Source organism: Salminus brasiliensis, chromosome 24 (genome assembly GCF_030463535.1).
Source record: "Salminus brasiliensis chromosome 24, fSalBra1.hap2, whole genome shotgun sequence".
Taxonomy (NCBI): Eukaryota; Metazoa; Chordata; class Actinopteri; order Characiformes; family Bryconidae; genus Salminus; species Salminus brasiliensis.
Genome location: NC_132901.1, coordinates 10,136,211 through 10,280,389, shown reverse-complemented (window position 1 = coordinate 10,280,389; position 144,179 = coordinate 10,136,211).

Genomic DNA, 144,179 nt, shown 5'->3' with positions numbered 1-144,179 from the left:
GAGAGAGCTCTGCCAAGTATTTAATACCCATATTGCAGCTGCTGGACATTTATTTGACACTGCTAATATGGAAGTCTTCCAATGTTTTGCATACACTACCTGCTGTAAACCATGGTCTCTTAACAATTCACCTTTTTTCACCCCATATAGAAGCTAAAGCGCTATTAACACTATAAAAACAGAGGAGAGGACAGATTGGACTCATTTTATTCCTGAAGCTTGGGTACCCGATTATTGTAGATAACATTACATACATTTATAATCTCTCTATTTTGTCAAGCAGAATTCCCAGTATCCAGGAAACATCACATGTAATTCCACTCCACAAAGAAGATGATGCTTCAGATCTTAATCATTTTAGACCAATATCACAACTATCACGCTTGGCCAAGATTTTAGAATGCTTCGTGAATGATCAGCTCGAGGCATTTCACCTTGTAAATTCAGTCCTTTCAGACTGCTGATCTGGTTTTAGAGAAAAGCATAGCACAGTTTCTAAAAGCCTTTAATACAGTTGATCATTTCCTACTTTAAAAGAGACTACAAAACATCGACCAGAATGCTATAGACTGGATCTTGGGTAGGTAGACAGTAGTGTGTGGCACGGATAGGTTAAACACGAAGGTGAAATTCCACTGTACTGCCGTGGTGATAAAGTGTGGTTTCCTTTCCTTTCTCAGAACCCTTCTAGCTAGCCCTGTAGCTGTGTGTAAGGATCTGTACTATGATAGTTTAACCTTGTCTTTTATCTGTTCAGCTGAGGAAGATGTACGACACTGCACTGGTGTATCTGCATGCTGAAGGCTATTGGGAATGCAGATCTTTATGCCATGGTGACCAAAGCCCTCTGCAGCCTTTACCTTCCAGTGCCTGTGACTGCATTGTGGGAATTAGGGAGACCCTTTAGAGTAAGTATTCTTGTACCACTCATACAGGGGGGCCCCAAAGCGTATGAGCAGACAGGCAGAAACTAAGGTTTTGCTTTGTACTTCTCTCAATAAATTTGTTACTCACTTTGATACTGACTCAGAGACTCAGTGTTTCTTCTGTCACAGGTTTTTCCACCACAATTTGGCGTCACAAACAGGATGAGCAACGGAGTGCAGCGGAGGGGAGAGGACGCTCTCTGGCAGAGGCTGGACCCAAAAGCAGGGGAAAATCCCACAAAGCAAGGTAGAAGTGCCGCGGGGGTGAGTGTGACTGATCGTCCCTCCGCTTGCAATCCAAGCCTCATCTACGAACATTGGTGGTGGTGAGTGACAGAATAATTATTTCAGAAAATTTAATTCCCCTCCACCTTCCTTTGAGCACTCCGTCCTGGATGAAGTTTAGTTACATGACAGTGTAACAAGTGAAGACTAGCCTGGTCATAGTGAGGCCTCTAGTGGTAAATGTAACACTAGAGTAAAAGACTAGCCTGCTCATAGCGAGGCATCTAGTGGTAAATGTATCACTAGAGTAAAAGACTAGCCTGCTCATAGTGAGGCCTCTAGTGGTAAATGTATCACTAGAGTAAAAGACTAGCCTGGTCATAGTGAGGCCTCTAGTGGTAAATGTATCACTAGAGTAAAAGACTAGCCTGCTCATAGTGAGGCCTCTAGTGGTAAATGTATCACTAGAGTAAAAGACTAGCCTGCTCATAGCGAGGCCTCTAGTGGTAAATGTAACACCAGAGTAAAAGACTAGCCTGGTCATAGTGAGGCCTCTAGTGGTAAATGTATCACTAGAGTAAAAGACTAGCCTGGTCATAGTGAGGCCTCTATTGATAGACGTGTCATTGGAGTAATAGGTCCGCACCGTGGGAAGGAGTGCTAATAGTTTTAGGTACAGGGTACCAAATATAGAATGAGCAGGCAAAGGCAGGTGAGACGTGGTTGTTGGGGCTAAATTACTCTGAGTCGCTAAATCAAGTGAGAGAACAAGATGGGATCCCAGTTAGCTTAGGAATTACATTTAACCCAAATGTTCACTCTTTAGTCAGGTGAGCCAGGATTATGGCACTGATAGTGTAATGTATGTCCCATTGTGGATAAAATATTTCAGATTTCCGACTACTGGGAGCCTCAGTGTGAAATATCTGTATAAGTTTAAGGATAGAGTGAGACAAGCAGTGATTAAACATTGTGCAAAACATAAAGCAAATATGTAATGGGCGATTGGAGTTTGGATAGAAGAAGCAGAGTGCAGGCAGACAGAGAGAGAAAAGATGGAGGGGGGTAAAACTAAACTAATGTCTGACCTCAACGCCGCCCAGCCAAGAAGACCAGCGGAAAACCAGAACCAGCCTGAAGCAGCACCTGAACCAGCGCCTCCTCTTCCTCCTCCATACACCCTTCAAGGGTCCACCTGACCAAGGGGAAGTTTTCACTGCAGTTCAAGCCCTAAGTGGCTCTTTCCCTATGGTAGAGGTGTCTGGACCAGAGGGTCCCCTCTTAGTACATCGCTATTGGACTGAAAAGGACTTGATAGAAGCTGCCTTTAGTCTATCCGACCCCTGGCAAGTAGGAGGACGATGGTACAGCAAGTTGCAGCCCTCCCCACTAACGCTTCACGCGGGGGAGGCCGAGGAATAGGACAAGGGAGGGGTCGAGGACGAGGCAGAGGCAGAGGAAGAGGATTTGCAGGCAATAGGCCAGCTTTCCAGCCAAACCAACCAAATGTGGGTCAGGGTGAATCATGGGTGAATTGATGCTACAATTGTGGCAAGTTTGGACATTTTGCCAGGGATTGTTCCGAGCAGTATGTCCAGGAGGAGGGAAAACCAGCAGCAGCGCATCAGGAGCAGTGACGGGCGGCGGAGGGGCAGGATGGTGGAATGGGACCCACTGACACAGCAAAAAGGGAAGTACCTTCTTCTTCTTCCTATCTTTCATTAGTGCAACAGCTTACAACATGATCATTAAGTATGCCGAAATTGACTTTGATTGTAGAAGGGAAGAGTTTGGAATTTTTGGTAGATAGCGGGGCGAGCCACTCAGTGATTAGGACTAACAACATACAAAAGGGAAAATCCCAAGCATTAATAGTGGTAGGGGGAGAAGTGGTTAGAGAAAAGGTGTCTGTGCCTCTCCAATATTCCCTAGATGGGAAAACTTTTTCGCGTTGTTTTTTGATGTCTTCTGTTTGTCCTGTGAATTTACTGGCCAGAGATTTGATAAGTAAACTAGGGTGTACCCTAATCAGCTCCCCTGAGGGATTAGCTGTAGATTTTTCAGAACAACCATGCTTGGTACAGGTAGCGTCAGGGGTTCCGGGATATGCTTACATGTGGTGTAGTGTTGATGAGCAGGAGGAGATTGTCAGACACTTTCTATCAGAGCCAGAGAGGTTGGTGACTAATCCCTTCACATATAAGCCAAGGCCCTGATCATGATTATGAAAAACACTTCTTCAAACCAGAGGTAGAGCCTTTGTAAACCACATCACTGATATGGAATGATAAGATGGCAGCTGCCCTAGTCTCACTAACAAAACAGCAGGATGCGTTGTTCACAGTGGGAAATTCCTACCCCCACATCTCCCTGGCCAGATTTAAACACACCCTCCCGTGGCGAGATATCGGGCCATGGGCCTTGAGGGTGGCCAGGGCTAATGATTGGGCCAATACTAAGCGCCCCAATGTGCAGTATAGCGCTTCCACAAAAACGTGAATGTGTCCCTTTCAGGACAGGCTGAGATCAGAGCGAACAGTGGAGTTGTTTGGCTCACCTCCACTGATTCAGGCTGCCACACTCACAGAAGAGGAGGAATTGGAGCTAGCTTCGCTTCCTCCTCGGCTGTGGGCTTCTAGTAAGCATGATGTGGGATTGATTAAAGACTGTGAACCAGTATCCATTCCAACCAAAATCCACCCAGCCGGGATGAGTGTAGGTTTGTTCAGGACCTTCAGGCAGCAAATGCTGCAGTTCATGCTCGAGCACCTGAAGTACCAAACCCCCATACTATAATGCGCAGCGCACACCTCAGCAGATGATCCTGTCAGCAAGGGAAACGCCTTTGCAGACCATGTGGCCAAATGCACAGCACGCGCAGTGCCTGTCGCCACCGCACAACTTTCTGTAACAGACCAAGAGAAACCCACTCTGCAAGAAATTGTATCTACTGCCACTGCAGCAGAAAAAGCTCAGTGGACTAAATCAGGGTGTGTCAAACAAAACAATGTGTGGATACACACTGCAACAAGTAGACCATGTCTCCTGAAAGCATACATGAAAGGGTTCATTTCTATTGCTCATGGGAGGAGTCACATGAACAAAGGGGGGATAATGAATATGATAACAAGACACTGGTATGCACCCGGACTCTCTACACTCACTCAATTTTGTTCTAATTGTCTCACGTACACACAAAACACACACAGACACACAACCTCTGTCACAACAGTCTGTGGGTCACTCCCCAGCGACAGAGCCATTTCAGCACTGGCAGATTGACTTTGTGGAATTATCACCATCAGAAGGGAAATGCTTTCTCCTGGTCTGTGTATGTATGTTCAGTAAATGGGTTGAAGCTTTCCCCACAGGTACTCAGGATGGCGAAGCAGTGGCAAAAACGTTCCTCAGAGGAATAATCCCCAGGTGGGGTCTGCCACATCGCATCTCAAGTGACAATGGCACACCATGTACTTAAGGATAGACATGAGAAAACACTGTAACTTTCATCCTGCAAGAGCAGGAGCAGTTTAAAGAGCAAATGGAACCATTAAAAATGGTCTTGCAAAAATGACACAACAGACAGGCCTTAATTGGGTTAAGTGCCTCCCCCTGGTTCTCTGGCAAAGTAGAACCAGGCCACAAAAAAAGAACTGGTTTCAGTGCCTTTGAGATAGTGTTTGGCAGGCCTCCCAATACGGGATTAGGTCCACCCCCACTGGACAATAAGTTATTTGACCATTCTCTCACGGCATATTGCGTTTTGTATGAGACGCTTCTGTCTGTGTCTAAACAGGTGAAAGCAGTGCTGCCGCAACCAGCTGACCAGCCCTTCCATGACCACAAACCAGGTGATTGGGTGCTGATACGGGACCTCCGCAGACGAAGGTGGAACCAACCAAAGTGGACCAGACCCCACCAGGTGCTCCTAGTGACTCACATGGCCGTAAAAGTGGAAGGACGAGGGACTTATGTACATCACACTCACTGCAAGAAGGCCCCAACTACACCGGAAGAGACAGCAGCATGAGGATGATCAACCCCAAAGGGCTAGCAATGACGGCAGCAGTATTGGGCTGTCTGGCAATCATAGGGACACTATATATCCTAACTGCTAAATATGATTCTGATGGCTCTGACGAAGTTTACTTAGACACCCAGGGAAGAATGTCTTTTGGCAGTATGTAAATTTCACAGCCCATACATCAGGTGTGAACAATACTGGTTATGCTTGTGCTTTAATGCCACACGCCTCAGTTGATCCATTTGTTTTTTTAAATACATCCAGACTCATATGAGACAGTGAATAGTACTTGGCTTAACCATACCTATGTGAGTGCAAAGGAGATTTACCAGTTCCTTAAAGGGAAAGAGGCCACCCGGATGCAGATATTCAGCTCAGAATAAGTGGAGATAGAGTGTTTCCAATCTGCTTCAAGCGCTCAGATGCCTCAGGTGACAACCCAGATTCAGATGTCATCTAACGAGTGCAAGGAATTACCGGAAGGAGGTGAGGAGTGTATCAGACTCCCGGGTAACCACACTAGCAGTTGGCAGAGGGGTTTAAACCCTAGCCAATGCTATAGTACCGTGAACCTAGCCTCTAACTCTCGGGGCCTGGTCACCCATAGTACAGACATAAATATTTGGATACCTGATTGGTACTGGCACTGTGGCCATAGGCTAATGCTGTATTTGCCCAAACTGCAGCGGGGCCGCTGTGCTTTGGTGCGTTTGAGTACACATATAACTCTGTATTCCATGCATCCTTATCCTCGTACTCTTCGTAATGCACTGAAGAACTTATCTGTACCCAACGAGCATAAATGAACCACTGAAGGAGAACAATTTGCTGAAATTATGGTTCCAATGTATGGGGTAGGGGCCTTACGTAGAGACCTCAATAAAGTTCACTATAGATTAGCTACATTTGTAAACCAGACCATTGAGGGGATGGAAGGAGTAAGGTCCGAACTAACAGCATTGAGATAAATGACTGCACAGAATCGCATGGCACTTGATTTACTCCTAGCAAAGGAAAGGGGTCTGTAGCATGATTGGTGAACACTGCTGCACGTATATTCCTCCTAACGATGCTTAGGAGGGTAACATCAGCATGGTTTTGCGCCATATGCGCACTGTATCAGGAATGAAGAACAAGGAGCTGATCCAGCTTGGAATTGGGGATCTATTCTAGCTAGCTTACGCAGTGTATTCCTCATGATATTGCCCATCCTCGTGTTATTAGGGCTTCTGCTTTGCTGTGGACCCTTTGAGTGTTGATTAAGAATCAAAGGGGGGAAATGTAATGGAAGTTATTGATGATTCATAATCAATACCTAAATCGTTAATGCATATTCAGTGATATGTAAAGTGACCTTGGTCACCTCTTGCAACGTATTATTTATCTATGTTGTACCAGGGTCTGTCCACACTGTTATTGTCTGTCTCTGCCTATCTTTGTCCGGGTGCGATTGCACTCTGACACAGATGATAAGCAGAAGCGGACGCGAGACGAGTGGAGAGCTGAAAGTTCTCCGGTCAGCACATACCTTAGAATGACCCCCATAAACAGGAACCAGACAGGGTCAGTGGGGTCAAATTCTTGGGAAGGTTCTCATGCAAGTAACAGATAAATGTATAGCCTGTTTATACCATATAAGGCTATGTGGTCAAACATTGCTGAGCGGGTGAGGGTAAAGCCCAGTGATGATAAAGGCTCCTGCAGACCCTGGCGAGCTCAGAGCAGACAGGCAGAAATAAGGTTTTCCACCACAATTGTAATTATGATGTCACAGTAGTGTCACAATAGTGTATCAATGGTGAGTAGTGAAAAGTGCCCTGTGGTCAAGCAGCAGTGGCTATCATAGTAAACAACCAGCTCTGTAACTGTTAGAATTTGTTACACCCCTGCTGACAAAGTTTGGTGTTTCAAAAATTCAGCTGTGTTCCATATCTTATTCAATAAAAATACTCTTAGAGGTTTGAACAAACCAGACAGTCCAGTTCAGAGTCCAGCTGCATTCACTCCTGCACAGATAAGTAGTGCCTGATGAATTTGGTGAATCAGCTGGGCCTTAAGCTTCCAAACCGGAAGTGAACTAGAGGCCCTGAAACCACCTTCAGCTGTAGAGCACTGTAGAGTGGGAGGGGCATAGCCAGAGGGGGGCGGACCATTCTTTCTCCTAATTGGATTTACTGTGTTCTTGTTTTGGATTCGGTGTCGACCAGAGGAAGATGGGTTCCCCTTTTGAGTCTTGGTTCCTCTCAAGGTTTCTTCCTCTTGCTCTGAGGGAGTTTTTTCTTGCCACTGTTGCCCTCAGCTTTCTCAAAAGAGGCTCGGACACGGATTTCTGTAGAAGCTGCTTTTGAAAAAAGCCTCAAACTTAATATATAATCAAACTTGACTTGATGAGCGGTCAAGAAGCCGGTACTGGCTAAAGGAAATATCTTAATGGTCGTATTGACTGGAGAGTAAATCAGTAAAAGGTGATCTCTGACTTACACAGTACTGCACCGGCTCATTACTGTTCACTAACAGCTAATAAACAGCTCATGTTTATTCATGTGCTTCCAGTGTTGATGATTTCAGATGCTTCAATAATTGTTAATATTGTTAATCTGAAGTCTTGCTTCGCTGTTTTTCCTTCATTGTTTTGGTTTGTTGTTTTTTGCTGCTTCCAGGTTTCTGTTCATTGTTCTTTCTCCTGGCTCAAGCTCCGTCTAGTGTTCTGCTTTTGTTTGAGGTGTTTCTCGATTTCCTGAATACTGCTAAGCTTCCTCCCAGTCCTGGCTGCGTTACTGTGTCCAGTTTGAGTTTCTCAGGTTTTGATTTTGTTTCTGGTTCTGTCCATTAGATTGCTGTTCCCCCAGCTGTGCTTTGCTTTGTTGTGTCTGTTTACTTTTGCCCAGGTTACATTAAAGTCTTGCATCGTCCATCCCTGCAAGTGTTTCCTTGTGTTCAATGCCACGTCTGACCAGACATGACAGTAACTAATAATTTATTTATTATTATTATAAACATCACATCTGTAATACATAAAGGAAAGTATTATTGTGGTTGTCATTATTATATTAACAATAACAACAATGGTAATATTCACATATTTAATGTGATGAGACAATTAGCCTCGTTAATAAGTGAGGAAATGATGGTTGGCTTCTTCTTCTCAGTCTATGACTGGAGCTGCTGCTGCAGATATGATATCTGACCTGTAGGTGGCGCTGCTGTGTCGCTTTTCATCCTGAATCAGTGAATCTCTGTGAAACTGAACTGAATTGTCTACTTGTGTCTCTTTAGGTCAGTCTGAAACCACGTTAAGGTCATTTTTTTTTTTTTTTTCAGACCTCCTCATACTGTGGTTATTAGCACAACAAAACGGAGACAGTTCAGGGTAAAGAGACCTTCACCTTTACAAGTTCCATAATGAGTGTAAACAGTCCTCATTTCCCAACGAGAATCCAGATCCAGATCAAAGGATAAGGAGTTAAAACACACTGACTTCCTAAAACATTCTTAAAACTTCATTAACATGAAGGAAAACACCAGAAAAAGACAGATGTGGACAACATGTGGAAAAAGACAAATATATAGAATTTAATCTGAAATAAAAAGTTGTTTTCCTGAATTTCATTTTAAAATCTAGATTTTAGAAACTATGAACTGAAACTCCATGGCCGCATTTGAAGATCATTAATACGCAACATTATGGGCTGTTTAATTTAGACGTCTTATAGACTGTTGTGTGTAAATGATCAACTCCGGCATATATTAAATATAACGGCAGTTTTAAAATGCAGTTTATTAGTTCTTATCTCCTGGCCTTGGAGAGGCAATCTCCCTGCACCCTCCCACGAGCCTTTGCAAGGTCTAGGCCACAGAAACCAGCTAGAGAGTTCGTTTCTTTAGTTCCAGTGCATTTAAACATCCACTTCAAGTGAGGATTCTACAGATTTTGTAATGGGGGTGGGTTTTATAAATGAGGAGACGTCGCGTCTAACGCGAAATAAAGGCGGGAAAACAAAGGACGCCAGGGGAGAACTGGCTACCTCTTTAACTCTAGAGGGAAATACAACTGAAGGGCAAAAGGATCTCCCAAAAGAAACAAGAAAACTGAGAAGTTACAGGGAAGACAGACACTCCTGCCTTCCTCTGGTACACAAGTGTATGAGTGCTACACGCACACACACACAGACACACTGCACAGACACCGGGAGACAGACTCGGGAGAGACACACGAAGGGGAGTGACACACACTCAGCCTTCCACTCGAGACCCATAGACTGACACACAGACCACCAGAGTCAAAAGATCCAGCAGCGGGGCAACTGGATCTGTGTGCCTATATAACCTACTGCCCAGGTGTAGGGAATTGGGCTCAATTACTGGCTGGGGTGACTCGAGAGTTGACTCTAGACTTGCCCTAGAGCCACCCCTTACAGATTTATCAAGTCTTCTGTTTACAGACCATCATTCTTCCTTTTCATGATGGTCATGAACTGAACTTCATCCAGCTTTTCACATATTTTTTGTTTTGAGATCTGGTTCTTCTCATCCCACCTTCGACCTTTGAGTCGATTTCCAAGTATTTTAAAGCTTACTTTAGAGGTTTTCCAAAATCATCAGTTGACAGATGCTCTAAATTCAGTTCAGGATGAGATTAGAGAGAGGATATAACAAACACAAGATAAGGACTAAAGATCAATTTACCATAGCAATGTAAATAAATGTGTTCCCCTTTTACTCCCATACTGAATTTATTATATATTTATATATATATATATATAGTCCACTGGAGTAATTCATAATTAATATACTGATATACTGGCCTTTAGCCGGAGTAAGATCTTCCTGCTGTGAGTATTCAATCAGAAACCTCTAATCAGCATTAGTGAACAGTTCAGGTTAAATTTTCTTCTACATAGTCTGGCATACATAGAGACTTACTCTATAACCAGTAGACTACTATAATAAACACACAAAGAATGATTTAAAGTAAAGCAACAGCAAATGTTATAATATTCATAATAATACATTTAAGTGGAAAATAAGGGATTAAAGACTGCACACACTGCTTTCAGAATATAGAAGAGTATATATGATATACAAGCTTTGACAGCCCCAGTTTCTCTAAAGCAGAAAAGTACACGCAGTTGGCGTCATCACTCAGCTGTACGTTCAAAGTGTCAACAAGTAATAAATAATAGGAAAAGGGAGTGACTTTGAAACATTGGCAAAAACTAAACTGATAAAAGGAAAAAAGCATAAATTTTATTTATAAAACAGTTTTCACAACGAATGTCATCACAAAGCAGCTTTACAGAGATCTGGGTATAAATACCTAGAATAAAACCCAGGAATAAAAACAAGAAATCAATACTGAATTAAGAGAATATGGAAATGCGCCGTCAAGCCATTAAAGATGAAAACGTGAGTGAAATGTTAAAGTCCAGACAGGTGAGGATGAATCAACACGAGGCTCCAGATCAGGACAGTGGGCAGTAGGGTAGTAGAGAGCCAGGTCTGGTGGTACAAGGATGGAACAGCTGGAACTGGGCATCTCAATACATGGTACAGCGCGAGAGAGAGAAAAAACAGAAAGGAGGGAAAAACAAGGGGTTAGGAGATCCAATAGGTAGAGTGGCCGTCAGATCACGGCAAGCTGAAGAAAAATAAATAAATAAATAAATAAATAAAAAACCCACACATCTTAGATAAAACGAGGTCCTTCCCTAAACACAGGCCTCTTTTGGCACAGGACTTACTGTACAAATGACACGGGTAGAAATCATCAAGGTCATTACAGTAGAGACAGAATTGTGGACAAAACACATTTTCATAGAAAGACATATCTACCACTCAGAGAATAAGGCCTCAAATGCACAGGATAATACAGCAGACACTGAGCACAAGCACTGCAATCCATATAATCAGCGCCGAGACCATAAACATTTTCCATTTACCAAACATGGATTTCTATCACCCCGTAAGACTGGTGTCCTCACCCCTTATTTCAGTCCTGAAGCACTGTGGCTGTAAAAGCTACATAGAACAACCACATGCTGTCATTTCCTAAAGTAGTGCTGGTAAGAGTCTTGAACGTGAGAACAGCTCAGCCAGTTTGGATGCAACACTGTTTTGAACACAGAAACTCACAAGAGACATCGGTATGATTGACTAAAAAAAACATTAGGTGATGCATTGTCCTTGTGTGTGAAAAGGATAGGAACCAGATTCCTGGGGGCCTGAAAGGAGGTCAAGGGTGCACAATGTTCTGGGTCATTTTACTCAGAAAGTGTTCTAAATAGTCCAGAGTTCAATCCTGTTCTGGGTGCATTCCCAACCTACAAATCCACTTCTGTTCCACCACTACTGAAACAAAGCGTCCTGGGTCAGATCTTGTAGGTGGTGGGAAGCGAGCAATACAATCAGTGCAATGCGGTTGTTCAAAGGATGCTGAGTCAGGAATTCTCCTGTCACAGTCTTTGACACGCCACACTTAAACTTTTAGCTCTGAAGGACAGGGTCATCGCAGGCAGCCAAGGCGGCACTAGGCTCACACCTAAGGCTGTGTTGTTAACGTAGGAAGAAGTCAGGATGACTGTTTGCCAGCCGTTGCCATTGACTCTTCAGATGCTCATATCATCTGATCACATGCACCTTAAAATCCTAACAATGAAAATGTCACTCAGGTCATTTGAAGTAAGAGAACTGTACAGAATACACTGATTATTGATCAAGTACATACAGTCTGAGTTACATACAGTCAAGCTGGAAAGTCTGCACCCCTTCTCCATGCTTTATGTTATAGACTTATTCTACAGTAGACTGAATTCTACAAAATTGTACACAATGACAACGTGAAAGCAGGGTTTTAGACATTTGTGGTAATTAAAAAAATAATAATAATAATGTAAAATCTCATATGTACACAAGTTAAAGAGAAAAACCCTGAAAGGAACCAAGACGCAAAAAGGTAACCCATCCTCCTCAAAATAGGGGGATTTACAGTGGGACAAGGCTGACCCAGAGGGTAGGCACCAGCACCCAACAACGAATGGACTCACGTCAGCAGCGAGCAGCTCAGCACAAGGAGAAAGAAGAAAAATAAGAAAGGGATTTAGGAGTATGTGTAGACTGGTGTTCTGAAGTGGGAAACTGATAGTGGTCCAGAATCCTGCAAAAGAAATGTACGTTACTGGTTGTAGGGTTTAAGAAGTTCTCCAAGATGCTGTGGGGACAAGCAAACAATCGAGAGACTTAAGTCAGAAGGAGTATTTTATAATCAACGTGGAATTTAACTGGAATCCAGTGCAGGGATGAGAGAATAAGACAGATGTGGTCACAATTTTAAGCTCTAGTGAGCAGTCAAGCCGCTGCATTCCGAACTTATTTAATGACCCCGAACTTATTTAATGATTTGTATAAACTTCCTACCAGAGTGGCATTACATTAATTCAATCTTGAGTTTATAAATCCTTATAAATGCAATACATATCCTTTTAATTTAAAATATACTTTATGACTTTAACAATACTGTAATTGTGTGCGTCAGTGACACAGCAGCAGATGGACAGCTTTGTATATACATTTTCCTTTGACTTGCTGCATAAATTCAATATCACTAGAACTTACCTGGAAGTATTCGGCTGTGTCCTTGTGGTGAAGTGTCCTTCGCATCTGCTTGAAGCCACACTACCACATCACAGCCAGAGCTACAGACTTGTGGACGGGTAAACTAGAACAAGTGGCAGAACAACAGACAGTCAGACAGCATTGCAGCCAGAGTGAGTCTAAACAGAATGAATTGCAGATTCATAGCCAGAAAGGTATAGATTGACAGACAGCAGAACAGCCAGAGCAGCACACAGCCAGAGATGCAGACGCATAGTCAGAAAGACATCCATCATGGCAGACAGCAGAACACAGGGAACTAAGGGAATGAGGATGCTGGTGAGTGGGTCTTCTAGGAGCCGGCAGTATCCACAGTTAACCTATAAAGGGGAAAAACACATCAATGACATTAGGATAGGTCAAACATCTAGCTTAACTCACCAGTATACATCAGCATGGCCAAACAAGACATGTAAATAATGTCGTATTGTCGTTTTAGGATGAGATGACCACCCCTATAGTGGGCACTTTGTTCACTCCAGGCTAAGCAAATGATGAGCGCCTGGCTTAGAAGGACTGTGTAGAAAGAAATATGGGGTCAGTTGGTGCAGATTATGCTGAAATCATGGTAGATGTGAGGCTTTGCAGAATGTGCGACTTGGCTCCTTTATGTTCCATTTTCACTTTGGACAGACAGCGAGCTACAGTCTTGTAGACAGATAAAACAGAACCAGTTGCAGATTATTCTGCTGCAGACTGAAGAATAAATACAGAGCAACAGATTTATAGACAGACAGTTGCAGAATTAGTTTCACATAGACAGCCAAACAGCATTGCATATGGACTGACAGCCAGTCAGAGCTGCAGCAAGTCTAAACTGAATTGCAGATGAACAGGCAGCCAGAGAAAGGTGCACAAAGTTGCAGAGGAACAAACACAGCCAAACATAGTTGCAGATGCATAGTCGGATAAATAGCCAGCCAGCCAGAACTGCACATGGAAAGACAGCCAGCCAGAGTTGCACATTGAAAGAAAGTTAGCCACTGAATTGCACATGCATATGGACATGCAGACACACACACACACACACACACACACACACACACAGTTGCAGCAAGATTGCCAGACACTATTGCAGATAAATACATCCAGTCAAAGTTGCAAATGGATAGTCAGACAGTTTCAAATGGATAGACAGCGTTGCACATGGATAGGAAGCCAGAGTTGGTGCCAGAGCCTTAGCAGAAGAAATTGCAGAGTTTTAGATGGAGAGAGATAATGATTCAGAACGGTAAGAAGCCAGTGAGCCAGCCAGAGAATTACACATGGAAAGAAAGCCAGCCAGCCACAAAGCTGCACATGGACATGCAGACAGCGCCACACACAGTTTAAAATGGACAGCCACCCAGTCAACCAGTTGCAGATGGTAAGACAGTCAGAGTTGAAGCCAGAGTCTAAACAGAACGATTCGCAGATTTACAAACAGCCAGTGTTGTAGATGGACAGACAGCCAGAGTTGCAGATCAACATACACACTGCCAAACAGTCAGAAACAGTCACACAGTCAGAAAGACAGCCAGCCATTGCACATGGTTAGACCACCAACACTGCACTGAACTGCACATGCATGGATCGTCAGCCAGAGTTGCAGACAGATAGTCAGTTTCACATTCATAAACAGCCAGCCATCACAGGTTAAACAGAACGAACAGATTTATAGACAGCCAAAGAGTGTTGGACATCAACACAGCCAAATAAAGTTGCAGACGCACAGTCAGAAAGACAGCCAGCCACAGAGTTGCAGATGGATTGACAGAAAGAGTCTAGGCAAAACCAGTTTTAAAAACTATAAAAAGAATTAGCTTACCATAGATTGTGTCTATGCCGCTGCCACAACCAGACCTGCGAAGGAAACCGTAATAGTTAAAACATGTGGGAGTGGATTCATTCAGGGCTATGGATTCATTAGACATGGTGAAGGTGGCTATCACTAATGACTTCATTGATGATTATTGTTGGACCAACAGAGGTTAGATACTGCAAGATTTGTCAGAAATATTATGAACTAGTGACAATGTTTTAATACAAGCAGAGAAATGGCAGAATGAATGATTGGAATAAAGTAAATCATGTAAATCACTTACCTGACTGGTGTGACTGGGTAGGGCCAGTCCTGGCATAGCACCTTCTCAATGTTCCTGGAGAACGAAGCCTTTTTTGCCGGACGTCAAACCTGCAGCCAGCAGTGGAGCACCATGAGTCAGCTGAACGGCATGCTCCCTCGTCAGTAGGTGGGCATGGGACTAGAGACAACCATCCTGGCAATGGTCTTCTTCCATATGGTGTCTGGAAGCGTGCAGTAGTGGTCCCTCCAGGACACCGGCACCTTTGAGTTATCCTTTGTGACAGATATTAATTACTGTTTTAGAAGAAAATCTCCAACAATGAGAACACTGCCAGTTGAACCTTGTTGGCCAGATACACCTTCAGGAAGAGAGGGGGTCATAGAAACAGAATGATCATCTACAGTACAGGCCAAAAGTTTGGACACACCTTCTCATTCAATGCGTTTTCTGTATTTTCATGACTATTTACATTGTAGATTCTCACTGAAGGTATCAAAACTATGAATGAACACATGTGGAGTTATGTACTTAACAAAAAAAGGGGAAATAACTGAAATCATGTTTTATATTCTAGTTTCTTCAAAATAGCCACCCTTTGCTCTGATTACTGCTTTGCACACTCTTGGCATTCTCTCAAAGAGCTTCAAGAGGTAGTCACCTGAAATGTTTTTCCAACGGTCTTGAAGGAGTTCCCAGAGGTGTTTAGCACTTGTTGGCCCCTTTGCCTTCACTCTGCGGTCCAGCTCACCCCAAACCATCTCGATTGGGTTCAGGTCCGGTGACTGTGGAGGCCAAGTCATCTGCCGCAGCACTCAATCACTCTCCTTCTTGGTCAAATAGTCCTTACACAGCCTGGAGGCGTGTTTGGGGTCACTGTCCTGTTGAAAAATAAATGATAGTCCAACTAAACGCAAACCAGATGAGATGGCATGTCGCTGCAGGATGCTGTGGTAGCCATGCTGGTTCAGTGTGCCTTCAATTTTGAATAAATCCCCAACAGTGTCCCCAGCCAAACACCCCCACACCATCACAGCTCCTCCTCCATGCTTCACAGTGGGAACCAGGCATGTGGAATCCATCCGTTCACCTTTTCTGTGTCTTACAAAGACACGGCGGGTGGAACCAAAGATCTTGTGTTTTTTTTAGCCCAAACTAATCTCTTCTGCTTGTTGCCTCTCCTTAGCGGTGGTTTCCTAGCAGCTATTTGACCATGAAGGTCTTCTTAACAGTTGTTCTAGAGATGGGTCTGCTGCTAGAACTCTGTGTGGCATTCAACTGGTCTGTGATCTGAGCTGCTGTTAACTTGCTATTTCTGAGGCTGGTGACTCGGATAACCTTGTCCTGAGAAGCAGAGGTGACTCTTGGTCTTCCTTTCCTGGGTCGGTCCTCGTGTGTGCCAGTGTCGCTGTAGCGCTTGATGGTTTTTGTGACTCCACTTGGGGACACCTTTAGTTTTTGCAATTTTCCGGACTGATTGACCTCAATTTCTTAAAGTAATGATGGCCACTCGTTTTCTTTAGTTAGCTGATTGGTTCTTGCCATAATATGAATTTTAACAGTTGTCCAATAGGGCTGTCGACTGTGTAGTAACCTGACTTCTGCACAACACAACTGATGGTCCCAACCCCATCGATAAAGCAAGAAATTCCACTAATTAACCCAGATAAGGCACTACAAGGTGACTACCTCTTGAAGCTCATTGAGAGAATGCCAAGAGTGTGCAAAGCAGTAATCAGAGCAAAGGGTGGCTATTTTGAAGAAAGTAGAATATAAAACTTGTTTTCAGTTATTTCCCCTTTTTTGTTAAGTACATAACTCCACATGTGTTCATTCATAGTTTTGATGCCTTCAGTGAGAATCTACAACGTAAATAGTCATGAAAATACAGAAAACGCATTGAATAAGAAAGGTGGGTCCAAACTTTTGGCCTGTACTGTATCTGTTACACAGTTGCATACGAAAAGTTAGCCTCACACATTACAGATGCAAAAATGGGGTTCAAGGGAACCAAATAACCTGCAAATAAGAAAATTAATACATGTATAGAAACTAAATGATCAACTACCTGTTACACAGATGCAAACAAATGGTCAGCCTCACATAGTTGATGGACACACAGACAAAGAAGCAGATGGACAGTTAGCCAGTCAGCAAGAGTCAGGGAGTCATGAGGACCTGTGTGGCAATAAAAGAAAGTTAATACATGTAAAGAAACTGAATGATCACCTACCTGCTACACAGTTGCAAACAAATGGTCAGCGTCACACAGATGCAGATGGACACACAGACAAAGAAGCAGATGGATAGTTAGCCAGTGAGCCAAAGTTCCAGATGGAGATGCAGATGAAGATACCCTTTTTGGCTGGATCCATCTTCAGGGACAGGAGTCATGGAGTCATGAGGACCTGAAAGATCACCTACATGTTTCACAGTTGCGTATGCATAGTCAACATCACAGAAGCAGATGGATAGTTAGCCAGACAGCCAAAGTTCCAGATGGAGATGCAGATGGATAGACCATGGTTAGCCCGATCCATCTTCAGGGATAGGAGTCAGGTAGTCATGAGGACCTGTGTGGCAAAAAAGAAAGTTAATACAGGTATTGAAACTGAACAATCACCTACCTGCTACACAGTTGCGTATGCATTGTCAACATCACAGATGCAGATGGACACACATAGAGAGAAGTAAATTGATAGTTAGCCAGTCAGTCAGAGTCAGGGAGTCATGAGGACCTGTGTGGCAAAAAAGAAAGTTAATACAGGTATTGAAACTGAACGATCACCTACCTGCTACACAGTTGCAAACACACTGTCAACATCACAAAGTTGAAGATGGACACACAGACAAAGAAGCAGATGGATAGTTAACCAGTCAGCCAGAGTCAGGGAGTCATGAGGACCTGTGTGGCAATAAAAGAAAGTTAATACATGTATAGAAACTGAACGATCACCTACCTGCTACACAGTTGCAAACAAATTGTCAGCCTCAAACAGATGCAGATGGACACAGACAGAAGCAGATGGATAGTTAGCCAGTGAGCCAAAGTTCCAGATGGAGATGCAGATGAAGATACCCTTTTTGGCTGGATCCATCTTCAGGGATAGGAGTCAGGGAGTCATGAGGACCTGTGTGGCAATAAAAGAAAGTTAATACATGTATAGAAACTGAATGACCACCTACCTGTTACACAGTTGCAAACAAATTGTCAGCCTCACAAAGTTGAAGATTGACACACAGACAGAGAAGCAGATGGATAGTTAGCCAGACAGCCAGAGAGTCATGAGGACCTATGTGGCAAAAAAAAGAAAGGTAATACATGTATAGAAACGGATTGATCACCTACCTGCTACACAGTTGCGTATGCATAGTCAACATCACAGATGAAGATGGACACACAGACAGAGAAGCAGATGGATAGTTAGCCAGTCAGCCAGAGACAGGGAGTCATGAGGACCTGTGTGGCAATAAAAGAAAGTTAATACATGTTTAGAAACTGAATGACCACCTACCTGTTACACAGTTGCAAACAAATTGTCAGCCTCAAACAGATGCAGATGGACGCAGACAAAAAAAGCAGATGGACAGTTAGCCAGAGAGCTAGAGATTCATGAGGACCTGTGTGGCAAAAAAGAAAGTTAATACATGTATAGAAACGGAATGATCACCTACCTGCTACACAGTTGCGTATGCATAGTCAACATCACAGATGAAGATGGACACACAGACAGAGAAGCAGATGGATAGTTAGCCAGTCAGCCAGAGACAGGGAGTCATGAGGACCTGTGTGGCAATAAAAGAAAGTTAATACATGTTTAGAAACTGAATGACCACCTACCTGTTACACAGTTGCAAACAAATTGTCAGCCTCACACAGATGCAAATAGACACAGACAAAGAAGCAGATGGACAGTTAGCCAAACAGCCAGAGAGTCATGAGGACCTGTTTGGCAAAGAAGAAAGTTAATACATGTATAGAAACTGAACGATCACCTACCTGCTACACAGTTGCGTATGCATAGTCAACATCACAGAGGCAGATGGACACACAGATAAAGAAGCAGATGGATAGTTAGCCAGTCAGCCAGAGTCAGGGAGTCATAAGGACCTGTGTGGCAATAAAAGAAAGTTAATACAGGTATGGAAAATGAACAATCACCTACCTGTTACACAGTTGCAAACAAATTGTCAGCCTCACACAGATGCAGATGGACACAGACAGAGAAGCAGATGGACAGTTAGCCAGACAGCTAGAGATTCTTGAGGACCTGTGTGGCAAAAAAGAAAGTTAATACATGTAAAGAAACTGAATGATCACCTACCTGCTACACAGTTGCGTATGCATAGTCAACATCACAGTTGCAGTCAGGGAGTCATGAAGACCTGTGTGGTAAAAAAAAGTTAATACAGGTATTGAAACTGAACGATCACCTACCTGCTACACAGTTGCAAACACATTGTCAGCCTCACACAGATGCAGATGGACACACAGATAGAGAAGCAGATGGATAGTTAGCATGTCAGCAAGAGTCAGGGAGTCATGAGGACCTGTGTGGTAAAAAAAAGTTAATACAGGTATTGAAACTGAACGATCACCTACCTGCTACACAGTTGCAAACACATTGTCAGCCTCACACAGATGCAAATGGTCACACAGACAGAAGCAGATGGATATTTAGCCAGAGAGCCAAAGTTCCAGATAGAGATGCAGATGAAGATACCCTTTTTGGCTGGATCCATCTTCAGGGATAGGAGTCAGGGAGTCATGAGGACCTGTGTGGTAAAAAAGAAAGTTAATACAGGTACTGAAACTGAATGATCACCTACCTGCTACACAGTTGCGTATGCATAGTCAACATCACAGTTGCAGTCAGGGAGTCATGAGGACCTGTGTGGTAAAAAAGAAAGTTAATACATGTAAAGAAACTGTATGATCACCTACCTGATACACAGTTGCAAACACATTGTCAACATCACAAAGTTGAAGATGGACACAGACAAAGAAGCAGATGGATAGTTAGCCAGACAGCTAGAGATTCTTGAGGACCTGTGTGGCAAAGAAGAAAGTTAATACAGGTATGGAAAATGAACAATCACCTACCTGTTACACAGTTGCAAACAAATTGTCAGCCTCACACAGATGCAGATGGACACAGACAGAGAAGCAGATGGACAGTTAGCCAGACAGCTAGAGATTCTTGAGGACCTGTGTGGCAAAAAAGAAAGTTAATACATGTAAAGAAACTGAATGATCACCTACCTGCTACACAGTTGCATATGCATAGTCAACATCACAGAGGCAGTCAGGGAGTCATGAGGACCTGTGTGGCAAAAAAGAAAGTTAATACATGTAAAGAAACTGAACGATCACCTACCTGCTACACAGTTGCGTATGCATAGTCAACATCACAGTTGCAGTCAGGGAGTCATGAGGACCTGTGTGGTAAAAAAGAAAGTTAATACAGGTACTGAAACTGAATGATCACCTACCTGCTACATAGCTGCAAACAAATTGTCAGCCTCACACAGATACAGATGGACACAGACAAAGAAGCAGATGGACAGTTAGCCAGACAGCTAGAGATTCATGAGGAACTGTGTGGCAAAGAAGAAAGTTAATACATGTATAGAAACGGAATGATCACCTACCTGCTACACAGTTGCGTATGCATAGTCAACATCACAGAGGCAGTCAGGGAGTCATGAGGACCTGTGTGGCAAAAAAGAAAGTTAATACATGTAAAGAAACTGAACGATCACCTACCTGCTACACAGTTGCGTATGCATAGTCAACATCACAGATGCAGATGGACACACAGATAGAGAAGCAGATGGATAGTTAGCCAGTCAGCCAGAGTCAGGGAGTCATAAGGACCTGTGTGGCAATAAAAGAAAGTTAATACAGGTATGGAAAATGAACAATCACCTACCTGTTACACAGTTGCAAACACATTGTCAGCCTCACACAGATGCAGATGGACACAGACAGAGAAGCAGATGGACAGTTAGCCAGACAGCTAGAGATTCTTGAGGACCTGTGTGGCAAAAAAGAAAGTTAATACATGTAAAGAAACTGAATGATCACCTACCTGCTACACAGTTGCGTATGCATAGTCAACATCACAGATGCAGATGGACACACAGATAGAGAAGCAGATGGATAGTTAGCCAGTCAGCAAGAGTCAGGGAGTCATGAGGACCTGTGTGGCAATAAAAGAAAGTTAATACATGTAAAGAAACTGTATGATCACCTACCTGTTACACAGTTGCAAACACATTGTCAACATCACAAAATTAAAGATGGACACAGACAAAGAAGCAGATGGATAGTTAGCGAGTCAGCAAGAGTCAGGGAGTCATGAAGACCTGTGTGGCAATAAAAAAGTTAATACAGGTATTGAAACTGAAGGATCACCTACCTGCTACACAGTCGCAAACAAATTGTCAGCCTCACACAGATGCAGATGGACACAAACAAAGAAACAGATGGAAAGATGGCAAGACAGCTAGAGATTCATGAGGACCTGTGTGGCAATAAAAGAAAGTTAATACATGTATAGAAACTGAATGATCACCTACCTGCTACACAGTTGCGTATGCATAGTCAACATCACAGATGCAGATGGACACACAGACAGAAGCAGATGGATAGTTAGCCAGTCAGCAAGAGTCAGGGAGTCATAAGGACCTGTGTGGCAATAAAAGAAAGATAATACAGGTATTGAAAATGAACGATCACCTACCTGTTACACAGTTGCAAACACATTGTCAGCCTCACACAGATGCAAATGGACACACAGACAGAAGCAGATGGATATTTACCCAGAGAGCCAAAGTTCCAGATAGAGATGCAGATGAAGATACCCTTTTTGGCTGGATCCATCTTCAGGGATAGGAGTCAGGGAGTCATGAGGACCTGTGTGGTAAAAAAGAAAGTTAATACAGGTACTGAAACTGAATGATCACCTACCTGCTACACAGTTGCGTATGCATAGTCAACATCACAGTTGCAGTCAGGGAGTCATGAGGACCTGTGTGGTAAAAAAGAAAGTTAATACAGGTACTGAAACTGAATGATCACCTACCTGCTACACAGTTGCGTATGCATAGTCAACATCACAGTTGCAGTCAGGGAGTCATGAGGACCTGTGTGGCAATAAAAGAAAGTTAATACAGGTATGGAAAATGAACAATCACCTACCTGTTACACAGTTGCAAACAAATTGTCAGCCTCACACAGATGCAGATGGACACAGACAGAGAAGCAGATGGACAGTTAGCCAGACAGCTAGAGATTCTTGAGGACCTGTGTGGCAAAAAAGAAAGTTAATACATGTAAAGAAACTGAATGATCACCTACCTGCTACACAGTTGCGTATGCATAGTCAACATCACAGTTGCAGTCAGGGAGTCATGAAGACCTGTGTGGTAAAAAAAAGTTAATACAGGTATTGAAACTGAACGATCACCTACCTGCTACACAGTTGCAAACACATTGTCAGCCTCACACAGATGCAGATGGACACACAGATAGAGAAGCAGATGGATAGTTAGCATGTCAGCAAGAGTCAGGGAGTCATGAGGACCTGTGTGGTAAAAAAAAGTTAATACAGGTATTGAAACTGAACGATCACCTACCTGCTACACAGTTGCAAACACATTGTCAGCCTCACACAGATGCAAATGGTCACACAGACAGAAGCAGATGGATATTTAGCCAGAGAGCCAAAGTTCCAGATAGAGATGCAGATGAAGATACCCTTTTTGGCTGGATCCATCTTCAGGGATAGGAGTCAGGGAGTCATGAGGACCTGTGTGGTAAAAAAGAAAGTTAATACAGGTACTGAAACTGAATGATCACCTACCTGCTACACAGTTGCGTATGCATAGTCAACATCACAGTTGCAGTCAGGGAGTCATGAGGACCTGTGTGGTAAAAAAGAAAGTTAATACATGTAAAGAAACTGTATGATCACCTACCTGATACACAGTTGCAAACACATTGTCAACATCACAAAGTTGAAGATGGACACAGACAAAGAAGCAGATGGATAGTTAGCCAGACAGCTAGAGATTCTTGAGGACCTGTGTGGCAAAGAAGAAAGTTAATACAGGTATGGAAAATGAACAATCACCTACCTGTTACACAGTTGCAAACAAATTGTCAGCCTCACACAGATGCAGATGGACACAGACAGAGAAGCAGATGGACAGTTAGCCAGACAGCTAGAGATTCTTGAGGACCTGTGTGGCAAAAAAGAAAGTTAATACATGTAAAGAAACTGAATGATCACCTACCTGCTACACAGTTGCGTATGCATAGTCAACATCACAGAGGCAGTCAGGGAGTCATGAGGACCTGTGTGGCAAAAAAGAAAGTTAATACATGTAAAGAAACTGAACGATCACCTACCTGCTACACAGTTGCGTATGCATAGTCAACATCACAGATGCAGATGGACACACAGATAGAGAAGCAGATGGATAGTTAGCCAGTCAGCCAGAGTCAGGGAGTCATAAGGACCTGTGTGGCAATAAAAGAAAGTTAATACAGGTATGGAAAATGAACAATCACCTACCTGTTACACAGTTGCAAACACATTGTCAGCCTCACACAGATGCAGATGGACACAGACAGAGAAGCAGATGGACAGTTAGCCAGACAGCTAGAGATTCTTGAGGACCTGTGTGGCAAAAAAGAAAGTTAATACATGTAAAGAAACTGAATGATCACCTACTTGCTACACAGTTGCGTATGCATAGTCAACATCACAGATGCAGATGGACACACAGATAGAGAAGCAGATGGATAGTTAGCCAGTCAGCAAGAGTCAGGGAGTCATGAGGACCTGTGTGGCAATAAAAGAAAGTTAATACATGTAAAGAAACTGTATGATCACCTACCTGTTACACAGTTGCAAACACATTGTCAGCCTCACACAGATGCAAATGGACACACAGACAGAAGCAGATGGATATTTACCCAGAGAGCCAAAGTTCCAGATAGAGATGCAGATGAAGATACCCTTTTTGGCTGGATCCATCTTCAGGGATAGGAGTCAGGGAGTCATGAGGACCTGTGTGGTAAAAAAGAAAGTTAATACAGGTACTGAAACTGAATGATCACCTACCTGCTACACAGTTGCGTATGCATAGTCAACATCACAGTTGCAGTCAGGGAGTCATGAGGACCTGTGTGGTAAAAAAGAAAGTTAATACAGGTACTGAAACTGAATGATCACCTACCTGCTACACAGTTGCGTATGCATAGTCAACATCACAGTTGCAGTCAGGGAGTCATGAGGACCTGTGTGGTAAAAAAAAAAGTTAATACAGGTACTGAAACTGAAGGATCACCTACCTGCTACACAGCTGCAAACAAATTGTCAGCCTCAATCAGATGCAGATGGACACAGACAGAGAAGCAGATGGATAGTTAGCCAGTGAGCCAAAGTTCCAGATAGAGATGCAGATGAAGATACCCTTTTTGGATGGATCCATCTTCAGGGATACAAGTCAAGGAGTCATGAGGACCTGTGTGGCAATAAAAGAAAGTTAATACATGTATAGAAACTGTATGATCACCTACCTGTTACACAGTTGCAAACACATTGTCAACATCACAAAGTTGAAGATGGACACAGACAAAGAAGCAGATGGATAGTTAGCGAGTCAGCAAGAGTCAGGGAGTCATGAAGACCTGCGTGGTAAAAAAGAAAGTTAATACATGTATAGAAACGGAATTAACACCTACCTGCTACACAGTTGCGTATGCATAGTCAACATCACAGACGCAGATGGACACACAGACTGAGAAGCAGATGAATAGTTAGCCAGTCAGCCAGAGTCAGGGAGTAATGAAGACCTGTGTGGCAATAAAAAAGTTAACACAGGTATTGAAAATGAACGATCACCTACCTGCTACACAGTTGCGTATGCATAGACAACATCACAGATGCAGATGGACACACAGACAGAGAAGCAGATGGAAAGTTAGCCAGACAGCCAGAGTGTCATGAGGACCTGTGTGGCAAAAACAGAAAGTTAATAAAGGTATTGAAACTGAATGATCACCTACCTGCTACGCAGTTGCAAACAAATTGTCAGCCTCACACAGATGCAAATAGACACAGACAAAGAAGCAGATGGACAGTTAGCCAAACAGCTAGAGAGTCATGAGGACCTGTGTGGCAATAAAAGAAACTTAATACATGTAAAGAAACTGAATGATCACCTACCTGTTACACAGTTGCAAACAAATTGTCAGCCTCACACAGATGCAGATGGACACACAGACAGAAGCAGATGGATAGTTAGCCAGTCAGCCAGAGTCAGGGAGTCATGAAGACCTGTGTGGGGGAAAAAAGAAAGTTAATACATGTAAAGAAACTGAACAATCACCTACCTGCTACACAGTTGCGTATGCATAGTCAACATCACAGATGCAGATGGACACACAGAGAGAGAAGTAAATTGATAGATAGCCAGTCAGTCAGAGTCAGGGAGTCCTGTGGGGACCTGTGTGGGGAAAAAAGAAAGTTAATAAAGGTATTGAAACTGAATGATCACCTACCTGCTACACAGTTGCGTAAGCATACACAACATCACAAATGCAGATGGACACACAGACAGAGAAGCAGATGGATAGTTAGCCAGACAGCCAGAGAGTCATGAGGACCTGTGTGGCAAAGAAGAAATTTAATACATATATAGAAACGGAATGATAACCTACCTGCTACACAGTTGCGTATGCATAGACAATATCACAGATGCAGATGGACACAAAGACAGAGAAGCAGATGGATAGTTAGCCAGTCAGCTAGAGAGTCATGAGGACCTGTGTGGCAAAGAAGAAAGTTAATACATGTATAGAAATGGAATGATGAGCTACCTGCTACACAGTTGCGTATGCATAGTCAACATCACAGTTGCAGTCAGGGAGTCATGAAGACCTGTGTGGTAAAAAAGAAAGTTAATACAGGTATTGAAAATGAACGATCACCTACCTGCTACACAGTTGCGTATGCATAGACAACATCACAGATGCAGATGGACACACAGACAGAGAAGCAGATGGATAGTTAGTCAGACAGCCAGAGAGTCATGAGGACCTGTGTGGCAAAGAAGAAAGTTAATACATGTATAGAAATGGAATGATGACCTATCTGCTACACAGTTGCGTATGCATAGTCAACATAACAGAGGAAGTCAGGGAGTCATGAGGATCTGTGTGGCAAAGAAGAAAGTTAATACATGTAAAGAAACTGAATGATCACCTACCTGTTACACAGTTGCAAACGGACACAGACAGAGAAGCAGATGGATAGTTAGCCAGTCAGCCAGAGTCAGGGAGTAATGAGGACCTGTGTGGCAATAAAAAAGTTAATACAGGTATTGGAAATGAACGATCACCTACCTGTTACACAGTTGCAAACAAATTGTCAGCCTCAAACAGTTGCAGATGGACACAGACAGAGAAGCAGATGGACAGTTAGCCAGACAGCTAGAGATTCATGAGGACCTGTGTGGCAAAAAAGAAAGTTAATACATGTATAGAAACTGCATGATCACCTACCTGTTACACAGTTGCGTATGCATAGTCAACATCACAGTTGCAGTCAGGGAGTCATGAAGACCTCTGTGGTAAAAAAGAAAGTTAATACAGGTATTGAAACAGAAAGATCACCTACCTGCTACACAGTTGCGTATGCATAGACATCACAGATGGAGATGGACACACAGACAGAGAAGCAGATGGATAGTTAGGCAGACAGCCAGAGAGTCATGAGGACCTGTGTGGCAAAGAAGAAAGTTAATACATGTATAGAAACGGAATGATCACCTACCTGCTACACAGTTGCGTATGCATAGTCAACATAACAGAGGAAGTCAGGGAGTCATGAGGATCTGTGTGGCAAAGAAGAAAGTTAATACATGTAAAGAAACTGAATGATCACCTACCTGCTACACAGTTGCAAACACATTGTCAGCCTCACACAGATGCAGATGGACACACAGACAGAAGCAGATGGTAATTTAGCCAGTGAACCAAAGTTCCAGATAGAGATGCAGATGAAGATACCCTTTTTGGCTGGATCCATCTTCAGGGATAGGAGTCAGGGAGTCATGAGGACCTGTGTGGCAATAAAAGAAAGTTAATACATGTATAGAAACTGTATGATCACCTACCTGCTACACAGTTGCGTATGCATAGACAACATCACAGATGCAGATGGACACACAGATAAAGAAGCAGATGGATAGTTAGCCAGTCAGCAAGAGTCAGGGAGTCATGAAGACCTGTGAGGCAATAAAAGAAAGTTAATACAGGTATTGAAAACGAACGATCACCTACCTGCTACACAGTTGCAAACAAATTGTCAGCCTCACACAGTTGCAGATGGACACCCAGACAGAGAAGCAGATGGATAGTTAGCCAATCAGCCAGAGTCAGGGAGTCATAAGGACCTGTGAGGCAATAAAAGAAAGTTAATACATGTAAAGAAACGGAATGATCACCTACCTGCTACACAGTTGCGTATGCATGGTCAACATCACAGATGCAGATGGACAAACAGACAGAGAAGTAGATGGATAGTTAGCCAGTCAGCCAGAGTCAGGGAGTAATGAGGACCTGTGTGGCAATAAAAAAGTTAATACAGGTATTGAAAATGAACGATCACCTACCTGTTACACAGTTGCAAACACATTGTCAACATCACAAAGTTGAAGATGGACACACAGATAGAGAAGCAGATGGATAGTTAGCCAGTCAGCAAGAGTCAGGGAGTCATGAAGACCTGTGTGGTAAAAAAGAAAGTTAATACAGGTATTGAAACAAAGATCACCTACCTGCTACACAGTTGCGTATGCATAGTCTACATCACAGATGCAGATGGACACAAAGACAGAGAAGCAGATGGATAGTTAGCCAGACAGCCAGAGAGTCATGAGGACCTGTGTGGCAAAGAAGAAAGTTAATACATGTATAGAAACGGAATGATCACCTACCTGCTACACAGTTGCGTATGCATAGTCAACATCACAGTTGCAGTCAGGGAGTGATGAGGACCTGTGTGGTAAAAAAAGAAAGTTAATACAGGTACTGAAACTGAAGGATCACCTACCTGTTACACAGTTGCAAACACACTGTCAGCCTCACACAGATGCAGATGGACACACAGACAGAGAAGCAGATGGATAGTTAGCCAGACAGCCAGAGAGTCATGAGGACCTGTGTGGCAAAAAAGAAAGTTAATACATGTAAAGAAACTGTATGATCACCTACCTGTTACACAGTTTCAAACACATTGTCAACATCACAAAGTTGAAGATGGACACACAGACAAAGAAGCAGATGGACAGTTAGCCAGACAGCTAGAGATTCAGCGCATCATCAGGACAGCAGAGAGGATCATTGGATGTAACCTGCCATCACTTCAGCAGATCTACACCAGCAGGATGAGGAAGCGGGCTGGCAAGATTACATCTGACCCCTCACATCCTGGACACCACCTCTTCCAGACACTCCCCTCTGGTAGAACACTGCGGTCCATCAAAACCAGCACAACACGTCATGCTAGCAGCTTCTTCCCCAGAGCTGTAGCGCTCCTCAACCACAGTGGACACCTCCCACTGTAAACCTCAAAACATACAACTGAACTGTACCAAACCGGACTGAACAGCTATTTTGCACTCTGCCTATTTGCACACTGTACAGATGTTCTTGTAAATATCAGCTATTTATTACCTTTAGTACTTTTTACTTTTTTAATTTAACCCCTACCCTATTTATTGTTTAGTGTCAATTTTCTTTAGTTTAAGACTGTGTTCTGTGTTTTTTGTTACTTGTCATAAGTGTTGCTCTCACCAAGACAAATTCCTTGTATGTGTAACATACATGGTGAAATAAAGATATTCTGATTCTGAAACTGAATGATCACCTACCTGCTACACAGTTGCAAACAAATTATCAGCCTCAAACAGATGCAGATGGACACACAGAGAGAAGCAGATGGATAGTTAGCCAGTGAGCCAAAGTTCCAGAGAGAGATGCAGATGAAGATACCCTTTTTGGCTGGACCCATCTTCAGGGATAGGAGTCAGGGAGACATGAGGACTCGTGTGGCAATAAAAGAAAGTTAATACATGTATAGAAACACAGTTGCAAACAAATCGTCAGCCTCACACAGATGCAGACGAACACAGACAAAGAAGCAGATGGACAGTTAGCCAGACAGCCAGAGAGTCATGAGGACCTGTGTGGCAAAGAAGAAAGTTAATACATGTAAAGAAACTGAACGATCACCTACCTGCTACACAGTCGCGTATGAATAGACAACCTCACAGATGCAGATGGGCACACAGACATAGAAGCAGATGGATAGTTAGCCAGACAGCCAGAGAGTCATGAGGACCTGTGTGGCACAAAAAGAAAGTTAATACAGGTAATGAAACTGAATGATCACCTACCTGCTACACAGTTGCGTATGCATAAACAACCTCACAAATGCAGATGGACACACAGACAGAGAAGCAGATGGATAGTTAGCCAGACAGACAGAGAGTAATGAGGACCTGTGTGGCAAAGAAGAAAGTTAATACATGTATAGAAACGGAATGATCACCTACCTGCTACACAGTTGCGTATGCATGGTCAACATCACAGATGCAGATGGACTCACAGACAGAGAAGCAGATGGATAGTTAGCCAGACAGCCAGAGAGTCATGAGGACCTGTGTGGTAAAGAATAAAGTTAATACATGTATAGAATTGGAATGATCACCTACCTGCTACACAGTTGCGTATGCATAGTCAACATCACAGATGCAGATGGACACACAGACAGAGAAGCAGATGGATAGTTAGCCAGTCAGCCAGAGTCAGGGAGTCATGAGGACCTGTGTGGCAAAAAAGAAAGTTAATACATGTAAAGAAACTTAACGATCACCTACCTGCTACACAGTTGCGTATGCATAGTCAACATCACAGAGGCAGTCAGGGAGTCATGAGGACCTGTGTGGCAAAAAAGAAAGTTAATACATGTAAAGAAACTGAATGATCACCTACCTGCTACACAGTTGCAAACACATTGTCAGCCTCACACAGATGCAGATGGACACAGACAGAAGCAGATGGATAGTTAGCCAGTGAGCCAACGTTCCAGATAGAGATGCAGATGAAGATACCCTTTTTGGCTGGATCCATCTTCAGGGATAGGAGTCAGGGAGTCATGAGGACCTGTGTGGCAATAAAAGAAAGTCAATACATGCAAAGAAACTGAATGATCACCTACCTGCTACACAGTTGCAAACAAATTGTCAGCTTCACACAGATGCAGATGGACACAGACAAAGAAGCAGATGGACAGTTAGCCAGACAGCTAGAGATTCATGAGGACCTGTGTGGAAAAAAAGAAAGTTTATACATGTATAGAAACTGTATGATGACCTACCTGTTACACAGTTGCGTATGCATAGTCAACATCACAGTTGCAGTCAGGGAGTCATGAGGACCTGAGTGGTAAAAAAGAAAGTTAATACAGGTACTGAAACTGAATGATCACCTACCTGTTACACAGTTGCAAACAAATTGTCAGCCTCACACAGATGCAGATGGACACACAGACAGAAGCAGATGAATAGTTAGCCAGTCAGCCAGAGTCAGGGAGTCATGAAGACCTGTGTGGCAATAAAAGAAAGTTAATACATGTAAAGAAACTGAACGATCACCTACCTGCTACACAGTTGCGTATGCATAGACAACATCACAGATGCAGACACTCTCCTACAGACACTCTCCTCTCTTCTATTTCCACCTCTGTCGACCTTCTCTGCCCTTTCTCCCCTAGGTCAGCAAATTCTTCTCCACCTTCCCCGTGGCTGTCAGATGTTCTCCGCAACAACCGTAGAGAGCTAAGACTGGCTGAAAGGAAGTGGCGGAAGTCACAACATGACTCCGACCTCCACTCTTATCAGTCTCTTCTCTCCAGGTTTAGAACGGAAGTTGCTGCCGCTAAAGCATCCTACTACAGGGGGAAATTGGAATCCTCTGCATCTGACCCACGCAAACTATTCACCATCTTCTCCTCTCTCCTCAACCCTCCTACTCCCCCACCTCCCACTACCCTGTCTGCAGATGATTTTGTCTCCTTCTTTGAAGAAAAGGTTGACAAGATCCGCCGATCTTTCCCCCCCCCGCCTCTACCCAGCTCTCTAGGCACTGCCCTCCTCCTCCCTCTTCTCTGACCTGCTTCTCTCCTCTTTCCACAGATGACCTCCTACATCTTCTCACCTCCAATAATCCTACCACCTGTCCACTAGACCCTGTTCCTTCCCCTCTGTTCCAAACAATCGCTCCAAACCTCCTTCCCTTTATCTCCTCTATCATAAACAGCTCTTTGTTGTCAGGTCAGGTACCATCGGCCTTCAAGTCTGCCAGAGTCGTGCCCATCCTAAAGAAACCAACTCTAGACAGCTTGGACATCGGCAACTACAGACCTCTCTCTCTTCTCTCTTTTCTCTCAAAGATTCTCGAACGTTCCGTCTACAACCAACTGTCTCTCTTTCTCACTCTGAACAATCTACAGGACCCTAACCAGTCTGGCTTCAAAGCTGCACACTCTACTGAAACTGCTCTCATTGCAGTTACAGAGAAGCTCCATGCAGCTAAAGCTTCCAGACTGTCCTCGGTTCTGATCCTTCTCGACCTCTCCGCAGCTTTTGACACAGTGGACCACAAGATCCTCCTGTCTATCCTTGTCGGTCTTGGAATTACCGGCTCTGCATGGCAATGGTTTGCATCATACCTGCAGGGACGCTCATACCAGGTAACGTGGCAGGGCGACACGTCCGCTCCTTGTAGTCTCTCCACTGGCGTTCCACAAGGCTCAGTTCTTGGTCCCCTTCTTTTCTCACTGTACACTCACTCTCTTGGTAAAGTGATATCCTCTCATGGATTCTCTTACCACTGCTACGCCGATGACACTCAACTCATGCTCTCTTTCCCACCGTCTGACACACAGGTTTCTGCCCGTATCTCAGCATGCCTCGCCGACGTCTCGTCTTAGATGGCGGCTCACCATCTCAAACTCAACCCCTACAAGACGGAGCTGCTGTACATCCCGGGAACTGCTGGACCAAGAAACGATCTTGCCATCACCTTTGAGAACTCACTGGTCACTCCTTCTACTGAAGCCCGAAGCCTTGGTGTAGTGATGGATGATCAGTTATCGTTCTCAAGTCATGTTACAAACGTAACTCGGTCCTGCAGATTCCTCCTGTACAACATCTGGAGAATTCGACCCTTCCTCTCTAGAGAGGCCACCCAGGTCCTTGTTCAGTCTCTCGTCACTTCCAGACTTGACTACTGCAACTCTCTTCTGGCTGGTCTCCCTCTGTGCACCATCAGGCCCCTGCAACTCATCCAGAATGCAGCGGCACGGGTCGTCTTCAATGTCCCAAAATTTAGCCATGTCACTCCACTGCTGCGTTCTCTCCACTGGCTTCCTGTAGCTGCCCGCATCAGATTTAAAACACTGACGCTGGCCTACAAAGCCAAGAACGGACCAGCCCCTCCGTATCTGATGGCGATGGTCAAAAGCCGATCCGCACCAAGAGCCCTTCGAGCTTCAAGTACGGCTCGGCTTGACCCGCCATCCCTCAAAATCCGCGGAAGACAAGCGTCCAGGCTTTTTTCTGTCCTGGCACCAAAGTGGTGGAACGAGCTGCCCCTGGGTGTCCGAACGGCCGAGTCACTCGCTGTCTTCAAACGCAGACTGAAGACCCACCTCTTCAGAGAGTACTTGGACGAATAGTTCTATGGTCGCCTTATTGTATTGTGTTTAGCAATGTCCAAGCTTAGAGGTATCTTTTGAATTATTAGCCTATTCTAACTAGCGAAGGTTTTCTTGGGTAAATAGCAAAGCACTTTGTAAGTCGCTCTGGATAAGAGCGTCTGCTAAATGCCGTAAATGTAAATGTAATGTAGATGGACACACAGAGAGAGAAGTAAATTGATCGTTAGCCAGTCAGCAAGAGTCAGGGAGTCATGAAGACCTGTGTGGTAAAAAAGAAAGTTAATACAGGTATTGAAACTGAATGATCACCTACCTGTTACACAGTTGCAAATAAATTGTCAGCCTCACACAGATGCAGATGGACACAGACAAAGAAGCAGATGGACAGTTAGCCAGACAGCTAGAGATTCATGAGGACCTGTGTGGAAAAAGAAAGTTAATACATGTAAAGAAATTGAACGATCACCTACCTGCTACACAGTTGCGTATGCATAGACAACATCACAGATGCAGATGGACACACAGAGAGAGAAGTAAATTGATTGTTAGCCAGTCAGTCAGAGTCAGGGAGTCCTGTGGGGACCTGTGTGGGGAAAAAAGAAAGTTAATACATGTAAAGAAACTGAACGATCACCTACCTGCTACACAGTTGCGTATGCATAGACAACATCACAGATGCAGATGGACACACAGAGAGAGAAGTAAATTGATCGTTAGCCAGTCAGCAAGAGTCAGGGAGTCATAAGGACCTGTGTGGCAATAAAAGAAAGTTAATACAGGTATTAAAAATGAATGATCACCTACCTGCTACACAGTTGCGTATGCATAGACAACATCACAGTTGCAGTCAGGGAGTCATAAGGACCTGTGTGGCAATAAAAGAAAGTTAATACATGTATAGAAACTGTATGATCACCTACCTGCTACACAGTTGCAAACACATTTCCAGCCTCGCACAGATGCAGATGGAAGCACAGACAGAGAAGCAGATGGACAGTTAGCCAGACAGCTAGAGATTCATGAGGACCTGTGTGGCAATAAAAGAAAGTTAATACATGTAAAGAAACTGAATGATCACCTACCTGCTACACAGTCGCAAACAAATTGTCAGCCTCACACAGATGCAGACGAACACAGACAAAGAAGCAGATGGACAGTTAGCCAGACAGCTAGAGAGTCATGAGGACCTGTGTGGCAAAGAAGAAAGTTAATACATGTAAAGAAACTGAACGATCACCTACCTGCTACACAGTCGCGTATGAATAGACAACCTCACAGATGCAGATGGGCACACAGACATAGAAGCAGATGGATAGTTAGCCAGACAGCCAGAGAGTCATGAGGACCTGTGTGGCACAAAAAGAAAGTTAATACAGATAATGAAACTGAATGATCACCTACCTGCTACACAATTGCGTATGCATAGACAACCTCACAAATGCAGATGGACACACAGAAAGAGAAGCAGATGGATAGTTAGCCAGACAGACAGAGAGTAATGAGGACCTGTGTGGCAAAAAAAGAAAGTTAATACATGTAAAGAAACTGAATGATCACCTACCTGCTACACAGTCGCAAACAAATTGTCAGCCTCACACAGATGCAGATGGACACACAGACAGAGAAGCAGATGGATAGTTAGCCAGTCAGCCAGAGTCAGGGAGTCATGAAGACCTGTGTGACAATAAAAGAAAGTTAATACATGTAAAGAAACTGAACGATCACCTACCTGCTACACAGTTGCGTATGCATAGTCAACATCACAGACGCAGATGGACACACAGACCGAGAAGCAGATGGATAGTTAGCCAGTCAGCAAGAGTCAGGGAGTCATGAAGACCTGTGTGGCAATAAAAGAAAGTTAAGACATGTAAAGAAACTGAATGATCACCTACCTTTTACACAGTTGCGTATGCATAGACAACATCACAGATGCAGATGGACAAACAGACAGAGAAGCAGATGGATAGTTAGCCAGTCAGCAAGTGTCAGGGAGTCATGAAGACCTGTGTGGTAAAAAAAAAAAGTTAATACAGGTATTGAAACTGAACGATCACCTACCTGTTACACAGTTGCAAACACATTGTCAGCCTCACACAGATGCAAATGGACACACAGACAGAAGCAGATGGATATTTAGCCAGAGAGCCAAAGTTCCAGATAGAGATGCAGATGAAGATACCCTTTTTGGCTGGATCCATCTTCAGGGATAGGAGTCAGGGAGTCATGAGGACCTGTGTGGTAAAAAAGAAAGTTAATACAGGTATTGAAACTGAACGATCACCTACCTGTTACACAGTTGCAAACAAATTGTCAGCCTCACACAGATGCAGATGGACACAGACAAAGAAACAGATGGAAAGATGGCAAGACAGCTAGAGATTCATGAGGACCTGTGTGGCAATAAAAGAAAGTTAATACATGTAAAGAAACTGTATGATCACCTACCTGCTACACAGTTGCGTATGCATAGTCAACATCACAGTTGCAGTCAGGGAGTGATGAGGACCTGTGTGGTAAAAAAAGAAAGTTAATACAGGTACTGAAACTGAAGGATCACCTACCTGTTACACAGTTGCAAACACATTGTCAGCCTCACACAGATGCAGATGGACACACAGACAGAGAAGCAGATGGATAGTTAGCCAGACAGCCAGAGAGTCATGAGGACCTGTGTGGCAAAAAAGAAAGTTAATACATGTAAAGAAACTGAATGATCACCTACCTGTTACACAGTTTCAAACACATTGTCAACATCACAAAGTTGAAGATGGACACACAGACAAAGAAGCAGATGGACAGTTAGCCAGACAGCTAGAGATTCAGCGCATCATCAGGACAGCAGAGAGGATCATTGGATGTAACCTGCCATCACTTCAGCAGATCTACACCAGCAGGATGAGGAAGCGGGCTGGCAAGATTACATCTGACCCCTCACATCCTGGACACCACCTCTTCCAGACACTCCCCTCTGGTAGAACACTGCGGTCCATCAAAACCAGCACAACACGTCATGCTAGCAGCTTCTTCCCCAGAGCTGTAGCGCTCCTCAACCACAGTGGACACCTCCCACTGTAAACCTCAAAACATACAACTGAACTGTACCAAACCGGACTGAACAGCTATTTTGCACTCTGCCTATTTGCACACTGTACAGATGTTCTTGTAAATATCAGCTATTTATTACCTTTAGTACTTTTTACTTTTTTAATTTAACCCCTACCCTATTTATTGTTTAGTGTCAATTTTCTTTAGTTTAAGACTGTGTTCTGTGTTTTTTGTTACTTGTCATAAGTGTTGCTCTCACCAAGACAAATTCCTTGTATGTGTAACATACATGGTGAAAAAGATATTCTGATTCTGAAACTGAATGATCACCTACCTGCTACACAGTTGCAAACAAATTATCAGCCTCACACAGATGCAGATGGACAAAGACAGAGAAGCAGATGGACAGTTAGCCAGAAAGCTAGAGATTCATGAGGACCTGTGTGGCAATAAAAGAAAGTTAATACAGGTACTGAAAATAAACGATCACCTACCTGTTACACAGTTGCAAACAAATCGTCAGCCTCACACAGATGCAGATGGACAAAGACAGAGAAGCAGATGGATAGTTAGCCAGACAGCTAGAGATTCATGAGGACCTGTGTGGCAATAAAAGAAAGTTAATACATGTATAGAAACACAGTTGCAAACAAATCGTCAGCCTCACACAAATGCAGATGGACACACAGACAGAAGCAGATGGATAGTTAGCCAGACAGACAGAGAGAAATGAGGACCTGTGTGGCAAAAAAAGAAAGTTAATACATGTATTGAAAATAAACGATCACCTACCTGTTACACAGTTGCAAACAAATAGTCAGCCTCACAGAGATGCAGATGGACACACAGACAGAGAAGCAGATGGACAGTTAGCCAGACAGCTAGAGATTCATGAGGACCTGTGTGGCAAAGAAGAAAGTTAATACATGTATAGAAACGGAATGATCACCTACCTGCTACACAGTTGCGTAGGCATGGTCAACATCACAGATGCAGATGGACACTTAGCCAGACAGCCAGAGAGTCATGAGGACCTGTGTGGTAAAGAATAAAGTTAATACATGTATAGAAACGGAATGATCACCTACCTGCTACACAGTTGCGTATGCATAGTCAACATCACAGATGCAGATGGACACACAGACAGGGAAGCAGATGGATAGTTAGCCAGTCAGCCAGAGTCAGGGAGTCATAAGGACCTGTGTGGCAATAAAAGAAAGTTAATACATGTATAGAAACTGTATGATCACCTACCTGCTACACAGTTGCGTTTGCATAGACAACATCACAGATGCAGATGGACACAAAGACAAAGAAGCAGATGGACAGTTAGCCAGACAGCTAGAGATTCATGAGGATCTGTGTGGCAAAAAAGAAAGTTAATACATGTATAGAAACTGTATGATCACCTACCTGCTACACAGTTGCGTATGCATAGTCAACATCACAGAGGCAGTCAGGGAGTCATGAGGAGCTGTGTGGCAAAAAAGAAAGTTAATACATGTAAAGAAACTGAATGATCACCTACCTGCTACACAGTTGCGTATGCATAGACAACATCACAGATGCAGATGGACACACAGAGAGAGAAGTAAATTGATCGTTAGCCAGTCAGCAAGAGTCAGGGAGTCATGAAGACCTGCGTGGCAAAAAAGAAAGTTAAGACATGTAAAGAAACTGAATGATCACCTACCTTTTACACAGTTGCGTATGCATAGTCAACATCACAGTTGCAGTCAGGGAGTCATGAGGACCTGTGTGGTAAAAAAGAAAGTTAATACAGGTATTGAAACTGTATGATCACCTACCTGCGACACAGTTGCGTATGCATAGTCAACATCACAGTTGCAGTCAGGGAGTCATGAGGACCTGTGTGGCAATAAAAGAAAGTTAATACATGTATAGAAACTGTATGATCACCTGCCTGCTACACAGTTGCGTATGCATAGACAACATCACAGATGCAGATGGACACACAGACAGAGAAGCAGATGGATAGTTAGCCAGTCAGCAAGAGTCACGGAGTCATGAGGACCTGTGTGGCAATAAAAGAAAGTTAATACATGTATAGAAACGGAATGATCACCTACCTGCTACACAGTTGCGTATGCATAGACAACCTCACAGATGCAGATGGACACACAGACAGAGAAGCAGATGGATAGTTAGCCAGACAGCCAAAGAGTCATGAGGACCTGTGTGGCAAAAACAGAAAGTTAATACATGTATAGAAACGGAATGACCACCTACCTGCTACACAGTTGCGTATGCATAGTCAACATCACAGATGCAGATGGACACACAGAGAGAGAAGTAAATTGATAGTTAGCCAGTAAGTCAGAGTCAGGGAGTCCTGTGGGGACCTGTATGGTAAAAAAGATAGTTAATAAAGGTATTGAAACTGAATGATCACCTACCTGCTACACAGTTGCAAACAAATTGTCAGCCTCACACAGATGCAAATGGACACAGACAAAGAAGCAGATGGACAGTTAGCCAAACAGCTAGAGATTCATGAGGACCTGTGTGGCAAAGAAGAAAGTTAATATATGTATAGAAACGGAATAATCACTTACCTCCTACACAGTTGCGTAAGCATACACAACATCACAGATGCAGATGGACACACAGACAGAGAAGCAGATGGATAGTTAGCCAGACAGCAAGAGTCAGGGAGTCATAAGGACCTGTGTGGCAATAAAAGAAAGTTAATACAGGTATTGAAAACGAACGATCACCTACCTGCTACACAGTTGCAAACAAATTGTCAGCCTCAAACAATTGCGGATGGACACACAGAAAGAGAAGCAGATGGACAGTTAGCCAGACAGCTAGAGATTCATGAGGACCTGTGTGGCAAAAAAGAAAGTTAATACATGTATAGAAACTGTATGATCACCTACCTGCTACACAGTTGCGTATGCATAGACATCACAGATGCAGATGAACACACAGACAGAAGCAGATGGAAATTTAGCCAGTGAACCAAAGTTCCAGATAGAGATGCAGATGAAGATACCCTTTTTGGCTGGATCCATCTTCAGGGATAGGAGTCAGGGAGTCATGAGGACCTGTGTGGCAATAAAAGAAAGTTAATACATGTATAGAAACTGTATGATCACCTACCTGCTACACAGTTGCGTATGCATAGTCAACATAACAGAGGAAGTCAGGGAGTCATGAGGACCTGTGTGGCAAAAAAGAAAGTTAATACATGTAAAGAAACTGAATGATCACCTACCTGTTACACAGTTGCAAACACATTGTCAGCCTCACACAGATGCAGATGGACACACAGACAGAAGCAGATGGAAATTTAGCCAGTGAACCAAAGTTCCAGATAGAGATGCAGATGAAGATACCCTTTTTGGCTGGATCCATTTTCAGGTATAGGAGTCAGGGAGTCATGAGGACCTGTGAGGCAATAAAAGAAAGTTAATACAGGTATTGAAAACGAACGATCACCTACCTGCTACACAGTTGTAAACAAATTGTCAGCCTCACACAGATGCAGATGGACACAGACAAAGAAGCAGATGGACAGTTAGCCAGACAGCTAGAGATTCATTAGGACCTGTGTGGCAAAAAAGAAAGTTAATACATGTATAGAAACTGTATGATCACCTACCTGCTACACAGTTGCGTATGCATAGTCAACATCACAGTTGCAGTCAGGGAGTCAAGAGGACCTGTGTGGCAATAAAAGAAAGTTAATACATGTATAGAAACTGTATGATCACCTACCTGTTACACAGTTGCAAACACATGGTCAACATCACAAAGTTGAAGATGGACACACAGATAGAGAAGCAGATGGATAGTTAGCCAGTCAGCAAGAGTCAGGGAGTCATGAGGACCTGTGTGGCAATAAAAAAGTTAATACAGGTATTGAAAATGAACGATCACCAACCTGTTACCCAGTTGCAAACAAATTGTCAGCCTCACACAGATGCAGATGGACACACAGCCAGTCAGCAAGATTAAGGGAGTCATGAAGACCTGTGTGGTAAAAAAGAAAGTTAATACAGGTATTGAAACTGAACGATCACCTACCTGCTACACAGTTGCAAACAGATTGTCAGCCTCACACAGATGTAGATGGACACAGACAAAGAAGCAGATGGATAGTTAGCCAGACAGCCAGAGTCAGGGAGTCATGAGGACCTGTGTGGCAATAAAAGAAAATTAATACATGTATAGAAACTGTATGATCACCTACCTGCTACACAGTTGTGTATGCATAGACAACCTCACAGATGCAGAGGGACACACAGACAGAGAAGCAGATGGATAGTTAGCCAGTCAGCAAGAGTCAGGGAGTCATGAAGACCTGTGTGGCAATAAAAGAAAGTTTATACATGTAAAGAAACTGAACGATCACCTACCTGCTACACAGTTGTGTATGCATAGACAACATCACAGATGCAGATGGACACAAAGACAGAGAAGCAGATGGAAAGTTAGCCAGACAGCCAGAGCGTCATGAGGACCTGTGTGGCAAAGAAGAAAGTTAATACATGTATAGAAACGGAATGATCACCTACCTGCTACACAGTTGCGTATGCATAGACAACATCAAAGATGCAGATGGACACAAAGACAAAGAAGCAGATGGACAGTTAGCCAGTCAGCAAGAGTCAGGGAGTCATAAGGACCTGTGTGGCAATAAAAGAAAGTTAATACATGTATAGAAACTGTATGATCACCTACCTGCTACACAGTTGCGTTTGCATAGACAACATCACAGATGCAGATGGACACAAAGACAAAGAAGCAGATGGACAGTTAGCCAGACAGCTAGAGATTCATGAGGATCTGTGTGGCAAAAAAGAAAGTTAATACATGTATAGAAACGGAATGATCACCTACCTGCTACACAGTTGCGTATGCATGGTCAACATCACAGATGCAGATGGACACACAGACAGAGAAGCAGATGGATGGTTAGCCAGTCAGCCAGATTCAGGGAGTCATAAGGACCTGTGTGGCAATAAAAAAAGTTAATACAGGTGTTGAAAATGAACGATCACCTACCTGTTACACAGTTGCAAACGGACACAAAGACAGAGAAGCAGATGGACAGTTAGCCAGACAGCTAGAAATTCATGAGGACCTGTGTGGCAAAAAAGAAAGTTAATACATGTATAGAAACTGTATGATCACCTACCTGTTACACAGTTGCTTATGCATAGTCAACATCACAGTTGCAGTCAGGGAGTCATGAGGATCTGTGTGGCAAAAAAGAAAGTTAATACAGGTATTGAAAATAAATGATCACCTATCTGTTACATAAGTGCAAACGGACACACAGACAGAGAAGCAGATGGACAGTTAACCAGTCAGCAAGAGTCAGGGAGTCATAAGGACCTGTGTGGCAATAAAAAAAAGTTAATACAGGTGTTGAAAATGAACGATCACCTACCTGTTACACAGTTGCAAACAGACACACAGACAGAGAAGCAGATGGACAGTTAGCCAGTCAGCAAGAGTCAGGGAGTCATGAAGACCTGTGTGGCAATAAAAGAAAGTTAATACATGTAAAGAAACTGAACGATCACCTACCTGCTACACAGTTGCAAACACATTTCCAGCCTCACACAGATGCAGATGGACACACAGACAGAAGCAGATGGATAGTTAGCCAGTGAGCCAAAGTTCCAGATAGAGATGCAGATGAAGATACCCTTTTTGGCTGGATCCATCTTCAGGGATAGGAGTCAGGGAGTCATGAGGACCTGTGTGGCAATAAAAGAAAGTTAATACATGTAAAGAAACTGAATGATCACCTACATGCTACACAGTCGCAAACAAATTGTCAGCCTCACACAGATGCAGATGGACACAGACAAAGAAGCAGATGGACAGTTAGCCAGACAGCTAGAGATTCATGAGGACCTGTGTGGTAAAAAAGAAAGTTAATACAGGTATTGAAACTGTATGATCACCTACCTGCTACACAGTTGCGTATGCATAGTCAACATCACAGTTGCAGTCAGGGAGTCATGAGGACCTGTGTGGTAAAAAAGAAAGTTAATACATGTATAGAAACTGTATGATCACCTACCTGCTACACAGTTGCGTATGCATAGACAACATCACAGATGCAGATGGAAACACAGATAAAAAAGCAGATGGATAGTTAGCCACTCAGCAAGAGTCAGGGAGTCATGAAGACCTGCGTGGCAATAAAAGAAAGTTAATACATGTAAAGAAACTGAACAATCACCTACCTGCTACACAGTTGCGTATGCATAGACAACATCACAGATGCAGATGGACACACAGATAGAGAAGCAGATGGATAGTTAGCCAGTCAGCAAGAGTCAGGGAGTCATGAAGACCTGCGTGGCAAAAAAGAAAGTTAAGACATGTAAAGAAACTGAATGATCACCTACCTATTACACAGTTGCAAACAAATTGTCAGCCTCACACAGATGCAGATGGACACACAGCCAGTCAGCAAGAGTAAGGGAGTCATGAGGACCTGTGTGGTAAAAAAGAAAGTTAATACATGTATAGAAATTGTATGATCACCTACCTGCGACACAGTTGCGTATGCATAGTCAACATCACAGTTGCAGTCAGGGAGTCATGAAGACCTGTGTGGCAATAAAAGAAAGTTAATACATGTAAAGAAACTGAACGATCACCTACCTGCTACACAGTTGCGTATGCATAGACAACATCACAGATGCAGATGGACACACAGAGAGAGAAGTAAATTGATCGTTAGCCAGTCAGCAAGAGTCAGGGAGTCATGAAGACCTGTGTGGCAATAAAAAAGTTAATACAGGTATTGAAACTGAATGATCACCTACCTGCTACACAGTTGCAAACAAATTGTCAGCCTCACACAGATGCAGATGGACACAGAGAAAGAAGCAGATGGATAGTTAGCCAGACAGCTAGAGATTCATGAGGACCTGTGTGGAAAAAGAAAGTTAATACATGTAAAGAAACTGAACGATCACCTACCTGCGACACAGTTGCGCATGCATAGACAACATCACAGATGCAGATGGACACAAAGACAGAGAAGCAGATGGATAGTTAGCCAGTCAGCAAGAGTCAGGGAGTCATGAGGACCTGTGTGGCAATAAAGGAAAGTTAATACATGTAAAGAAACTGAACGATCACCTACCTGCTACACAGTTGCGTATGCATAGTCAACATCACAGTTGCAGTCAGGGAGTCATGAGGACCTGTGTGGTAAAAAAGAAAGTTAATACAGGTAAAGAAACTGAACGATCACCTACCTGCTACACAGTTGCGTATGTATAGACAACATCACAGATGCAGATGGACACACAGACAGAGAAGCAGATGGATAGTTAGTCAGACAGCCAGAGAGTCATGAGGACCTGTGTGGCAAAGAAGAAAGTTAATACATGTATAGAAACTGTATGATCACCTACCTGCTACACAGTTGCGTATGCATAGTCTACATCACAGATGCAGATGGAAACACAGACAGAGAAGCAGATGGATAGTTAGCCAGTCAGCCAGAGTCAGGGAGTAATGAGGACCTGTGTGGCAAGAAAAAAGTTAATACAGGTATTGGAAATGAACGATCACCTACCTGTTACACAGTTGCAAACAAATTGTCAGCCTCAAACAATTGCGGATGGACACACAGACAGAGAAGCAGATGGACAGTTAGCCAGACAGCTAGAGATTCATGAGGACCTGTGTGGCAAAAAAGAAAGTTAATACATGTATAGAAACTGTATGATCACCTACCTGTTACACAGTTGCGTATGCATAGTCAACATCACAGTTGCAGTCAGGGAGTCATGAAGACCTGTGTGGTAAAAAAGAAAGTTAATACAGGTATTGAAACAGAAAGATCACCTACCTGCTACACAGTTGCGTATGCATAGACATCACAGATGCAGATGGACACACAGACAGAGAAGCAGATGGATAGTTAGCCAGAAAGCCAGAGAGTCATGAGGACCTGTGTGGCAAACAAGAAAGTTAATACATGTATAGAAACGGAATGATCACCTACCTGCTACACAGTTGCGTATGCATAGTCAACATCACAGAGGAAGTCAGGGAGTCATGAGGACCTGTGTGGTAAAAAAGAAAGTTAATACAGGTATTGAAACTGAACGATCACCTATCTGTTACAAAGTTGCAAACAAATTGTCAGCCTCACACAGATGCAGATGGACACACAAACAGAAGCAGATGGATAGTTAGCCAGTCAGCAAGAGTCAGGGAGTCATGAAGACCTGTGTGGCAATAAAAGCAAGTTAATACATGTAAAGAAACTGAACGATCACCTACCTGCTACACAGTTGCGTATGCATAGACAACATCACAGATGCAGATGGACACACAGAGAGAGAAGTAAATTGATCGTTAGCCAGTCAGTCAGAGTCAGGGAGTCCTGTGGGGACCTGTGTGGGGAAAAAAGAAAGTTAATACAGGTATTGAAACTGAACGATCACCTATCTGTTACACAGTTGAAAACAAATTGTCAGCCTCACACAGATGCAGATGGACACAAAGAAAGAAGCAGATGGATAGTTAGCCAGTCAGCAAGAGTCAGGGAGTCATAAGGACCTGTGTGGCAACAAAAGAAAGTTAATACAGGTATTGAAACTGAATGATCACCTACCTGCTACACAGTTGCAAACACATTTCCAGCCTCGCACAGATGCAGATGGACACACAGACAGAAGCAGATGGATAGTTAGCCAGTGAGCCAAAGTTCCAGATAGAGATGCAGATGAAGATACCCTTTTTGGCTGGATCCATCTTCAGGGATAGGAGTCAGGGAGTCATGAGGACCTGTGTGGCAATAAAAGAAAGTTAATACATGTATAGAAACAGAAAGATCACCTACCTGCTACACAGTTGCGTATGCATAGTCAACATCACAGTTGCAGTCAGGGAGTCATGAAGACCTGTGTGGTAAAAAAGAAAGTTAATACAGGTATTGAAACAGAAAGATCACCTACCTGCTACACAGTTGCGTATGCATAGACATCACAGATGCAGATGGACACACAGACAGAGAAGCAGATGGATAGTTAGCCAAACAGCCAAAGAGTCATGAGGACCTGTGTGGCAAAGAAGAAAGTTAATACATGTATAGAAATGGAATTATGAGCTACCTGCTACACAGTTGCGTATGCATAGTCTACATCACAGATGCAGATGGACACACAGACAGAGAAGGAGATGGATAGTTAGCCAGTGAGCCAAAGTTCCAGATAGAGATGCAGATGAAGATACCCTTTTTGGCTGGATCCATCTTCAGGGATAGGAGTCAGGGAGTCATGAGGACCTGTGTGGCAAAAGAAAGTTAATACAGGTAAAGAAACTGAATGATCACCTATCTGCTACACAGTCGCAAACAAATTGTCAGCCTCACACAGATGCAGATGGACACAGACAAAGAAGCAGATGGACAGTTAGCCAGTCAGCTAGAGATTCATGAGGACCTGTGTGGCAATAAAGAAAGTTAATACATGTATAGAAACTGTATGATCACCTACCTGCTACACAGTCGCGTATGCATAGACAACATCACAGTTGCAGTCAGGGAGTCATGAGGACCTGTGTGGCAAAAAAGAAAGTTAATACAGGTATTGAAAAAATTAACGATCACCTACCTGTTACACAGTTGCAAACGGACACAGACAGAGAAGCAGATGGATAGTTAGCCAGTCAGCAAGAGTCAGGGAGTCATGAGGACCTGTGTGGAAAAAAAGAAAGTTAATACAGGTATTGAAACTGAAATATCACCTACCTGTTACACAGTTGCGTATGCATAGACAACATCACAGTTGCAGTCAGGGAGTAATGAGGACCTGTGTGGCAAAAAAGAAAGTTAATATAGGTATTGAAAATGAACGATCACCTACCTGTTACACAGTTGCAAACGGACACACAGACAGAGAAGCAGATGGATAGTTAGCCAGACAGCTAGAAATTCATGAGGACCTGTGTGGCAAAAAAGAAAGTTAATACATGTATAGAAACTGTATGATCACCTACCTGTTACACAGTTGCGTATGCATAGTCAACATCACAGTTGCAGTCAGGGAGTCATGAGGATCTGTGTGGCAAAAAAGAAAGTTAATACAGGTATTGAAAATGAACGATCACCTACCTGTTACACAGTTGCAAACGGACACACAGACAGAGAAGCAGATGGACAGTTAGCCAGTCAGCAAGAGTCAGGGAGTCATGAAGACCTGTGTGGCAATAAAATAAACTTAATACATGTAAAGAAACTGAACGATCACCTACCTGCTACACAGTTGCGTATGCATAGACAACATCACAGATGCAGATGGACACACAGACAGAGAAGCAGATGGATAGTTAGCCAGACAGCCAGAGAGTCATGAGGACCTGTGTGGCAAAGAAGAAAGTTAATACATGTATAGAAACTGTATGATCACCTACCTGCTACACAGTTGCAAACACATTTCCAGCCTCACACAGATGCAGATGGACACACAGACAGAAGCAGATGGATAGTTAGCCAGTGAGCCAAAGTTCCAGATAGAGATGCAGATGAAGATACCCTTTTTGGCTGGATCCATCTTCAGGGATAGGAGTCAGGGAGTCATGAGGACCTGTGTGGCAATAAAAGAAAGTTAATACACGTAAAAAAACTGAATGATCACCTACCTGCTACATAGTCGCAAACAAATTGTCAGCCTCACACAGATGCAGATGGACACAGACAAAGAAGCAGATGGACAGTTAGCCAGAAAGCTAGAGATTCATGAGGACCTGTGTGGCAAAAACAGAAAGTTAATACATGTAAAGAAACTGAACGATCACCTACCTGCTACACAGTTGCGTATGCATAGTCAACATCACAGTTGCAGTCAGGGAGTCATGAGGACCTGTGTGGCAATAAAAGAAAGTTAATACAGGTATAGAAACTGTATGATCACCTACCGGTTACACAGTTGCAAATGGACACAGACAGAGAAGCAGATGGATAGTTAGCCAGTCAGCAAGAATCAGGGAGTCATGAAGACCTGTGTGGGGAAAAAAGAAAGTTAATACAGGTATTGAAAATCAACGATCACCTACCTGCTAGACAGTTGCAAACAAATTGTCATTCTCACACAGATGCAGATGGACACACAGACAGAGAAGCAGATGGATAGTTAGCCAGTGAGCCAAAGTTCCAGATAGAGATACAGATCAAGATTCCCTGACTCCTATGCCTGAAGATGGATCCAGCCAAAAGGGTATCATGAGGACCTGTGTGGTAAAAAAGAAAGTTAATACATGTATAAAAATTGAATGACCATCTACCTGCTACACAGTCGTGTATGCATAGACAACCTCACAGATGCAGATGGACACACAGACAGAGAAGAAGATGGACAGTTAGCCAGACAGCTAGAGATTCATGAGGACCTGTGTGGCAATAAAAGAAAGTTAATACATGTATAGAAACTGAATGATCACCTACCTGTTACACAGTTGCAAACAAATTGTCAGCCTCACACAGAAGCAGATGGATAGTTAGCCAGTCAGCCAGAGTCAGGGAGTCATGAAGACCTGTGTGGGGAAAAAAGAAAGTTAATACAGGTATTGAAAATGAACGATCACCTACCTGCTACACAGTTGCAAACATTACAGATGCAGATGGACACACAGATAGAGAAGCAGATGGATAGTTAGCCAGTCAGTTAGCCAGTCGGCCAGAGTCAGGGAGTCATGAAGACCTGTGTGGCAAAGAATAAAGTTAATACATGTATAGAAACAATGATCACCTACCTGCTACACAGTTGCGTATGCATAGTCAACATCACACAGTTGCAGATGTATAGGCAGAATAATGTGGCATGGTAGCACTTCACCAGTGAAAATTATTATCTAGAGTAGAAAATAATACATTATTAGTTAAATGCATTATTTTGCTGCAGTGATTGTCAGAGGGCAATAGGAAGGCACTGAAAATTGGGGCACCTTACCCATATTGGCCAGATCCACCTTCAGAATGGAGAGGCTCCTCACAATCTGTATTACAAAAACATACATACAAGTCAATACATATAAAGACAGAAGAAGTTGAAGATAGCCAGAAGTTGAAGGTGGATAGAAAGACAGATATACAGTGTTGATTGTATGGATAGAATTGAGCTTTTCATCATAAATTGCGTCTACACCGCCACCAACACAAGAACGGTGTGGGTAACTAATAGCTAATACATAATACTGAATGAATCCACTCTGCCAGGTTTTAGACACAGTGAACTAAGGTGGTTATCAATAATACCTTTATTGAAAATGACTGCTTTAGCTGCCAGAGACTGTTTATGTAACAGCCCAAATTTAAATTTAATGTGAGAGTTACTGGTTCTCATAAGAATTGATATATATGCTTCCTTTTTATCCAAGATTGTCCCCCCACATAGTTTGTGATTATAGATGTCAGAAAATTAGTTATGACAGACAGACAGTCTTGATACTGCAGGGTTTAAAATATGAGCAAGTGATCCTGATATTACTTTAATACAAGCAAAGAAATGGCAGAATAAATTATTTAAATAGAGTAAATCAATACTTATCTGACTGCTGTGACTGGGTAGGGCCAGTAAGTCCAGACATAGCACCTTCTCAAATGTTCCCAGAGAGCACGACAGATCCCAGGCAGCACAGGTGAAACCTTTCTAGGTGGTAGAGGACCGGACATCCAACTTGCAGTCAGCAGTGGGGCACAAAAAGTCATCTGAATGGCTGAAGCCAACAAGCCAAAGCTAATATTAAAGGAATATAAAGAAATGAATAGGAGTAACAAGCAACATGAGAGCTAGCAAACAGCAAAAATGCAAGAGAAGACCTATCAGCAGAGATCCAGACAGGAAAGCAACCTACATAGACTTACTAAACTCAGTTAACATGGCTGCGCCTAATCTCACCCCCATACCCAAGCTCATCAATTTCACCGGCGGTACCATTTCCATATATTTCTAAGACTAGGAGAAGCTGCATTTGAAAGAACAAAGATCATACAAAAGATCACACAACAGTATTACACATGTGAATTATGACAACCAGCTTTCAGGGTCTCTTCAGAAAACACTAGCAAATTAAACTTCACTGGAGTGAATCGGGTTGTCTTACTAATGAGCCAAAAAACCCTACAGTCGTTCCTTTGTACATCCAAGCACATTTTCACTTGAGTTTGGGGAGCTCAATCCGGTTAGTTTGATATTGGATCAGCAGATGTTCATTTCATCCTTCCTCTCACTCACAATGTCTTAAAATCTCAGATCTTTTTTTAAACAACAATCATTATATTTCCTCAACATTTCCAGTCTTTCCATTTTGACAAGGATATTTATTCGAAATAGCCAGAATTCCTGCAGCAGGTGCCATAGATGGTAAAAGCCCGTCTATAAAGTGCGAAAACCTAAAAACACTCAGAGAGAAGGAGCCGCTGGTGTTCGTTCTAAAGACAACCAAATCTACTGAAGAACAGAGATGATATGAAAAACAATACAAATGGTTAAAATGGGCATATTTTATGTATATATATTATTTGTATTATTATTAATGTAATATTGTTCCAGTAAAACATCCAGATAGCACATAAATCCAAAATCAGTAGTGTACAGAGACACATCTGAAATATAATACTACTCTTGGAATAACCCGATTACAATTTGCAAATAAGTACTTAAGAGAGCCTGCAGAATTCTGTTCACAAGACCTTTCTCCAGATGAGACTAAAGATTAACCTATATTAGAATGATGAAAACATTTGGGAAAACCTTTGGGATAAATTTTACACACAGACGACAATGTCCATATGAAGATCAAGTTAGTTGTAAGGAGTGCAAATAGAGAAATAAACAAAGAACAAGAAAAAGAGAAGCTTCCTGCAAAAGCACAACAGCACAAAACCTCATGAATAAAAGTCATACACAAAGCTTGACTGAATATATAAAGAACTAAATGATGGCAAACTTACAATGAGTATTAGAACCTATAGTTCCTTCATTCAGTCTTCATTACAGTGAGGCCTAAAGTGAGCCACAACTAAACCTCTACTACTGCATGGTCCTTTTGGCTCATAATTTGGCCTACGTCCAATATACTGCCACAAAGTGGATGGAGTAGAAATTACCATAAATAAACATGCCATCGTCTCAACACTGGAGTCATATGGGTGTCAGCTATGGCTTCAAGTAGGCCTAAGCTGTAGGATTTTTTTTATGCCACAACCACAACAGGCCCAATGAGACCCAAAGAACCAACACAATAGGCCCAATGAGACTAGAGATGCATCCATCTGATATTAGGGTTGGATATTGGTCCCGATATAAACACTTCTCACTTCTCTTTGGTCTCACAGACTTCACATTTCAGAATACAAGTCCTGAGCAAACACTGCTAAATACAAAATCACACACCTAATCATCAAAATGATTGATTATTCTGTTACTCGTCATCTCATAAGAAGATGTATTAGAATAGGCTAATAGTATCTTTAGAAAATAACAAAATCTGGCATGTGTGACTGCCCCCTATTAATACTTTGTCATTGTAAGGCGAATGCTGTGCCAAGGTCCTGCACAACTGTTTCTTATTTTAGTAACAAATAAATAGCAATTTATAACATTGCTAACATTATAACATATAGCACCTCAGTATTTAGCTGACTAGGTCAGATATTAAAGATCAGGATAATTACTGATATTGACTTCTGTTAGAGGGTCTGTAATGTACCACAGAGCTTCAAAGAGGCAAGGAGTTCAACAAAATCACAGTTTTGGGTTGATGCAGATGAACAGCACTGTATGACCTTCAGCTCCACCAGATGGAGGTTACAACAGCCTACTTGAATCAACTAGAGGGATTTAAAGGAAAATCAGGTGAAATGGTTTTCTGTAAACTGAATAGGTCATTGTATGCTCTCTTGACAGTGACTTCGTTATGGTCTAGAGATCATATATATTTAACAGCCCAAATTCAATGCGGGAGCTGCTTGTACTCTGAAAGCCTAACTTTTTAAAGATGTAAGTATTTGTATCAGCATACAATGGTTACAAAACATGATATGATGAAAAACATGACAGATAGAAGCAACTCAAAATGTGAAAGGAAAGAACAAGTCAATGACAATGACAGTCCATCATACCTAGTCTACTATCCAGACACAGAAAAAAAAAAAATCCATAAACACAGACTGGTGAAATTTCTTACAGAGTGCGTTACAGAACACCAAACCCAGATTGACTAGTCAACATGGAGAGAGGCGTGTACCCCCATGCTAACAGCTAACCGCGTTGATCAGACTTCAGTTTGAGACTCTTGATCCTCTTCTGATGTTCAAGAAAGCTTTTAAACAGAAGGCGACTGACATAGGTGCCTTCCTGTCTCTTTGGATGGTGTGTGCTCAGTATTTAGCTGACTGGGTGTCAGATATTAACCTTGAGCTCCACCAGGTGGACGTTACAACAGCCTATTTGCATGCACTGATTGATGGAGAGATGTACAGTGAGGGATAAAAAGTATTTAGTCACCAATTATGCAAGTTCTCCCACTTATAAAGATGAGAGGCCTGTAATTGACATCAGAGGTAGACCTCAACTATGAGAGACAAAATGAGAAAGAAAATCCTGAAAATCACATTGTCTGATTTTTAAAGATTTTATTTGCAAATAATGGTGGAAAATAAGTATTTGGTCACCTACAAACAAGCAAGATTTCTGGCTGTACCTTCTTTAAGAGGCTTCTCGGTCCTCCACTCATTACCTGTATTAATGGCACCTGTTTGTTAACAGTATACAAGACCCCTGCCCACAACCTCAAACAGTCACACTCCAAACTCCACTATGGTGAAGACCAAAGAGCTGTCGAAGGACACCAGAAACAAAATTGTAGACCTGCACCAGGCTGGGAAGACTGAATATGCAATAGGCAAGCAGCTTGGTGTGAAGAAATCTACTGTGGGAGCAATAATCAGAAAATGGAAGACCTACAAGACCACTGCTAATCTCCCTCGATCAGGGGCTCCACGCAAGATCTCAGCCCGTGGGGTCAAAATGATCACAAGAACAGTGAGCAAAAATCCCAGAACCACACGTGGGGACCTAGTGAATGACCTGCAGAAAGCTGGGACCAACATTACAAAGGCTACCGTCAGTAACACTACGCCGCCAGTGCCAGACGTGTTCCCCTGCTTAAGCCAGTACATATCCGGGCGCGTCTGAAGTTTGCTAGAGAGCATTTGAATGTTCCGGAAGAGTATTGGGAGAACGTCTTATGGTCAGATGAAACCAAAGTAGAGCTGTTTGGTACAAACACAACTCGTTGTTTGGAGGAGAGTGAATGCTGAGTTGCATCCAAAGAACACCATACCAACTGTGAAGCATGGGGGTGGCAACATCATGCTTTAGGGCTGTTTCTCTGCAAAGGGACTAGGACGACTGGTCCGTGTACATGAAAGAATGGATGGGGCCATGTATTGAGAGATTTTGAGTGCAAACCTCCTTCCATCAGCAAGGACATTGTCATGCTGAAAAACCCAGCCATGTTTCATCTTCAATGATCCCAAGCACACTGCCAGGGCAACAAAGGAGTGGCTTCGTAAGAAGCATTTCAAGGTCCTGGAGTGGCCTAGCCAGTCTCCAGATCTCAACCCCATAGAAAACATTTGGAGGGAGCTGAAAGTCTGTGTTGCCCGCCGACAGCCCCAAAACATCACTGCTCTAGAGGAGATCTGCATGGAGGAATGGGCCAACATACCAGCAACGGTGTGTGCCAACCTTGTGAAGACTTACAGAAAACGTTTGTCCTCTGTCATTGCCAACAAAGGATATATAACAAAGTATTGAGATGAACTTTTGTTATTGACCAAATACTTATTTTCCACCATTATTTGCAAATAAATTCTTTAAAAATCAGACAATGTGATTTTCTGAATTTTGTTTCTCATTTTGTCTCTCATAATTGAGCTCTACCTATGATGTCAATTACAGGCCTCTCATCTTTTTAAGTGGGAGAACTTGCACAATTGGTGATTGACTAAACACTATTTTTCCCCACTGTATATGGAGCAACCAGAGGGATTTAAAGGAAAATCAAATACATGTGAAAAGGTTGTCTGTAGGATAATACTGATCATCTGGATTGATGATCTCATCATTGCTGCCAGTGACAATGACTTGCTCATGGAGGTGAAAAAGAGGTCAACAACATTCAAGATGAAAACTTTTCTAGGAAAGAATCATTTTCTAGATACTGATTTTCAATGTCACGGTCAACCTCATGTGAACAAAAGTCACAGTGTAACGAGTAGTGATTCTGTTGATCGTCCAAGATCTCACAAAGCAGCAGGTAGATTGACTTATGAGAAGAGTCAAAAAGGGGGCGGTTAGGTCATTGACATCTGAAGTATAAACACCTCAGTGAGAGTGATCCTACTGCTGTTTTTGGATCATTCCAATAGACAAAGTATGAAAGAACCATTAAAAGAACTGGTGGATGTTTGTATGTTTTATGTTTTCAGTGGGTTTGTGGTGCAAGTAAACAAAATAACACTTAGTGGATGGTTCTCTCTGCACTCCTTTCTTTTTCATTTCAGGACTACTTACAAAGCCGTAACCGTTACGAGTACAAGACATGATCCAAGTTGTACAGTCAGTAAACTGTTGCAGTTCATTTGGCTCAGACAAGTACAACACTGGACTGCAGTCAAGCATGTAATGAGGTACTTAAAGGCTTCTACTGATCATTGACTGCGTTACCAGAAGAACTCTGGTTTAGGTCTAACTAAAGACGGTCCCGTTTCTCCTGCTCGGTCTACATGTAAAGGAGAATATATGGCTCTGACTGCAATCATTCAGGAAAGCTTGTACCTCACACAGCTACTAAATACCATGAACATTGATCACCAACATGCACCTGTGAAAATACCTGAAGACAGCGCAATCACTCTTTCCATGAACGCTGTATGTTAAAGATAGAACACATCCACATTAGACAGCACTTCATTCGATCAGAGCTCCATGAGTGTAAAATAACTGAACTCTGTCCCACAGCAGATATGGTTGCAGATGCTATGACAAAACTTTCTCCAGCTTGAGCTTAGTTGCAGGTAAAGAGCTTTGTGTTTGGGATGTAAACGGGTAAGTGTTGTGCTGTGGAATGCCATGTACAGTGAGAGCAAGTGAGACTCGAATCAACAACAAGAGCTTAAATAGCTGTTTGTAAACCACCTCCATACGACATGCTGACAGAGAGAAAGCCTAACCTAGACTCAAAGTGTTAAAGGGAATCTTTGTAAGGTACGACAAGAACAGTCCAACATACCTAGTCTACTATCCAGACACAGAGAAAGCCCATAAACACAGACTGGTGAAATTTCTTACAGAGTGTGTTACAGAACACCCAACCCAGACTGACCAGTCAATAGCAGATGGAGAGGCATGTACCCCCATGCTAACAGCTAACCGTGTTGATCAGACTCCAAAAGAGGTTCAAGAGTCTCAAACTGATGTTCAAGAAGGAGACAGACATAGCACACGCCACCCAAAGAGAGACAGGAAAGTCAGCTAAATACTGAGGTCCTGGGTGAGATATTAGTGACCAGACACTGACCACTGACCACCAGATACTGACTACTGTTACAGGGTCTGTAATGTACCACAGAGCTTCAAAGAGGAGTTCAACAGCACAGTATGACCTTCAGCTCAACCAGATGGACGCTACAACAGCCTACTTGAATGCTTTAATTAATTGTGAGATGTATATGGAGCAACCAGAGGGATTTGAAGGGAAATCAAATACAGGGGAAAAGGTTTTCTGTAAACTGAATAAATCACTGTATGCTCTCAAACAGTCTGGAAGAACCTGGAACAACATGTTACCTGATTATCCAGATGAAAATGGCTTTACACAGAACCTAGATGACCATTGGGTCTACAACAAACCCCCTGAACACAGGGTTAGATGTTCCTTCATGGAGTACAGTAAGCTAGCTGTGATGCTGTTGGTTATCATGATCACAGGTGTGTATTTATTGTCTCAGGAACAGACTGGCTCCTTTACGAGTGTGTTGGCTACAGTATCTGTACATAAAGGCTCTATATAACATGACATTGAGGTCAGAAGTCAAAATGCCAAAAGCCTCAACTTCCAGAGGGAGCGATTCTATGTCCCCCACCAATGTGAAAATCACTCCTAGGCCCTTGATTCAGAGCGATGCTCATCAGTCAGAACTTCACTGACCGTGACTTCTTTAGGGGCTAGAGATCCTATATTTAACAGCTCAAATTCAGTACAGAAGCTGCTTGTACTCGGAAAGCTGAATGAATCTGAATCAATTCTAATAAAGTTGATAAAGAGGATTTTCTGATGTTACGATTATAAATCATGCAGGGACACAGACACAGTCTCCATACTGAAACACTATGAGTGACTCTGATATATTACTGTTTAACACAAGCAGAGAAATCACAGAATTAATGCTGATAAAATGGAGGAAATCCTCTTAAACTAACCTGACTGGTGGGACTGGGAAGGGCCAGTCAGTCCTGGCGTAGCAGCTTCTCGATGTTCCCGGAGAGAACGACGGACCCCAGGCCGCTCGGGTGAACCTCTCTGCGGAAGAGGACCTGCCGCTCCCCAAAGATCTCCTGTCCGGCAGCCAGCAGTGGAGCACGAAGAGCCGGTAAACGCTCCCTTACTCGTCGGTAGGTGAGCAGGGGGCCGAAGACGATGATCCAGGTGTCTGTCTTTTTCCAAACAGGGCCGAAGCCGCTGAGAGGAGCCGCCACGCTGCCGCTGAGGGGAAGCCGCCTACCGACGTCCAGGACACCTAGAAAACAGGAGACCGTGGCGTTGCTCTTTGGTCCGATACTCTGAAGTGATTTACAGTCTCCAACAACGAGAGCACCGCCCTGAGGAGCTGTACTCGGTGCCGGAGCAGGTGAAGGCGAAGTGGAAGAGCTGTGGTGGTGGAGGAGCTGCCGACTTTTCCTGACCACGCCGACGCCCCCAGACCCTCTCCGGTGCGGGAGTGGATGTGACGAACCTCGGGGTCTTCCGCTCCGGTAGCGCTGGAACTGAGACCGCCGCGTTGGAGACGTCGCGGGCTGCCTCTGGCCTCGTCTTCCGTCAGACTGCCGGTCCAGCTGGACGAGCTCCAAGCTGAGCATCTGGAGAGCTCGTTCCTCCGCGGTCTCCATGTTCCTCTCTGAGTCGACTCACGTCTCGAACAGCGGTTCAGAGTCTCGCTCAAAATACCGGAAATCACGTGATCCGAACCGAAGCTTCGTTACGTCACTTCACCGTCCCGCTGTAGACCCGAGCGCAACGAGCTGAATATAAACTGAAATATGTACTTAAATAAAATATAAATGTAGAAAATGAGTGAATTTGGTTGACTTTCATTTTAAGAGAAAACAAAACATGAACATATTTTTTTTGAACATCAGGTTTTGTTTCCAAACCGACAAAAGAGATAAAAGTCCTTGACAAACCTCCGTATTCGAGGGTTTTTAACTGGAGACGACGTGAAATTACCTCTAATAAAACATTAAAAGGAACAATAAGGACTAAATGACAGCAATCGTTTAAAATGTCTACCGCAGTCCAATTTCCAGACCCTGGAGAGAGGGGTCTGCCCCGCCCCCTCAACCCCAGACCCGCAGCTCGAGCGGGTTGCCAGGTTGAGGACACTGAACCTGCAGGAACGAGCGCGAGACGAGTTCAATAACTTTTACAATGACAAGCGACGACGAGTCATATTCTGTAAGATGATCAGTAAATATACTCGCTTGATCTGTTTTTATTGTCTGTTCATTATAAAGCAGCTCATGAGGATTTTATACAACTCTGTCAGCTGTTAGCGAGCTGGATGCAGCGCTGCCGGCTTTATCCAGAGCCAAGCTCGTTCTCCTGAACACAAAAGCCCACTGCTCCTAAAATCCACTCTGGAGCTGGAATTACTCATTTACACATCCTGACAACATACTGCTCAGTTTAACAGATCATATACACACTTTTCTCAGAGTAGTAGCTGCTGTAGACCTCAGTTATGAAGGACCCTCACTGGAGCTTCACCACACAAACCTTCTGGACGCAGGAACATCATCAGGGCTTCCAGCTCTTCAGCTTTCATTGATCACCAGCTCCCTCCATTTCATGTAGTTACTGTTACACATCAGTTTATTTCACATTGTCTTTACCCTGATTTACGTCAAATTAAAGTCAAATTGTTAATGAACAATGCTGTTGTAACAACAAAGTATGACTTATGAGTTGATGAAAAAGACCAGATGAAAATGAACCATTTTATTAAACAGTTGTATGCATTTCCTATTTACAGAGTAATAAGGGTTTATAAGAGTAAGTAACAAAATATTAATCAGATTGTTTAAAATGGTTATGATCAACATGATTTACAGTATTGAAAAGTGAACATTTCATATTATATCATTAATAAAACCAGAAATGCTGAGATCAGTATACAAACTCCAATCAGTGCAACAACCTTATTATAAAAATAATTCAAAACAAGGTTTAGCAACAGATATGAATAAATATAGTAAAATATATCAAATGGACTTTAAAGGGACTTGAGAGATGTGCAGCTCTTCCTCCAGTGGGAACTGCTGCTCATTAGACTGTCTGGACGCTGCACTGTGGAGAAGAACTGAAGTTATTACACAAAAAATGTAGTTATTGTTTTGTGGGCTAGTTCTTCAGCACAGTGTGATGTAGAAAAGAAAGGATGGTTTATAGCTGTGGAGCATACGGTCAAGCCTGGGTTTGCTTGAGTTCCTCTATGGTTGGTGCCGGGACAGGTAGAAGCAGGCCAAACCTTCTGGGGTCATCAGGGCGAAGCAGCTACTATTTTCTCTGTCATGTTTAGTAATAAACTATAGTTACCTCTTCTCCAAAGCTTCAGAGACATCCATGGTGCTCTCCAGAGCTTCAATCCCTTCTTCTATAAGTGGTAGATCTTCTCTGTAGATCCTAATATTAATACTTCTGTATTAATATTAGGATCTATAATTCACAATGTGGTCTGAAATCATATTAGTTCAGATCCTGAATACTGACCGGTCTGAAAGTGCTCCACTTGATGGACACCCAATACTGGACAGGGGCATCAAATGATGCTTCCTCTACTGCCTCTTACTAGGGGTGGAGGTGCTTGAACATTCAAAGCTAAAAAGAAAATCCCATAATCAACTTATTTACACAGAAAAGTGAAGATCATTTCACCACAATATCAAACCTGAGTGATCTCTACTAAAAAGGGCTTTATGGACTCTATTAGATACGACGGATAAACAGCTAACGTCTGCTAGACACTGTGCACACGTTTAAAACATTATTTTAGACGATTCTGAACAAACGAGCACAATTTAAACGATGGAATAAACAATAAGATGTAGATGTGATTATATAATACACTTCAATCAAGAACTAACATTAAAAACACAATAAAACATTATAAACACCAAGTTATCTGACTGCACTGATGAAATGCAGAAAGTCCAGGTAGGATGAAATTATGGGCGAACCGTCAATCACAGAAATGTTCCACAACCTAAAAAGCCTCGGCCTTCGTCTAAAAAGCTCCATGAGCAGAGACGGAGTAAAAGCAGAGGAAATACTGGCGATGCGTTTGCATTAATATTGAGCTGGCAGCTCTAGTCTGGAGCACTTTAGCTACCTAGCTCTCTCAAACACGCGCTGCCTTCATAACCCAGCTGCACTCGGACCACTGGGTAGAAATGAAGCCCTCCAATGTTTAAAGCACTGAAAAAGCCCATCTCTACTAGTGGCTGTAAGAAATGATCTAGATGAGGTTAGCTAAACTTAGCTGAAGCTCAGTGCTCACCTGTTCAGGAGGAAATCAGCCAGTTCGGTCCGGTTTGAGTCCTTCTGGGCTCTAAGCTGTCTCCATCTATCAAACGCATCGCCAGTATTTCCTCTGCTTTTACTCCGTCTCTGGTCAGGGAGCTTTTTAGATGAATGCCGAGGCTTTTTAGGTTGTGTAACACCTAATGATCCAGGTCCAGGTCGCTTCCTCGCCTCCATGGCTGCAGCTCGCTGTGTTTCCTTGCTGTTGTTTTTCCATATCTGGCAACCCGGGGTGTGGCAGTAGGACTGGGGGGTGGGGGAGTGGGGGAGTGGGGCAATGGGCGGGATAGGAAGCTACAGCACGACCAGAGATCCGCTCCGTACCTGACCCCTCAAAGACCACCATACAGGTAGAAGCACTGCGGTCAAGAAATGCTGGAGCTGAAACCTGTGTGTTTCTTTAATATCTGGAGACACATCCTGATCATTTTATCAGTTAGTGCAGAAAATGTAACACTTAATGAGCTTTAACTGATCAAATGGAGGTTTGTGATTTCTACTAGAGTTTAGAAGTCGTCAGCTCTTAAACTCAGGTCTCTAAATGAGTTTAATGAAGTGGACATTTGGAGTCAGATGAACTTCACACTGTGAGCTATGGCTGTGTCTAACAGTCCGGCTGTGTCTCACTGTATTAATGCGCCACAGGAGGAGCGCTTTTTTAGAGACAACAAATGAGTAATATATTGATCCTTTCTGGTAAAATACATCATCTTACAGATATTCCACAAACAATACTAATTAATAATATAGAGAGCTCTAAGTGAAACACTGAGATCTGCAGAAGAACAAGTAACCTGAAGGAACTAGACCAGGCGGCGGATGACTACATTTTGAGGACCCGCTGATGAAGTTCAGCTCGATCAGGCTGGAGGGAGAAGGTCCGCTATCAGAGAGAGGAGAGTGAGGCTTTATCACCGGGGGAGGAAACTAGTCTGAATCCCAGCACTTCAGTGTATGTAGACTACAATAATCACTTCCATGATATTAAAGTATTAAATAATCAGATAAAGCTCCCATTAGTTTATTGTTGTTGTAGATTGTTAGTTAATTAAGAAGGACGTTGGCAGATCTAGCTAGATAGTTGGGTAGCTCGGCTAATTAGCTGTTAGCTTTCACTGAACTCCAGCTTTCCTTCCTCCACAGTTGATTCAGGTCAGAGAGCTTTTAGACAACAAATCCACGCCCTTCCATCAGAGTTTTATACGAGTCTCTAAATGTAGATTTAGTCTCCTTCACCAGCACTAACTCTTCTGATGAGTCTGTTTTTGTTCAGCAGTAAGAAGATAGTAAATGAATGAAATTAAAACATTTAGTTTAGAATAAACTGCTTTAAAACCGGTGCAAAGGAGCAAAACCTGTGATATTGAACTTTTTTGTGAATAGAGGATAGAGGTAAGCTTTAGTGTTTCAGGATTCTTCGATATGTCCAAAGACATTTAGTTATTTCCAGCATTTTTCTGTATGATGTTGAAACAGTTGTTTCATTGGAGAAATGGAGCTGAGCTGCTACTGCAGGTGAGGGCTCTTCATCTCTGTGATAGCAGCTGAGCTTGAGGACTAGCTAGCTAACTACCATGTGTTCATTGAAAGGTCAGCATTTTTATTAATGGAAACACAAATAACTTAAGAAAGAAATCAACAGTGAATAGAAAGTCATTTGCATGAAATCATACAGAATTTTCTCTGTGGAGGATATTTCATTATTTTTACTTAGAAAACAAAGCAGGATTTCTCAGTCAGGGAGCTTAAGCTCATAGAGGAGGATTTTCTATGATTGATAGAAATGATTTTTTATGAGTTTACATAGGATACATCTGATTTAGTTAGTTGAACAGAATTACTGGACACATTTGATTGATTTTGTTGCTCTTGGTGTGCAGGTATCCCACCAATGCAGAGTATGTCCAAGTTGCAAAGCTTTAATGGTGAAGAGCTCTTTCCTGAGGGATGTTGAGGAGAGCGGTCATGTAAGTTTGTTTAAGAATGATTTTATTATGGTTGATCACAGAAGAGTAGTTGGTGTAATATTGGTGGAGAGATTTGAGTAATTCTCTTTTTTTGGTTGGGACTGATAACTTATGGTATCTTTGAAGGAATCCTGCGTTGTTGGAGAGGATGCTACGCCTGAGGCCCACATTGAGGTATTGCATGAAAAGTACAGGGAGACACAACCTGATTTGTTGATTGTGAAGGACCACATGAAGAAGACCATTGAAGACTCTTGGAATATTCTCAGGGGTAAGTAGAATAAAGTAATGGGAGGTAAAACAGTATAGCCATCAAATGTGATGTGATGAACCAACTTCATATGAATAATTTTGTCTTTTATAGTCTATTATAAATATTTATGACTGTTCTAGGGTTTTTACTCTTCACTACTGCCTTCATCTCTACTCTTTATTGCAACATCATAATGAAGCTTTTGTGTATTTTCTGCTTTTGTCTTACAGTGTATGATGAGGTTGATGCCATCCACCCTGTGATAGTGAACACTTGTCACTGCTTCAGCTGAAACAGTGCTGGGAGTTTCCTCTAAAGGACTCCTAGGTGATCTTCAAGAGATGCTCAGCAAAAGTGTAAGCACCCCACTTTCATCTCCACCAGCAGACCTGCAGAAGACTCTTAAATTCAGTCATGCTCTCAGAGGTGTACAGGTTCAAGGGGAGGTGCTTCAGTGTGTATCAACGATAACACCAGCACCTCAGACCTAAAGCTTGGTCTACTTAACATTAGATCACTAACCTCAAAAGCAGTGATCGTGAATGAAATTATATGTGATCAGAAACTAGATGTTTTCTGCCTCACCAAAACCTGGATTAGACCTGATCAATATATAGCACTAAATGAAGCCACCCCCGCAGGCTATAAATATGTACATAGCCCTAGATTATCAGGCAGAGGAGGTGGAGTATGTATAATCTATCAGAATACACTAGAGATTATTCAAAAACACTGTAACACCTTCACTTCTTTTGAGCTTATCTACATTAATATATCAAATCCAGCCACAAATAAAAATGTTTTCTCACTGATTAATATTTATAGGCCTCCAGGGCCCTACTCTGAATTTTTAAAAGAATTTAGTGATTTTGCTGCAGACTTGGCAGTGTGCAGCAACAAAGTTATAATAGTAGGAGATTTTAATATTCACTTTGAAAAAGCAGACGATCCATTAACAAAGGCGTTTGTATCAATTTTAGATTCTGTCGGCATTATACAAAACATAACTGGACCCACACATTACTGTAATCATACCCTAGATTTAGTCCTGACCCTGGGTGTTAGCATTGATCAGCTAAATATTCTACCTCAAAGCTCAGTGATATCAGATCATTATCTAATCTCCTTTGAGCTACATCTAAGGCAAAATGTAAATTCTTCTCCCCAACACTGCCTAAAACGCACAATAACACCAATGACAACTGTACAGTTTACTAAAAATCTCCCACCCCTATCGACCTTAGCTTACACTCCGTCAGACCAAACGGAGCTCGTCAAATTAACAAACGATCTAGAGAATACCCTCCGATCAACCTTAGACAAAGTAGCACCGTTCAAAAATAAAATGATGAGGCAAAAAAGGCTTGCACCGTGGTACAGTGATCAAACTCGTACCTTAAAACAAACAGTGCGGAAACTAGAGCGTAAATGGCGGACGACCAAACTAGAGGTGTTCCACTCTGCGTGGAAGGACAGCCTTAGTCAGTATAGAAAGGCACTCATTAAAGCTCGTTCAGCGTATCTGGCCTCGCTGATCGAGAAAAACAAAAACAATCCCAGAGTTCTTTTTAATGAGATCTCTAAACTTACTAAAAGCCAGGCAGATACTCAACCCCAGATCCCAACATCTTTAACTAGTCATGTTTTTATGGACTATTTTAATAATAAAATAGAAAATATTAGACAACAAATCCAACCCTGCTTATTAAATCAAACATGGCCGTCACCCGATGTAGTTGCTTTAGAACAAAACTTAGTTGTAGAACAAAGGCTGGAAGCCTTCTACCCACTTCCACAGCCAGAACTAGAAAAAATTATATCCTCAGCTAATTGTACAACATGTACACTCGACCCGATTCCCTCTAAATTGCTAAAAGAAATTCTCCCAATTATAATCGGACCTCTTTTAACAATTGTAAATTCATCCCTTAGCCTTGGGCATGTACCCCAAACCCTTAAAATAGCAGTTATAAAACCTTTAATCAAAAAACCAAATCTTGATCCTAGCGTATTATCTAATTATAGACCCATCTCAAACTTAACATTCGTATCTAAGATATTAGAAAAAGCTGTGGCCCAACAACTCTGCTTATACCTGAGTAAAAATGACATGTATGAGAAATTCCAGTCTGGATTTAGACTCAATCACAGCACAGAGACAGCCCTAGTGAAGATTACGAATGATCTCCTTCTTGCCTCTGATCAAGGCTACGTATCTTTATTAGTCCTACTAGACCTTAGTGCAGCCTTTGATACAATAGATCATTCTATATTACTAGAAAGATTAGAGAAAATGGTTGGAATCACAGGGACAGCCCTATCATGGTTCCAATCATATCTAACGGGACGCTTCCAATTTGTAAAGATAAATGATTTATCTTCAAACTACAAGAAGTAAGATATGGAGTTCCGCAAGGCTCAATTTTAGGACCACTATTATTTACATTATACATGTTACCACTGGGCTCAGTTATAAGCAGACATGGCGTTAATTTCCACTTCTATGCAGATGACACACAGCTCTATATATCAGCCAAACCTGACGATAAATTTAGACTACAGAAAATGGAGGACTGTGTAAAGGATATAAAACTCTGGATGTCACATAACTTCCTTCTCCTTAACAGTGACAAAACCGAAGTTCTCCTTTTAGGTCCAAAAGACTCTAGAAATAAACTATCAGACTTAATGTTAGACTTGGCAGATTCTCCCATCATTCCTGGTTTAGCAGCTAAAAATCTTGGCGTCACATTCGACTCAGATTTATCATTTGAGCAACATATAGCTAATATTAGTAGAACAGCCTTTATGCAGCTTAGGAACATCTCCAAACTAAGAAACTCCTTATCACTACAAGACGCAGAAAAGCTAGTACATGCTTTTATTACCTCAAGGCTAGATTACTGTAATGCGTTACTGTCAGGTTGTTCCAGCAGGAACCTCAATAAACTTCAGCTGGTGCAAAATGCTGCAGCCAGGGTCCTTACTAAAACTAGAAAATTTGACCATATCAGTCCAGTTCTATCAGCACTTCATTGGCTCCCAGTTAAATTCCGTATTGAATACAAAATTCTTTTATTAACATATAAAGCCCTACATGGCCTCGCTCCTGAGTACCTGCAGGATCTTATAGTATATTACGAACCATCAAGACTACTTAGATCTCAGGGTGCTGGCCTCTTACGCGTTCCCAAAATTCTGAAAACCTCAGCAGGGGGAAGAGCCTTTTCCTATAAAGCCCCCCAGCTCTGGAATAACCTTCCAGATAATGTTCGGGACTCAGACACAGTCTCAATCTTTAAATCTAAACTGAAAACTTATATGTTTAGTTTAGCTTTTGGTAATTAATGTTTCTTAGATAAGGGCTGCAGGTCCAGGGGTTCGCGGACCCAGGGAATTGTAGTACTCTGAGATGCTGGAGCTGTCGTCTCGCTGCTTACACGCGATCACTCAGGTTTGTTGACGGTGGAGCAGATAGATGCTGGTGTTCTCAGGGTACGCCCGTGTCCGTGTTACCTTCTGGCTCTCTCCTTTTAATTATGCTGTGATAATCAGACCTGCCGGAGTCATCAGACATACCCAGATGCTGATGATCAACATTCTCTGCACTCCATAAAATTCCTCTTAGAACTAACTTCTCTCTCTTTACCTTCCCCGAGTAAATGGCCACCCAGCCCGATCTGCAGGAAGATTGCCCGCTGAGGTCCCCTCTACCTGCATCTAACCAGCTGCCACCTACCAGTCCAGCCAGCGGGTCCCCCCCAACCCGCCACCACCCATGGCTCACCCGCCAGCCGCTGCTGCCTGTTTGGTGGCCGTGCTGAAACCTAGATGGACTCGTGCCTGTCTGACACTATTAATATCACAACTATTAACTTTCTGTTGTACCTGGTTTGGTAATTTTTATCATTAATGTTTAAAACAGTCTGGCCAGAGGAGGATGGGTCCCCCTTGTGAGTCTTGGTTCCTCCCAAGGTTTCTTCCTCCAGCTCTGAGGGAGTTTTTCCTTGCCACTGTCGCCGTTGGCTTGCTCACGGGGGTCTTTGACGCTTCATGTTATTTCTTCTTTCTTCTCTGTCTCTGTTCTTTATTAAGTAATAATTATGTAAAGCTGCTTTGTGACGACAACAGTTGTAAAAAGCGCTATACAAATAAATTTGACTTGACTTGACTTGACTTGACTATCTAATATTACACTAAATTATGTAAGTACTCCCTTGATGATGTTGGTGTAACGGGCCGTCTGCATACTGAAGTGATTCCATTGGTTTGGAACATCACGTACTTACTATACATAGAAGCTGTGTGGGTTCTGTGTGGTAAAATGTTGCTTCTGGTTTCTGGTGGGTGTTTTTCTTTTTAATAAGGCTGATATTCGCTTATAAGTGGAACCTACATTATGTACATTTTGCAGTGTCAGGATGAAATCTTTTTTTTTTTTTACTTAGTTTCATTGTTTTATTTGATGTTAATGTCATATTGTAATGGTATGGAGTGCAGTTTCTTTTAATTTCATCTTCATAAACATTGTTCATGTTTTCCTATTTCTGTTGCTCTTTCAATTAATGCTAAAGTTCAGTATGTTTACTATTTACTTTCTATAAATAAACAGTATAGAAAGACACTTTGATCATGAATGGATATTTCTGGTACTCTTTAGTCACTATAGGGTCCAAAATGGCTTGTCACTGGGGTGGTACCTCTAAAAGCAAATGCCCTCAACTGACTACACATTCGAAACACCTATATCTGTATGCTGTTCTTTGATTTTTCCTCCACCTTCAAAATGGTCATCCCCACCAGACCTGGAAATCAATACCTGCATTTGTAATTGGGTCTTGGGACATCCTAATAAGAAGACCCCAGTATGTGCGGTTGTGTAGTTCTGTGTCCTGCAGATTCTCTGTGTGACAGTGGAATACGGCAGCTCCACTGTGGCAGACTAAGGCTCCAATAGGTGGTGAAAAAATCCCCAGGACATCTTATCTGGCACAAGGTCCCCTTCCATGAGAGACGTTCCTCACCAGCACTGTGTGTGGAAGGAGATTGCAGCTTCATTAGGGACACCTTTCACTCCAGCCACACACTGTATAACCACCTACCATCCAGGAGGAGATGAAGAGATGAGACCAGTGAGATGAGACTGTCAGTGTTTGTGTTGTAATATTTCACATTAAAATCTAGGACAGTCAGTTCTCTCATTTCTTGGAAAAGTCCTCTTTATGAAAGTTGGCAGTAGTTTAGTGTTTTTGATGGACTTTCATGAAGTAATGTGAAGGAAAGGACGCTCTCCCTCTCTATGGAGTTCACTTTTATAAAGCAAAAACACACAACATCAGCTTCTGTACTCGGGAGTCTAATACAATGTCTTTAATATTCAGCCTCCAATCACTCACTATTAGGGCACAGAAGCCGTTCACTTGAATAGAAGAGTGCACTTCTACACTGTGTGCAGAATTATTAGGCAAATGAGTATTTTGATCACATCATCCTTTTTATACATGTTGTCCTACTCCAAGCTCTATAGGCTTGAAAGCCAACTACCATGAATTGAGGAAAATCAAGCGTGAAGCTGCCAAGATGCCATTTGCCACCAGTTTTGCCCTATTTCAGAGCTGCAACATTACTGGAGTATCAAAAAGCACAAGGTGTGTGATACTCAGGGACATGGCCAAGGTAAGGAAGGCTGAAAAACGACCACCTTTGAACAAGAAACATAAGATAAAACGTCAAGACTGGGTCAAGAAATATCTTAAGACTGATTTTTCAGGTTTTATGAACTGCTGAAATGCGAGTGACTCTTGATGGGCCAGATGGATGGGCCCGAGGCTGGATCAGTAAAGGGCAGAGAGCTCCACTCCGACTCAGACGCCAGCAAGGTGGAGGTGGGGTACTGGTATGGGCTGGTATCATCAAAGATGAACTTGTGGGACCTTTTCGGGTTGAGGATGGAGTAAAGCTCAATTCCCAGACCTACTGCCAGTTTCTGGAAGACACCTTCTTCAAGCAGTGGTACAGAAAGAAGTATCCTTCAAGAAAAACATGATTTTCATGCAGGACAATGCTCCATCACATGCATCCAAATACTCCACAGCATGGCTGGCCAGTAAGGGTAAAAATGATGACATGGCCCCCTTGTTCACCTGATCTGAACCCCATAGAGAACCTGTGGTCCCTCGTGAAATGTGAGATCTACAGGGAGTACACCTCTCTGAACAGTGTCTGGGAGGCTGTGGTGTCTGCTGCACGCAATGTTGATCATAAACAGATCAAGCAACTGACAGAATCTATGGATGGAAGGCTTTTGAGTGTCATGGTAAAGAAAGGTGGCTATATTGGTCACTGATTTGTTTTTGGTTTTGTTTTTAAATGTCAGAAATGTTTATTTCTAAATTTTGTGTTATATTGGTTTGCCTGGTGAAAATAAACAAGTGAGATGGGTATATATTTGTTTTTTATTAAGTTGCCTAATAATTCTGCACAGTAATAGTTACCTGCACAAACAGATATCCTCCTAAGATAGCCTAATCTAAAAAAACCCACTCCAACTTCCAAAAATATTAAGCTTTGATATTTATGAGTCTTTTGGGTTGATTGAGAACATAGCCGTTGTTCAATAATAAAAAGAATCCTCTCAAATACAACTTGCCTAATAATTCTGCACACGCTGTATATAGTGAGAAGGAATCCCTTTGGAATTGACCTCATGGATGGAGCTTGGATGTCACCATGTGGTCAAACTGATAAACTGCAAGAGTTATAAATAGATGCACTTCGGACAAAATCTGAATGAATGGAGTACGTTTAAAATCTGTTTAAAAAAAATTAATCAACACAAAAATATATTAAATAATTAATCTACTTGGAACAGTGACATGCTCTATAGCCATGATGAAGGATCTGCCTGAGATGTTCCTATCACATGTGGTTTCAGATTTCTCCTTGAATGTAGTTCGATTGCAGATTGTTTGATAAACTTCAGAATCTTTAGAAACCAAATTCAGATTCAAGCTTAGATTTTAAATGAAGGTTTCAGACAGCATTATTGCAGACTCATTGATTTTCTTTATTACAACTCACAGAAAACCCAAACACCTACCTTCAGAGAAGACCAGTCTTCATTCCAGTTCTGATCATTTGTAATAGCAACTGCAAGCTGGCCTTTGGGTCTACACCTGTAACAACCTTTCCAAAAGCAAACATTGACACAGGTGAGCTCTATCTTTTAGCACACTACTACACATTTCATCTGACCTGTCCAAAGTGCCTCACAACACTCCTGTCAATACTTCAGACAGAAGTTCTGCAGGATGCCATTCATGATCGGGATGCAGCTTCATCCTACAAAAAAGCTTTTGTCAGCGTGGAGAAAGATCATTGGTGAGTAGTGAAAAGTGCCCTGTGGTCAAGCAGCAGTGGCTATCATTGTCAGCAGGGGTGTAACAAATTCTAACAGTTACAGAGCTGGTTGTTTACTAAGTTTGGTGTTTCATAAATTCAGCTGTGTTACATATCTTATTCAATAAAAATACTCTTAGAGGTTTGATTGTTAAAAAAAACAGTGTAACACATTCGGGAACATGGAGTTATTTAGTTCAACTAAGCTAAAAGTGAAATGTTACTTTTTGTTGAAGTTTCAAAAACAGGTTGACTCACCAGCACCATGTATACATGTCTTTCATTAAGTGCTATGTAGCAGCATTTCTACCTATTTTAATGTCTCTGGAGTTTGTACCATACTGGATGTGGTTGTTTTTACTGTTCCTCATGTTGAGTACAACATTATGAAATATGAAATCATTATTATAAAATTACTGTCTTAAATTAGAATGATTTGGTCATTTTTGTTTATTTAAACTCCATATTGAGTGTAAAGTGCATTAAATGATTCTAATTTTATTTTTTTAACAAATGAGGTTTTATGAAAAAGCTTAAAACAAGATTAGTGTGCTAGTGTTGTCACTTTATGGATGACTTTTATGATTTGTGATTAAGTGAGTCTCTAAACCTAGTCATAATGCCTTACAATGATTCATTTTTACTGTTTTTCATTTACAGTGCAGTTTTCTCACTATATTGGCAGATAATTTTGCTTGATTCAAGCATTTATTTTCTTATTTCGCTTTTATTCATCTTAGTTTTTGACACTGATGTTTCGCAGTGCATTGGTGCTGTGGAGACAGTGGACATGTAGTGTAGACTATAGACATATGAAACAGTAGTAAGATAAATATACTGTAAGATAAATATATTGTGAGGGGAACAGGCAGTTTTACCAGTGTTCTTTAAAGCTTGTCCACCATAGCAACAGTTACTAATGACAGAACAAAGGGCATGGACAGGTCAATTATGACATCACAGGGTTGGAAGTGTGTAAATGGCAGGAGCATCTTCACTCGGCTCATTCACAGCTTTCTGCTGTTGGAGATCAGCTACTCCTTTAAACATGAGCTTTGAGTACATCCTCCCATCCTGGCAGACAGCCAGCCAGAAAAAGCCAGGATACAGCTTCGATGTGAAAGATCCAGGCAACTTCGAAGCTCGATTGAGGGCAATGATAGCGGCTCAGGCCAACGACAGTAAGATGAGTGAGAGAGAGACAGATAGTGAGAAGAGCAAGAAGAGAAGGAGAGAGACAGACAGTGAGAAGAGCAAGAAGAGAAGGAGAGAGACAGACGGGGAAAGGAATACTAAGAGAAAGAGAGAGACAGACAGTGAGAAGAGCAAGAAGAGAAGGAGAGAGACAGACAGTGAGAAGAGCAAGAAGAGAAAGAGAGAGACAGACAGTGAGAAGAGCAAGAAAAGAAGGAGAGAGACAGACAGTGAGAGGAATACTAAGAGAAAGAGAGAGACAGACAGTGAGAGGAAGGTGAAAAAGAGGAGAGAAGGAGGAGAACAGAGCTCAGGGCGATCTGTCTGCAGAGACGCTACTCCTGCTGAGGAGAGCAAGTCCAGTCTAAAGACCACACCCAAACAGAGACTGGTTCACAGACTGAATCAGGAAGTCCAGGTCCTCCACAAACTCGGCCCCAGAACTGCTGAAGGTTGTTCAGCAAATAAAAAAACTAAAGATCTGCTGAAGTTAGAACTACAGCCAAGTCAGGAGCACAAACTAACCAGACAGTCCAGTTCAGAGTCCAGCTGCATTCACTCCTGCACAGATAAGTGGTGCCTGATGAATTTCGTGAATCAGCTGGGCCTTAAGCTTCCAAACCGGAAGTGAACTAGAGGCCCTCAAACCACCTGCAGCTGTAGAGGAGACTAGAGGAAAGTCAACAGAAACAGAAACAGAAACAGAAACAGTCTAATGAAGCTCAGAGAAAATCAGAGGACAGTCAAAGGGAGTCAGAGGAGTGAGGGTATCAGAGGAAGGCCAAAGGAAACTGTAGAATGTATTAGAGAGTCAGAGGACAGACCGAGGAAACTCATTGAAAGTTAGAGGAAGTCGGAGGCCAGTCAAAGGAACGTCTGAGGAAGTGAGAGGAAATACAGAAGAAGGTCAGAGGAAGTTAGACACAGTCTCCAGATCAGTGTGCAGGCATTGTTGGTCCACCTGTGACTCAAAGCTCCTCTGCCTCTGATCCAGACTCTGAGAGTTGTCCCCCATACCTCCTCTGCATAGCAAACCACACCTCAACAGAGCATCTTCTCTTTTGTTCAGGTGGAAGAGTGCGCAGCAGATCGTGCATTGTGCGATTAAAACGCTCACACTGTCACACTGTCCCTGTGGATGGTAAGGGATGGTGCGACTCTTTTGAACACCATAGATTTTACACAAACTTTAAGAGATCTCCTTCAAAACTCCGGCCCTGGTCAGAGTGTATGCGCTGGGGAACACCATACACGTAGAACCATGTCTCCAACAACACCTGGGCCACTGTACTGGCTCTTTGATCCGGTGTAGGAAAAGCCTGTGTAAACTTGGAAAAGACATCGGTGATCACAAGCACATTATCTCTTCCATCACTGGCTCTGTCCATCAAAGTAAAGTCAATGGCTACAATTTCCAATAGCTTTGCAGCAGATAGATTTCCCATATAAGTTCATATTTTTGGCTGCCCCACTTTTGCCACCACACAACGAGAACACTCTTTGTACCACTATTTAATCATCCTCCACATTTGAGGCCAGAAACATCTCTGCCTTACCAGACTTGCTGTTCTTTCTGCCCCTTAATGGCCATGATTATCATGAAGAGGACGAAGAGGAACCGCATCCATCATACATACCGTAACTTTGGCAGCACCCACCTGTGCAGGAATAGTTCTCAAGTCATGTTGCAAACATAATTCAGTCCTGCAGATTTCTCCTGTACAACATCCGGAGAATTCGACTCTTCCTCTCTAGAGAGGCCACCCAGGTGCTTGTTCATTCTCTCGTCACTTCCAGACTTGACTACTGCAATTCTCTTCTGGCTGGTTTCCCTCTGCGCACCATCCGGCCCCTGCAACTCATCCAGAATGCAGCGGCACGGGTCGTCTTCAATGTCCCCATGTCACTCCACTGCTGCGTTCTCTTCACTGGCTTCCTGTAGCTGTTTCCCGCATCAGATTCAAAACCCTGACGCTGGCCTACAAAGCCAAGAATGGACCAGCCACTCCGTACTTGATGGCAATGGTCAAAAGCCGATCCGCACCAAGAGCCCTTCAAGCTTCAAGTGTGGCTCGGCTCGACCCGCCATCCCTCAAAATCCAAAGAAGACAAGCGTCCAGACTTTTTTCTGTTCTGGCACCAAAGTGGTGGAACGAACTTCCCCTGGGTGTCCGAACGGCCGAGTCGCTCGCTGTCTTCAAACGCAGACTGAAGATCCACCTCTTCTTAGAATACTTGGGCGAATAGAGTACTATGGTCACCTTATTGTATTGTGTTTAGTAATGTCTAAGCTTAAAGGTATCTTTGAACTATTAGTCTACTTTAACTAGCTAAGGTTTTCTTGGGTAAATAGCAAAGCACTTTGTAAGTCGCTCTGGATAAGAGCGTCTGCTAAATGTCGTAAATGTAATGAAATGTAAATGCCAGGAGCAGTTTCTTGAAGGGACGGTGGTGTGGGACAAATAGGCAACCGAGACAGAGCATATGCATTCCGATTGGACAACCTGGGCCAATACTTAACATCAAAGTTGAACAGTGCTAGTTGGGATACCCAGCGCTGTTCCACCGCTTCAAGTTTGGCTGTTTGTAAATATCTTAAGGGGTTGTTATCTGTGAAAACTGTGAATTTTGCACCCAATAGGTATTCACAAAACTTTTCGGCGACAGCCCACTTCAGGCCAAGCAGTTCGAACTTCATGGAACTATAATTTGACATGTTCCTCTCACTTCCCCGCAGTCCGCGGCTGGCATATGCTATTGGCTCGCGACCGCCTTCTTGATCTTGAGATAAGACAGCCCCAAGTCCCACATGACTAGCGTCGATCTCCAATACAACACGGGTGCACTCACTAGCTTAGATTTCAATGTCTTAAAAGCTTCCTCACAGATATCACTCCATTGTCCTTCCACAAAGCATATTTGTCAAAGCATTCCACAAACCTACGATAGTAGGACGCAAACCCAAGGAAAGATCGGAGTTCTGTTACCCTCTGGGGGCGCTCCCACTCAGCCACAACTTTACTCAGCCGATGATATCACGTGCCCCAAATATTTGACCTGGGATTGAAAAAAATGGCACTTTAATGTCAATTTAAGCTTCAGATTGTTTTGCTGTAACCGCTTAAGCACAACCTCCAGACGCTCAAAAGTGGAAGAAAAAATGACTGAAACCGCTCATCACCAAAAATGCGTTCCATCAATGGCTGGAACGTGCTTGGAGCATTGCATAATCCAAAAGGCATACGATTAAATTAAAAAAGTCCAAACTGTGTGCAGAACGCAGTTTTAGCTTTATCACCTTCTGCCATAGGGACTTGATTGTAGCCACTGGCCAGGTCCAATGTTGAGAAAAACTGGGCACCCCCTAATGCATCCAATGACTCTTCAATGCGTGGCAGAGGATCAGCATCCTTACGAGTCTTTAAATTTAGTTGTCTGTAATCCACACACAACCTGATGGTAGCATCCTTGTTTTGAACTACCACAACAGGTGAAGAGTAAGGACTACAGCTTGCTCAAATTACCTTATGATCTAAAAGCTCTTGAATGTGATCTTTAACCAGCTCATACTGGGAAGGGGAGAGGCGCCTATAACGCTGTTTAACTGGGACATCATCAACAAGAGAAATCTCATGTTCGATGTTCGAAGGCTAGTGCACCCCAACTCACCCTCAGGCTGGCTAAGAACAGAACTATAACGTTGCAAAAGGCCTTTCCCTAACTGCACTTGTCCAGAAGTAAGAGTAGGCCATGAAACAAGTTAAATCTAGAGAATTGTCCGCCACATTCGAAGACTGAACTACAGCCACCTGTTCAAAACCATGAAAGAGTTCGTCTACCTTGCTAGTGGAAGACCCCGGCTGTACTTCCACAGCAAACAGTTGTCCCAAAACAGTTTTAGGAGGGAGCCAAATATCTGCGTTCAACATTGACTACTGGCACTGCCACAGAACCTAAGTCAATAGAGAGAAGGGCACGAGACATGAGTAAACCACCTGGTAAAGCATTTGCATGTGGTTCAAAAAGTGCAGATGACAAAACTGCTCCAAAGCTGGGATTGCACACAGCTGACACCAACTTAACTGAACCAGCTGGAACCCGTACGGCTGCTCGACCACGAACAGTCACCTGGCCCAGACACCCTGTAGAAGGTAAACACTCCAGACGATGACACTCCGTTAGTGCCTGTTTCCAAGGTTCATCAGCAGACTGAATAAACGAGCTCTGGGAATCACAGGAATAAACCCTGGTCTTTGAAGCCACCACTCGTTCCCCATCTTCCACCCAACGAATAACCTCACCACGAACGTTCTTCCTCTTCTTGATGATCCTCTCCTAATTAACCACTGTTCTTTCCTTCACCATAAAAGAAGAGTGCCAACTCAAAATACTTGGACTTCACCAAGAGAACTCAAAGCCATCAAGATCCTAATTCACCTTTGAGACTCTGCCAACTACGCCAATAATGTAGGCCCTGCTACTAGCCGGGCCACACAACACACTCCTTTTATTACTTGGGATAAACTAAAAAATTTAATTAAATTAAGCTACCACACCATCTAATGGTTATAAAAGGTTAACCAATCCCACCAGTTCCCACTCAGGTTTGGTATGTAATTACCAGAGGTGTATTAAGATGATGATAACTTTGCACACAATATTCTTTTATTAGAACACTCAGTATGTAAAATTATTGCGCGTAAAAATGAGTAAAAATTAGACAGTGTCGTATTACAACCTCAAGTACCAATTATCCATTTAACTGGAAATATAGGAAGTCAGTAGCACAACCATGAAACAAACACAATGAGATACAAGAACTTAAAGGGCACAACAAAGATAAAATAAAATAAATTAATTAAATAAATAAGTGAACACTACACATTTCACTACAAAACCACCCAATTATAAATACATGTGAATCATACATTCCACAATGACCCAAACCGTTCGAATGAAGTATACCAAGCTGTGCTAAACTTTAACAAGAGCACTTCTCCTGCACATGTCTCTGGCAATAAACCAAACGATAATTGTAGCAGATGTCGCGAGACTTTTAAAGTGTCTTAACGGCGCAAAAATAGCTCCTCATGCTACCTGCACGCGTCCCAAACAATGAACCAAATGATAATTGGGCAAATATCACGAGACTTCGAAGACGGAACTCCTACAAGCCCACAACGTGCCGAGCGTCTTAGAGAGGTGTACCAGCTCTTCTTCTACCGTAATACCCGCAGTATGGGTCACATATTAAAAGATTAGGAGCTACTTTACATCAAGTCAATGAGTAGAATCAACAATAATGGTAATACTAACACTCTACAAAGCCATGACTGTTTTTGCTCACTGTTCATAAAGCAACATCACAGTGTTATTTGCTCAGACAAACAACCCGACCGAGTGGCAGCTCAAACAGAGGCGAGGTAGGCAGTAACGACTTGGTGTTCGGTTGGAGAAACACGATCCAGGTTAGAATGGAGCACAGTCTGCAGATCATCTGTCAGATGATCAAGATCTTTAGGGTGAGATGGGAAGGAGATGGTTAAATATGGAAGGTTATTAATGAAAGTGCTAGCTGTCGAGCCACATTACAGGATATACTAGAAGGCATGACAACAGAGAAGTACAGAGTCACACTGTAAAAGCTACTGAGCAGTTCTTGGCTGATTTATCTCCATATGGAACAGTAAAATGTATTTGTTCAGATAAGGGTACAGAGTTCACAGCAAGGGATTTGCAGTCATCACTCAGTGAGAAGGGCATAAGGTGCGTGACCTCTGCACTTTACTGACCACACCAAAATACAGCTGAGTGGAATTGGAGAACCCTCAGACTGACCAGTCAATGGCGGATGATTTCCATGGGGAGAGGTGTGTACCCCCATGCCAACAGCTAACCATGTTCATCAGACTCCAGAAAAGGTTCAAGAGTCTCAAACTGATGCTCAAGATGGCGCTCAAACAGAGGAAGACAGAGACACGCCTTAGCTGACTGAGTCAGATTTTGAAGACCAGCCACTGACCAACTACTGACTACTGTTCCAGGGTCTGTAATGTACCACAGAGCCAAAGACAACCATGTGTACCATTTGTGTCTAACACAGATGAAATCTGGCCTCCTCCTTTAACCCATCCATGCAGTGAACACACACATACACACCAGTGATCAAACACACACAGTGACAGTGCCTGGAGCGGTGGGCAGCCATTGCTGTGGCACGCAGGGAGCAAAGAGGGTGAAGGGCCTTGCTCAAGGGCCCAACAGTGGCAGATTGTCGAGCCCGGGTATAGAACCCCTGACCCAGTCATCAATAGCTTGGCGCTCCAACCGCTGAGTCACCATTGCCCCCAAAAGGTGTCTTTTGGCAGTGGCAGTTCAAACCCACGCTACCAAAGAGACTGGAGCTAACCGTGTAAATTTAGGAGGAGAGTAAAGGAATTACACACTCAGATGAAATTCATTCAGTTAAAGGAAGAAACGCAGTCCGACATCGCTGTATGGAGCAGTTTGGACAAAGCTTATGAACACAAGTGAATCAGGCAATGGTGGTGTAGTATTGTATTTGTACAACAGGTGGCGCAGTAGAGCTTCAAATGAACCACTTCTGCTTCAACTGGTTAAAAAGCCTCGTTCTGCTCATCCCTAATACAAAGATATGACTGGGAGAAACAAGCAGCAGGAGAGCAGCGCTAGACCTGTCAGCCGGAAGTGACGTGTCTGTCCAGTAGAGACAGATTTCTTCTACAGTGTTAAAGTTTTTATTTCACTTCATTTATTTTTAATATTTATTACTTGTAGATGAAACTGAAGAGCACATTGAACACCTACTTTTTGCCTGAAAGGAGAATAAAAATATTCTGTAAAAACGTCCTGATTTCTCCTCATTTCTGCATGAAAGGGTTCCTTGATTACAGACTCATATTTATAAATAAAGGATCTGCCCTGTTTTTAGATCTTTATAAAGCCTCAGTTTGGTAAAGCTTCATTTTATTAGAGAATTATTATAATAATTAAATTATCTGACAGGAACAAACACTACATGTCCAAATGTTTGTGGACACTCTTTCTAATGAAACACATTCAGCTGTATTTAGGTTTCACCCATTGCTGACACAGATATGCAAATGCACACACACAGCCAGTCTAGTCCATAGACTAGTTCAGCCAATAGAATAGGACTCTCTGGAGCAGATAACCATGAACCTATTGGCTCCATGTCTAATGACAAGCCTGGGTTAGAGGGGTATAAAGCCCCCCAGCATTGCAGTGGAGCAGTGGATCTGTGCTCTCTTGGATGAAGGTGCTCATGGTGTTCATAACGTCTAGGTTGATCTGGGGAAAGTTTTGAACTTGGGGTTGGGGATGAGAAGTACAATACTGAGGAGCTGCGGTTTTCTCTCTGATGATATTAGTAGTAATAAGTTCCACTTTATGCCAAAAAGATTTATGACCGTGGGAATGTGATGTATCTTGGGGGTGTGACGTCATGCAGGAATTGTCCCACGTGACATCATCAAGTAGGTAGGTGTCTGCAAAACGGTGAAAGTGTGGGAAATGTTTCTAATTCTTTGTCCACGGTACAAATTTTCTTCCCAATTTGTTCCTACCACAGAATTATGTAGGAGTATGTGAAATTTAAGATAATTCTTTATTAATCCCACATCAACAAATCTAATATGTTTTAAGGAATATACAGACAACATAAAAATATATATACCATCGTCTGAGACTAGACTCTGTCTGAAGGAGTTCCCCAAGCAACATACGGCGGATTCCTGTCCTACTTTAGCTTTTTGTTTTCTCATGTTAGGTATTTCCTACACAACAGCTGTACTGAAGACCCACAGTGTAGTCAGAAACAAGACCCTAACTTTTTATGCTTTGACGTTTGCAAGAAACATAATACAGTTAAGCATTCCCGGTGTGTGTGTGTGTGTGTGTGTGTGTGTGTGTGTGTGTGCGCATGCAGGCACCGAAGACCCTTAGTCAGAGAGATAAGTCGTAAATTTGTTTGGTTGGACGTTTGGGTTTGCGTATGTGTATCTGAAAATAACGAAGGCAGGTGCAATCGCTGTGTCCAAAACCCTGTATGTCACCAAAGATGCAAACACGTCCACATTAGACACCACTTGAATGTAAAGAGCTGAGTGCTGAGCATGGTGGTTATGAGAAGACCTGCAACTGAGCTCAAGCTAGAGAAAGTTAAGAGCTTTGTGTTTGGGAGGGAAACGGGTCAGTGTTATTCTGTGGAATGCCGTGTACAATGTGAGAGCAAGTGGGGTGTTGACAATTTATTCAGGTGGGCTCTCAGTGTGATCTTACTGTGGGGGTCTTATTTTGGAAAACAGGAGAGTGTGGTGTTACTCTTTGGGGCCGATACTTTAAAGTGTTTTAGAGTAGAATATCCAACAATGAGAACACCGCCCTGAGCAGTCGTCCTCGGTGCCGGAGCAGGTGACGGTGAAGTTGAAGAGCTGAGGATCGGTTAGCAGTGTTGGAGGCGTCACAGGCTGCTTCCAGCCACGTCTTCCGTCAGGAGAGTTTGGACTGCCTCTACAACGGTAACTGGATCTGCCGGTCAAGCTGGACGTCCCCTTCCTCTGTGGTTTTCCACGGAAACGCAAACGACGGACAGTGTACAGTGTTCAAGTTTTCACTTCTCTTCATTTATTGTAGCTGAACGCTGAAGTGCATGCTGACCTCCTGAGTGGAGACACAAATCCCTCATAAAAGTTTAGAAATAAAATAAATAAAAATAAGAACTCTATGCAGCAGATCAACAGGAACCTATTGGCATCAAGCCTAATGCCAAGCGTGGGCTAGAGGGGTTTAAGAGAAGTACAATACTAAGTAGCTGCGGTTTTCTCTCTGATTACACTGAAACTTGCTTTATTGAGGGACTGAGACAGCGGGGTTACACCAGTACACCAGTGAGAGCTACCACTCAGTGGACGAATCTGCATATTTCCTCCCACACAGAGATCAGATTTTAGTCTGACTAACCGGAGACGCTTTTGATTTACAAGTGTAAAGACATGAGGCTAAAATCTTATCAGGATACAGCCCAGAGCCCAGTCCCATGAAGTGACCAGGAGTAAAAGGGGTCTAAGTGACTACAGCTGTGGTCAGAATTAGATCCTGGTTGAAGGGGAAATGCTGGGAACATCCCTACATTCAATAAATGAATACATAAAAGGGTATAAATTCAGTGTATTCATGATTTATGTACATATGAAGATGTACACATCCCTTAAACGTTTCTAATAAAATAAAAAAGCTGTATTAGAATCTAAAATAAACACAAATACAGTAAAAAAAGAACACTATGAAAGCAGTAAAACTAATCTTTTAGAATAACTGTAAACACAAATACAGTAAAAACATGTATTTTATTAAATGCAGAGTAAACACAAATACAGTAAAAAGAAAAAAACACTGAATGTTGTGTGTGTGTGTGTGTGTGTGTGTGTGTTATAAATCAAACTGCAAATTAAAGTGTTCTGCACATACAGCAGAGGTTCTAGGAGGTCTCCTGGGCAGTCTCTGCATTTGCTCATCTTTGAATACAGAACAAAGGATAAATACATTACAAATGCATATATACATAAAGGACATACCCATAAAAGATACGTCCCAAATTCGTCCTTCTTGGTTAGCAATGGCTGAAGTTACTGTCCTTTCCTAAATACACCCATCATTCAACCCAACACAATTAGGAAAGTCTCCACTCCATGTTTAAAAATGTTCCAACTCCAGCTAAACATGACGCTCATTTTTAAGGAGGCAACCAATAAAATGAGAGTAAGGGTGAGACAGATTTACTCATGTTTATGTCTAAATCATTTGAAGCAAACATGACCCGACCTACCTCTGCACCGTCTTCCCCTCCAATTACCTGCCGACTGTGTTCCATCTCTCCCGCTCAAATTAAACGAGGTCCTGATCCTATTCTTCAGTCACTGTTCAGAATCACATCGTGGCTTTGTGTTGGAAAAATTACACATCTTTAAGGAACAAATGACTTCATTTGTTTATTCTAATAATAAATGAATATGATATTTGGTCTGTATATTTTAAAAAGTAATAAATCTTTTTATTATCAGTGTGATATTTAATATATATATTGTCTAAATGTGTAAATAAGTGCCAAGGATAGTCAAGGATAGTCATCCATGTAGGAGCCAGTAATATTCGTCTGTGGACATCTGAAGTGACTAAGGATAATATTAAAGAGGAGAGTACACTGGCCCAGGCGATGTCGTAATATGCTCTGCTGCCATCCCAATGAGGCGCGACCCTCAGGCTTACAGCAGACTCACAGCGCTAAACCGCCGGATGTCCAAGTGGTGTTCAGAATATCATGTGGGCTTCATAGACAACTGGATAAAGTATGAGGACAAGCCTGGTTTTATAGGCAGGGATGGTGGAGTCCACTCCACGTGGGAGGGTGCTGCCTTACTTTCATGCAGCATAGCCCACAGTCTTTTAGTTAGTCTGCAGAGTAGAGTATTCCTCACTCAGGTTCAACCATATTGAGACTGAAATCTATTAAAAAAATAAATAAATAAAAACTTATAAGCAAGTCAGTGGCAGCTGTGGCAATGAAAAACTTCATCAGAGCAAGAGGAAGAAATCTTGGGGGAACCAAGGCTCAAAAGTTAAAGATTACCCTATCCTCTTCTGGTGGACAACAGATAGCAAAAAAGCGTGGATAGTCAGGCCAGGGTAGCACCAAGGCAAACAGCATTTCAGAGACTAAGTTAAGAGGGTTATGGTAAATAAGGTGAATTTAACAGTAAGAGAACAAAGGAGAAACTGGTCCAGAAGGCAGGAACACACCGCCACTACAACCAGTTCTGCACAGGTTACTGTAACAGCTAAAACCTGAAGCAGTAGTTTTATTATTTATTACATTTGTTTACCCCATGTTTCAAAGATGGAGAGAAATTACTTTCAGTAATCAGTGACTATTTTATTCAAACAAAATAGGCCAATTGCAAAAGGATTGCTTTTCACTGTAAAAGAAGTGCAGCTATTCCCTTAATGATGAGCGAATATGAGGCTGACTATCAACAACACTGTGTTATGCTCTCAAGTACAGAAGCAACTGTTTCTGCCAGTGTTCACAAAGGCGACTTCTCCAAGTAAAGTGTTAATGTTGGTAATGTCTAGTGATGGTTTTAAATGAGAAATGAGTCGAGGCAGATTAAGTAGACTGTACTATTAGAGTGTGTACTGTACAATTTAGACAGGTTTGAAAATCATATAATTTGTCATTATGGGCATCTATTTATAAACATTGCAGTTTCTCTGATTAGCCACACGATGGCATCCAAGCACCATCCACCAAATGTGTCGTTTGCAACAGGTCAATATTAAATATCTATTTAGTGCTTCTCTCTACATTGAAGTTCACTTTTCTATACAACTGAATGGCTTGTGTGTCCTTAATAATGAGTGAAATTGAGGCTGACTATTAAAGAAATTTGTATTATACTCGAGTACAGAAGCCGTTGTTGTGTGTATTTATTTTATAAGTGAAATAGAAGGGGAGGGGGAGTGTTTATTATTTTTGTCTTTTACATTACTTTATTAAGGTAACCATAGTTCATGCTGCTTTTTTGCCAGTGTTCACAAAGGCGACTTTTCCAAGAAAACACACAAGCAAAAACAACGCGACAGTGAGGCGGACACTGGTAGGAGGCTCTAAAAAACTGTTGGGTATTTTGGTAAAACTAACTGGCCCTTTCTCCAAGACCCAATTACGAAAGAACCCCAGTGAGCAGCCAAAGGCGACAGTGGCAAGAAAACAACTCCGTCAGAGCTGGAGGAGGAAACCTTGGCAGGAACCAAGACTCACAAGGGTGATCCATCCTCCTCTGGTCAGAACTGTTTATAAATTATTAATAAAAGTTACCAAACCATCTATACTGTTGAACTGCTCTGGTGTGCAACATTTTGATCATCATAATATAATAATCATGGTGTAGAATAACTTAATATAGTCATGGCAGTGATGGTCAGAGTAATGAGAGTAATGATAGTTAATAGTGGTGATATTAAAAGTGACAGATAGTTAAGAGTCCATTTAGGTTTTAACATGGTCACTAGGCAGGTAGCAGTGGTAGGAGGGTGTGCTGCTGGTCTGGCATGGGTGGTGGGTGAGCCTGGTGGTCAGACTGGTGGGTGGCAACGTCATTGTTGAGCAGTATCAGTTTATAGAGAGTGTGTCAGACGACTCCAGCAGGTCTGACTATAAAAACCTAATTAAAACATTTATTTACATTTACGGCATTTAGCAGACACCCTTATCCAGAGCAACTTACAAAAGGGCTTTGCTATTTACCCGAGAAAAAGCTAGTTTGAATAGGCTAAAAATTCTAAGATACCTCTAAGTTTAGACACTACTAAACACAAGTCAATAAGGTGACCATAGTACTCTAAAGCACTAGCCAGAAGGTAACACAGACACGGGATCACCCTGAAACGCTAGCGTACATCTGCTCCACCGTCCAAACCTGAGTGATCAAATCGGCTGAAAACTCATCTGTTTGGTTTAGCTTTTGAAGATTGAACCTGTGTCTGAGCCCCAAACATTATCTGGAATGTTATTTCAGAATTGAGGTTTTTATAAGAAAAGGCTCTTCCCCCTGCTGAGGTTGCTAATAGAACTGGACTGATATGGTCAAATGTTCTAGGTTTAGTAAGGACCCTGGCTGCAGCATTTTGAACTATTCAAAGTTTGAGGTTCCTGCTGGAACAACCTGACAGTAGTGCATTACAGTAATCTAGCCTTGAGGTAATAAAAGCATGTACTAGCTTTTCTGCATCCTGTAGAGATTAGGAGTTTCTTAGTTTGGCAATGTTCCGAAGATGCACAAAGGCTGTCCTACTAATATTAGCTGCATGTTGCTCAAATGATAAATCTGAATTAAATATGATACCAAGATTTTTAGCTGCTAGACCAGGAATAATGGAAACATCAGCCAAGTTTAACATTAAGTCTGATCCTTTATTTCTAGTGTCTTTTGGGCATAAATGGAGAACCTGTTTTGTTACTGTTAAGAAGAAGGAAGTTATGTGACAGCCAGAGTTTTATATCTTTACACATTCCTCTGTTTTCTTTAAACTAAATTTATCATCAGGTTTGGCTGATATATAGAGCTGTGTGTCATCTGCATAACAATGGAAATTAACATCATGTCTGTTTATAACTGAGCCCAGTGGTAACATGTATAATGTAAATAATAACAGTCCTAAAATAGAGCCTTGTGGAACTCCATATCTTAAAAACAGGCCACGCTAATCCTCTTAAAGAATCCATAGGGGGCGCTACAAGCTCTATGTTGAATGTGAAGCGCAACACTGTTGTGTCCCGTATTCAGAGCTTGAAACTGTTCATTCACAACAGAGTAGCATAACGCTTTCATTCAGAAGACATTAGAATCATTATTTTGATATAGAATACAGTACCAGTACTCTTTCAACCAGAATACGGTAGCATAACACTACACAACCAGCATAGAGGAGCATAACTCATACAGAATACAGTATTCAGTTCAAATGAATTTTATTTATACAGCGCTTTCACAACAAATGTGGTCACACAGCAGCTTTACAGAGATCCGGGTCCAAGCCTCTTTTGAGCAAGCCAGTGGCAACAGTGGCAAGGAAAAACTCCCTCAGATCGAGAGGAAGAAACCCTGAGAGGAACCAAGACTCAAAAAGGGAACCCATCCTCCTCTGGTCGACACCGGATAGCACAATGAAAAGCAAAACAGGAATAAAACACGGAATTAAGGGAATATGGCCAATGTGGCGTCAAGCCATACAAAGATGAACACATGAGTGAAATAAAGTCCATGCAGGTACACGGTCACAAGCACAGCCATGCAGTGAGGGGAGGATGACTCCATTAGAGGCCCCAGAACTGGACAGCAGGCAGGAGGGTGGTGGAGAGAGCCAGGTCTGGAACAGTTGAAACTGGGCATCTCAGCACATGGGAAAGAGAGAAAACACACAAAGGGTTAGAGGGATCACAGCAAAAACTTTTTAGAAGGGTTACAGCAGGACAGGGTAGGCAAGAGCAGCCAAACACAAATGCACTCGCACGAGCAGACAGCAGGGGGCAGCTCAGCACATGGAGGAGAGGGAGAGAGAAGACATGAAGAAAAGGAAAAAAAAAAAAAAAGTTTAGGTTTATATATGAATATGAACAGCATTATAACGTCGCTCAAGCACAACAAAGCAGCAAAACAAATTGTATAGAATACAGCAGCGTAACCATTATAAAGCAAAACACAAGCAGGACACAGCAGCCCAACACCGTTCAAGTAGAACACAGCAGTGTAACAATTTTGATGCAGGACACAAAAGTGGCACAGCAGCAAAATATTGTTCAAGCAGGACACGGCAGCATAATTATCATAAAGAACAAGGTTAAGTGACACTGTTCAAGCAGGACACAGCAGCCCAACAGGTTCAAGCAGGACACAGCAGCCCAACACCCATCAAGCAGGACACAGCAGCAAAATATCAATCAGGCAGAACACAAGCAAGTGGCACAGCAGCGAAATATTCAAGCAGAACACAGCAGCAAAATTAATATGCAGAACAAGGTTAAGTGACACCGTTCAAGCAGAACGGTCATGCAAAACACAAGCAGGACACAGCAGCCCAACACTGTTCAAACAGGACACAGCAGCGAAATATTGTTCAAGCAGAACACAGCAGCATAACTAAACAATTTTTAGGCAAAACACAAGCAGAACACAGCAGCCCAACACCCATCAAGCAGGACACAGCAGCGAAATACAAATCAAACAGGACACAGCAGCGTAACAATTTTCAGGCAGAACACAAGCAGGACACAGCAGCCCAACACGGTTCAAGCAGAACACAAGCAAGTGGCACAGCTGCAGCCACCTTTAGCACTGTGCTTGCAAGGCAATCTTGTAAAAAATTGGAGACTGTGGGTTCAAAAGTTTTACCTGTTTCTTACAGAGACTGGGATTGTTGAGGAGTCTGAAAAAGTCCAATGCGCCACCTTTCTGCACGTCACTGAGGAAGATGCAGTGAAGATCTACAACAATTCAGTGAGGAAGAAACTGAAACAAGAAATGTGCTGAAAAACAAGTTCAGGGATTACTGAAACTGCAGAATTCAGCAACGTTCTCACATATTCTGGGCACCGCATGTCACCGCTGGGAAAGCTACCACTCACCTGTGAACACAAAAGCCAATAATGCAAAATTACATTTCAAATATTGTTGATGGTGATGCACCAGCAATACTAGGACGTGAGACATGGGAGATGTTACAGCAGGACAGGGTAGGAAAGAGCAGCCAAACACAAATGCACTCGCACCAGCAGACAGCAGGGGGCAGCTCAGCGCAAGGGGGAAAGAAGAAATGGTTTAGGTTTATATATGAATATGAACAGCACCGTAACACCGCTCAAGCACTACAAAGCAGCAAAACAAATTGTACAGAATACAGCAACATAACCATTTTCAAGCAAAATACAAGCAGGACACAGCAGCCCAGCACTGTTCAAGCAGGACACAGCAGCATAACCTTGATGAAAAACAACCAGGACAGCAGCGAATTTATTATATAGAACAAGTGACACTGTTCAAGCAGAACACAGCAGAGTAACAAGTTTGATGCAAAACACAAGCAGGAAACAGCAGCCCAACACTGTTCAAGCAGAACACAAGCAAGTGGCACAGCAGCGAAATATCGTTCAAGCAGAAAACAGCGTGACAATTTTGATGCAGGACACAAGCAGGACACAGCAGCAAAATTATTATACAGAACAAGGTTAAGTGACACTTTTCAAGCAGGACACAGCGGCCCAACACGGTTCAAGCAGGACACAGCAGCATAATTATATCATACAGAACACAGTTAATTGACATCGGTGAATCAGAACACAGCAGCGTAACAATTTTGAGGAAAAACGCAGGCAAGACACAGCAGCGAAATATCAATCAGGCAGAACACAAGCAAGTGGCACAGCAGCGAAATATTCAAGCAGAACACAGCAGCAAAATGAACATACAGAACAAGGTTAAGTGACACTGTTCAAGCAGAACGGTCATGCAAAACACAAGCAGGACACAGCAGCCCAACACTGTTCAAGCAGGACACAAAAAAGTGGCACAGCAGCAAAACATTGTTCAAGCAGAACACAGCAGCATAACTAAACAATTTTTAGGCAAAACACAAGCAGAACACAGCAGCCCAACACCCATCAAGCAGGACACAGCAGCGAAATACAAATCAAACAGGACACAGCAGCGTAACAATTTTCAGGCAGAACACAAGCAGGACACAGCAGCCCAATATGGTTCAAGCACAACACAAGCAAATGGCACAGCTGCAGCCACCTTTAGCACTGTGCTTGCAAGGCAATCTTGTAAAAAATTGGAGACTGTGGGTGCAAAAGTTTTACCTGTTTCTTACAGAGACTGGGATTGTTGAGGAGTCTGAAAAAGTCCAATGCACCACCTTTCTGCACGTCGCTGGGGAAGATGCAGTGAAGGTCTACAACATGTTACAATTCAGTGAGGAAGAAACTGAAACAAGAACTGTGCTGAAAAACAAGTTCAGGGATTACTGAGAGGCAAGAAAGAACCTACCCGATGTTCACCATTTGTTCTTCACGAGAGCTCAGGGTCCAGCTGAAAGCACTGAGGCGTACGGGAGGAATTTGGGGACCAGAAACTGCAGAATTCAGCCAGTACTCACATATTCTGGCCACCACATGTCACCGATGGGAAAGCTACCACTCACCTGTGAACACAAAAGCCAATAATGCAAAATAAAATTTCAAATATTGTTGACGGTGATGTACCAGCAATACTAGGACGTGAGACATGGGAGATGTTAGGTGTGGTTAAAAGAGTGCATGGAATCACAAAGTAAAATGACATTCTGAAAGACATTGATCTGACCGCTGTTCTTGGATTCCTACCAGGGCATCACCACATTCAAGTAGATCTCATGGTCTCACGAGTGATTCATTCAAAAGTCCTGATTGCCCTGAAAGACAACAATCATTGTTGAGCTACACAAAATGGAGAAAAGGGGTGTAATCACCAAACAGCATAAACCGAACAACTGGGTAAGCAGCATGGTCACAGTGGTGAGGATTTTGGCAGATCAAACTTCATGATGAAAGTTCCAAGCTCTGCACATTGAACATACCCATTGGAAGATACACATTCCTTTGACCTTCTTTTGGGGTGTCCTCAGCTTCACAGGTATTCCAAAGGTCAATTGCAGACTATTGAAGGCCTGGAAGGTGTTGTCAACGTTACGAACAATATCTTAGTCTAGGGTGAAACGGTCAAGGAAACATGACGGCAGACTCATCCAAGTGCTGAAAAGGGAAAGACAGTGGAACCTGAAACTCAACAAAAACAAGTGCAAGATCAGATCATCACAAATCCAGTACATTGGCCATATGCTCTCTGCAGAAGGTCTCAATCTAGATCGAGATAAAGTGAGAGCTGTAACACACATGCCTACACCAGAAAACAAGCAGGCACTCATGAGATTAATGGGGATGATTCAGTACCTTTCCAAGTTTATTCCCAGACTGTCAGCGCACCTCTCAGAAAACTGCTCGAGCAGGACACTCTGTGGCAAGTCGAGCACAAAGCTATAAAAAACTGAAATCTCTGCTGATAAATGCTCCCACACTAAAGCTCTATGATGTAAAAATACCTGGTACACCATCTGTAGATGCGAGCTCAGAAGGCTTCGGAGCAGCAGTTCTGCAGGAGGGAAAGCCAGTGGCTAAATTACATTCCGAAAGGCAACAGCAAATAATCCAGAGATGCAGCCACTACACACAAGGACCATGGAAGGATGGCCCAATAAGAAAAATCCAAACATACTGGACATTCAAAGCAGAAAAGCAAAATACAGATACAAGATAAGCTGGAGAGAACAAAACTCAAGCAGAACAACTATTATGACAGACAGACAAAGAGTCAGCCAAGCATATACATGTGAGACAAGGTGAGAATTCAGAGAGGGCAACCTGCTATCATGATCAGCCACGATTCTTCACAGTCCAGACGCCAGATGGAAGAACCTATAGAAGAAACAGAAAACAGAACACACATTCACAGGACACAGTTCAAGTTCCTGTCCTTCTCCAGATGTGATTATGAACATATGGACAAGTGTGCAAATTCTGTAACAGCAAAATCACTTTACCAAAAATGTGTAAAACAAAATCAGAGCAGAATGAGGAAAAAAAAAATCATGCAGTTGAACAAAGACAGAGCAGGAAGGATTTCTTCATTGGAACAGTTGAAATCAGAAAAAAAAACAGAATATTAGACAAACGTGAAAAGAATAACTGGACTGAAAATCTTGAAAAAAACAACAAGAACATTGCATTCAGCACCAGTGTCCAACTTGAAAACAAAGTCATCTCAAGAAATGTCTACAAGTCACTCAGATTTGAAACAAAACCCCAGAATTCAGCTTGAAAACCGCTCACATATTCTAGACACTGCAGGTCACTGTTGGGAAAGCTAACGCTCACCTGCGAACACAAAAGCCAAAAATGCAAGATTAAATTTCACATTGTTGACAGTGATGTACCAGCAATACTAGGACGTGAGACATGGGAGATGTTAGGTGTGGTTTAAAGATGGAAGAACCTGTAGGTGAAACAGAAGACACCTTCTCAGAATGACTGAAAAACAGTTCCCATCAGCATCACCCAATGTTGTTGCAGATTCCTGTGTCGAGCAGCAGGTCAGTGAATCTGGTCCACCTGCAGAAACTGGTACTGCAAAACAACCTGACTTACCTGAGACACATCAGAGAGAGGCATTCTTCACAAGGTCAGGAAGACAAGTGAAAACACCAGCAAGATACAAGGACTGAATCTGGAACACACATACAGTACACATTTACAATATTCACACACACATTCAGAGGACACGGTTCAAGTTCCTGTCCATCTGCTGACTGAATTTAAACTTACTGTCATTTACTGCATCTTACATTTGTTTAGGTTATTCTGCAATGTCAAGCTATTCTCATAAATATGCTGTTAAATGTACAGTTCATGTAGTTCAGTTCAGAGACTTCATCTCATTTCTCTTGAGTTTTAAAGCATTTTGGTCCGACAGTGTTTGTATGAACGTTGTTGAGAGTCCTGCACAGCCCAAATCCTCCTCATTTATAGTTTTATTCATATTAAGAAAGAGAAACTAAACATATAGAAACTCAAGTGTGGGGATTTCACATGTTCTGTAGCTAAGAGGCAGCCCTAGCTAAGAATCACGCAGCTCACCCAAAAGTACTAAAGTGTGAGTAGCACAGAGTCGTCCTTCCTCCATACTTTCCACTGAGGAACTGAACCGGTTAGCAGAGGGAAAAACGGCCGTGGTGGTCGAGGAGCTCCTCGGCTTTTCCGGGGTCACGCAGACGCCGCCAGTCCCTCTCCGGTGCGGGAGTGGAGACGACGACTCTCGGTGTCCGTCGCGCCGGTAGTGCTGGAGCTCAGACGCCGCGTTGGAGGAGTCACGGGTCAAGCTGGACGACTTCCTCGCAGAGCGGCTGGAAAGCTGGTTTTTCCGCGGTCGCCATGTTTCTCGAGGCTACAGACAAAAACGCAAAGGCCGGTTAGTGAGACAGAGGACTGTACAGTAACACAGACAGCACAAGGATCCCAACAAGTGCCTAAGATGAAGGAGACAAAGCTCACATTACGGACTATAAAGTAGGATGGCCGGTCGAAGCTCTGCGTGGAATCACGGCTCGAGCTTTGAAAGCAGGGCCGCATCGAAACAGCAGCTCAGAGTGTCCTGAAAACACCTACGATCACGTGACCGCCGGAAACGAAGCTTCGTTACGTCACTGGAACGCAATCACGGGTCAGTGCGCGTGAGTTTCCGGTCCCGCTGTAGACGAGCTGCATATCATCTGAAATATGTACTTAAATAAAACGTAAATACAGAACATGTGTGAATTTGCTTCACTTTCATGATCAAATTATTGACTTTCCTCAGCATTCAAGGTTTTTTACTGGAGACGATGTGAAATGACCTGAATAAAAACATTTTACAGCTCTATTTCTGTGTTCAACAGATGTACAGTCTACATGCACATTCAACAGTGCTGTTTTTCCCTTAATCTAATAGTGTCAAACATGCTGTTTTGTTTAGGAGGAGAGTAAAGGAATTACACACTCAGATGAAATTCATTCAGTTAAAGGAAGAAACGCAGTCCGACATCGCTGTATGGAGCAGTTTGGACAAAGCTTATGAACACAAGTGAATCAGGCAGTGGTGGTGTAGTATTGTATTTGTACAACAGGTGGCGCAGTAGAGCTTCAAATGAACCACTTCTGCTTCAACTGGTTAAAAAGCCTCGTTCTGCTCATCCCTGATACAAAGATATGACTGGGAGAAACAAGCAGCAGGAGAGCAGCGCTAGACCTGTCAGCCGGAAGTGACGTGTCTGTCCAGTAGAGCCAGATTTCTTCTACAGTGTTAAAGTTTTCATTTCACTTCATTTATTTTTAATAAATTCAATTACATCATGATTTCCAGTACTGAAGTTTACACTTTCTGTCTCTCAGTGTTTTCATCTGCAAGCTTTAAAAGCGCTGAGAATTAACCTATTTAATAAAATAATAAAATATATAAAATGTTTAAATCTGTATGATTTACAGTTTTGTACTATAAATATGTATGATGTACTAAATGTGGATTTTTCATCAAATAAACAACATAGAAATACTATGGCAGCATATTCTGGACTTTCTAAATGAAATCAAATCTGCTGATTAAACAGTGTGTGTACAATTGCATATGAGAGTACAGTGTTTAAAGCGTTATCTAAATGAGGGGCTTTAGCAGTTTTGAGTTTCTGGAAGATTTTCCATCTGCAGTCCTCATCGTCGCTCCAGCTTTGCCCAAATGAAGCTGTAGTCCAGTTCTGTTGGGACGAGGCGCGTCACCGGTATCGCCCCTTCCAGTCTGTCAGTCTACTTCAAGGAGGCTCCCAGGACAGACGTTCCCGATAGAGCCAGGTGAGTTCATGTGAACTAGCTGCTTTTAAGCTGATCTTTTACCTTATATGTGACCATAAACGTACAGTGAATGTTTGAAAGCTTGGTTTTCTGGTTTCGTGTGTGTTTGTACTTCAGCTGTACGACTGGAGGAGCTAACTTGCTAGCGCTGCTGATGTGCGGCGTTAACTTAGAAACTTCGGGAGCTCTAACCTTTCTAAAAGAGGCTCTTATTTTCCACGTTGTTGGAAAAGGTCCTGATAAAAACGGACTAACTTTTCTATATTGTTTCATCCGACAACACAGGCTTTCTGCCGTTATCTGTTTTAGCTGGTCTTGTTGTTTCCTCCAGTAGGAATATTAGTTAGAGTTAATAGCTGATGCTGAGCTGCATTAGCTCTGTTTAACTCAACTTTACCTCACATATTTCATTAGTTCTTATTTAAGTGAGAATTGAAAACTTCCAGGGTCACATTTTAGCTGTGAACCGTAATGAAAAAGTACTGATTTCTTTACAGTGTCTGAAAGTAGTCCTCCTTCTAAGTAGCAGAATTAAACAGCTCCAGAAGCTGCTGCTTGTCTAGATGTTGGGAGGCAGGGGCTAAATCTGGGAGTCCTGCTCATACTTTGGCAACACAAGGTAAAATGAATTTGTGGGTTTTGTTAGATCCTGAAATGTTTTTGCAGAGACACTGAATTAATGTAGTTAATGATATAATTGTATTTAGAAATATTAGTTTCAGAAGCTCACGGGACTTGGGACAGGATTTGCTGTGCCACAACACACTGGCAGTGCTTAAACAGTAGAAACATTAAATTAGTAAGTATTATTGCAGCCTCAGTTTCATTTAATGTTCAAATGTACGTACAGTTTTCCACGTTGTAATTTTTCCTTAATCATTCTGACTGCAAACCTGTTCAGGGAGGAAGGAAAAAGGTCAGCTGTCACTTTACTCCATATGTAGCGCATCAGCCAAGACGCTTCTCCACATTTTGCGTCTTTAATTTAATGATGAAACTGTGAGGCTAATGATTCTAATAAATGGTAGAGGACAATACTTACCCTGTTTATTTCAGTAAATACTTCCTTATAACTTCTCTCAACCCTCTCAAATCACATCTAGGTCTTCATTAAGGTTGTACAGACTCGTCAGTGGGGTTTAAGACACAGCATTGAAAAATGGACAGAACATCAGTGTGGAGCCAAATGCTGTGGGCGGCCTTTTTAGACATCCGGCTCTGTGTTCTGTGTCTCAGGAGTAGGATTGCGGATCTTGAAGTGCGTCATGAGAAGCAGAACTTCGACATGTCTTACGACTGGGGTAAGTGAATTTGTGTAAAAATGCACCTTGTCCTGTACTTCTTTCAGAGTTGCAGTGGATGCGCTGAGGCAGGGAAACCACTGAAATATGCAGAGCTGGGTGCCTCCTGGACCAGGGTGGAGAAGCTGAATGGCTGAAGTGAACGCTTTAGCAACTGAACCGACAGCCCATATGCTAAATGAAGTGAATGAGGCTGTAACTGTGAAAACGAGAGCCAGTAGTAATCTAGATTTTCCAGACATAACCTTGAATTCTGACTCTAGTAGCTTCAAGAGTCTTTAGACTATGGATATTGTAAAAATGTGGAGTAGTCAGAGAAAATGTGAAGTAGACCCAGAAGCAGAACTTTTAAGCACAGTTGGTGATGGACCTGACCCCGCCTCAGCCATTGTTGATGAGCTTCCAATTTGCAAGTCTAGCAGCACAGTTTTGGCCTATTTTAGAAAAACGTGGAGCCATATGTAGTTGCACTGTTCTGTGGAAAGTCAAAGCCCCATCGACTAGTGGACTACCTTGATGACTTCCTAGAAGAGCTGGGAAAACTACAGAATGAAGGTTTTATCTTTCAGGGAGACGCCGACAAAGTGCACATCAAGGCATTTTCATGTGAATAACCTGCTTGAGCTTTTTAAAAATGTAACAGAAGCTTTGAAGCTTTGTTTGAAGCTAAGAACATATAAAGAGGTCAGTCAGTTTGCAGACCACGAGAACCACCAGTTTGAGAAAAGCCCACTTATTACAGCTGGAAGACCTTGTCAGTAGTTTTGCATTAGACTACATGCATTTATTGTGTTTAGGTGTTGTGAAATGTGTGCTTGTGTTTTTGTGCATAGGACCCAATACTTGTCGTTTGTCATTTAGACAGAAAAATGAAATTTCTGACTAGCTTGTGAGGTTGAATGAAGCTATGTCTACTGAATTTCACTGACAGCCTCATTCAGGAAGTTAATTGGTGGAAAGCCACTGAATTCAGGCAGTTCATTCTGTACACTGGACCCCTTGTATTAATTGTATTGTATTGTATCCTGCTAGAGTCTGATGCTGACATATGCAGTGCTTACCTTGGATATGCAAAAGAACTCTTGAGGTACTTTGTTGAGAACAGCATCAGGATTAATGGTAAAACCTTTGCAATGTACAATGTACATTCATCTAATTCATTTACCAGTAGATATTTCTTATTTGAATGAAACCTCATGCTTTTCATTTTCCATCTCTACACCATCCAAAAGGTTGCGAAGAACGGCAATAATCCTGTTGCTCCAGTGACCAAGAGAATGCGTTAAATGGAAAAATTCAACAGAGTTGAATTGTGTAAAGTTATATCACAGGACAAACCATGTGCATCAAAACTATTAAACATTATTTAGTTTTATTTTGTAACAGTTTGTCTCCAGTGTGCTTCACCTTTCAGGTAAATATTGACTACATGTTGATGATAGTATATATGTTATGAGATTGTAATGTCAGTGTGTTTAGACTTTGGTTTTTAGATGTAGAGCAGGAATGCTATGATTATGGTTATACCACCGGCCAGTCAGACAGTGAAACCGAGGAGCCTCTAGGCAAGAGAAAAAAGATTTCTGTTGGTTTTATTCAAGTTACAGCTCACTTACACTAGCTCACTTTATAGTTTTTTAAAGCTTTACAAAAGTTGAATAAGAATGTGTTGCTGTATTTTAGAGCCCATTTTCTCAGATGACCGTGGTGATCCTCATCCAGTTGTGACCTAAGACACGTATGTAGGTCTGTGGTAATCTGAAATGTTGCGTCAGCGGTGTAGTGGATCATTTTTCCAATCATTCTCACCAAAAAAGTAAAAGGGTGAGAAATTGTAATGGTATTATTATTGTTAATGTAGTTAATTAGCATGTTTCCTTCTCTGACTAAAATCATTTGGTTTAACCTTAACCTTACTTCTACCTGTGCTGTAGGAGGTGTCCCACGTGAGACTTCGAAACCTGAGCCATTTCCAGTGTCTACAGCAAGTCTGTTTATTTACTATTTTTATCAGACCTCCGTTTATACCAACCGGCCACTTAATGACTTAGTTTGTTCCCTCCCAAATAAGTGTACTCAAGCTCCTCTTTCTCAGGTAAAGTATGGAAAGTGATTCTTTCCATGTCTCCCCTCCTTGTAGCAGACATGGATTGATCCAGTTTATGATTGTGTATCAAGTTCATATACCTAAAACCAAAAGTAAAGAAGTAGTACTGAATTCCACTTGTGACAGATGTAAACAGTCACTCACAACAACTGGAATGATTCATAGGATCCTTGATGTGGGTCTCTCCTGATTTGTGCAGTTGTCCTGTTCATTTCAACATTTGAAGGACTGGTAAACATTATGGTTCAGTTGAAGACACTTCAGTTTTGTCAATTCTTTTATGATCATAATTAAATAAACCGAGCATAATGAATTGCTGAACCCCCTTAATGTTGTAACATTTAGCTTTATCTTCCACCTACAGGGACAAAATGGAAATAGATTAAGTCCTGAGAGGTTTGGGCTTCAAGGTCGTGGCCACATCAGTTACCCCAACTGAGTGGCTATTAAAATAATAGACAACAGCCCTGATTTCCTGCGCCGGGAAGTGGACGTTCTCCGAATAGTGAACCACCCTCACATTGTTCACATCCATGAAATCTTGAACAAGACGGGCAGGTGTTCATCGTGATTGAGTCTGCAGCAACGGATCTCATGGGAATGTGATCTCCACAACATCCCATGGATGTCAAAACGTGGTTCTCCCAGCTCCTCAGTGCCCAGCAGTACATGTGTGGTGCCTGGGTGTAATATCACGGTCACCGGGCTCCTGCCTTTCAAAGCCTCCAGCGACAGGCCTTAGTATATTCAGATAAGATCACAGTGGAGGAACCCTGCCAGGACTTCATTTGTTAACTGCTGCAGATCAGTCCTGGCAACCGGCCTTAAGTGACGGAGGTGACACAGCACCCTTGGCTGCAGAGGTAAGGGCCATATATACAGGACATTTTGAACTGATTCAAATCATTAAAAGATCTTCAAATATTGAAATAAGAATCAGTTCTGTATTATAACAGTATTCTGTCTTTCCCATACGTCTAAATTACAGCAAATATATAAAGAATAGGGGTCTCTAACATGTCTTAGCAGTGCTTTTAGGATTAAGGTCAAAACATAAAATAAACTGTTAATTCCAGCAAACTACACAGGAGAAAGGGGTCCTCACAATGTTCTTAACCTTCTAAGTTTAATCCATTCACAGGGCTTCAAGGTGCTGGATGACATTGCTAAAGGAAGATTAAGCAAGGTTAAACTGGCCACATCCAAACAGTACCCCAACCAAGTGACTATTGCACATGGTGATGGAGTCGGATGAGGATTTTGATTTCCTGCCCCGGGAACTTGACATTCTCTGAGTAGTGAACCTCTCTCACATTGTTCACATCCATGACATTTCAATATCCTCATCAACCGGCCAAAACAGGGTTCTTCCAGCTCCTCTATGCCACGATCTATCTGCACCAGCAGGACTTTGTTACTCGTGACCTCAAATGTGAAAATGTGCTGCTGACTGCTGATGACCTGGTCAAACTTTAGTTTTGGTAAAAATACCAGAATCAGTTCTTCCTATAAAACATTGTTATAACTTTAAGGCAGACACATAGTGAGCTTAAAGTCCATTACTATAGTAACAGCATATTAAATATCAAGATTTAAGTTAATAAAAAGATTTCAGAAAATGAGATTTTTCAAAAGAACTAAAAATTGTTCTACATTTCATGTAATGTGTTGGTTTATTGTTCCTGAATTGATTGTTTATTTATGTTTTACTGATTTGTATATTCATAATTATTGTCTATTGATTACTCATTGATTGATTTGTTGTTTTTTTGTTTGTGTTATTTATTTATTTTTTTTGCTAAATATCTCATGTATTTTCTTCAGCAGTGAAACTGAAGGCTCATCTTTGACGAAGGCTAAAAGTTCTCTAGGGCACAATGTGGTTCAAATAAAGACTGTAAGGGCTGCACTGAAACCTAACAGGACAGCGTGAAGTGTTTGGAGAAAAACAGCCGGTATGTTTTATTTTTTTTGATGTTAACACGCTGTTTCTGAATTTATTTACTAAGCTTTATTCGTCCTGTGTGTATCTTGGCTCCTCCTCTTTTGTAATAATAGTATTCGTTCATTACCAAGAGGTAAATAATCAAAGATGACTTATGTTCCACCTCTGTTCTGTCTCCTCTCCAGAGTTATAGGCAGCCCCATTTTTATACCGCATCACTTTAAATATATTTCAGAAATATTTATAAATATAAATATAAATATATTTGTTATTTAATCTTTTTTATTGTGTCCCTCCAACAGATCCTGAAGAAGTTGACAATGGGTACACCCCTTGTAGCCCTGAAGCGTGGCTCTAAGTGTTGACCTACTGGCTGGGTTAAATTAGGAAAGTCCTGCTCTGTGGGTCGTGGTTGAGCTAGAACCTTTTCTCCCACAGTGATGCAAGAAACCAGGACTTCAACTCCCCTTCAGATTATTATTATTAACAAGCATTCAACTCTGAGGTATATGATGTTATCCAAATCACTTGACATGTTCTAGATAATCTGTCATGTCTCTCAAGCAGATCCTGAAGAAAAAGAAGACTATACCCCTTGTAGCCAGTTAGAGAAGATGTTCAGCACGATTCCAGGTAACTTTCAGTGTTTGTTTAAACTGTGGTGAACATCATGAACCCTTTTAACCTCTGAAACTCCACAGGAACTCATTCCTCACTCCTCTAACTTTAGAAGGATTTGGCCAGTGTGTGCTGTATTCCATATCATTGCTGAATAATGCATTTAAAAAAGCATTTAAAAAAGCAATAATGCAACAAAAAGCATGCTTCGACCGGCCATCCTACTTTATAGTCCGTAATGTGAGCTTTGTCTTCTTCATCTTAGGCACTTGTTGGGATCCTTGTGCTGTCTGTGTTACTGTACAGTCCTCTGTCTAACTAACCGGCCTTTGCATTTTTGTCTGTAGCCTCGAGAAACATGGCGACCGCGGAAAAACCAGCTTTCCAGCTGCTCTGCAAGGAAGTCGTCCAGCTTGACCCGTGACTCCTCCAACGCGGCGTCTGAACTCCAGCACTACCGGTGCGACGGACACCGAGAGTCGTCGTCTCCACTCCCGCACCGGAGAGGGACTGGCGGCGTCTGCGTGACCCCGGAAAAGCCGAGGAGCTCCTCGACCACCACGGCCGTTTTTCCCTCTGCTAACCGGTTCAGTTCCTCAGTGGAAAGTATTGAGGAAGGACGACTCTGTGCTACACTTACACTTTAGTACTTTTGGGTGAGCTGCGTGATTCTTAGCTAGGGCTGCCTCTTAGCTACAGAACATGTGAAATCCCCACACTTGAGTTTCTATATGTTTAGTTTCTCTTTCTTAATATGAATAAAACTATAAATGAGGAGGATTTGGGCTGTGCAGGACTCTCAACAACGTTCATACAAACACTGTCGGACCAAAATGCTTTAAAACTCAAGGGAAATGAGATGAAGTCTCTGAACTGAACTACATGAACTGTACATTTAACAGCATATTTATGAGAATAGCTTGACATTGCAGAATAACCTACACAAATGTAAGATGCAGTAAATGACAGTAAGTTTAAATTCAGTCAGCAGATGGACAGGAGCTTGAACCGTGTCCTCTGAATGTGTGTGTGAATATTGTAAATGTGTACTGTATGTGTGTTCCAGATTCAGTCCTTGTATCTTGCTGGTGTTTTCACTTGTCTTCCTGACCTTGTGAAGAATGTCTCTCTTGGATGTGACTCAGGTAAGTCTGATTGTTTTGCAGTACCAGTTTCTGCAGGTGGACCAGATTCACTGACCTGCAGCTCGACACAGGAATCTGCAACAACATTGGGTGATGCTGATGGAAACTCTTTAAGCTGCCCTGAGGAGGTGTTTTCTGTTTCTCCTATCTTTAAACCACACCTAACGTCTCATTGAAATTCAGTATTGCTTTTTTTAGGTCAGCGTTAGCTTTCCCAACGGTGACATGTGGTTGCTAGAATAAGTGAGCGATTTGCAAGCTGAATTCTGAGTTTTGTTTCAAATCTGATTTGACAGTTTTGTTGTGACAGTGTTGATGTTTGTCTAATATTCTGTTTTTTTTTTCTGATTTCAACTGTTCCAATGAAGAAATCCTTCCTACTCTGTCTTTTTGTTCAACTGCATGATTTTATTTTATTTTATTTTTTCCCCTCATTCTGCTCTGATTGTTTTGTTTTACACATTTTTGGTAAAGTGATTTTGCTGTTACAGAATTTGCACACTTGTCCACATCTGGAGAAGGACAGGAACTTGAACTGTGTCCTGTGAATGTGTGTTCTGTTTTCTGTTTCTGCTATAGGTTCTTCCATCTGGCGTCTGGACTGTAAGGAATCGTGGCTGATCATGATAGCAGGTTGCCCTCTCTGAATTCTCACCTTGTCTCACATGTATATGCTTGGCTGACTCTTTGTCTGTCTGTCATAATAGCTGTTTTGCTTGAGTTGTCTTCTCTCCAGCTTATCTTGTATCTGTATTTTGCTTTTCTGCTTTGAATGTCCAGTATGTTTGGATTTTTCTCATTGGGCCATCCTTCCATGGTCCTTGTGTGTAGTAGCTGCATCTCTGGATTATTTGCTGTTGCTTTTCGGAATGTAATTTAGCCACTGGCTTTCCCTCCTGCAGAACTGCTGCTCCGAAGCCTTCTGAGCTCGCATCTACAGATGGTGTACCAGGTATTTTTACATCATAGAGCTTTAGTGTGGGAGCATTTATCAGCAGAGATTTCAGTTTTTTTATAGCTTTGTGCTCGACTTGCCACAGAGTGTCCTGCTCGAGAAGTTTTCTGAGAGGTGCGCTGACAGGCTGGGAATAAACTTGGAAAGGTACTGAATCATGCCCATTAATCTCATGAGTGCCTGCTTGTTTTCTGGTGTAGGCATGTGTGTTACAGCTCTCACTTTATCTCGATCTAGATTGAGACCTTCTGCAGAGAGCATATGGCCAATGTACTGGATTTGTGGTGATCTGATCTTGCACTTGTTTTTGTTGAGTTTCAGGTTCCACTATCTTTCGCTTTTCAGCACTTGAATGAGTCTGCAGCCATGTTTCCTTGACCGTTTCACCCTAGACTAAGATATTGTTCGTAACGTTGACAACACCTTCCAGGCCTTCAATTGACCTTTGGAATACCTCTGAAGCTGAGGACACCCCAAAAGAAGGTCAAAGGAGTCTGTATCTTCCAATGGGTATGTTCAATGTTCAGAGCTTGGAACTTTCATCATGAAGTTTGATCTGCCAAAATCCTCACCACTGTGACCATGCTGCTTACCCAGTTGTTCGGTTTATGCTGTTTGGTGATTACACCCCTTTTCTCCATTTTGTGTAGCTCATCAATGATTGTTGTCTTTCAGGGCAATCAGGACTTTTCTTGGTGGATGAATCACTTTTGAGACCATGGGATCTACTTGAATGTGGTGATGTCCTGGTAGGAATCCAAGGACAGCGATCAGATCAATATCTTTCAGAATGTCATTTTACTTTGTGATTCCATGCACTCTTTAAACCACACCTAACATCTCCCATGTCTCACGTCCTAGTATTGCTGGTACATCACCGTCAACAATATTTGAAATTTAATTTTGCATTATTGGCTTTTGTGTTCACAGGTGAGCGGTAGCTTTCCCATCGGTGACATGCGGTGGCCAGAATATGTGAGTACTGGCTGAATTCTGCAGTTTCTGGTCCCCAAATTCCTCCCGTACGCCTTGGTGCTTTCAGCTGGACCCTGAGCTCTCGTGAAGAACAAATGGTGAACATCGGGTAGGTTCTTTCTTGACTCTCAGTAATGCCTGAACTTGTTTTTCAGCACAGTTCTTGTTTCAGTTTCTTCCTCACTGGATTGTAACATGTTGTAGACCTTCACTGCATCTTCCCCAGCGACGTGCAGAAAGGTGGTGCATTGGAATTTTTCAGGCTCCTCAACAATCCCAGTCTCGGTAAGAAACAGGTAAAACTTTTGCACCCACAGTCTCCAATTTTTGACGAGATTGCCTTGCACAGTGCTAAAGGTGTCTGCAGCTGTGCCATTTGCTTGTGTTCTGCTTGAACCATATTGGGCTGTTGTGTCCTGCTTGTGTTCTGCCTGAAAATTGTTACGCTGCTGTGTCCTGCTTGAACCGTGTTGGGCTGCTGTGTCCTGCTTATAAAGTGTCACTTAACCTTGTTCTGTATAATAATTTTGCTGCTGTGTCCTGCTTGTGTCCTGCATCAAAATTGTCACGCTGTTTTCTGCTTGAACGATATTTCCCTGCTGTGCCACTTGCTTGTGTTCTGCTTGAAAAGTGTTGGGCTGCTGTTTCCTGCTTGTGTTTTGCATCAAACTTGTTACTCTGCTGTGTTCTGTTTAATTACGCTGCTGTGTTCTGCTTGAACAGTGTCACTTGTTCTATATAATAAATTCGCTGCTGTCCTGGTTGTGTTTTTCATCAAGGTTATGCTGCTGTGTCCTGCTTGAATGGTGTTGGGCTGCTGTGTCCTGTATAATTTGTTTTGCTGCTTTGTTGTGCTTGAGCGGTGTTACAATGCTGTTCATATTCATATATAAACCTAAACCATTTCTTCTTTCCCCCTTGCGCTGAGCTGCTGTCTGCTGGTGCGAGTGCATTTGTGTTTGGCTGCTCTTTCCTACCCTGTCCTGCTGTAACATCTCCCATGTCTCACGTCCTAGTATTGCTGGTACATCACCGTCAACAATATTTGAAATTTAATTTTGCATTATTGGCTTTTGTGTTCACAGGTGAGTGGTAGCTTTCCCAGCGGTGACATGCGGTGCCCAGAATATGTGAGAACGTTGCTGAATTCTGCAGTTTCTGGTTCCCAAATTCCTACCGTACGCTTTCAGCTGAGCTCTCGTGAAGAACAAATGGTGAACATCGGGTAGGTTCTTTCTTGACTCTCAGTAATCCCTGAACTTGTTTTTCAGCACATTTCTTGTTTCAGTTTCTTCCTCACTGAATTGTTGTAGACCTTCACTGCATCTTCCCCAGGGACGTGCAGAAAGGTGGCGCATTGGAATTTTTCATTGGACTCCTCAACAATCCCAGTCTCTGTAAGAAACAGGTAAAACTTTTGAACCAACAGTCTCCAATTTTTTACAAGATTGCCTTGCAAGCACAGTGCTAAAGGTGGCTGCAGCTGTGCCACTTGCTTGTGTTCTGCTTGAACCGTGTTGGGCTGCTGTGTCCTGCTTGTGTTCTGCCTGAAAATTGTTACGCTGCTGTGTCCTGCTTGAACCGTGTTGGGCTGCTGTGTCCTGCTTATAAAGTGTCACTTAACCTTGTTCTGTATAATAATTTTGCTGCTGTGTCCTGCATCAAAATTGTCACGCTGTTTTCTGCTTGAACGATATTTCGCTGCTGTATCCTGCTTGATGGGTGTTGGGCTGCTGTGTCCTGCTTGAACAGTGTCACTTAACCTTGTTCTTTATGATAATTATGCTGCCGTGTCCTGCTTGAACAATATTTCGCTGCTTGTGCCACTTTTGTGTCCTGCATCAAAATTGTTACACTGTTGTGTTCTGCTTGAACGGTGTTGGGCTGCTGTGTCCTGCTTGTGTTTTGCTTTAAAATGGTTACACTGCTGTATTCTGTACAATTTGTTTTGCTGCTTTGTTGTGCTTGAGCGACGTTACAATGCTGTTCATATTCATATATAAACCTAAACTTTTTTTTTTTTTCTTTTCTTCATGTCTTCTCTTTCCCTCTCCCCCATGTGCTGAGCTGCCCCCTGCTGTCTGCTGGTGCGAGTGCATTTGTGTTTGGCTGCTCTTGCCTACCCTGTCCTGCTGTAACCCTTCTAAAAGGTTTTTGCTGTAATTCCCCCCCCCCCCCCTAACCCTTTGTGTGTTTTCTCTCTTTCCCATGTGCTGAGATGCCCAGTTTCAACTGTTCCATCGGCAGACCTGGCTCTCTCCACCACCCTCCTGCCTGCTGTCCGGTTCTGGGGCCTCGAATGGAGTCATCCTCCCCTCACTGCATGGCTGTGCTTGTGACCGTGTACCTGCATGGACTTTAACATTTCACTCATGTGTTCATCTTTTTATGGCTTGACGGCACATTGGCCATATTCCCTTAATTCCGTGTTTTATTCCTGTTTTGCTTTTCATTGTGCTATCCGGTGTCGACCAGAGGAGGATGGGTTCCCTTTTTGAGTCTTGGTTCCTCTCAGGGTTTCTTCCTCTCGATCTGAGGGAGTTTTTCCTTGCCACTGTTGCCACTGGCTTGCTCAAAAGAGGCTTGGACCCGGATCTCTGTAAAGCTGCTGTGTGACCACATTTGTTGTGAAAGCGCTGTATAAATAAAATTCATTTTATTTTTTATTAAGAGTACTGGTACTGTATTCTATATCAAAATAATGATTCTAATGTCTTCTGAATGAAAGCGTTATGCTACTCTGTTGTGAATGAACAGTTTCAAGCTCTGAATACGGGACACAACAGTGTTGCGCTTCACATTCAACATAGAGCTTGTAGCGCCCCCTATGAGGATTCAGAGGATTAGCATGGCCTGTTTTTAAGATATGGAGTTCTGCAAGGCTCTATTTTAGGACTGTTATTATACATGTTACCACGGGGCTCAGTTATAAACAGACATGATGTTAATTTCCATTGTTATGCAGATGACACACAGCTCTATATATCAGCCAAACCTGATGATAAATTTAGTTTAAAGAAAACAGAGGACTGTGTAAAGATATAAAACTCTGGATGTCACATAACTTCCTTCTTCTTAACAGTAACAAAACAGAGGTTCTCCTTTTATGCCCAAAAGACACTAGAAATAAAGGATCAGACTTAATGTTAAACTTGGCTGATGTTTCCATTATTCCTGGTCTAGCAGCTAAAAATCTTGGTATCATATTTAATTCAGATTTATCATTTGAGCAACATGCAGCTAATATTAGTACGACAGCCTTTGTGCATCTTAGGAACATTGCCAAACTAAGAAACTCCTTATCTCTACAGGATGCAGAAAAGCTAGTACACGCTTTTATTATCTCAAGACTAGATTACTGTAATGCACTTTTGTCAGGTTGTTCCAGCAGGAACCTCAAAAAACTTTGAATAGTTCAAAATGCTGCAGCCAGGGTCCTCACTAAACCTAGAACATTTGACCATATCAGTCCAGTTCTATTAGCAACCTCAGCAGGAGGAAGAGCCTTTTCTTATAAAAAAACTCAATTCTGAAATGACCTTCCAGATAATGTTTGGGGCTCAGACACAGGTTCAATCTTCAAATCGGCTGAAAACTCATCTGTTTGGTTTAGCTTTTGATCACTCAGGTTTGTGGACAGTGGAGCAGATGTACACTAGCGTTTCAGGGTTCTCCTGTGTCTGTGTTACCTTCTGGCTAGTGCTTTAGAGTACTATGGTCACCTTATTGACTTGTGTTTAGTAGTGTCTAAACTTAGAGGTATCTTTGAATTTTTAGCCTATTCAAACTAGCTTTTTCTCGGGTAAATAGCAAAGCCCTTTTATAAGTTGCTCGGCATAAGGGTGTCTGCTAAATGCCGTAAATGTAAATAAATGTTTTAATTAGGTTTTTATAGTCAGACCTGCTGGAGTCGTCTGACACACTCTCTATAAACTGACACTGCTCAACAATGACGTTGCCACCCACCAGTCTGACCACCAGGTTCACCCACCACCCATGCCAGACCAGCAACACACCCTCCTACCACTGCTACCTGCCTAGTGACCATGTTAAAACCTAAATGGACTCTTAACTATCTGTCACTTTTAATATCACCACTATTAACTATCATTACTCTCATTACTCTGACCATCACTGCCATGACTATATTAAGTTATTCTACACCATGATTATTATATTATGATGATCAAAATGTTGCACACCAGAGCAGTTCAACAGTATAGATGGTTTGGTAACTTTTATTAATAATTTATAAACAGTTCTGACCAGAGGAGGATGGATCACCCTTGTGAGTCTTGGTTCCTGCCAAGGTTTCCTCCTCCAGCTCTGACAGAGTTGTTTTCTTGCCACTGTTGCCTTTGGCTGCTCACTGGGGTTCTTTCGTAATTGGGTCTTGGAGAAAGGGCCAGTTAGTTTTACCAAAATACCCAACAGTTTTTTAGAGCCTCCTACCAGTGTCCGCCTCACTGTCGCGTTGTTTTTGCTTGTGTGTTTTCTTGGAGTCGCCTTTGTGAACACTGGCAAAAAAGCAGCATGAACTATGGTTACCTTAATAAAGTAATGTAAAAGACAAAAATAATAAACACTCCCCCTCCCCTTCCATTTCACTTATAAAATAAATACACACAACAACAGCTTCTGTACTCGAGAGTATAATACAAATTTCTTTAATAGTCAGCCTCAATTTCACTCATTATTAAGGACACACAAGCCATTCAGTTGTATAGAAAAGTGAACTTCAATGTAGTGAGAAGCACTAAATAGATATTTAATATTGACCTGTTGCAAACGACACATTTGGTGGATGGTGCTTGGATGCCATCGTGTGGCTAATCAGAGAAACTGCAATGTTTATAAATAGATGCCCATAATGACAAATTATATGATTTTCAAACCTGTCTAAATTGTACAGTACACACTCTAATAGTACAGTCTACTTAATCTGCCTCGACTCATTTCTCATTTAAAACCATCACTAGACATTACCAACATTAACACTTTACTTGGAGAAGTCACCTTTGTGAACACTGGCAGAAACAGTTGCTTCTGTACTTGAGAGCATAACACAGTGTTGTTGATAGTCAGCCTCATATTCGCTCATCATTAAGGGAATAGCTGCACTTCTTTTACAGTGAAAAGCAATCCTTTTGCAATTGGCCTATTTTGTTTAAATAAAATAGTCACTGATTACTGTAAGTAATTTCTCTCCATCTTTGAAACATGGGGTAAACAAATGTAATAAATAATAAAACTACTGCTTCAGGTTTTAGCTGTTACAGTAACCTGTGCAGAACTGGTTGTAGTGGCGGTGTGTTCCTGCCTTCTGGACCAGTTTCTCCTTTGTTCTCTTACTGTTAAATTCACCTTATTTACCATAACCCTCTTAACTTAGCAAAAAAGCGTGGATAGTCGGGCCAAGGTAGCACCAAGGCAAACAGCATTTCAGAGACTATCTGTTGTCCACCAGAAGAGGATAGGGTAATCTTTAACTTTTGAGCCTTGGTTCCCCCAAGATTTCTTCCTCTTGCTCTGATGAAGTTTTTCATTGCCACAGCTGCCACTGACTTGCTTATAAGTTTTTATTTATTATTATTTATTATTTTTTTTTCAATATGGTTGAACCTGAGTGAGGAATACTCTACTCTGCAGACTAACTAAAAGACTGTGGGCTTTGCTGCATGAAAGTAAGGCAGCACTCTCCCGCGTGGGGTGGACTCCACCATCCCTGCCTATAAAACCAGGCTTGTCCTCATACTTTATCCAGTTGTCTATGAAGCCCACATGATATCCTGAACACCACTTGGACATCCGGCGGTTTAGCGCTGTGAGTCTGCTGTAAGCCTGAGGGTCGCGCCTCATTGGGATGGCAGCAGAGTATATTACGACATCGCCTGGGCCAGTGTAGTCTCCTCTTTAATATCATCCTTAGTCACTTCAGATGTCCACAGGTGAATATTACTGACCCCTACAAAAAAAAAAATTAAATACCACACTGACAATAAAAAAGATCATTCTTTAACCTTAAATACAAATTGTTTTAAAAATATATCTACTAAATATCAGTAGTGTAACTGTGATGTCACAGTAGCGTCACAGTGATGTCACAGTAGTGTCACAGTGATGTCACAGTAGTGTCACAGTGATGTCACAGTAGCCTCACAGTAGTGTAACTGTGATGTCACAGTATTGTATCAGTGATGTCACAGTAGCATCACTGTGATGTCACAGTAGTGTCACAGTAGTGTATCAATGGTGACATCACAGTAATCAGAATTCCCAGTATCTAGGAAACATCACATGTAATTCCACTCCACAAAGAAGGTGATGCTTCAGATCTTAATCATTTTAGAGCAATATCACAACTATCACGCTTGGCCAAGATTTTAGAATGCTTCGTGAATGATCAGCTCGAGGCATTTAACCTTGTAAATTCAGTCCTTTCAGACTGCCGATCTGGTTTTAGAGAAAAGCATAGCACAGTTTCTAAAAGCCTTTAATACAGTTGATCATTTCCTACTTTAAAAGAGACTACAAAACATCGGCTTTGACCAGAATGCTATAGACTGGATCTTGGGTAGGTAGACAGTAGTGTGTGGCACGGATAGGTTAAACACGAAGGTGAAATTCCACTGTACTGCCGTGGTGATAAAGTGTGGTTTCCTTTCCTTTCTCAGAACCCTTCTAGCTAGCCCTGTAGCTGTGTGTAAGGATCTGTACTATGATAGTTTAACCTTGTCTTTTATCTGTTCAGCTGAGGAAGATGTACGACACTGCACTGGTGTATCTGCATGCTGAAGGCTATTGGGAATGCAGATCTTTATGTAATGTAGACCAAAGCCCTCTGCAGCCTTTACCTTCCAGTGCCTGCGACTGCATTGTGGGAATTAGGGAGACCCTTTAGAGTAAGTATTCTTGTACCACTCATACAGGGGGGGCCCAAAGCGTATGAGCAGACAGGCAGAAACTAAGGTTTTGCTTTGTACTTCTCTCAATAAATTTGTTACTCACTTTGATACTGACTCAGAGACTCAGTGTTTCTTCTGTCACAGGTTTTTCCACCACAATTTGGCGTCACAAACAGGATGAGCAACGGAGTGCAGCGGAGGGGAGAGGACGCTCTCTGGCAGAGGCTGGACCCAAAAGCAGGGGAAAATCCCACAAAGCAAGGTAGAAGTGCCGCGGGGGTGAGTGTGACTGATCGTCCCTCCGCTTGCAATCCAAGCCTCATCTACGAACATTGGTGGTGGTGAGTGACAGAATAATTATTTCAGAAAATTTAATTCCCCTCCACCTTCCTTTGAGCACTCCGTCCTGGATGAAGTTTAGTTACATGACAGTGTAACAAGTGAAGACTAGCCTGGTCATAGCGAGGCCTCTAGTGGTAAATGTAACACTAGAGTAAAAGACTAGCCTGGTCATAGCGAGGCCTTTAGTGGTAAATGTAACACTAGAGTAAAAGACTAGCCTGGTCATAGCGAGGCCTCTAGTGGTAAATGTAACACTAGAGTAAAAGACTAGCCTGGTCATAGCGAGGCCTCTAGTGGTAAATGTATCACTAGAGTAAAAGACTAGCCTGGTCATAGTGAGGCCTCTAGTGGTAAATGTATCACTAGAGTAAAAGACTAGCCTGGTCATAGCGAGGCCTCTAGTGGTAAATGTTTCACTAGAGTAAAAGACTAGCCTGGTCATAGTGAGGCCTCTAGTGGTAAATGTATCACTAGAGTAAAAGACTAGCCTGCTCATAGCGAGGCCTCTAGTGGTAAATGTATCACTAGAGTAAAAGACTAGCCTGGCCATAGTGAGGCCTCTAGTGGTAAATGTATCACTAGAGTGAAAGACTAGCCTGGTCATAGCGAGGCCTCTAGTGGTAAATGTATCACTAGAGTAACAATAGTGAAAGAGTAGCCTCCTCATAGTGAGTCCTCTATTGATAGATGTGTCATTAGAGTAATAGGTCCGCACCGTGGGAAGGAGTGCTAATAGTTTTAGGTACAGGGTACCAAATATAGAATGAGCAGGCAAAGGGAGGTGAGACGTGGTTGTTGGGGCTAAATTACTCTGAGTCGCTAAATCAAGTGAGAGAACAAGATGGGATCCCAGTTAGCTTAGGAATTACATTTAACCCAAATGTTCACTCTTTAGTCAGGTGAGCCAGGATTATGGCACTGATAGTGTAATGTATGTCCCATTGTGGATAAAATATTTCAGATTTCCAACTACTGGGAGTCTCAGTGTGAAATATCTGTATAAGTTTAAGGATAGAGTGAGACAAGCAGTGATTAAACATTGTGCAAAACATAAAGCAAATATGTAATGGGTGATTGGATTTTGGATAGAAGAAGCAGAGTGCAGGCAGACAGAGAGAGAAAAGATGGAGGGGGGTAAAACTAAACTAATGTCTGACCTCAACGCCGCCCAGCCAAGAAGACCAGCGGAAAACCAGAACCAGCCTGAAGCAGCACCTGAACCAGCGCCTCCTCTTCCTCCTCCATACACCCTTCAAGGGTCCACCTGACCAAGGGGAAGTTTTCACTGCAGTTCAAGCCCTAAGTGGCTCTTTCCCTATGGTGTCTGGACCAGAGGGTCCCCTCTTAGTACATCGCTATTGGACTGAAAAGGACTTGATAGAAGCTGCCTTTAGTCTAGTCAGGGTCGGCCCTGACAAGTAGGAGGACGATGGTACAGCAAGTTGCAGCCCTCCCCACTAACGCTTCACGCGGGGGAGGCCGAGGAATAGGACAAAAAAGGGAAGTACCTTCTTCTTCTTCCTATCTTTCATTAGTGCAACAGCTTACAACATGATCATTAAGTATGCCGAAATTGACTTTGATTGTAGAAGGGAAGAGTTTGGAATTTTTGGTAGATAGCGGGGCGGGCCACTCAGTGATTAGGACTAACAACATACAAAAGGGAAAATCCCAAGCATTAATAGTGGTAGGGGGAGAAGTGGTTAGAGAAAAGGTGTCTGTGCCTCTCCAATGTTCCCTAGATGGGAAAACTTTTTCGCATTGTTTTTTGATGTCTTCTGTTTGTCCTGTGAATTTACTGGCCAGAGATTTGATAAGTAAACTAGGGTGTACCCTAATCAGCTCCCCTGAGGGATTAGCTGTAGATTTTTCAGAACAACCATGCATGGTACAGGTAGCGTCAGGGGTTCCGGGATATGCTTACATGTGGTGTAGTGTTGATGAGCAGGAGGAGATTGTTAGACACTTTCTATCAGAGGCAGAGAGGTTGGTGACTAATCCCTTCACATATAAGCCAAGGCCCTGATCATGATTATGAAAAACACTTCTTCAAACCAGAGGTAGAGCCTTTGTAAACCACATCTCTGATATGGAATGATAAGATAGCAGCTGCCCTAGTCTCACTAACAAAACAGCAGGATGCGTTGTTCACAGTGGGAAATTCCTCCCTGGCCAGATTTAAACACACCCTCCCGTGGCGAGATATCGGGCCATGGGCCTTGAGGGTGGCCAGGGCTAATGATTGGGCCAATACTGAGCGCCCCAATGTGCAGTATAGCGCTTCCACAAAAACGTGAATGTGTCCCTTTCAGTACAGGCTGAGATCAGAGCGAACAGTGGAGTTGTTTGGCTCACCTCCACTGATTCAGGCTGCCACACTCACAGAAGAGGAGGAATTGGAGCTAGCTTCGCTTCCTCCTCGGCTGTGGGCTTCTAGTAAGCATGATGTGGGATTGATTAAAGACTGTGAACCAGTATCCATTCCAACCAAAATCCACATATAGACCCAGACAAGCTCAGTACCCCTTAAAACCTGAAGCAGTTGACAGTTTTAGACTCATATTTCAAGCTTTGCTTGAGGCAGGGGTCATAGTGCCATGTCCAGATTCACCAGTTAGGACACCAATTTTTCCAGTTAAGAAACCCGGCCGGGATGAGTGGAGGTTTGTTCAGGACCTGCAGGCAGTAAATGCTGCAGTTCAGGCTCGAGCACCTGAAGTACCAAACCCCCATACTATAATGCGCAGTGCACACCTCAGCAGATGATCCTGTCAGCAAGGGAAACGCCTTTGCAGACCATGTGGCCAAATGCACAGCACGCGCAGTGCCTGTCGCCCCCGCACAACTTTCTGTAACAGACCAAGAGAAACCCACTCTGCAAGAAATTGTATCTACTGCCACTGCAGCAGAAAAAGCTCAGTGGACTAAATCAGGGTGTGTCAAACAAAACAATGTGTGGATACACACTGCAACAAGTAGACCATGTCTCCCGAAAGCATACATGAAAGGGTTCATTTCTATTGCTCATGGGAGGAGTCACATGAACAAAGGGGGGATAATGAATATGATAACAAGACACTGGTATGCACCCGGACTCTCTACACTCACTCAATTTTGTTCTAATTGTCTCACGTACGCACAAAACACACACAGACACACAACCTCTGTCACAACAGTCTGTGGGTCACTCCCCAGCGACAGAGCCATTTCAGCACTGGCAGATTGACTTTGTGGAATTATCACCATCAGAAGGGAAATGCTTTCTCCTGGTCTGTGTATGTATGTTCAGTAAATGGGTTGAAGCTTTCCCCACAGGTACTCAGGATGGCGAAGCAGTGGCAAAAACGTTCCTCAGAGGAATAATCCCCAGGTGGGGTCTGCCACAACGCATCTCAAGTGACAATGGCACACCATGTACTTAAGGATAGACATGAGAAAACACTGTAACTTTCATCCTGCAAGAGCAGGAGCAGTTTAAAGAGCAAATGGAACCATTAAAAATGGTCTTGCAAAAATGACACAACAGACAGGCCTTAATTGGGTTAAGTGCCTCCCCCTGGTTCTCTGGCAAAGTAGAACCAGGCCACAAAAAAAGAACTGGTCTCAGTGCCTTTGAGATAGTGTTTGGCAGGCCTCCCAATACGGGATTAGGTCCACCCCCACTGGACAATAAGTTATTTGACCATTCTCTCACGGCATATTGCGTTTTGTATGAGACGCTTCTGTCTGTGTCTAAACAGGTGAAAGCAGTGCTGCCTCAACCAGCTGACCAGCCCTTCCATGACCACAAACCAGGTGATTGGGTGCTGATACGGGACCTCCGCAGACGAAGGTGGAACCAACCAAAGTGGACCGGACCCCACCAGGTGCTCCTAGTGACTCACACGGCCGTAAAAGTGGAAGGATGAGGGACTTATGTACATCACACTCACTGCAAGAAGGCCCCAACTACACCGGAAGAGACAGCAGCATGAGGATGATCAACCCCAAAGGGCTAGCAATGACGGCAGCAGTATTGGGCTGTCTGGCAATCATAGGGACACTATATCTCCTAACTGCTAAATATGATTCTGATGGCTCTGACGAAGTTTACTTAGACACCCAGGGAAGAATGTCTTTTGGCAGTATGTAAATTTCACAGCCCATACATCAGGTGTGAACAATACTGGTTATGCTTGTGCTCTAATGCCACACGCCTCAGTTGATCCATTTGTTTTTTAAATACATCCAGACTCATATGAGACAGTGAATAGTACTTGGCTTAACCATACCTATGTGAGTGCAAAGGAGATTTACCAGTTCCTTAAAGGGAAAGGGGCCACCCGGATGCAGATATTCAGCTCAGAATAATCTGCTTCAAGCGCTCAGGTGCCTCCCAGGTGACAACCCAGATACGGATGTCATCTAACGAGTGCAAGGAATTACCAGAAGGAGGTGAGGAGTGTATCAGACTCCCGGGTAACCACACTAGCAGTTGGCAAAGGGGTTTAAACCCTAGCCAATGCTATAGTACTGTGAACCTAGCCTCTAACTCTCGGGGCCTGGTCACCTATAGTACAGACATAAATATTTGGATACCTGATTGGTACTGGCACTGTGGCCATAGGCTAATGCTGTATTTGCCCAAACTGCAGCGGGGCCGCTGTGCTTTGGTGCGTTTGAGTGCACATATAACTCTGTATTCCATGCATCCTTATCCTCGTACTCTTCGTAATGCACTGAAGAACTTATCTGTACCCAACGAGCATAAATGAACCACTGAAGGAGAACAATTTGCTGAAATTATGGTTCCAATGTATGGGGTAGTGGCCTTATGTAGAGACCTCAATAAAGTTCACTATAGATTAGCTACATTTGTAAACCAGACCATTGAGGGGATGGAAGGAGTAAGGTCCGAACTAACAGCACTGAGATAAATGACTGCACAGAATCGCATGGCACTTGATTTACTCCTAGCAAAGGAAAGGGGTCTGTAGCATGATTGGTGAACACTGCTGCACGTATATTCCTCCTAACGATGCTTAGGAGGGTAACATCAGCATGGTTTTGCGCCATATGCGCACTGTATCAGGAATGAAGAACAAGGAGCTGATCCAGCTTGGAATTGGGGATCTATTCTAGCTAGCTTACGCAGTGTATTCCTCATGATATTGCCCATCCTCGTGTTATTAGGGCTTCTGCTTTGCTGTGGACCCTTTGAGTGTTGATTAAGAATCAAAGGGGGGAAATGTAATGGAAGTTATTGATGATTCATAATCAATACCTAAATCGTTAATGCATATTCAGTGATATGTAAAGTGACCTTGGTCACCTCTTGCAACGTATTATTTATCTATGTTGTACCAGGGTCTGTCCACACTGTTATTGTCTGTCTCTGCCTATCTTTGCCCGGGTGCGATTGCACTCTGACACAGATGATAAGCAGAAGCGGACGCGAGGACGAGTGGAGAGCTGAAAGTTCTCCAGTCAGCACATACCTTAGAATGACCCCCATAAACAGGAACCAGACAGGGTCAGTGGGGTCAAATTCTTGGGAAGGTTCTCATGCAAGTAACAGATAAATGTATAGCCTGTTTATACCATATAAGGCTATCTGGTCAAACATTGCTGAGCGGGTGAGGGTAAAGCCCAGTGATGATAAAGGCTCCTGCAGACCATGCAGAGCTCAGAGCAGACAGGCAGAAATAAGGTTTTCCACCACAATTGTAACTATGATGTCACAGTAGTGTCACAGTAGTGTATCAATGGTGTAACAGCAGTACAACAGTGATGTCACAGTAGTGCAATTGTGATGTCACAGTAGTGTAACTGTAATGTCACAGTAGTGTCGCAGTGATGTCACAGTAGTGTAACTGTGATGTCAGTAGTGTATCAATGGTGTAACAGCAGTGTAACTATGATGTCACAGTAGTGTCATAGTGATGTCACAGTATTGTATCAATGGTGTAACATCATTTTAACACTGATGTCACGGTAGTGTATCAGTGATGCCACAGTAGTGTCACAGTAGTGTCACAGTAGTTTATCAATGGTGTAACAGCAGTATAACAGTGATGTCACAGTAGTGTAACTGTGATGTCAGTAGTGTTACGGTGATGTCACAGTCAGAGCCATTATTACATCACAATCAGAACTCCTAATAGTGGCATCACAGTCAGGAAAAATCCGAACACTTAATAGTGACATCACCGTCAGAGCCATTATTATCGGTCATGGTTTCAGTCCTAAATGAAGGTCTGGCAGTATTGCATCCACCCGATCAAAAGCATTAATCATAGAACCAAGACAGATTGTAAAAGACCCACTCTGAGCTCACTTAGTAGCGCGCCGGCCCGCCAACACGACGGCCTGGCTTCAAACCCCGCTGTAGGTGAGCACCACATTACAAATACCCCCTAATTCCAAATCCAGTCCGGAGGTATTATGTCTGCTTAGGTAACATCATGAGGGCGATTACCCAAAAACAATTCACAATCACCAAACCAACCACACCAAAATGTCTATTAGAACACAAACAACCACAAGTGAGCTATGCTTAACAAATCTACTACAAAATTCCATTCTGATTAACCAGATACAAACTTAAAAGATACCCCAATGCACCATGGGACCACTACTGTGTCATAATACAGTGTCACAGTTTATGTCAATTAAAGTCGTCTACATGTAAACTTTGACCATCAGAAGTTTCCCACCTCTCAACCTCTCCATTTGAGCAAGTAGCCGGAGTTAAAGATTCAGCAGTGCTGAGCTGTCATGCATGTAGAAGTGGACTAGATTTGCATATTAGATAAAACTCGGGAATGGACTGATTCTACAGGTAGAAGAAGAAAATGCCTGAAAACGAGTGGGAAACAGAAATGTGCTGTCTCTGCCTATCTTTGCCCGGGTGCGATTGCACTCTGACACAAATGATAAGCAGAAGCGGACGCGAGACGAGTGGAGAGCTGAAAGTTCTCCGGTCAGCACATACCTTAGAATGACCCCCATAAACAGGAACCAGACAGGGTCAGTGGGGTCAAATTCTTGGGAAGGTTCTCATGCAAGTAACAGATAAATGTATAGCCTGTTTATACCATATAAGGCTATCTGGTCAAACATTGCTGAGCGGGTGAGGGTAAAGCCCAGTGATGATAAAGGCTCCTGCAGACCCTGGCGAGCTCAGAGCAGACAGGCAGAAATAAGGTTTTCCACCACAATTGTAACTATGATGTCACAGTAGTGTCACAGTAGTGTATCAATGGTGTAACAGCAGTACAACAGTGATGTCACAGTAGTGCAATTGTGATGTCACAGTAGTGTAACTATGATGTCACAGTAGTGTCACAGTAGTGTAACTGTAATGTCACAGAAGTGTCGCAGTGATGTCACAGGAGTGTAACTGTGTTGTCACAGTGGTTTCACTGTTGTCACAGTAGTGTATCAGTGATGTCACAATAGTATCATAGTGATGTCACAGTAGTGTAACGATGATGTCAGTAGTGTCATAGTGATGTCACAGTAGTGTCAAAGTAGTTTATCAATGGTGTAACAGCAGTATAACAGTGATGTCACAGTAGTGTAACTGTGATGTCAGTAGTGTTACAGTGATGTCACAGTCAGAGCCATTATTACATCACAATCAGAACTCCTAGTAGTGACATCACAGTCAGGAAAAATCAGAACACTTAATAGTGACATCACAACACTGCTGTCAATACTTCAGACAGAAGTTCTGCAGGATGCCATTCATGATCGGGATGCAGCTTCATCCTACAAAAAAGCTTTTGTCAGCGTGGAGAAAGATCATTGGTGAGTAGTGAAAAGTGCCCTGTGGTCAAGCAGCAGTGGCTATCATTGTCAGCAGGGGTGTAACAAATTCTAACAGTTACAGAGCTGGTTGTTTACTAAGTTTGGTGTTTCAAAAATTCAGCTGTGTTACATATCTTATTCAATAAAAATACTCTTAGAGGTTTGAACAAACCAGATAGTCCAGTTCAGAGTCCAGCTGCATTCACTCCTGCACAGATAAGTAGTGCCTGATGAATTTGGTGAATCAGCTGGGCCTTAAGCTTCCAAACCGGAAGTGAACTAGAGGCCCTCAAACCACCTGCAGCTGTAGAGGAGACTAGAGGAAAGTCAACAGAAACAGAAACAGTCTAATGAAGCTCAGAGAAAATCAGAGAACAGTCAAAGGGAGTCAGAGAAGTGAGGGTGTCAGAGGAAGGTCAAAGGAAACTGTAGAGTGTAATAGAGAGTCAGAGGACAGACCGAGGAAACTCATTGAAAGTTAGAGGAAGTCGGAGGCCAGTCAAAAAGTCTGAGGAAGTGAGAGGAAATACAGAAGAAGGTCAGAGGAAGTTAGACACAGTCTCCAGATCAGTGTGCAGGCATTGTTGGTCCACCTGTGACTCAAAGCTCTTCTGCCTCTGATCCAGACTCTGAGAGTTGCCTCCCATACCTCCTCTGCATAGCAAACCACACCTCAACAGAGCGCTCAGCTCTAAACTCAGGATGAGGCTTGAGACGTTGTGCTGGTTCAGCTTCCTGTGAGGCTATAGTTGCTGTCTGGCTAACAAGACTCAGGTGTGCTAAGTGGATCTGGAGCCAGTGACACAGAGCACTGTAGAGTGGGAGGGGCATAGCCAGAGGGGGCGGACCATTCTTTCTCCTAATTGGATTTACTGTGTTCTTGTTTTGGATCCGGTGTCAACCAGAGGAAGATGGGTTCCCCTTTTGAGTCTTGGTTCCTCTCAAGGTTTCTTCCTCTTGCTCTGAGGGAGTTTTTTCTTGCCACTGTTGCCCTCAGCTTTCTCAAAAAAGGCTCGGACACGGATTTCTGTAGAAGCTGCTTTTGAAAAAAGCCTCAAACTTAATATATAATCAAACTTGACTTGATGAGCGGTCAAGAAGCCGTTACTGGCTAAAGGAAATATCTTAATGGTCGTATTGACTGGAGAGTAAATCAGTAAAAGGTGATCTCTGACTTACACAGTACTGCACCGGCTCATTACTGTTCACTAACAGCTAATAAACAGCTCATGTTTATTCATGTGCTTCCAGTGTTGATGATTTCAGATGCTTCAATAATTGTTAATATTGTTAATCTGAAGTCTTGCTTCGCTGTTTTGGTTTGTTGGTTTTTGCTGCTTCCAGGTTTCTGTTCATTGTTCTTTCTCCTGGCTCAAGCTCCGTCTAGTGTTCTGCTTTTGTTTGAGGTGTTTCTCGTTTTCCTGAATACTGCTAAGCTTCCTCCCAGTCCCGGCTGCGTTACTGTGTCCAGTTTGAGTTCTCAGGTTTTGATTTTCTTTCTGGTTCTGTCCATTAGATTGCTGTTCCCCCGGCTGTGCTTTGCTTTGTTGTGTCTGTTTACTTTTGCCCAGGTTACATTAAAGTCTTGCATCGTCCATCCCTGCAAGTGTTTCCTTGTGTTCAATGCCACGTCTGACCAGACATGACAGTAACTAATAAATTATTATTTATTATTATTATTATTATAAACATCACATCTGTAATACATAAAAGGAAAGTATTATTGTGGTTGTCATTATTATATTAACAATAATAACAATGGTAATATTCACATATTTAATGTGATGAGACAATTAGCCTCGTTAATAAGTGAGGAAATGATGGTTGGCTTCTTCTTCTCAGTCTATGACTGGAGCTGCTGCTGCAGATATGATATCTGACCTGTAGGTGGCGCTGCTGTGTCGCTTTTCATCCTGAATCAGTGAATCTCTGTGAAACTGAACTGAATTGTCTACTTGTGTCTCTTTACCCTGAACTGTCTCCGTTTTGTTGTGCTAATAACCACAGTATGAGGAGGCCTGGAAAAAATGACCTTAACGTGGTTTCAAACTGACCTAAAGTGACCTTCACCTTTACAAGTTCCATAATGAGTGGAAACAGTCCTCATTTCCCAACGAGAATCCAGATCCAGATCAAAGGATAAGGAGTTAAAACACACTGACTTCCTAAAACATTCTTAAAACTTCATTAACATGAAGGAAAACACCAGAAAAAGACAGATGTGGACAACATGTGGAAAAAGACAAATATATAGAATTTAATCTGAAATATGATAAATGACAAAAAAAAAAAAAAAAAAAAAGTTGTTTTCCTGAATTTCATTTTAAAATCTAGATTTTAGAAACTATGAACTGAAACTCCATGGCAGCATTTGAAGATCATTAATACGCAACATTATGGGCTGTTTAATTTAGACGTCTTATAGACTGTTGTGTCTAAATGATCAACTCCGGCATATATTAAATATAACGGCAGTTTTAAAATGCAGTTAATTAGTTCTTATCTCCTGGCCTTGGAGAGGCAATCTCCCTGCACCCTCCCACGAGCCTTTGCAAGGTCTAGGCCACAGAGACCAGCTAGAGAGTTAGTTTCTTTAGTTCCAGTGCATTTAAACATCCACTTCAAGTAAGGATTCTACAGATTTTGTAATGGGGGTGGGTTTTATAAATGAGGAGACGTCGCGTCTAACGCGAAATAAAGGCGGGAAAACAAAGGACGCCAGGGGAGAACTGGCTACCTCTTTAACTCTAGAGGGAAATACAACTGAAGGGCAAAAGGATCTCCCTAAAGAAACAAGAAAACTGAGAAGTTACAGGGAAGACAGACACTCCTGCCCTCCTCTGTAACACTAGTGTATGTGTGCAAACACACACACACATGGGTACACACACCAGGGAAGACAGACACTCCTGCCTTCCTCTGGTACACGAGTGTATGTGTGCTACACGCACACACACCAGGGAAGACGGACACTCCTGCCTTCCTCTGGTACACGAGTGTATGTGTGCTACACGCACACACACCAGGGAAGACGGACACTCCTGCCTTCCTCTGGTACATGAGTGTATGTGTGCTACACGCACACACACACAGGTACACACACCAGGGAAGACGGACACTCCTGCCTTCCTCTGGTACACAAGTGTATGAGTGCTACACGCACACACACACAGACACACTGCACAGACACCGGGAGACAGACTCGGGAGAGACACACGAAGGGGAGTGACACACACTCAGCCTTCCACTCGAGACCCATAGACTGACACACAGACCACCAGAGCCAAAAGATCCAGCAGCGGGGCAACTGGATCTGTGTGCCTATATAACCTACTGCCCAGGTGTAGGGAATTGGGCTCAATTACTGGCTGGGGTGACTCGAGGCCTCCCCCTGGTGGCAGGGGGAGGCCTTGCCCTAGAGCCACCCCTTACAGATTTATCAAGTCTTCTGTTTACAGACCGTCATTCTTCCTTTTCATGACGGTCATGAACTGAACTTCATCCAGCTTTTCACATATTTTTTGTTTTGAGATCTGGTTCTTCTCATCCCACCTTCGACCTTTGAGTCGATTTCCAAGTATTTTAAAGCTTACTTTAGAGGTTTTCCAAAATCATCAGTTAACAGATGCTCTAAATTCAGTTCAGGATGAGATTAGAGAGAGGATATAACAAACACAAGATAAGGACTAAAGATCAATTTACCATAGCAGTGTAAATAAATGTGTTCCCCTTTTACTCCCATACTGAATTTATTATATATATATATATATAGTCCACTGGAGTAATTCATAATTAATATACTGGCCTTTAGCCGGAGTAAGATCTTCCTGCTGTGAGTATTCAATCAGAAACCTCTAATCAGCATTAGTGAACAGTTCAGGTTAAATTTTCTTCTACATAGTCTGGCATACATAGAGACTAACTCTATAACCAGTAGACTACTATAATAAACACACAAAGAATGATTTAAAGTAAAGCAACAGCAAATGTTATAATATTCATAATAATACATTTAAGTGGAAAAAAAGGGATTAAAGACTGCACACACTGCTTTCAGAATATAGAAGAGTATATATGATATACAAGCTTTGACAGCCCCAGTTTCTCTAAAGCAGAAAAGTACACGCAGTTGGCGTCATCACTCAGCTGTACGTTCAAAGTGTCAACAAGTAATAAATAATAGGAAAAGGGAGTGACATTGAAACATTGGCAAAAACTAAACTGATAAAAGGAAAAAAGCATAAATTTTATTTATAAAACAGTTTTCACAACGAATGTCATCACAAAGCAGCTTTACAGAGATCTGGGTATAAATACCTAGAATAAAACCCAGGAATAAAAACAAGAAATCAATACTGAATTAAGAGAATATGGAAATGCGCCGTCAAGCCATTAAAGATGAAACCGTGAGTGAAATGTTAAAGTCCAGACAGGTGAGGATGAATCAACACGAGGCTCCAGAGCAGGACAGTGGGCAGTAGGGTAGTAGAGAGCCAGGTCTGGTGGTACAAGGATGGAACAGCTGGAACTGGGCATCTCAATACATGGTACAGCGCGAGAGAGAGAGAGAAAAAACAGAAAGGAGGGAAAAACAAGGGGTTAGGAGATCCAAGAGGTAGAGTGGCCGTCAGATCACGGCAAGCTGAAGAAAAATAAATAAATAAATAAATAAATAAATAAAAAAAAACAAAACAAAAAAAAACCACACATGTTAGATAAAACAAGGTCCTTCCCTAAACACAGGCCTCTTTTGGCACAGGACTTACTGTACAAATGACACGGGTAGAAATCATCAAGGTCATTACAGTAGAGACAGAATTGTGGACAAAACACATTTTCATAGAAAGACATATCTACCACTCAGAGAATAAGGCCTCAAATGCACAGGATAATACAGCAGACACTGAGCACAAGCACTGCAATCCATATAATCAGCGCCGAGACCATAAACATTTTCCATTTACCAAACATGGATTTCTATCACCCCGTAAGACTGGTGTCCTCACCCCTTATTTCAGTCCTGAAGCACTGTGGCTGTAAAAGCTACAAAGAACAACCACATGCTGTCATTTCCTAAAGTAGTGCTGGTAAGAGTCTTGAACGTGAGAACAGCTCAGCCAGTTTGGATGCAACACTGTTTTGAACACAGAAACTCACAAGAGACATCGGTATGATTGACTAAAAAAACATTAGGTGATGCATTGTCCTTGTGTGTGAAAAGGATAGGAACCAGATTCCTGGGGGCCTGAAAGGAGGTCAAGGGTGCACAATGTTCTGGGTCATTTTACTCAGAAAGTGTTCTAAATAGTCCAGAGTTCAATCCTGTTCTGGGTGCATTCCAAACCTACAAATCCACTTCTGTTCCACCACTACTGAAACAAAGCGTCCTGGGTCAGATCTTGTAGGTGGTGGGAAGCGAGCAATACAATCAGTGCAATGCGGTTGTTCAAAGGATGCTGAGTCAGGAATTCTCCTGTCACAGTCTTTGTCCTTCAGAGCTAAAAGTTTAAGTGTGGCGTGTCAGAGTCATCGCAGGCAGCCAAGGCGGCGCTAGGCTCACACCTAAGGCTGTGTTGTTAACGTAGGAAGAAGTCAGGATGACTATTTGCCAGCCGTTGCCATTGACTCTTCAGATGGTCATATCATCTGATCACATGCACCTTAAAATCCTAACAATGAAAATGTCACTCAGGTCATTTGAAGTAAGAGAACTGTACAGAATACACTGATTATTGATCAAGTACATACAGTCTGAGTTACATACAGTCAAGCTGGAAAGTCTGCACCCCTTCTCCATGCTTTATGTTATAGACTTATTCTACAGTAGACTGAATTCTACAAAATTGTACACGACAACGTGAAAGCAGGGTTTTATACATTTGTGGTAATTAAAAAAAATAATAATAATAATAATAATAATGTAAAACCTCATATGTACACAAGTTAAGACGCAAAAAGGTAACCCATCCTCCTCAAAATAGGGGGATTTACAGTGGGACAAGGCTGACCCAGAGGGTAGGCACCAGCACCCAACAACGAATGGACTCACGTCAGCAGCGAGCAGCTCAGCACAGCACAAGGAGAAAGAAGAAAAATAAGAAAGGGATTTAGGAGTATGTGTAGACTGGTGTTCTGAAGTGGGAAACTGATAGTGGTCCAGAATCCTGCAAAAGAAATGTACGTTACTGGTTGTAGGGTTTAAGAAGTTCTCCAAGATGCTGTGGGGACAAGCAAACAATCGAGAGACTCAAGTCAGAAGGAGTATTTTATAATCAACGTGGAATTTAACTGGAATCCAGTGCAGGGATGAGAGAATAAGACAGATGTGGTCACAATTTTAAGCTCTAGTGAGCAGTCAAGCCGCTGCATTCTGAACTTATTTAATGACCCTGAGCTTATTTAATGATTTGTATAAACTTCCTACCAGAGTGGCATTACATTAATTCAATCTTGAGTTTATAAATCCTTATAAATGCAATACATATCCTTTTAATTTAAAATATACTTTATGACTTTAACAATACTGTAATTGTGTGCGTCAGTGACACAGCAGCAGATGGACAGCTTTGTATATACATTTTCCTTTGACTTGCTGCATAAATTCAATATCACTAGAACTTACCTGGAAGTATTCGGCTGTGTCCTTGTGGTGAAGTGTCCTTCGCATCTGCTTGAAGCCACACTACCACATCACAGCCAGAGCTACAGACTTGTGGACGGGTAAACTAGAACAAGTGGCAGAACAACAGACAGTCAGACAGCATTGCAGCCAGAGTGAGTCTAAACAGAATGAATTGCAGATTCATAGCCAGAAAGGTATAGATTGACAGACAGCAGAACAGCCAGAGCAGCACACAGCCAGAGATGCAGACGCATAGTCAGAAAGACATCCATCATGGCAGACAGCAGAACACAGGGAACTAAGGGAATGAGGATGCTGGTGAGTGGGTCTTCTAGGAGCCGGCAGTATCCACAGTTAACCTATAAAGGGGAAAAACACATCAATGACATTAGGATAGGTCAAACATCTAGCTTAACTCACCAGTATACATCAGCATGGCCAAACAAGACATGTAAATAATGTCGTATTGTCATTTTAGGATGAGATGACCACCCCTATAGTGGGCACTTTGTTCACTCCAGGCTAAGCAAAGGATGAGCGCCTGGCTTAGAAGGACTGTGTAGAAAGAAATATGGGGTCAGTTGGTGCAGATTATGCTGAAATCATGGTAGATGTGAGGCTTTGCAGAATGTGCGACTTGGCTCCTTTATGTTCCATTTTCACTTTGGACAGACAGCGAGCTACAGTCTTGTAGACAGATAAAACAGAACCAGTTGCAGATTATTCTGCTGCAGACTGAAGAATAAATACAGAGCAACAGATTTATAGACAGACAGTTGCAGAATTAGTTTCACATAGACAGCCAAACAGCGTTGCATATGGACTGACAGCCAGTCAGAGCTGCAGCAAGTCTAAACTGAATTGCAGATGAACAGGCAGCCAGAGAAAGGTGCACAAAGTTGCAGAGGAACAAACACAGCCAAACATAGTTGCAGATGCATAGTCGGATAAATAGCCAGCCAGCCAGCCAGAACTGCACATGGAAAGACAGCCAGCCAGAGTTGCACATTGAAAGAAAGTTAGCCACTGAATTGCACATGCATATGGACATGCAGACACACACACACACACACACACAGTTGCAGCAAGATTGCCAGACACTATTGCAGATAAATACATCCAGTCAAAGTTGCAAATGGATAGTCAGACAGTTTCAAATGGATAGACAGCGTTGCACATGGATAGGAAGCCAGAGTTGGTGCCAGAGCCTTAGCAGAAGAAATTGCAGAGTTTTAGATGGAGAGAGATAATGATTCAGAACGGTAAGAAGCCAGTGAGCCAGCCAGAGAATTACACATGGAAAGAAAGCCAGCCAGCCACAAAGCTGCACATGGACATGCAGACAGCGCCACACAGTTTAAAATGGACAGCCACCCAGTCAACCAGTTGCAGATGGTAAGACAGTCAGAGTTGAAGCCAGAGTCTAAACAGAACGATTCGCAGATTTACAAACAGCCAGTGTTGTAGATGGACAGACAGCCAGAGTTGCAGATCAACATACACACTGCCAAACAGTCAGAAACAGTCACACAGTCAGAAAGACAGCCAGCCATTGCACATGGTTAGACCACCAACACTGCGCTGAACTGCACATGCATGGATCGTCAGCCAGAGTTGCAGACAGATAGTCAGTTTCACATTCATAAACAGCCAGCCATCACAGGTTAAACAGAACGAACAGATTTATAGACAGCCAAAGAGTGTTGGACATCAACACAGCCAAATAAAGTTGCAGACGCACAGTCAGAAAGACAGCCAGCCACAGAGTTGCAGATGGATTGACAGAAAGAGACTAGGCAAAACCAGTTTTAAAAACTATAAAAAGAATTAGCTTACCATAGATTGTGTCTACGCCGCTGCCACAACCAGACCTGCGAAGGAAACTGTAATAGTTAAAACATGTGGGAGTGGATTCATTCAGGGCTATGGATTCATTAGACATGGTGAACTAAGGTGGCTATCACTAATGACTTCATTGATGATTATTGTTGGACCAACACAGGTTAGATACTGCAAGATTTGTCAGAAATATTATGAACTAGTGACAGTGTTTTAATACAAGCAGAGAAATGGCAGAATGAATGATTGGAATAAAGTAAATCATGTAAATCACTTACCTGACTGGTGTGACTGGGTAGGGCCAGTCCTGGCATAGCACCTTCTCAATGTTCCTGGAGAACGAAGCCTTTTTTTGCCGGACGTCAAACCTGCAGCCAGCAGTGGAGCACCATGAGTCAGCTGAACGGCATGCTCCCTCGTCAGTAGGTGGGCATGGGACTAGAGACAACCATCCTGGCAATGGTCTTCTTCCATATGGTGTCTGGAAGCGTGCAGTAGTGGTCCCTCCAGGACACCGGCACCTTTGAGTTATCCTTTGTGACAGATATTAATTACTGTTTTAGAAGAAAATCTCCAACAATGAGAACACTGCCAGTTGAACCTTGTTGGCCAGATACACCTTCAGGAAGAGAGGGGGTCATAGAAACAGAATGATCATCTACAGTACAGGCCAAAAGTTTGGACACACCTTCTCATTCAATGCGTTTTCTGTATTTTCATGACTATTTACATTGTAGATTCTCACTGAAGGTATCAAAACTATGAATGAACACATGTGGAGTTATGTACTTAACAAAAAAAGGGGAAATAACTGAAATCATGTTTTATATTCTAGTTTCTTCAAAATAGCCACCCTTTGCTCTGATTACTGCTTTGCACACTCTTGGCATTCTCTCAATGAGCTTCAAGAGGTAGTCACCTGAAATGTTTTTCCAACAGTCTTGAAGGAGTTCCCAGAGGTGTTTAGCACTTGTTGCCCCCTTTGCCTTCACTCTGCGGTCCAGCTCACCCCAAACCATCTCGATTGGGTTCAGGTCCGGTGACTGTGGAGGCCAAGTCATCTGCCGCAGCACTCAATCACTCTCCTTCTTGGTCAAATAGTCCTTACACAGCCTGGAGGCGTGTTTGGGGTCACTGTCCTTTTGAAAAATAAATGATAGTCCAACTAAACGCAAACCAGATGAGATGGCATGTCGCTGCAGGATGCTGTGGTAGCCATGCTGGTTCAGTGTGCCTTCAATTTTGAATAAATCCCCAACAGTGTCCCCAGCCAAACACCCCCACACCATCACAGCTCCTCCTCCATGCTTCACAGTGGGAACCAGGCATGTGGAATCCATCCGTTCACCTTTTCTGTGTCTTACAAAGACACGGCGGGTGGAACCAAAGATCTTGCGTTTTTTTAGCCCAAACAAATCTCTTCTGCTTGTTGCCTCTCCTTAGCGGTGGTTTCCTAGCAGCTATTTGACCATGAAGGTCTTCTTAACAGTTGTTCTAGAGATGGGTCTGCTGCTAGAACTCTGTGTGGCATTCAACTGGTCTGTGATCTGAGCTGCTGTTAACTTGCTATTTCTGAGGCTGGTGACTCGGATAACCTTGTCCTGAGAAGCAGAGGTGACTCTTGGTCTGAAAACCATTTCAGGTGACTACCTCTTGAAACTCATTGAGAGAATGCCAAGAGTGTGCAAAGCAGTAATCAGAGCAAAGGGTGGCTATTTTGAAGAAACTAGAATATAAAACTTGTTTTCAGTTATTTCACCTTTTTTTGTTAAGTACATAACTCCACATGTGTTCATTCATAGTTTTGATGCCTTCAGCGAGAATCTACAATGTAAATAGTCATGAAAATACAGAAAACGCATTGAATAAGAAAGGTGGGTCCAAACTTTTGGCCTGTACTGTATCTGTTACACAGTTGCATACGAAAAGTTAGCCTCACACATTACAGATGCAAAAATGGGGTTCAAGGGAACCAAATAACCTGCAAATAAGAAAATTAATACATGTATAGAAACTAAATGATCAACTACCTGTTACACAGATGCAAACAAATGGTCAGCCTCACATAGTTGATGGACACACAGACAAAGAAGCAGATGGACAGTTAGCCAGTCAGCAAGAGTCAGGGAGTCATGAGGACCTGTGTGGCAATAAAAGAAAGTTAATACATGTAAAGAAACTGAATGATCACCTACCTGCTACACAGTTGCAAACAAATGGTCAGCGTCACACAGATTCAGATGGACACACAGACAAAGAAGCAGATGGATAGTTAGCCAGTGAGCCAAAGTTCCAGATGGAGATGCAGATGAAGATACCCTTTTTGGCTGGATCCATCTTCAGGGACAGGAGTCATGAGGACCTGTGTGGCAATAAAAGAAAGTTAATACATGTACAGAAACTGAATGATCGCCTACCTGCTACACAGTTGCATATGAATAGTCAACATCACAGTTGCAGATGGACACACAGACAGAGAAGCAGATGGATAGTTAGCCAGTGAGCCAAAGTTCCAGATGGAGATGCAGATGAAGATACCCTTTTTGGCTGGATCCATCTTCAGGGAAAGAAGTCATGGAGTCATGAGGACCTGAAAGATCACCTACATGTTTCACAGTTGCGTATGCATAGTCAACATCACAGATGCAGATGTACACACAGACAGAAGCAGATGGATAGTTAGCCAGACAGCCAAAGTTCCAGATGGAGATGCAGATGGATAGACCATGGTTAGCCCGATCCATCTTCAGGGATAGGAGTCAGGTAGTCATGAGGACCTGTGTGGCAAAAAAGAAAGTTAATACAGGTATCGAAACTGAATGATCACCAGCCTGTTACACAGTTGCAAACACACTGTCAACATCACAAAGTTGAAGATGGACACACACAGAGAAGCAGATGGATAGTTAGCCAGTCAGCCAGAGTCAGGGAGTCATGAGGACCTGTGTGGCAATAAAAGAAAGTTAATACATGTATAGAAACTGTATGATCACCTACCTGCGATACAGTTGCGTATGCATAGTCAACATCACAGTTGCAGTCAGGGAGTCATGAGGACCTGTGTGGCAATAAAAGAAAGTTAATACATGTAAAGAAACTGTATGATCACACACCTGCTACACAGTTGCGTATGCATAGACAACCTCACAGATGCAGATGGACACACAGAGAGAGAAGTAAATTGATAGTTAGCTAGTCAGTCAGAGTCAGGGAGTCCAGTAGGGACCTGTGTGGGGAAAAAGAAAGTTAATACAGGTATTGAAACTGAATGATCACCTACCTGCTACACAGTTGCGTATGCATAGTCAACATCACAGATGCAGATGGACACACAGATAGAGAAGCAGATGGATAGTTAGCCAGTCAGCAAGAGTCAGGGAGTCATGAAGACCTGTGTGGTAAAAAAAAGTTAATACAGGTATTGAAACTGAACGATCACCTACCTGCTACACAGTTGCAAACACATTGTCAGCCTCACACAGATGCAGATGGACACACAGACAGAAGCAGATGGATATTTAGCCAGAGAGCCAAAGTTCCAGATAGAGATGCAGATGAAGATACCCTTTTTGGCTGGATCCATCTTCAGGGATAGGAGTCAGGGAGTCATGAGGACCTGTGTGGTAAAAAAGAAAGGTAATACAGGTACTGAAACTGAATGATCACCTACCTGCTACACAGTTGCGTATGCATAGTCAACATCACAGTTGCAGTCAGGGAGTCATGAGGACCTGTGTGGTAAAAAAAAAAAAGTTAATACAGGTATTGAAAATGAACGATCACCTACCTGTTACACAGTTGCAAACAAATTGTCAGCCTCAAACAGTTGCAGATGGACACACAGACAGAGAAGCAGATGGATAGTTAGCCAGTCAGCAAGAGTCACGGAGTCATGAAGACCTGTGTGGCAAAAAAGAAAGTTAATACATGTAAAGAAACTGAATGATCACCTACCTGCTACACAGTTGCAAACAAATTGTCAGCCTCACACAGATGCAGATGGACACAGACAAAGAAGCAGACGGACAGTTAGCCAGACAGCTAGAGATTTATGAGGACCTGTGTGGCAAAAAAGAAAGTTAATACATGTATAGAAACGGAATTAACACCTACCTCCTACACAGTTGCGTAAGCATAGACAACATCACAGATGCAGATGGACAAACAGACAGAGAAGCAGATGGAAAGTTAGCCAGACAGCCAGAGAGTCATAAGGACCTGTGTGGCAAAGAAGAAAGTTAATACAGGTATTGAAACAGAAAGATGACCTACCTGCTACACAGTTGCGTATGCATAGACAACATCACAGATGCAGATGGACACACAGACAGAGAAGCAGATGGAAAGTTAGCCCAACAGCCAGAGAGTCATGAGGACCTGTGTGGCAAAAACACAAAGTTAATACATGTATAGAAACGGAATAATCACTTACCTCCTAAACAGTTGCGTAAGCATACACAACATCACAGATGCAGATGGACACACAGACAGAGAAGCAGATGGATAGTTAGCCAGACAGCCAGAGAGTCATGAGGACCTGTGTGGCAAAGAAGAAAGTTAATACAGGTACTGAAACTGAAAGATCACCTACTTGCTACACATTTGCGTATGCATAGACAACATCACAGATGCAGATGGACACAAAGACAGAGAAGCAGATGGATAGTTAGCCAGTCAGCAAGAGTCAGGGAGTCATAAGGACCTGTGTGGCAATAAAAGAAAGTTAATACAGGTATTGAAAATGAACGATCACCTACCTGTTACACAGTTGCAAACAAATTGTCAGCCTCAAACAGTTGCAGATGGACACACAGACAGAGAAGCAGATGGATAGTTAGCCAGTCAGCCAGAGTCAGGGAGTCATAAGGACCTGTGAGGCAAAGAAGAAAGTTAATACATGTATAGAAACGGAATGATCACCTACCTGCTACACAGTTGCGTATGCATAGTCAACATAACAGAGGAAGTCAGGGAGTCATGAGGACCTGTGTGGCAAAGAAGAAAGTTAATACATGTAAAGAAACTGAATGATGACCTACCTGTTACACAGCTGCAAACACATTGTCAGCCTCACACAGATGCAGATGGACACACAGACAGAAGCAGATGGAAATTTAGCCAGTGAACCAAAGTTCCAGATAGAGATGCAGATGAAGATACCCTTTTTGGCTGGATCCATCTTCAGGTATAGGAGTCAGGGAGTCATGAGGACCTGTGTGGCAATAAAAGAAAGTTAATACATGTATAGAAACTGTATGATCACCTACCTGCTACACAGTTGCGTATGCATAGTCAACATCACAGTTGCAGTCAGGGAGTCATGAGGACCTGTGTGGTAAAAAAGAAAGTTAATACAGGTACTGAAACTGTATGATCACCTACCTGCTACACAGTTGCGTATGCATAGACAACATCACAGATGCAGATGGACACACAGATAAAGAAGCAGATGGATAGTTAGCCAGTCAGCAAGAGTCAGGGAGTCATGAAGACCTGTGAGGCAATAAAAGAAAGTTAATACAGGTATTGAAAACGAACGATCACCTACCTGCTACACAGTTGCAAACAAATTGTCAGCCTCACACAGATGCAGATGGACACACAGACAAGAAGCAGATGGACAGTTAGCCAGTCAGCAAGAGTCAGGGAGTCATGAGGACCTGTGTGGCAATAAAAGAAAGTTAATACATGTATAGAAACGGAATGATCACCTACCTGCTACACAGTTGCGTATGCATGGTCAACATCACAGATGCAGATGGACAAACAGACAGAGAAGCAGATGGATAGTTAGCCAGTCAGCCAGAGTCAGGGAGTAATGAGGACCTGTGTGGCAATAAAAAAGTTAATACAGGTATTGAAAATGAACGATCACCTACCTGTTACACAGTTGCAAACACATTGTCAACATCACAAAGTTGAAGATGGACACACAGATAGAGAAGCAGATGGATAGTTAGCCAGTCAGCAAGAGTCAGGGAGTCATGAAGACCTGTGAGGCAATAAAAGAAAGTTAATACAGGTATTGAAAATGAACGATCACCTACCTGCTACACAGTTGCGTATGCATAGACAACATCACAGATGCAGATGGACACAAAGACAGAGAAGCAGATGGATAGTTAGCCAGACAGCCAGAGAATCATGAAGACATGTGTGGCAAAGAAGAAAGTTAATACATGTATAGAAACGGAATGATCACCTACCTGCTACACAGTTGCAAACAAATTGTCAGCCTCACACAGATGCAGATGGATAAAGACAAAGAAGCAGATGGACAGTTAGCCAGACAGCTAGAGATTCATGAGGACCTGTGTGGCAAAAAAGAAAGTTAATACATGTAAAGAAACTGTATGATCACCTACCTGCTACACAGTTGCATATGTATAGTCAACATCACAGTTGCAGTCAGGGAGTCATGAGGACCTGTGTGGTAAAAAAGAAAGTTAATACATGTATAGAAACGGAATGATAACCTACCTGCTACACAGTTGCGTATGCATAGTCAACATCACAGATGCAGATGGACACACAGACAGAGAAGCAGATGGATAGTTAGCCAGTCAGCCAGAGTCAGGGAGTCATGAGGACCTGTGTGGCAATAAAAGAAAGTTAATACATGTAAAGAAACTGAATGATCACCTACCTGTTACACAGTTGCGTATGCATGGTCAACATCACAGTTGCAGTCAGGGAATCATGAGGACCTGTGTGGCAAAAAAGAAAGTTAATACAGGTATTGAAACTGAATGATCACCTACCTGCTACACAGTTGCGTATGCATAGACAATATCACAGATGCAGATGGACACACAGACAGAGAAGCAGATGGATAGTTAGCCAGACAGCCAGAGAGTCATGAGGACCTGTGTGGCAATAAAAGAAAGTTAATACATGTAAAGAAACTGAATGATCACCTACCTGTTACACAGTTGCAAACACATTGTCAACATCACAAAGTCGAAGATGGACACACAGATAAAGAAGCAGATGGACAGTTAGCCAGACAGCTAGAGATTCAGCGCATCATCAGGACAGCAGAGAGGATCATTGGATGTAACCTGCCATCACTTCAGCAGATCTACACCAGCAGGATGAGGAAGCGGGCTGGCAAGATTACATCTGACCCCTCACATCCTGGACACCACCTCTTCCAGACACTCCCCTCTGGTAGAACACTGCGGTCCATCAAAACCAGCACAACACGTCATGCTAGCAGCTTCTTCCCCAGAGCTGTAGCGCTCCTCAACCACAGTAGACACCTCCCACTGTAAACCTCAAAACATACAACTGAACTGTACCAAACCGGACTGAACAGCTATTTTGCACTCTGCCTATTTTGCACTCTGCCTATTTTGCACACTGTACAGATGTTCTTGTAAATATCAGCTCTTTATTACCTTTAGTACTTTTTACTTTTTTAATTTAACCCGTACCCTATTTATTGTTTAGTGTCAATTTTCTTTAGTTTAAGACTGTGTTCTGTGTTTTTTGTTACTTGTCATAAGTGTTGCTCTCACCAAGACAAATGCCTTGTATGTGTAACATACTTGGTGAAAAAAAAGAGATTCTGATTCTGAAACTGAATGATCACCTACCTGCTACACAGTTGCAAACAAATTATCAGCCTCAAACAGATGCAGATGGACACACAGAGAGAAGCAGATGGATAGGTTAGCCAGTGAGCCAAAGTTCCAGATAGAGATGCAGATGAAGATACCCTTTTTGGCTGGATCCATCTTCAGGGATAGGAGGCAGGGAGACATGAGGACCTGTGTGGCAATAAAAGAAAGTTAATACATGTATAGAAACTGTATGATCACCTACCTGCGACACAGTTGCGTATGCATAGTCAACATCACAGATGCAGATGGACACACAGAGAGAGAAGTAAATTGATCGTTAGCCAGTCAGTCAGAGTCAGGGAGTCCTGTGGGGACCTGTGTGGGGAAAAAAGAAAGTTAATACAGGTATTGAAACTGAATGATCACCTACCTGCTACACAGTTGCAAACAAATTGTCAGCCTCACACAGATGCAGATGGACAGTTAGCCAGACAGCTAGAGATTCATGAGGACCTGTGTGGCAAAAAAGAAAGTTAATACATGTATAGAAACTGTATGATCACCTACCTGCTACACAGTTGCAAACACATTTCCAGCCTCGCACAGATGCAGATGGACACACAGACAGAGAAGCAGATGGACAGTTAGCCAGACAGCTAGAGATTCATGAGGACCTGTGTGGCAATGAAAGAAAGTTAATACATGTAAAGAAACTGAATGATCACCTACCTGCTACACAGTCGCGTATGCATAGACAACCTCACAAATGCAGATGGACACACAGACAGAAGCAGATGGATAGTTAGCCAGACAGCCAGAGAGTCATGAGGACCTGTGTGGCACAAAAAGAAAGTTAATACAGGTACTGAAACTGAATGATCACCTACCTGCTACACAGTTGCGTATGCATAGACAACCTCACAAATGTAGATGGACACACAGACAGAGAAGCAGATGGATAGTTAGCCAGACAGACAGAGAGTAATGAGGACCTGTGTGGCAAAAAAAGAAAGTTAATACATGTATTGAAAATGAACGATCACCTAGATGTTACACAGTTGCAAACAAATAGTCAGCCTCACACAGATGCAGATGGACACACAGACAGAGAAGCAGATGGACAGTTAGCCAGACAGCTAGAGATTCATGAGGACCTGTGTGGCAATAAAAGAAAGTTAATACATGTAAAGAAACTGAATGATCACCTACCTGCTACACAGTTGCGGATGCATGGTCAACATCACAGATGCAGATGGACACACAGACAGAGAAGCAGATGGATAGTTACCCAGACAGCCAGAGTCATGAGGACCTGTGTGGTAAAGAATAAAGTTAATACATGTATAGAATTGGAATGATCACCTACCTGCTACACAGTTGCGTATGCATAGTCAACATCACAGATGCAGATGGACACACAGACAGAGAAGCAGATGGATAGTTAGCCAGACAGCCAGAGAGTCATGAGGACCTGTGTGGTAAAGAATAAAGTTAATACATGTATAGAATTGGAATGATCACCTACCTGCTACACAGTTGCGTATGCATAGTCAACATCACAGATGCAGATAGACACACAGACAGAGAAGCAGATGGATAGTTAGCCAGTCAGCCAGAGTCAGGGAGTCATGAGGACCTGTGTGGCAATAAAAGAAAGTTAATACATGTATAGAAACTGAACGATCACCTACCTGCAACACAGTTGCGTATGCATAGTCAACATCACAGTTGCAGTCACGGAGTCATGAGGACCTGTGTGGTAAAAAAGAAAGTTAATACAGGTATTCAAACTGAACGATCTGTTACACAGTTGCAAACAAATTGTCAGCCTCACACAGATGCAGATGGATAGTTAGCCAGACAGCTAGAGATTCATGAGGACCTGTGTGGAAAAAGAAAGTTAATACATGTATAGAAACTGAATGATCACCTACCTGCTACACAGTTGCAAACAGATTGTCAGCCTCACACAGATGTAGATGGACACAGACAAAGAAGCAGATGGATAGTTAGCCAGACAGCAAGAGTCAGGGAGTCATGAGGACCTGTGTGGCAATAAAAGAAAGTTAATACATGTAAAGAAACTGAACGATCGCCTACCTGCTACACAGTTGCGTATGCATAGACAACATCACAGATGCAGATGGACACACAGATAGAGAAGCAGATGGATAGTTAGCCAGTCAGCAAGAGTCAGGGAGTCATGAGGACCTGTGTGGCAATAAAAGAAAGTTAATACATGTATAGAAACTGAACGATCACCTACCTGCTACACAGTTGCGTATGCATAGTCAACATCACAGAGGCAGTCAGGGAGTCATGAGGACCTGTGTGGCAAAAAAGAAAGTTAATACATGTAAAGAAACTGAACGATCGCCTACCTGCTACACAGTTGCGTATGCATAGACAACATCACAGATGCAGATGGACACACAGATAGAGAAGCAGATGGATAGTTAGCCAGTCAGCAAGAGTCAGTGAGTCATGAAGACCTGTGTGGTAAAAAAGAAAGTTAATACAGGTATTGAAACTGAATGATCACCTACCTGCTACACAGTTGCGTATGCATAGTCAACATTACAGTTGCAGTCAGGGAGTCATGAGGACCTGTGTGGTAAAAAAGAAAGTTAATACAGGTATTGAAACTGAATGATCACCTATCTGTTACACAGTTGCAAACAAATTGTCAGCCTCATACAGATGCAGATGGACACAAAGAAAGAAGCAGATGGATAGTTAGCCAGACAGCTAGAGATTCATGAGGACCTGTGTGGAAAAAGAAAGATAATACAGGTACTGAAACTGAAAGATCACCTACCTGGTACACAGTTGCGTATGCATAGACAACATCACAGATGCAGATGGACACAAAGACAGAGAAGCAGATGGATAGTTAGCCAGTCAGCAAGAGTCAGGGAGTCATAAGGACCTGTGTGGCAATAAAAGAAAGTTAATACAGGTATTGAAAATGAACGATCACCTACCTGCTACACAGTTGCGTATGCATAGACAACATCACAGTTGCAGTCAGGGAGTCATAAGGACCTGTGTGGTAATAAAAGAAAGTTAATACATGTATAGAAACTGTATGATCACCTACCTGCTACACAGTTGCGTATGCATAGTCAACATTACAGTTGCAGTCAGGGAGTCATGAGGACCTGTGTGGTAAAAAAGAAAGTTAATACAGGTATTGAAAATGAACGATCACCTACCTATTACACAGTTGCAAACAAATTGTCAGCCTCACACAGATGCAGATGGACACACAAACAGAAGCAGATGGACAGTTAGCCAGACAGCTAGAGATTCATGAGGACCTGTGTGGCAAAAAAGAAAGTTAATACATGTAAAGAAACTGAACGATCACCTACCTGCTACACAGTAGCAAACACATTTCCAGCCTCGCACAGATGCAGATGGACACACAGACAGAGAAGCAGATGGACAGTTAGCCAGACAGCTAGAGATTCATGAGGACCTGTGTGGCAATAAAAGAAAGTTAATACATGTAAAGAAACTGAATGATCACCTACCTGCTACACAGTCGCAAACAAATTGTCAGCCTCACACAGATGCAGACGAACACAGACAAAGAAGCAGATGGACAGTTAGCCAGACAGCTAGAGAGTCATGAGGACCTGTGTGGCAAAGAAGAAAGTTAATACATGTAAAGAAACTGAACGATCACCTACCTGCTACACAGTCGCGTATGAATAGACAACCTCACAGATGCAGATGGGCACACAGACATAGAAGCAGATGGATAGTTAGCCAGACAGCCAGAGAGTAATGAGGACCTGTGTGGCAAAAAAAGAAAGTTAATACAGGTACTGAAACTGAATGATCACCTACCTGCTACACAGTTGCGTATGCATAGACAACCTCACAAATGCAGATGGACACACATACAGAGAAGCAGATGGATAGTTAGCCAGACAGACAGAGAGTAATGAGGACCTGTGTGGCAAAAAAAGAAAGTTAATACATACTCCTGAGGTGCGTGCGCTACTGAGGACCCGCGACTCGGCCTTCAGAGTGGGTGACAAGGCGGCCCTTGTCACGAGCCATCCGAGAGGCAAAGCGCGCACACGCCCAGAGAATCCACAACCACTTTAAGGACACCGGTGACACACGGCGCATGTGGCAGGGCATCCAGGAAATCACAAACTACAGGACAATGCCACCGTCCTGTGACAGTGATGCCTTCCTCCCCGATGCCCTGAACGATTTTTATGCACGGTTTGAGGCACAGAACAACACGTTGGTGAGAAAGACCACACCCAAGCCGGACGAGCAGGTGTTGTGCCTGACTGCAGTGGACGTGAGGAAAACTCTGCGCAGAGTCAACCCACGGAAAGCTGCAGGACCAGACAACATCCCCGGCAGAGTGCTCAGAGAGTGTGCAGACCAGTTGACAGATGTTCTCACGGACATCTTCAACGTCTCCCTGCGTACCTCCTCTGTCCCAACGTGCCTCAAGACCACCACCATTGTCCCCGTGCCGAAGAAGTCCACGGTGTCCTGCCTCAATGACTACCGTCCCGTAGCTCTCACGCCCATCATCATGAAGTGCTTCGAGAGGTTAGTCATGAGGAACATCAAGAACCAACTGCCCTCTTCATTGGACCCCTGCAATTTGCATATCGTCCCAACCGCTCCACGGACGATGCCATCACCACCACCCTTCATCTCTCCCTTACCCACCTGGAGAAGAAGGACACCTACGTCAGAATGCTGTTCATAGACTTCAGTTCAGCATTCAACACCATCATCCCACAGAACCTCACGAGGAAGTTAAGCCTGCTGGGCCTCAACACCCCCCTCTGCAACTGGATCCTGGACTTCCTGACAGGAAGGCCCCAGTTAGTCCGGTTCGGGGACAGCAGCTCCAGCACCATCACCATGAACACTGGGGCACCTCAGGGCAGTGTACTGAGTCCTCTGCTGTTCACCCTGCTGACTCATGACTGTGTTGCGAAACACAGTTCTAACAGCATCATGAAGTTCGCCGATGATACAACTGTGCTGGGTCTCATCAGCAAAGGCGACGAGTCAGCATACAGAGAGGAGGTGCAGCAGCTGACAGACTGGTGTACAGTCAACAACCTTCACTGGAATGTAGAGAAGACCAAGGAAATGGTTGTTGACTTCAGGAAATCAAGACCGGACCACTCTCCGCTTAACATCAACGGCTCCTCTGTGGAGATCGTTAAGAGCACCAAGTTCCTTGGTGTCCACCTAGCGGAGAACCTCACCTGGTCCCTGAACACCAGCTCTACAGCCAAGAAAGCCCAACAGCGTCTGTACTTCCTCCGGAAGCTGAGAAAGGCCCGTCTCCCTCCACCCATCCTCACCCTCTTCTATAGGGGAACCATAGAGAGCATCCTAAGCAGCTGCATCACTGCCTGGTTTGGGACCTGCACAGCCTCTGACCGCAAGTCCCTCCAACGCATTGTGAGGACAGCTGAGAAGATCATCGGAGTCTCTCTCCCCTCCGTCATGGACATTTACACCACCCGCTGCATCCGCAAAGCAACCAGCATTGTGGATGACTCCACCCACCCTTCACACAGACTGTTCTCCCTCCTGCCATCAGGAAGAAGGTACCGCAGCATCCGGTCCAACACGACCAGACTCTGCAATAGCTTCTTCCCCCAAGCCATCAGACTCCTCAACACAACTCAATTTCTGAACTGACATCTTTCTGGTACATGTACACTCTCCCTCTCTCTCTCTTTCCAACCATTTACCCCAGATAACATGGGAAGCATTTTTTGCACAAGCATTTGCACTAATAACTTTACTACCTCACTGGACTCTATTTATCGCACATTGCACAACTTGCACACTACAGTCATTATTTATTATCCTCTGTCTGTACTGTGTTGTTCTGTCCGCACTTGTTTGTGTGTTTGTGTTGCACTTGTGTCTTGTATGCACTGTCTATGTTGAACCATGGTCCTGGAGGAACGTTGTTTCGTTTCACTGTGTACTCTGTATGTAGTTGAAATGACAATAAACCCACTTGACTTGACTTGACTTGACTTGACTTGTATTGAAAATAAACGATCACCTACCTGTTACACAGTTGCAAACAAATTGTCAGCCTCACACAGATGCAGATGGACACACAGACAGAGAAGCAGATGGACAGTTAGCCAGACAGCTAGAGATTCATGAGGACCTGTGTGGCAATTAAAGAAAGTTAATACATGTAAAGAAACTGAATGATCACCTACCTGCTACACAGTCGCAAACAAATTGTCAGCCTCACACAGATGCAGACGAACACAGATAAAGAAGCAGATGGACAGTTAGCCAGACAGCTAGAGAGTCATGAGGACCTGTGTGGCAAAGAAGAAAGTTAATACATGTATAGAAACGGAATGATGACCTACCTGCTACACAGTTGCGTATGCATAGTCAACATCACAGACGCAGATGGACACACAGACAGAGAAGCAGATGGATAGTTAGCCAGACAGCCAGAGAGTCATGAGGACCTGTGTGGCAATAAAAGAAAGTTAATACATGTATAGAAACTGTATGATCACCTACCTGCTACACAGTTGCGTATGCATAGACAACATCACAGACGCAGATGGACACACAGACAGAGAAGCAGATGGATAGTTAGTCAGACAGCCAGAGAGTCATGAGGACCTGTGTGGCAATAAAAGAAAGTTAATACAGGTATTGAAAACGAACGATCACCTACCTGCTACACAGTTGCAAACAAATTGTCAGCCTCACACAGTTGCAGATGGACACACAGATAAAGAAGCAGATGGATAGTTAGCCAGTCAGCAAGAGTCAGGGAGTAATATACACCTGTGTGGTAAAAAAGAAAGTTAATACAAGTATTGAAAACGAACGATCACCTACCTGCTACACAGTTGCAAACAAATTGTCAGCCTCACACAGTTGCAGATGGACACACAGACAGAGAAGCAGATGGATAGTTAGCGAGTCAGCCAGAGTCAGGAAGTCATAAGGACCTGTGTGGCAATAAAAGAAAGTTAATACAAGTATTGAAAACGAACGATCACCTACCTGCTACACAGTTGCAAACAAATTGTCAGCCTCACACAGTTGCAGATGGACACACAGATAAAGAAGCAGATGGATAGTTAGCCAGTCAGCAAGAGTCACGGAGTAATATACACCTGTATGGTAAAAAAGAAAGTTAATACAAGTATTGAAAACGAACGATCACCTACCTGCTACACAGTTGCAAACAAATTGTCAGCCTCACACAGTTGCAGATGGACACACAGACAGAGAAGCAGATGGATAGTTAGCCAGACAGCCAGAGAGTCATGAGGACTTGTGTGGCAAAAACAGAAAGTTAATACATGTATAGAAACGGAATGACCACCTACCTGCTACACAGTCGCATATGCATAGTCAACATCACAGTTGCTGTCAGAGAGTCATGAGGACCTGTGTGGCAATAAAAGAAAGTTAATACATGTAAAGAAAACGAACGATCACCTACCTGCTACACAGTTGCAAACAAATTGTCAGCCTCACACAGATGCAGATGGACACACAGACAGAAGCAGATGGATAGTTAGCCAGTCAGCCAGAGTCAGGGAGTCATGAAGACCTGTGTGGCAATAAAAGAAAGTTAATACAGGTATAGAAACTGAACAATCACCTACCTGCTACACAGTTGCGTATGCATAGTCAACATCACAGATGCAGATGGACACACAGAGAGAGAAGTAAATTGATAGTTAGCCAGTCAGTCAGAGTCAGGGAGTCCTGTGGGGACATGTGTGGGGAAAAAAGAAAGTTAATACAGGTATTGAAACTGACTGATCACCTACCTGCTACACAGTTGCAAACAAATTGTCAGCCTCACACGGATGCAAATGGACACAGACAAAGAAGCAGATGGACAGTTAGCCAAACAGCTAGAGATTCATGAGGACCTGTGTGGCAAAGAAGAAAGTTAATACATGTATAGAAACGGAATAATCACTTACCTCCTACACAGTTGCGTATGCATACACATCACAGATGCAGATGGACACACAGACAGAGAAGCAGATGGATAGTTAGCCAGTCAGCAAGAGTCAGGGAGTCATAAGGACCTGTGTGGCAATAAAAGAAAGTTAATACAGGTATTGAAAATGAACGATCACCTACCTGCTACACAGTTGCGTATGCATAGACAACATCACAGTTGCAGTCAGGGAGTCATAAGGTCCTGTGTGGCAAAAAAGAAAGTTAATACATGTATAGAAACTGTATGATCACCTACCTGCTACACAGTTGCGTATGCATAGATAACATCACAGATGCAGATGGACACACAGACAGAGAAGCAGATGGATAGTTAGTCAGACAGCCAGAGAGTCATGAGGACCTGTGTGGCAATAAAAAAGTTAATACAGGTATTGGAAATGAACGATCACCTACCTGTTACACAGTTGCAAACAAATTGTCAGCCTCAAACAATTGCGGATGGACACACAGAAAGAGAAGCAGATGGGCAGTTAGCCAGACAGCTAGAGATTCATGAGGACCTGTGTGGCAAAAAAGAAAGTTAATACATGTATAGAAACTGTATGATCACATACCTGCTACACAGTTGCGTATGCATAGACAACATCACAGATGCAGATGGACACACAGATAAAGAAGCAGATGGATAGTTAGCCAGTCAGCAAGAGTCAGGGAGTCATGAAGACCTGTGAGGCAATAAAAGAAAGTTAATACAGGTATTGAAAACGAACGATCACCTACCTGCTACACAGTTGCAAACAAATTTTCAGCCTCACACAGTTGCAGATGGACACAGACAAAGAAGCAGATGGACAGTTAGCCAAACAGCTAGAGAGTCATGAGGACCTGTGTGGCAAAAAAGAAAGTTAATACATGTAAAGAAACTGAACGATCACCTACCTGTTACACAGTTGCAAACACATTGTCAACATCACAAAGTTGAAGATGGACACACAGACAAAGAAGCAGATGTACAGTTAGCCAGACAGCTAGAGATTCAGCGCATCATCAGGACAGCAGAGAGGATCATTGGATGTAACCTGCTATCACTTCAGCAGATCTACACCAGCAGGATGAGGAAGCGGGCTGGCAAGATTACATCTGACCCCTCACATCCTGGACACCACCTCTTCCAGACACTCCCCTCTGGTAGAACACTGCGGTCCATCAAAACCAGCACAACACGTCATGCTAGCAGCTTCTTCCCCAGAGCTGTAGCGCTCCTCAACCACAGTAGACACCTCCCACTGTAAACCTCAAAACATACAACTGAACTGTACCAAACCGGACTGAACAGCTATTTTGCACTCTGCCTATTTGCACTCTGCCTATTTGCACTCTGCCTATTTGCACTCTGTACAGATGTTCTTGTAAATATCAGCTCTTTATTACCTTTAGTACTTTTTACTTTTTTAATTTAACCCCTACCCTATTTATTGTTTAGTGTCAATTTTCTTTAGTTTAAGACTGTGTTCTGTGTTTTTTGTTACTTGTCAAACATGTTGCTCTCACCAAGACAAATTCCTTGTATGTGTAACATACTTGGTGAAATAAAAGATTCTGATTCTGAAACTGAATGATCACCTACCTGCTACACAGTTGCAAACAAATTATCAGCCTCAAACAGATGCAGATGGAAACACAGAAAGAAGCAGATGGATAGTTAGCCAGTGAGCCAAAGTTCCAGATAGAGATGCAGATGAAGATACCCTTTTTGGCTGGATCCATCTTCAGGGATAGGAGTCAGGGAGACATGAGGACCTGTGTGGCAATAAAAGGAAGTTAATACATGTATAGAAACTGAACGATCACCTACCTGCTAAACAGTTGCGTATGCATAGACAACCTCACAGATGCAGATGGACACACAGATAAAGAAGCAGATGGATAGTTAGCCAGTCAGCCAGAGTCAGGGAGTCATAAGGACCTGTGTGGCAATAAAAGAAAGTTAATACAGGTATTGAAAATGAACGATCACCTACCTGCTACACAGTTGCGTATGCATAGACAACATCACAGTTGCAGTCAGGGAGTCATAAGGTCCTGTGTGGCAAAAAAGAAAGTTAATACATGTATAGAAACTGTATGATCACCTACCTGCTACACAGTTGCGTATGCATAGACAACATCACAGATGCAGATGGACACACAGACAGAGAAGCAGATGGATAGTTAGTCAGACAGCCAGAGAGTTATGAGGACCTGTGTGGCAATAAAAAAGTTAATACAGGTATTGGAAATGAACGATCACCTACCTGTTACACAGTTGCAAAAAAATTGTCAGCCTCAAACAATTGCGGATGGACACACAGAAAGAGAAGCAGATGGGCAGTTAGCCAGACAGCTAGAGATTCATGAGGACCTGTGTGGCAAAAAAGAAAGTTAATACATGTATAGAAACTGTATGATCACATACCTGCTACACAGTTGCGTATGCATAGACAACATCACAGATGCAGATGGAAACACAGAGAGAAGCAGATGGATAGTTAGCCAGTGAGCCAAAGTTCCAGAGAGAGATGCAGATGAAGATACCCTTTTTGGCTGGATCCATCTTCAGGGATAGGAGTCAGGGAGACATGAGGACTTGTCTGGCAATAAAAGAAAGTTAATACATGTATAGAAACACAGTTGCAAACAAATCGTCAGCCTCACACAGATGCAGATGGACACACAGACAGAGAAGCAGATGGACAGTTAGCCAGACAGCTAGAGATTCATGAGGACCTGTGTGGCACAAAAAGAAAGTTAATACATGTAAAGAAACTGAACGATCACCTACCTGCTACACAGTCGCGTATGAATAGACAACCTCACAGATGCAGGTGGGCACACAGACATAGAAGCAGATGGATAGTTAGCCAGACAGCTAGAGAGTCATGAGGACCTGTGTGGTAAAGAATAAAGTTAATACATGTATAGAATTGGAATGATCACCTACCTGCTACACAGTTGCGTATGCAGAGTCAACATCACAGACGCAGATGGACACACAGACAGAGAAGCAGATGGATAGTTAGCCAGTCAGCCAGAGTCAGGGAGTCATGAGGACCTGTGTGGCAATAAAAGAAAGTTAATACATGTATAGAAACTGAACGATCACCTACCTGCAACACAGTTGCGTATGCATACTCAACATCACAGTTGCAGTCAGGGAGTCATGAGGACCTGAGTGGTAAAAAAGAAAGTTAATACAGGTACTGAAACTGAACGATCACCTACCTGCTACACAGTCTCGTATGAATAGACAACCTCACAGATGCAGATGGGCACACAGACATAGAAGCAGATGGATAGTTCGCCAGACAGCCAGAGAGTCATGAGGACCTGTGTGGCACAAAAAGAAAGTTAATAAATGTAAAGAAACTGAATGATCACCTACCTGTTACACAGTTGCAAACAAATTGTCAGCCTCACACAGATGCAGATGGACACACAGACAGAAGCAGATGGATAGTTAGCCAGTCAGCCAGAGTCAGGGAGTCATAAGGACCTGTGTGGCAATAAAAGAAAGTTAATACAGGTATTGAAACTGAACGATCACCTACCTGCTACACAGTCTCGTATGAATAGACAACCTCACAGATGCAGATGGGCACACAGACATAGAAGCAGATGGATAGTTCGCCAGACAGCCAGAGAGTCATGAGGACCTGTGTGGCACAAAAAGAAAGTTAATAAATGTAAAGAAACTGAATGATCACCTACCTGTTACACAGTTGCAAACAAATTGTCAGCCTCACACAGATGCAGATGGACACAGACAAAGAAGCAGATGGACAGTTAGCCAGACAGCTAGAGATTCATGAGGACCTGTGTGGCAAAGAAAGTTAATACATGTAAAGAAACTGAATGATCACCTACCTGCTACACAGTTGCGTATGCATAGACAACATCACAGATGCAGATGGACACACAGAGAGAGAAGTAAATTGATCGCTAGCCAGTCAGTCAGAGTCAGGGAGTCCTGTGGGGACCTGTGTGGGGAAAAAAGAAAGTTAATACATGTATAGAAACTGAATGATCACCTACCTGCTACACAGTTGCAAACAGATTGTCAGCCTCACACAGATGTAGATGGACACAAACAAAGAAGCAGATGGATAGTTAGCCAGACAGCAAGAGTCAGGGAGTCATGAGGACCTGTGTGGCAATAAAAGAAAGTTAATACATGTAAAGAAACTGAACGATCACCTACCTGCTACACAGTTGCAAACACATTTCCAGCCTCGCACAGATGCAGATGGACACACAGACAGAGAAGCAGATGGGCAGTTAGCCAGACAGCTAGAGATTCATGAGGACCTGTGTGGCAATAAAAGAAAGTTAATACATGTAAAGAAACTGAACGATCACCTACCTGCTACACAGTCGCGTATGCATGGTCAACATCACAAATGCAGATGGACACACAGACATAGAAGCAGATGGATAGTTAGCCAGACAGCCAGAGAGTCATGAGGACCTGTGTGGCACAAAAAGAAAGTTAATACAGGTACTGAAACTGAACGATCACCTACCTGTTACACAGTTGCAAACAAATAGTCAGCCTCACACAGATGCAGATGGACACAGATAAAGAAGCAGATGGACAGTTAGCCAGACAGCTAGAGAGTCATGAGGACCTGTGTGGCAAAGAAGAAAGTTAATACATGTATAGAAACGGAATGATCACCTACCTGCTACACAGTTGCGTATGCATAGTCAACATCAGAGTTGCAGATGGACACACAGAGAGAGAAGCAGATGGATAGTTAGCCAGTCAGCCAGAGTCAGGGAGTCATGAGGACCTGTGTGGCAAAAAAGAAAGTTAATACATGTATAGAAACTGTATGATCACCTACCTGCTACACAGTTGCGTATGCATAGTCAACATCACAGTTGCAGTCAGGGAGTCATGAGGATCTGTGTGGTAAAAAAGAAAGTTAATACATGTAAAGAAACTGTATGATCACCTACCTGCTACACAGTTGCGTATGCATAGACAACATCACAGATGCAGATGGACACACAGAGAGAGAAGTAAATTGATCGTTAGCCAGTCAGTCAGAGTCAGGGAGTCCTGTGGGGACCTGTGTGGGGACCTGTGTGGGGAAGAAAGAAAGTTAATACAGGTACTGAAAATGAACGATCACCTACCTGTTACACAGTTGCAAACAAATAGTCAGCCTCACACAGATGCAGATGGACACACAGACAGAAGCAGATGGACAGTTAGCCAGACAGCTAGAGATTCATGAGGGCCTGTGTGGCAAAAAAGAAAGTTAATACATGTATAGAAACTGTATGATCACCTACCTGCGACACAGTTGCGTATGCATAGTCAACATCACAGTTGCAGTCACGGAGTCATGAGGACCTGTGTGGTAAAAAAGAAAGTTAATACAGGTATTCAAACTGAACGATCTGTTACACAGTTGCAAACAGATTGTCAGCCTCACACAGATGTAGATGGACACAGACAAAGAAGCAGATGGATAGTTAGCCAGACAGCAAGAGTCAGGGAGTCATGAGGACCTGTGTGGCAATAAAAGAAAGTTAATACATGTAAAGAAACTGAAC